The sequence below is a fragment of the Akebia trifoliata genome, chromosome 8 (assembly GCF_017979445.1).
Source record: "Akebia trifoliata isolate Shusen 1 chromosome 8, ASM1797944v1, whole genome shotgun sequence".
Classification (NCBI taxonomy): Eukaryota; Viridiplantae; Streptophyta; class Magnoliopsida; order Ranunculales; family Lardizabalaceae; genus Akebia; species Akebia trifoliata.
Window position 1 is genome coordinate 34,357,431 of NC_141382.1, and position 144,179 is coordinate 34,501,609.

General features: G+C 34.7%; 3 protein-coding genes, 1 long non-coding RNA gene and 2 pseudogenes across 14 annotated transcripts; 5 read left to right on the forward strand and 1 right to left on the reverse strand.

Annotated features, from left to right (window-relative positions):
- The first annotated feature begins 23,763 nt into the window (after positions 1–23,763).
- On the forward strand, positions 23,764–24,495 carry LOC147396583 (zinc finger BED domain-containing protein RICESLEEPER 2-like). The gene is made up of 3 exons (XM_086450145.1): positions 23,764–24,034; positions 24,170–24,394; positions 24,473–24,495. The coding sequence occupies exons 1-3, from the start codon at positions 23,764–23,766 to the stop codon at positions 24,493–24,495; spliced, it is 519 nt and encodes a 172-aa protein (XP_086306271.1).
- A 737-nt stretch (positions 24,496–25,232) lies between these two features.
- LOC147396584 (transcription factor E2FB-like) lies at positions 25,233–27,700 on the forward strand. Its single transcript, XM_086450146.1, has 8 exons — positions 25,233–25,236; positions 25,330–25,394; positions 26,524–26,683; positions 26,923–26,982; positions 27,079–27,183; positions 27,244–27,331; positions 27,443–27,497; positions 27,695–27,700. The coding sequence occupies exons 1-8, from the start codon at positions 25,233–25,235 to the stop codon at positions 27,698–27,700; spliced, it is 543 nt and encodes a 180-aa protein (XP_086306272.1).
- Positions 27,701–55,050: 27,350 nt separating this feature from the next.
- On the forward strand, positions 55,051–74,648 carry LOC147396585 (chaperone protein dnaK-like). Its single transcript, XM_086451492.1, has 7 exons — positions 55,051–55,460; positions 55,624–55,927; positions 72,561–72,643; positions 72,743–72,903; positions 73,011–73,197; positions 73,398–73,784; positions 74,098–74,648. The coding sequence occupies exons 1-7, from the start codon at positions 55,293–55,295 to the stop codon at positions 74,518–74,520; spliced, it is 1,713 nt and encodes a 570-aa protein (XP_086307618.1). The 5' UTR covers positions 55,051–55,292; the 3' UTR covers positions 74,521–74,648.
- A 1,045-nt stretch (positions 74,649–75,693) lies between these two features.
- Positions 75,694–78,597, forward strand: LOC147396586 (putative methyltransferase PMT2; annotated as a pseudogene). The gene is made up of 3 exons (XR_015180840.1): positions 75,694–77,320; positions 77,440–77,645; positions 78,037–78,597. The product of XR_015180840.1 is annotated as a putative methyltransferase PMT2 (transcript).
- A 2,191-nt stretch (positions 78,598–80,788) lies between these two features.
- Positions 80,789–86,694, reverse strand: LOC147396587 (uncharacterized). 10 transcript variants are annotated; one of them, XR_015180850.1, is made up of 7 exons: positions 86,350–86,694; positions 85,538–85,595; positions 84,307–84,438; positions 84,114–84,153; positions 83,905–83,983; positions 82,093–83,810; positions 80,789–81,451 (listed from the first exon to the last, which is right to left on the reverse strand). It is a non-coding gene; the product is annotated as an uncharacterized LOC147396587 (long non-coding RNA). The 10 variants fall into 10 exon arrangements; XR_015180846.1 differs by lacking the exon at positions 85,538–85,595 and having other exon boundaries at positions 82,093–83,032; positions 83,632–83,810; positions 84,114–84,176; positions 86,350–86,672; XR_015180845.1 differs by lacking the exon at positions 85,538–85,595 and having other exon boundaries at positions 82,093–83,069; positions 83,632–83,810; positions 84,114–84,176; positions 86,350–86,671.
- Positions 80,961–82,971, forward strand: LOC147396588 (acyl transferase 4-like; annotated as a pseudogene).
- Positions 86,695–144,179: the final 57,485 nt, after the last annotated feature.

A 144,179-nucleotide genomic window follows, 5' to 3' on the forward strand; every position in this document is an offset into this window, starting at 1 on the left:
AATCCTCGGCGGCATCTATGCATAATTTCGAGAAAGCCTTCGACGGCAACTGAGCATAGTTCCGAGAAAGCCCTCACCGGTAACTGAACATAATTTCGAGAAAGCCCTCAACGTCATCTGAGCATAATTCCGAGAAAACCCTCAGCGACATCTGAGCATAATTTCGAAAAAGCCCTTGGCGACAACTGAGCATAATTCCGAGAGAACCTCGACGGCATCTAAGCATAATTCTGAGCAAGCCCTCAGTGACATCTAAGCATAATTCCGAGAAAATCCTCGGCAGCATCTGAGTATAGTTTCGAGAAAGCCCTCGGTGGCATCTAAGCATAATTTTGAGAAAACCCTCGACGGCATCTGAGTATAATTCCGAGAAAGCCCTCGGCGGCAACTGAGCATAATTCCTAGAAAGCCCTTGGCGAAATCTGAGCATAATTTCGAGAAAACCCTCGGCGGTATCTGGTTGAGTAAAACTAAAAATGAAGGAATAAATTTGGGAAAGACCGATTGAAAATGAATTTGGAAAATAGGGGTTGAATATGGGAATGAATAGATCTGGGATAGATTGAATGCCCTATCTCCTATGTGAGATCCAAAATGCAATTGTTTGAACCTCAAGGTTTTATCCAAAATTTTTATGAATTTAAAACTTGAGTTTTTATTTCTTTTGAACCTCAAGAGTTTTTCAAAAAACTGTTATTAAGAGGGTAACCTTAAGTTTGAGGTTCTCATTATCTTTTAGGATTAACATTGCTCAAAAATAAAATGCCCCTAGTTTGACAATAAATATGGCATTGAAAATAATTGAATACATTAAAAAAATGCCCCTAGTATAAGAAGGAAAGGTTACATATTAAAGAAGAAAGAAAATGCCCCTTGTATGAAGGTTTGAAATATTTGATTACCACAAGCACAATAAAGACTCAACTTTTAATTTTGATTAATTTTATTGAAGGTTTTGAGTCGGGCTCAAGAGATCAAAATATTTCCTTTTGAGACTCGTCATAGAATTCACCATTCTCTCCTTTGGTTCATTTGGGGAAGTAAAAATTTTCAGATCGATCGTAGACAAGATACTGATAAGTGTCTCCAAACACTTAATTATACACACATTTTTCGGATATTTATCTTGATTTTTGTACTTATTTATCCATATTAAGATAATAATCATGATAAGCCTTAAATCACCACATTGCATGTTAATTAGGCTTAATTATATATAAGTAAATTCATTTACTTGAGAAATCTAATTACGTGTGTTTTTTGTGCAGAAAATCAACAATTTGGAATCAAAATCTCAAGGCAAAAGCATTTAGGCCCACTTTGGAATGCCCTAATCCATAACTCATATTCTCCTCTTTTCTCTTTTTGTGCAAAGAAAAGTGGAGGCTACTTTTAGACTCTTTTACACACATTTTCTCTATAAATAGAGTCTTCATTTCTAGAGAAAGGGTCCCTTCTTGGTTCTCTTATCCAAGACTCCTTTAATCTAAGGCTCTTAGCCTATTATCTTATTTTTTGTATTTTCATTTTCTAGTTATTTTCTTTTGGCTAAATAGTCTTGTAAGAAGTAGAAGAAGAAGAAGTTATAAGTTTCTCCATGAAATGAAAAAAAGTTATTTCATCTCTTATCTTCCCTCTCTTGCAATGACATTAGGCTAAGTTTCCCTCCATTGGAGAGTAGAAAAGCCTAGAGCAAGTTCTTGTGTTATTTTTAATTTCATGCCTTTCTTTTATTTAAAATGCTTATGAGTTCTCTTTAAGTTTCTTGCACCTTTTATTCTTAATATAGATATTTTATGCTTAGATTAGATCAAGATAAAGTATGCTTAAACTAGATAATCGGTAGTAGAAAGTTTTCAAAGAATTCTACTTTGTTTATGTTCCTTTATTTCATTTTATTTGCAAAACTTTCTGATCTAAGGAGCTAACACCAAGCCCTTACGATTGAGTTATAAAAAGGTTAGAAACTAGGAATTGCTCCTCAACATGTTCTAGGTAGATCCACCTCCAATGGTATTTTAATTCATAAGTTTACTTGCTTTTAATTTCATTTACTTTAGTTTATTTTCTAATAATTTTTCATCTTCTTATAAGTTCAAAAATACAAAGAAAAATAATTTTAATTCCTTTTAATTAATTTGAATTTTATCTTCTTAGCTAAGCTCTATTCCTCCTTTCTCTTGGGTTCGATCCCCCTACTTGCCCCACAAGTAAGGTAAAAGTAAGATTATTATTAACTCCAGTGAAAAGAATAACGATAGTCTCATCAGAATTTTGGTGCCGCTACCGGGGAAAGGTAAAGGTATTAGTGGTAAGTTTTGATTTAAAATTAATTTCTTTCATTTTTATTTTATTTTATTTTATTTTTTCTTTTGGTTTCTTTCTATAAGTTCAAGTGTTCTTGAGGTTTTAAGAGAGAAGAAAGAAGAAGAAAACATTGAAAAAAAAAAGTCATTCCCGTTTGTTTTTTCACCCTTGACAGTAGAACTTAAACTGACTGTAACTTTCTGCTCCGATCTCCGATTATCTATTATAGTATATCGATTTGGGGTAGAACAAAATTTTCTATAAAATGTGACATAGTCAGCAAGATTATGGTAAGTCAGATTTTGTTTTTGATTTCGTTTACTATCATTTCTACTAACATTTCTATTTTACTTCTTGTAGGTAAACATTTTTTTTCTTCTTTTCTTTCAATTTTCTTGAATCTTTAGTTAGGTTTATTTTTCTGTTTTAAAAATACTTGTATAAGATTCTTTGTAATGTTTTTTTAATTATCCAAGAAGGCTTGGATTGTAATAGACTAAGGAAGGACGACGGGTGGACAATACCGTCACGGCTCTTTAGGTTCGCACACCAAAATTGGAGTTGGTGGCCTAAGTCGACTTAAACCGTCTTCACCCCGTTTAGCACGGGGATAATCTCGAAACACCCACGCTTCTCTTTGCTAGTAGGTTACTCCTTACCTTTATGTATTATTTTTTCAATTTGTACACACTTGGAATAGTTAATTAAGTAGTAAAGAGCACCCCTCTCCTAGGGATGGCATGATAAGATAAGGATTAAAAGTCATTATCAATTCCTTGCTCTAATTAGGATAATCAACTCACTAGTCATCCAATCAAATTAAATAAAATCAATTAGACTTAACTATAGGGCCCACGAGCTCAATAGGAGAAATTTCGCTTCAAGTTGTGGTAATTGCACTTCTTGATCATTTTTCTATCTAGTAAGATCTTGCCCTTTGAGGGGATAGACTCAGTCTATTCAAGAAAGAAAAGTATTTAAGAGTGTCATTGCTTATGCATTGTGCACCTCCTCCGATCTGGAGATCTGAAAGATTTAAACTTGACTTCGTATAACCGAGTTGGAAGGCTAGTTGCACTATTTCTACCCAGTTAGGAGCTGTTTAGCTTTAGGCAACCTATCTAGGTCCAATCTTTTCATTTAGTGATTGTTTAATCGATTGTGTGATTTGGATGCTTGGTAGACGTTCACAAAATAACGTGTTAGAACCATTTGATCCTGAGATCGAACGTAACATCAGTAGGATACGCAAGACACCATCAGTAGTTATGATGGGTGATCGAAAGCGAATTCTCAATGAGCTCTTCACTCCAGCTTCCGCATCTCCTCCTACATGCATTATTTTACCAGTGAACAATACACCTCAGTTTGAAATTAGGGCTGCCACCATTAATATGCTCCCTAAGTTCCACGGTTTAGAACGTGAACAACCTTACACCCATCTTAATCGATTCTTGACTATATGTCAAACTTTTAGAAATCAGAATCTAGATGAGGAGAGTATCAAGCTTATTCTATTCCCGTTATCTTTGGAAGACCACGCAGCTGCGTGGTTGAACTCTCTAACACCCAATTCCATATCTACCTGGGATATTCTATCCAAGAAATTTATGGCCAAATTCTACCCCGTGGTCAAAACTGAGAAAATGAAGGACTCCATTAGAAATTTTAGAGCCCGTTCTGATAATGAATTTTCCCAAACTTGGGAAAGATTCAATGATTTACTAGTCAAGTGCCCACACCATGGCATTGACAAAACATAATTGGTGCAAAGTTTTTATAGAGGATTAACAATGAATCAACGTACGTTAGTCGAGTCAATGCATAACTGTCAGTTCATGAACCAGACTCCCAACCAAGTATACGATTTCTTAGTAGAGTTAGCCGAGAGTGCTCAAAATTGGAGCACTAACCAAAAAGAGTTTGATAGAGATGATCCGGTTGGAAAGACAGGCATGTATGAGATAAAAGCAGACCCTGATCTTAAAAATGTCATGTCTAGTCTAGTGAGTGGGATGATCAATCTCACGAAGAAGTTAGATACCTTTACCATCTCAGCATCCAAACCTCACCTAGACCCTCATGCAATTTCGTAAGTGACTGTCGAACCGAGTTCTTTGTGCGTCATATGCGACGGTAACGACCATTTGATCGAGTGTTGTCCCACCTTGCCTCAAATCAAAGCTAAACAAGCAAATGTAATTAATGGCTATAGTATTTTTAGGAAGCCAACTCCAAACTCTTTTAGCCAAACGTATCACCCAGATAATAGGTTCCATCCTAATTTCTCATACAGACAGAACGAACCTATTCAATCTAGTGGTCCGTCAAGTTATAATAGGAGTTGTCCTAGGCAATCTGGTTCTTCCACAAACCAAGCTATTGTTCCTCAAGTCCCTTATCAATCCCAACAATCTACAGACTACAGAGCCATTATACCAGATCCCATGATCAATTACCAGTAGCCTACCCAACAACAATCGTCCTTAAAATCTATGATTGTCGAGTTGATGAGGCAGCAACAACAGTTCATCCAAACTCAACAGCAAACCTATCAAAATCAAATTTAGATTAATCAGGTCACTACATAATCCATAGCTAAGATAGAAATTCCGTTGGGGCAGTTAGCTCTCTCCTTGAGTGGGAGAGAGAAAGGTCAATTTCCTAGTCAGACTATCCCTAACCCTAGAGGTCAACCTTTGATTCCAAATGGATCGAAAGGTCAATACGAAATAGGAAGCCATTCTGGAGCTCTACAAGATTCAGTCCAGGCTATCCACACATTGCGTTCAAGAAAGAAGGTGGATAACAAGGTCCAACCTATTGACATGGAAAAAAAATCCTAGAAAATGACAGTTCAAAAGGAAGTCATAGAGTCTCCAACAGAGAAGGAGAAAGATTTGGAAAATCCTCCTATCATTTTACCAATTCCAAAAGCTCATTTTTCCTATCGTCTTAGGGATTCTAAAAAAGGTAAGCAGTTTGAGGGTGTCTTAGAAGTCTTCCAAAATGTGCATATCAATATCCCATTCCTAGATGCCATTAAGTAGATACCTTCTTATGCGAAATTCCTAAAGGATTTGACCACAACTAAAAGGAAAACACCGTTTCCTTGGGAAGCTATCATGGCAGCCCAAGCTTCGTCGCTCATCCAACAAATGATTGCACTAAAATTTAAAGATCTTGGATATTCGACAATTTCCATTCATATTGGAAATCAAGTGGTCGAAAAATGTCTCTTAGACTTAGGGGCCAGTGTGAACTTTTTACCATATTCGATTTATAAACAATTAGGTTTAGGGGTTTTGAAACCCACCGATATCACGTTGAGTTTAGTCGATAGGTCCATAAAAATTTCAAAGGGTATAGTTGAGGACGTGACAGTTAAAGTCAAAGATTTCTATTTCCCTGTTGACTTTGTTGTCTTAGACACGAAGCCAGTCATCAATCCGAACAGTCATATTCCTATCATCTTAGGACGTCCATTCTTAGCCACGTCTGACGTAGTCATTTATTATAGAAACAGAATTATGACTTTAGCATTTAGGGATATGAAAGTAAAACTGAACGTTTTCCACAATTTTTAAGGAATTGATGTAAATGATGGTATGGAGGAAGTGAACATGATAGATACGTTAGTCAATCAAATGTATCAAAAGTTAGGGTACTCTAATCCCCTAACGAAATGTTTGGCTCACTTTGGTCTTGACTTGGACGTAGAAGAATCTATAAGCGAAGTCAATGCTTTGCTTGAATCCGTTCCACTCTTAGATTCTGTACGGTGGCATGCAAAAGTTGAAAGTCTTCCTGTGCGCACATCCAATCTGGTTCCTTCTCATGTCGAGCCTCCAAAATTAGAACTCAAGTCACTTCTAGAGACCTTGAGATATGCATTTCTTGGCAAGAATCAAACCTTGCCCGTGATCATTTCCTCTCACCTCAATGAAATTCAAGAGGAAAAGTTGTTAGGAGTATTAAGGGAACATCAAGAAACTATTGGTTGGAGCATAGCTGACATCAAGGAAATTAGTCCATCTGTGGTGATGCACCACATTCGTTTAGAGGATTTTGCTAAATCTTTCTTAGAACCTCAGAGATGGCTAAATCCTGTCATGAAAGATGTGGTTCGGATGGAAGTAATGAAATTGCTAGATGCGGGTATTATCTATCCTATCACTGACAGTCGTTCGGTGAGTCCTATACAAGTAGTTCCTAAGAAATCTGGTATCACTGTGGTAGTGAAACAAGACAACGAATTAATCCCCACTCGAGTCCAAAATGGATGGAGAGTGTGTATCGATTATAGAAAACTCAACTCGATGACTCCTAAGGATCATTTCCCCTTATCTTTCATTGATCAAATGTTAGAGCATCTAGCAGGACATTCTTACTATTACTTCTTAGATGGTTATTTTGGGTACAACCAGATACCTGTTACTCCAATCGATCAAGAGAAAATAACTTTCACCTGCCCTTTCGGAACTTTCGCGTATCATCACATGTCTTTTGGATTGTGCAATGCACCCGCTACTTTTCAATGGTGCATGATAAGTATATTTTTCGATATGCTAGAAAGATATCTCGAAGTATTCATGGACGATTTTTCAATTTTTGGATCAAGTTTTGAGGAATGTCTCCATCACTTGACTTTGGTTCTTGTACGTTGCAAAGAGGTCAATCTAGTCCTCAATTGGGTAAAATACCATTTCATGGTAACATCAGGGATTGTGCTAGGGCATATTGTTTTTACTAAGGGGATTGAGGTAAATAAGGCAAAGGTAGGTCTAATTGAAAAATTACCACCTTCTAAAATGTCAAAGAAATTAGGTCATTCCTAGGCCATGCAGGTTTCTATCGTAGATTCATTAAAGATTTCGGGAAAATCTCAAAGTCTTCATGTAAGCTATTAGGAAAGGATGTTCCTTTTGACTTTTCCGAGTCATGTCTCTCTACGTTCAACAAGCTCAAGTCTGAGTTAACCTCGACACCCATTATTCAACCTCCAAACTGGAGTATTCCATTCGAAGTTATATGCGACGCTTCAGATTATGCAATAGGCGCTGTTTTGGGTCAACGAATTGAAAAACAACATCATGTTATCCAATATGCTAGTAAAACCTTAAACGATGCTCAACTTAACTACTCTACAACAGAGAAGGAAATACTAGTAGTGGTCTATGCCATTGAAAAATTTCGCCCCTGCCTCATAGGATCTAAAGTCATGATCTACACAGACCACGCAGCATTGAAGTATCTTCTATCAAAGAAAGATGCTAAATCAAAGTTAATCCGTTGGATTATACTTTTACAAGAGTTTGATCTCGAGATCCGAGACAAAAAAAGGGCATAAAATGTCGTAGCTGATCACTTGTCTAAGATAGTTAACAAGCCATCTGAGGAGTCCTTACCCATCTCTGAATCCTTTCCTGATGAGCAACTTATGCAAATCTCTCAAGCCAATGCTCCATGGTATGCGGACATTGTCAACTACCTAGTTACAGGTTAATTCCCAATCGAAATGACTAGCCAAGAGAAACTTCATCTTTTGTCAAAAATAAAATAGTATTTCTGGGATGAGCCATACTTATTTAAGTATTATCCCGATCAAATCATTAGATGTTGTATTCTAACATGTGAGCAAGTTAATATCCTAGAGTTTTGCCATAATCATGCCTGCGGAGGGTACTTCAGTGGTAAGAAGACCGCTATGAAAATCTTACAATGCGATTTTTTCTGGCCTAGTATTTTTCGTGATGCTTACGAGTTTAGCAAATCTTGTGATAGATGTCAAAGATTAAGAAAAATCTTTACGAAAAATGAAATACCTCAAAATCCTATCCTGATCATCAAAATTTTTGACGTGTGGGGTATAGACTTCATGGGACCCTTTCCTATCTCCCAGGGTTACCAATACATCCTAGTTGTCGTTGACTATGTGTCAAAATGGGTCAAAGCTGTGGCATGTAGAACTAACGATCACAAGGTTGTGATAAAATTCATCAAGGAGATGAATTTTTCAAGATTCGGTACTCCGCGAACTATCATAAATGATGGTGGCTCGCATTTTTGCAACCAGATCTTTGCTGCGTTGATGAAGAAATACTTCATAATGCATAAGGTTGCCACACTTTACCACCCACAAACAAGTGGGCAAGTGGAGATTTCTAATAGGGAAATAAAGACTATCTTAGAAAAAATAGTCAATCCTTCAAGGAAAGATTGGTCTTTGAGATTGAATGATTCACTCTGGGCCTATAGGACTACATTCAAGACACCCATAGGGATGTCTCCCTACCGGTTAGTTTTTGACAAGGCTTGCCATCTCCCTGTAGAACTTGAGCATCGTGCATATTGGGCGATCAAGCGCCTCAACTTTGATTTTGATAAAACCAGTGAGAAGCGAAAGTTACAACTAGACGAGTTAGAAGATATTAGAAATGACTCGTATGATTGTGCCAAAAGGTACAAAGAGCGTACCAAATTCTTTCACGATAGGCACATTCTTAGGAGGAATTTCATTCCTAATCAAAGAGTTTTGTTGTATGATAACAGACTCCACCTTTTTCCAGGAAAACTTAAGTCTCGATGGACTGGTCCATATATTATCCAAACAGTCTACCCCCATGGTGTTGTTGAAGTCCTTAATCCTAAGGACGGATCCACCTTCAAAGTGAATGGCCAACGTCTCAAATCTTTTCTCGAGTATGTTCTGCAAGAGGAAGTTCTTCTCCTCGATGATCCCGTATATCAAAATTAACTATGTTTTCGTCTGGTTAAAGACGTTAAACTTAGCACTTCTGGGAGGAACCCACACGTTTCAGGGGACATTGTGTTAAATATCAACAGGACTATAAGGTCTTTTTCAGGTGCTATCTAACCCATTTCATTTCATTTTGTCAATTTTAATTTTACCTTTGCATGTATATGTTGAAATATTGAAGACAATATAATGTTTAAGCTTATGGGTCGGATTTCCACTTATTATTTTTTTCTTTTAAAAAAAATAAAAAAATAAAAAAAATTGAAAAGTATTTAGTTGGCGACTTTGTTGTATTTTGCTCAAAATCTTAGCTTGTATCTTTAAGCACTAAGTTAAAAATATTTAATCAGTTTTTCATAGAAAGTTATGATCTAGAGTCCCCATTTGTATTTCTCTTAGGCAAAAATTAGAGCAAAGTTATCTTTTGGTTTATAGTTACTTGTGAGGTTACCAAGAGTCTAGATTGTATTAAAAGAGTTTGTTACCTTCTTTCTACCTAGAGTTTAAGGAAAAACTTAGCTTGATGAACGTTGACTTTCTTGTTCAATTGGTTGGCTGATTAGAAGAAAAATAGAACTGGATTGTATACAATTTGTACAACAACCATTGAATTAGACTGGGTACCTTGAAAAGGGCTGCCTACTTTTCTTAGAAAAAAAGTGAAGAAGTAATAGAAAAAAAAGGAAAGACCTTTCAAAAAAAAATTCAAAGATCCAAAAATTTATGTAAAGTTTTAGTAGGGTGAAAGCCATCAAGTGTAAAAATGTGAGTATACTGGAATATCACAGATAAAGCCCCTTAGAGGTATTAAAGAATATCCACACTTCTCACTACCCCAGATAGGATGCTAAGTTTAGAATTAAACCTTAAGTTACTTCAGTTATTCTTGAGTAGTTAGAAGGTTGAAACTCATTTTACGAAATCGAATCTCTTAAATTTCTGAGTTAGAATCACTATTGCTCAAAAGTCAATTTAAGTCTAAGTTTTGTTGTAGAGAAATAAGGGTTGGGACTCTATACCAAGCAGTACTTCCAATTGATTGATTAAACCAAAAAAAAGATTTGTGCTTTTTAATATAAGTTTTGATTTTGACTATTTTTACGTCAAAGTTATTTTCAAAATTTGTGGGTATATTTTCTGCAAATCCTCATGAGTCAAACTCGTCCACTAGGGGTAAGCTAGCGGTTCAAGGGCTTGCTGCATTCACTAAATGCAGTTGAGGTGCCTACGAAAGTAACAGTTTTATTTTCTAGGGACTAGAAAAAGATAAGTTTGGGGGTGTGATGAGTGTCTCCAAACACTCAATTATACACACATTTTTTGGATATTTATCTTGGTTTTTGTACCTATTTATCTATATTAAGATAATAATCATGATAAGCCTCAAATCACCACGTTGCATGTTAATTAGACTTAATTATATATATATATATATATATATATATATATATATATATATATATATATATATATATATATATATATATATATATATATATATATATATAAATTCATTTACTTGAGAAATCTAATTACGTGTGTTTCTTGTGCAAAAATCAACAATTTGGAATCAAAATCTCAAGGCAAAAGCATTTGGGCCCACTTAGGAATGCCCTAATCCTTAACTCATATTCTCCGCTTTTCTCTTTTGTACAAGAAAAGTAGAAGCTACTTTTAGACTCTTCTATATACATTTTCTGTATAAATAGAGCCTTCATTTTTAGAGAAAAGGTCCCACCTTGGTTATCTTATCCAAGACTCCTTTAATCTAAGACTCTTAGCCTATTCTCTTATTTTTTATATTTTCATTTTCTAGTTATTTTCTTTTGATTAAATAGTCTTGTAAGAAGTAGAAGAAGAAGAAGTTGTAAGTTTCTCCATGAAATGAAGAAAAGTTATTTCATCTCTTATCTTCCCTCTCTTGCAATGACATTAGGCTAAGTTCCCTTCCATTGGAGAGTGGAAAAGCCTAGAGCAAGTTCTTGTGTTATTTCTAATTTCATGTCTTTCTTTTATTTAAAATGCTTATGAGTTCTCTTTAAGTTTCTTACACATTTTATTCTTAATATAGATACTTTATGCTTAGATTAGATCAAGATAAATTATGCTTAAACTAGATAATTGGTAGTAGGAAGTTTTCAAAGAATTCTACTTTGTTTATGTTCCCTTATTTCATTTCATTTGTAAAACTTTCCGATCTAAGGAGCTAACACCAAGCCCTTACGATTGAGTTATAAAAAGGCTAGAAACTAGGAATTGCTCATCAACATGTTCTAGGTAGATCCACCTCCAATGGTATTTTAATTCATAAGTTTACTTGCTTTTAATTTCATTTACTTGAGTTTATTTTCTAGCAATTTTACATCTTCTTATAAGTTCAAAACTACAAAGAAAAACAGTTTTAATTCTTTTTAGTTAATTTGAATTTTATCTTCTTAGCTTAGCTTTATTCCTCCTTTCTCTTGGGTTCGATCCCCTACTTGTCCCACAAGTAAGGTAAAAGTACGATTATTATTAACTCTGGTGAGAAGAACAACGATTGTCTCATCAGATACTTGTGACTTTTGAGTCTGTGCCTGGTTTAAGCTAAGTATTGAACTTGATTATTCGGACTTCTCATGTTTCAGCTTGGACCGCTCTTAGTTTTTTAACTTTCCGAAGATTTTCTTCTGTTTTTCTTTGTTGCTCTAACTTTTGCCTAGATTGTCCTTTCAGGTTTTCAATCTAGCGAGCTTTATTTTTTTTTTGCTCTAATTGTTGTCAAAGTTGTCCTTTCAGATTTTTAACCTTGCGAGCTTGCCTTAATTTTTTCCAAAGTTTTTCTTTTTGGGTTTTTAACCTAGCAGGTTTTTTTTCCTTATGGAATTGCTGTCTGATTATGTTTTGCTATCTTCCTTGACTTTTCACACAGTACTTAGGAGGACTTTTATGGGTAGGCTTAGGATTGGGCATAAAAAAGAAAGGAATTTTGAGGCTCAAAAACCTAAATGCCCCTTATGTGGCATTTCCTTTTAAATTATTTTCTTTATCCTTGAATTTTCTTCTCCATTTTGGATGATATTTCTTTTTTTCTTTTGAATTTTTTCTTTTTAGATTTTTTCTTTGTCGGGGAATCTATATATATATATATATATATATATATATATTATATATATATATATATATATATATATATATATATTATTTTGATGTGGTAGGGCTTGAAGTAACTTCTCTGGTTGCCTACGTACCCCAGAATTTTGGGATCAGACCAAGACGTAGTTCTAATTTTTCCCTCCCCTAGGTTAGGTGATCGGGCTGAGAAAAAAAAATATTTTTTTTAAAAGGTTGCAAAGGGCATGAGAAAAGATATATTGAACTGAGTAATAAGAGAATTGATTCGACCAAAGATGACCTCCTTAAATGTAGTACCGTTCTATTTGGTCAAGGTTGGTTGATTTTGGTAATTTAATTCCATCATGATCTTGAAGTCTGACGGCTTTTCCAGACAGTATTTCCTTAATAAATTAATCTCTCTAATTGGGTTCAGATTTCTTCCCATAATTAAGGAGGAGTGCTTAATTTTCTCTGAAGTTTGGTGATTAAATCCTTGGTTTGTAAGTGACAAATTTTAACCTTCTTATCAAATGTGCGAACGATTCTTTTTTGATAAGTTTGCATATGGTACAAAACTTCTAGGTTGTTTTTCTTCAATTAAGTTTAGCTCTTCGCACCCAATGATAAGCCTAGTCTCTTTCTAGTAATTGACTTTCCATAAAGACCTTGAGATATGAAATTTCCCTTTTAACAGGTAGGACCGTTTCTGTACCCCTGTAGTGTGAATGGTAACTTCTCTGTCTAATCCTTGTGTGATTGACGCATTGTCTTGATAATTGTTTTGATATTTTTTATTAGCTGCTTCAACTGCTCCATTGGTCTGAGGACAGTAAGGAGATGATTTGTGGTGTGATATTTTGAACTTCGAACACTGTGTAATAACTTCAACTTTGAAGTACGATCCATAATCAGGGATCAGTTCAAATGATACCCCAATATCGATTGATAATATGTGATTTGCAACTCAATATGTAGTGAGGATAGCATTGATACATTTTATAACATATCTATCGATATTTTCATCTCATCAAGCGAGTATCTATTTCGTGTTGAACAACACCCAAGCTTGCACCTAACAGATCCTCATCGGATCGCGCGAACAAGTCTTTGAAATTTCTGAGTAAATTCATTATCCCCTCGTGTTCCTCTAAGGATATGAAGGTTTCTATTTGAATATCTTTAGGAATTATTTTTTGTTTCGAGGTCAATGACCTTTGTTTTCTCGATTAAACATTGAGCCTGACTCTTATCTTCTTGCTCAGGAAAGAAATCTATCCTTCAAGCTAGATTAGTAGTTAATTCGTTAATGCACTCAAGGTATTCATAAATTTCCTTTATCCAATCGAATTCAGATGAGGGCGACAAATACCTCTATGACTCGACAAACTAACTTGACTCAATAAAAAAAAGAGTCGACTCGAAAAGAAGACATGACCTTACTAAAAAAAAAGGGACTCGAACTAACCCAAATGACTCATGAAAACTCAAGAATACCCACAACGGACTTGATTAGGACTGAGGACCGAGACATTACTTACAATCGGCATGACTGAGGCACTGTGATCTTCAAAGAACAAGTGGGCGATGTTGAGAAATTTTGAGGTCATTTCTGATTGTTGACTTGATATTGACATTTACTCTTACTGATCGGATTTACAACCCTAGCTAGACGATGGACGATGGAGCTTAGATACAATGATAACCTAATAACCCCATCAAATGTGGATTATCAATTCCAGTGTTACCCCCTTGATAATATTTTAAATGAACCCTGAGATTTTATTGAATTATATACACCAATCCATTAAATAATTCATCCATAAAAGGAAAATAATTTTATTGCACTCTTGAAAATTATTGAAAAATAATGTTTTTATTGAATAATAATTTTCATAAACATATTTCAATAATTTTTCATGCAAAAATAGATCTTTTGTAAATCATTTTTTTTCTTTGAAAAATATTTTTCTTCCTTTTTTTTTTTTGGAAAACATTTTCTTTTAGAAAACATTTTTGGGAAAGCATTTCTTTTTGGAAAATCTTATTTTTTTGGAAAACATTTTACTTTTGGAAAGTATTTCTTTTCTAGAAATTATTTTTCTTCTTTTAAAATAGGTTAAAAATCCAAATTAGAAAAAAGTTTGAATTTCATTTTGATTCAAATGGCTCGGCCCATAATGATCGTTGGATCGAGATGAACTGGATCAAGTTGAAAATGGATTTTTTATTGGGTTGATGTACCCAGTGATACTGTAATTTCAAATCAGGTTAAACAACAAAAACTTTATCCTTGAGGACAAACTCGCACATTCCTGATCTCATCATTCATATACATTCATCTCATCATTCACATACATTCATCTTTCACAAGGCCTCATTCAATGAACAACCTAGGAACACCCATGATAAGTTCGAGTCGTGGCCTACAGGGGACCTTTCTAGACTCTAAGCTTACTATATGCAATGCATTTTTATCTGGCCAACCTTGCCCAAGTACACCTATATACCTCTCGAGTGTACTCAATCAGACGGTATGTGTTGGCTTGGTTTGATATACCGTATAGGTGATAATCTAAACTTCAACTCACTTCTCTAAAATCAAAAACATCCAGTTTGATCCCCAGTTAAGAGGTGGCGAATAATGCTGAGTAAGGGCCCACTTAAATACCTCTCGTTTAGAATAGACGTACTATATCCCCCTCGTACAATAGGATACATCGGGGCAGGATCTCGCTTAGGTACTGATTTTGACCAAGAAGTGCAATTGATGTACTTAGATTATCTTTTATATACCTACGAGTACGAGTCAAGAGTTATAACTTTCATAAATGGTTTGGCATCCCACGAGGGGACCGACCACATACTAGTACCACGTTGCAATCGGGACATGTGAATGTGTGACTCACAATAGGTCAAAAGTTCAGGTCGGTCCAGCCTGGATGCATCGATATACCTTTCAGAGTCACCTGATCAGACGGTACTGATGCCCCAATCTGATATACCCTAAGATACGTGACTGGAGTTGTGGTTTTCATGAATGACGTGGCATCTCCGAAGAGACGGAATCATGCACTAGTGCCACGTTGGCTATATGGGACGTGCAAGCGTGCAAAACAATAAACGTGCATGTGGTGTGTGCAAAACAGGGTGGGGTGTGCCCGGGGCCTTTTCAAACAAATGGGCCCATGGGCCTGATTACACCATCACACATTGATACCATATAAATATTAGTCAAAATAAATACCAATCCAATAACATCATTAAGATCACCAATAAGCACATCAACTATATATCTGATCAAAATCAATGGCAAATTAATTAATGAGCATGGCATAAAATAATTGATCAAACCCAAACATTGCAATAGGCATAATTTTTATAATTTTTAAGGTCCAATCGATGATCACTTTTGGGTGATACAAAATAAATTGAGATTCCAATAGATGTTACATTGATGATAGAATAATAATTGTTGAGATGAGGAGCGATGAACCCTCTTTTTTTTAAAATTAAAAAAAATTAGAAACACATCCCAAAAGAAAATCAAAGAGAAAGATACTAGTGCCAAATGAGCTCGCTCTCAAGAACATTAACTGTGTTAACACTAGATAAATTCGGATTTTCTGCGAATTAGAAAAATATAATCTAAACTTGCATCGATGATATCTAAGGCTCCCGATAATGAAATCTAGTGAATTTAGATTCTAAATTAATCTAATCGACGGGATCTACATTTTATTAAAGGTGCCCAGACCTAATTCTGACTAGAATGTTCTGTGAAAACGTTTTAACATTGCTGTCCCAACCTTCATTCAGTAACAATTCCAGATTTACATATTGAACTTGCATTGATGATATCCAAGGCTCCCGATAATGAAATTGAGTGAATTCAGATTCTAAATTAATCTACTCGATGAGATCTACGTTTTATTAATAGGTTTCTAGACTTAATTCTTATTAAAATATTTTTTAAAAACGTTTTAACATTACTGTCCCAATCTTCATTCAGCAATAATTCCAGATTTACAGATTGAACTTGCATTGATGATATTTAAGGCTCCTGATAATGAAATTGAGTGAATTAAGGTTCTAAATTAATCTACACGATGAGATCTACATTTTATTAATAGGTGCCCAAACCTAATTCTAACTAGAATGTTCTGTAAAAAGGTTTTAACATTACTATCCCAACCTTCATTCAGCAACAATTCCAAATTTACATATTTAACTTGCATCGATGATATAACGAAATCAAGTGAATTTAGGTTCTAAATTAATCTACTCGATGAGATCTACGTTTTATTAAGAGGTGCTTAGACTTAATTCTCACTAAAATTTTCTATAAAAATATTTTAACATTATTGTCCCAACCTTCATCATTCCATCATTTTCATGTCAATTTGAATATTTCATTATTTATGGGTCATCAAAAAGTGACCTTTAATTGGACAAAAATACAATACCCAAAATCATCCACAATCAAGCCACAAAAATAAATAAATAAATAAAATAAATCGTACTAAATAAAAAAAAATTAGGTCATCCTAGCAATGCTCCCATACTTGGGATTTTTCATGTCCGATCCTCAATATTCCCCAGTGGAGTCGTCACTAAAAGTGTCCTCGATCTGTGGGGTGCACTGATTCACTTTTGACCTTTGGGGTTTGGGAGTCGTCACCTAGTTATTACGGTCTAAGTACCAAACTTTGACTCTAAAAGATAAATAAACTAATCTACGAACGAAAAACTGAATCCGGGTATCACATTACGAGGTTGGAAGGTGTTAGGCACCAACCTCGCCCGGTCAATGTCGGTCTCTACTTATCCCAAATAAAACTACATTGCTAACAAAAAAAACTAGATAGAAAAAAAAAAATTTACCTTCGAACACAACGATTCTATTCCCTCAGATCTGATAAATCCGCTCCTTGAATCGTACTCTTTGATTTGTTTTATCTCCGGATTTGATTTTCGATCTACAAGGTAAGGTATCTCTTTCTTAGATCTAGATTCTTAGAATTTTTTTATAGATTTTGGGGTATTTTTGAAGGGTTTTTAGGTATTTTTCAAGCTAGAATTGAAGTATGGGTGTTAGGTAAGGAGTTGGGACTTCAAAATTAGGGTTTATAAGAGGCTAGGGAAGCTTTTTGACCTACTTCTCTTAGGATTTATTATTTGATACGAAAATAGGGTGTAAGGACCCCTATTTATAAATTTTTTTAAGGGTTTGTTTAGATAGAATTAGTGTTTAATTATAATTCTTTTAGGTAGAGTTATATTTTAAGTAGAATTGTTTTAGGTAGAGTTGTATTTTAATTAGAATTGTTTTGGGTAGAGTTATATTTTAGTTAGAATTTTATTAAATAGAGTTATTATTTAATTATAACTCTATTAGGGTTTTGACTTTCGGTCTTATTTGATTGACTATAAGATTTTGACTTTAGTCTTACTTGATTGACTTTAATATCTTGACTTTGATCTTACTTGATTGACTTTAATTTTGACTTTAGTCTTACTTTATTGACTTTAATATCTTGACTTTAGTCTTGCTTGATTGACTTTAATTTTTTGGAGAACCCCCCTCTATTATATCTTTAATTCTTTGGACCCCAAATAGAGGGGTCTTTGATAAATATCTTGGCAACCATCAACAATTTTGCCTGAGAGGCTAAATTATCGATTATTTTGTACAAAATTTTAAATTAATTTTATTAATATTTAACTTTAATTATTTAATATTTTATTTATTAATTTCAAAAAATTTAATTATAAAAATTGTAAAATTATTGTTTTGCCCTCGAAGAGGACTTTTCACATTTTAAGTCATTTTTCAATGTTCCAAGATGTTTTGGAATTGATTTTTTGTAAGGAATTCAATGGAAATGTTGATTTTTTGTCATTTATGAAGTTTTTTGTGCGAAATGATCAAGAACTTTATGAGGGGCATTTTCATAATTTTGTTGAATTCTGTGAAAATTGACGAAATGATTTATTTAGTTTCGATTTGTTGTTTTATGTGTTTGAATAAGTTTTCCTAAGCATAACGTAGGCTCTAGGGTTGTTTTGATGTTAGGGGTATCTTTGTAATTTGATCATTTTTTAGTGATTTTTATCGTGAAGCTTCTTTTTGTCTGCAAGATGATGATTTCTATGTTTCTGGGATCGTATTTTCTTAGCGTAGCGTGGTTTCTACAATTTTTTCAATTCGAGATACCTCATCCAGATTTCTGAAACATATCTGATAATAAATAAAGCATTGGAATAATCATCCATCATTGGGAACCATTGCGATCGGGTTGACGAGTTGATTAATTAGGCGAATGCAAAAATGGGTGTCTACAGACCTACCAATCAATTTTCAGATGAAAATATCCTGAACCTCGATGAAGAATTGCGAGATACAGTATGGCGATTACACTTTGATGGAGCGACAAATCAGAATGGGTATGGAATAGGGGTAGTCTTGTTCTCTCTTGATGGATGTCACATTCTGATTGCTATTAAGTTAACTTTCTCCAATACTAATAATACAGCTGAATACGAAGCATGCATTGCCGGGTTCAAGGCTGCTTTGAATCTGGGTATCACAGAAATTGAAGTATTTGGAGATTCAGCCTTAGTTATACATCAGTCATTGAAAGAATGGAAAACTAAGGACATGAAACTGAAACCCTATCACAAGTATTTGCTAAATTTAGTAAGGATGTTCAAAGCCATCTTGTTCCAACATCTATCAAGGGAAGAGAACAGATTCGTTGACGTTTTGGCTACTCTTTCTTCGATGATCCATTTGCTTTCAGGCATGGAACTAAGGCCTATCACAGTCAAAATCAAAGATAAACATGCATATTGCCATCAGGTTGACATCGCTGCTTGACTCCCTAACGGAAAGCCATGGTATACTGACATCCAAAAAGTATTGGAAAAACAAGAGTTCCTAGTTGAAGCGTCAAGGAAAGAACGACAAATCCTACAGAGATTCGCATCCCAGTTCATCATGTGTACAGGAAACTTATATAAGAGGTCTTATGATAGAATTCATTTGTCATGTGTTGACGAAAATCAAGCTGAACGGTTAATGGAAGAGTTGCATTCTGGAGATTGTGGACCGCATATGAGTGGGAAGATGTTAGCCAAACGAATCATGAGACAGGGATATTATTGGCCAACAATGGAAACAGACTGTCATCACCTGGTCAAGACCTGCCATAAATGCCAAGTACATGCCAACCTCATACATGTACCTCCATTTCAATTAGTTGGTTTGACTTCGCTATGGCCATTTTCTGCCTGGGGTATCGACATAATTGACAAAATCACACCTAAAACATCGAATGGACATGAGTACATTCTCATGGCCATTGATTACTTTACAAAATGGGTGGAGGCCACTTCATATGCTGTTCTCACTACATCCAAAGTTGCTAAGTTCGTCCAAACTCACATTATCAGTCGGTATGGGATACCTTCTGAATTGATCACTAATAACAGGTCACACTTCAAAGCTGAATTTATTTCCCTCTGTTCAAAGTTCAAGATCCGACACAACAAATTATCACCCTACCGTTCTCAGACTAACGGAACAGTTGAAGCAGCCAATAAGAATCTAAAGACGATCATCAAGAAGATGTGTCAATCGCATAGGGATTGGTCTGAAAAATTACCATTTGCTCTCTGGGCATACTGTACCTTGATACGATCTTCTATCGGAGCCATCCCTTATTCACTAGTATACGGAATGGAAGTTGTCTTACCAGTTGAAATGGAAATCCCATCCCTCAGGATTCTAATGGAAAGTCAATTATCAGAAGTAAACTGGGTTCGTAACCGGTATGAAGAGTTGAATTTAATCGATGAAAAATGACTTAGAGCTCTGTACCATGTGCAATCTTATCAGAGAAGAGTTGCTTAGGCATTTGATAAAAGAGTTAAAGTTCGCAACTTACAAGTTGGAGACCTCATACTTAAAGAAAATCGAGCACCCATCTTTGATCCTAGAGGTAAATTCAAGTCCAATTAGGGAGGTCCTTTTATTATCGAAGAGATACTACCTAGGAAAGCTATCAAACTCCAAGATCACGATGGTGTCGAATAACTAGAATCGACAAACCTTGACCAGATCAATCGGTATTACATTTGAGGAGGTCATCTTTGGTCGAACCAATTTTCCTATCACCCAGTTAAATATCTCCTTTCTTAGCCCCTTGCAGCCATCTTAAAAATAAAAAATAAAATAATAAAACTTTTTTTCTTTCTCAGCCCGATCACCTAACCTAGGAGAGGGAAATGTTTAAACTATGTTTTGGTCTGATCCCAAAATTCTAGGGTACGTAGGCAACCTGAGAAGTTACTTCAGGCCTGACCAAATCAAAAAAATAAAAAAATATGTTCCCTGCAAAGAAAAATTATCAAAATGGGGAAGGAAAAGAAAATTATTTTAAGGGAATGCCACACAAGGGGCATTCGGGTTTTTGAGCCTCAAGTCTCATTTCTTTCTTAGTCTACTCCTAAGCCCTCCTAAGTATCGCATAGAAAGGTCGATTAAAATAGCAAGTGTAATCAGATAGCAACTCCAAAAGTAAAAAAAAAGGGGCCTGCTAGGTTGAAAACCCGAAAGGGCGGCTTAGGTAAAAATTAAGGCAAACTCGCAAGGTTAAAAATCCGAAAGGACGGCCTTGGCAACAATCAGAGCAAAGAAAAAAAATTATAAGCTCGCTAAATCGATGTATATACATGGATTTCGTCATTACGACGCCCACATCTACTAAGAATTGGAGTCGCCACCATTCATGTTGTAAGTGGGTGTAAATAGTCACCCGATGTAGGCCTGTCAATGGATAGTTGAAATTCAAATTCGAAATCCAAAAATCAGATATTATCCAAAATTTTCGAATATCGAATTTGAATTCGGATAGTTTTTAATATCCGATAGCATTTCAGATACGAATTCGGATATATGTGAATTCGAATTCGATGATTCGAAAATACTAATACTAATAAATAAATTTATATTAATTTTTCTTTTAGGTTAGAAGTAGAACTGAAGAAGTTCTGTCGAACATAACTCAGTTCTCAGCTCGACAGCAGCATACAGCCCTTATCGTCGTCTTCGACCCTCATAATCATCGTCTTCGACCTCTTTAAGCCTTTAACCCTTATTGTCTTCAACCCCTTCAACCCTTATCGTCTTCACAGCCCTCATCATTGTCTTCGACCATCATCGTCGTCTTCGACCCTCATAATCATCGTCTTCGACCCATTTAAGCCTTTAACCCTCATTGTCTTCAACCCCTTCAACCCTCATCGTCTTCACAGTCCTCATTGTCTTCAATCCTCATTGTCTTCAGTCAATAACAGTGGTTACCATTAGAATCTTTCTCAGTGGCTCATCTTCTTCATCGGCGTCTATTGACAGGTCGAATCGGCGTCCATTGACAAGTCGAATCAGCATCGGAGTCTCTTTGTCTCTCTCTCTCTCTCTCACTCTTAAAAGCTCTTAACGATTACAATCTGTGAATTCTGGCTAGTGTTTTACTTTTTAAATAAACTTCATCTGTGGATTCTGCATTTCTACTACTTGATTGCATTTTTTTTTAAATTCCTGAATTTGTTATAAATCTTTTGAGTTTGTTATTAGAAATTTTCTTAAAAATATCTTTGAAAATGCCTTTTGTTTGTTCTTTTATTCATTTTTGAAAAAGTTTAAGAGTTCTAAGAGGACTGGTTATGACTTATGAGTAAGAGAAGAATAAATTGAAAATTGTCATAGTACCATCTTTTCTTTGACCATCTGATTTCTAGTTTAGAATCTTGTGTGTGTGTGTCTGTGTGTCTGTGTTCTAATATGATGTTTGGTGTATAATAAATAAAAATTAGTGTGGCAGAGAATTCAAGTTAGAATTCTAATTTTTAGTTTAGTTGTTCTTTTTTACATGCAATCCTTAACAAGAAACTATATGTTGTGAACCAAACAAAGCCCATCTTGTATCACACATTTTACCCACTTGTATGGATATATAGGAATCAAAATATAATGAATCACTTCTTTGGATATATAGGATTTCATTCAACATTACAGTAAAATTGATAGTCACAAGCCACCTAATAAGTAAAATTGATTTTTCTTTGAAGATGATTGGGTAGGGGTATTTTATTTTTAAGCTTTTGATCACTTTGTTGAATAGTATTATCTTTTGTTGGTATTTTGTAGGTTATAAAAAAAATGTCTCAGTCTGATCCATTAGCTAATACAACTCCTAGTGTTGCATCCGCCCCTTCTCCTGTGATTGGTGATAAGTGTAATGATGATGAACATACAAATGATATGGTTCCATTAACCGATACTATAGATGAAACATCCTTAGAAACTAAAAGTCAGAAAAGGAGGTCAAAAGTATGGTTAGAATTTGATGAAAAGAAATTGGGGGATGGGAGCATTCAAGCAATTTGTATACATTGTAAAAGGGCATTTGACGGTTCTAGTTCAAAATGAACTACTCATTGGATGAATCATACAAAGACTTGTATGAGAAGATCAAATAAAGATGTCAAACAATAATTGTTGTCAGTTACAAAATCTAGTAAAGAACCCACAAAATTACAAATTGGAAGTATGATCCTAAAAAAAGTAGAATGAATTTTGCGAAGATAATTGTGAAGCATGACTATTCCTTCAGTATGGGTGAGCACGAGTATTTTCAGTTATTTGTCAATGGCATTAATCCCATGGTTAAGTTCTATTCTAGAAATACAAGACGGGCTGATTTAATGAAAGTTTACAACGAGATGAAAATTGGGTTATAAGATGTGCTTGATCAACTACCTTCTCGATGTAGTCTGACAACAGATCTATGGACATCTGATCATCAAGAACTCAATTCTGCTTGCCTGACTTGCCAGTATATAGACACTAATTGGAAATTGAATAAGAAAATCATTTATTTTGAATTAATTCAAGGTTCACATTCTGGGAAAACTTTGAGTGAATTTATCAAATCTAAAGTATTAGATTGAAATCTTGATAAAAAGATATTTTCAATCAAGTCGATAATGCATCTAATAATAATGTAATGGCAAGAGATCTGAAAGATTGGTTATGCTCCAAAAGGATGTTAGCACTTAATGGTGATTTGTTTCATATAAGATGCAGTGCTCACATTCTAGTTTAATCATTCAAGATGGGCTAAAAGAGATTGATGGAATTTTGAATAAGATTCGAGAAAGTGTAAAGGTCGTGAAATCTTCTGCATCTAGAGGTCAAAAATTTGCAAATGCATAGGCCCATACGAGGTTAACTGGAAAAGGGGTGTCTAGGGATGTACAGATGGAATTCTACCTATTTGATGCTTGATAATGTTTTAGCCGTACGTTCAGCATTTGAACGATTAGCAGAGTTGACTTCTGATTACAAATGTTTACCATCTTCAGAAGAATGAGAAGTAGGGAGAGTTATTTGTGATAGTTTGAGAGTATTTTATGATACTACTCATCACTTCTCAGGAGTCAAATATCCAACGACTAACTTATATTTTAAAGGTGTATGTGATGTTTATGATAACATCATTCAGTGACTTGTCTCCGAGCATGATATTGTATGTCAAATGGCCTTCAAAATGATTGAAAATTTTGACAAATATTGGAGTACTAGCAACTTGTTGATGAGCATTGGTGTGGTTCTTGATCCATGTTGTAAAATGGAATTCATTGAGTTTGTATTTTCTAGAATTTACGGGGAATATGCTGGCATGCACATCAATAAAGTGAAGAAATCAATGAATGAATTATACTCCAAGTATGTCATTTTAGATGATTCTTGTGCTGATTTAGCTAGTAGTTCGATTGGAGGTGGTTTGGGTACAGTTGGTGATGAAAGTTCTAATACTGGAAATTCAAGAATACAAAAAGAATTCAAGAAATTTATCCAAAAACGTTCTCAAAATTTACAGTAAGTTCAAAAGACAGAGTTGAATAAATACTTAGATGAAGGTTTATTTTCAATTGGCGAAGATGAAAAGAGTTTTGATATATTACTTTGGTGGAAAAGTAATGGTCTAAAGTTTCCTATACTTGCAAGGATGGCTCGTGACATCTTGGCGGTTTCAGTATCTACTGTAGCATCGGAATCAACATTCAGTAGTGGTGGTAGAATAATCACTGAATCCCGTTCTTCATTGAGTCCTGAAGTTGTGGATGCTTTGGTTTGCGTAAAAGATTGGTTGCCATCCCTTAAAGGTAAATAATACAATTGTTATATTTTGTTAAATTTATATTTTATTGTGCATATTCTTCTTACTAATTTTTTTTTTGCAGATACTATCAATTTGGTTGATTGAGTTCACATAAATATGAGATCTATATGAACTTTTGTTATATTTTGTTAAATTTATATTTTATTGTGCATATTCTTCCTACTAATTTTTTTTTTTTTTTTTGCAGATACTATCAATTTGGTTGATTGAGTTCACATCAATATGGGATCTATATGAACTTTTGGTTTTAGTATTTTTTAAGTTTGAACATTATATATTTTTTAATTTAAGGATGTTTCAATATGGTTGTAACATTTAAACAACATACTTTTGATGGTGGTTGACTAATTATTGTTTACTTTTCTATATGAGTTTCATATGTATGCCTCTAGTTGAAAATTGATGAAAGTTGAGATCTATAGTTGGTTTTTGAGGTGAAAACTTGATATATAGATCTCTATCGTTTTTGAGGTGAAAATATGACGAATCACTTATATAGATATATAGGGATCTTAAGCCTTCATTGTGCATAGAACATGACTACCTTACATTTTTTAGGATAACATGTAGTGTATAGCTGCTGATTTTCTGAGAAGGAAGTCACAAATTATAACATCTAACTTGCTGACTTATATATAGTTTCACTTGCTATTAGGTTTGTATCTATTTTCTCATCTTGCAATTTGTTTTTATAAATTACACTTCTTCTTAGACCATGTTTAAAAAATGCAAATTGTAAGATACTAACGTGTTCCATTAATTGATGTGAAGCATATCTGTCTTTATGATACGGATGGTAAGGATGCAAGAACCAATCCTAAATGGGTAATGAGTGTTGTACGTTTGATTTTTCTACATAAAAATTATTTATACCTCATGCTCAATCTCTCTAGCTTATGTAATTTTCAATTGTGCTAGGAGTGCTAAAGGAATCCAAGGAAATCATTTTGGAGGAACTAGATGATGTAAGATCATGGGAGGTGGTACTTTCTAGTTCTATCTTTGAATGTAAAATTTTACTTTTAGTTCCATAAGCAGCCCCTATACTAATTTTACTTTTATGAAATTCATTAGCACGACAAGTGGCTTGTGATCCAACAGTTTTGCCTTAGAATCCAAGTCTAGTGACCTTAAAATAAGTTAAGCCAAGAAAAGATATATGGATTAGAACTTTAGTAAGGGAATGCCCATCTTCTATTATCACATTTCTATATCTATATGGAGGATGAAATTGATAACTATGCTACTCAAGTGGGGTTGTGCTTCTGTGATGTTTTGTTACTGATGCTTATCCTTATAACTTAAGCTATGAATTTGTCTCTTTAGTGCGAGGGAGATTGTCTTGTCATTCCTTAGAAGTTGGAAGTGCTTGTACAAAACCTTTTTGTTATTGATTAATAAGTAAAATTCATAACTTAATACAGATGGATGATTCTGACTGTATGCAGATAAGGTCTTTAATACAGATGGATGATTCTTTTTAACTAGATGGATGTTTTACCAGGGTTGGACATTAGGATTTGCAACCTGATCTCCTTGACTTCTTATTGGTTGCCATTGCAAGGGCATTTTGAGTCTTGAAAAAACCTCCATGTTAAGTGTTGGGCATTTAGACTATGTGGTGGAGAAGAATAACAAACACAACACTACTTAATTTCTTTAAGCAATATTTACTATCTATGCAAATAAATAACCATTTCCAGGAATTCTCTTGTGTAACATGCTTGGGGAAATCTAAGATATTTCTAATATGACGTTTGAAACACCTGGCTAAATCAATGTTAGCCCATCCTATTTTTGCTGTAGCTTTTTATCTGGAATATGGGATTTTACCCATGTAATGGATGCTCAAGCTTTGCCAAATCTTCTCATTTAATGGGCAGTTGACCTCTTGTGTCTTCCTTTTTGTTGCATAGTCTAGCTTCTTTGTTGTTGCTGCCTCATTATACTCGGGTTAAGACATTCATGACATATACATTACACTACTCATCAGACTTCATTTAGATGCATCTCAAATCTGTGGTGCAGATGATTTTTCTATATTAACATACTTGCTAATAAATAAATGGTGTTCCTCAACAGTTGAAACGGAAGCCCAAAACAGAAGACTAGGAAGCTAAGTCTGGTGAGTGGACTATCAGTCCTGGAAACACTGAAGTGGTCAACAGTCCCCTCCGGACACTAGTATCAGTAAAAGAAGGCAAGATATATAGCAGGTCAAAGGTATCAAAGTACCAGGGAGCTGCGCCACAAACTCCCACCTCAAATGCTGGTGAGAATTACTTCTGATATGTTTTATGTTGGAAGTTTCATGTTCTCAACTAGATCTTTGGGGATCTCAATGCCCGCATGGGCTCATGGAAACTAACTGACTGTTGGTGCAATTTTGTGGACTCAATTTCTCTTGGGTCTAGCACAACTAATTCTGCTCTCCATAACTAAGTGTACTCTCACATTGCCATCACCACCGAAAAAGAAAGTTAACATTATATTTTTTTGTACAATTTGCAGGCTCTCCTTTTGGCAATCCTCTCACTCCAGTTGGTACTTGCCGTTATGACAGCTCTCTAGGTAATTTTAGTAGTTGCCTCCAAAATGGTATAATTGATAAGGATGTGGGACAATGTTTGAGCAATCGGGAAGTAAATTTGTTGTGGCTCCTTTCAGGTCTCTTGACAAAAAAGTTTATCAATTTGTTCAAACATGCAGAAGATGGTGTTCTTGATCTAAACAAAACTGCTGACACTTTGGAGGTAAGCATTTTACTACCTGGTCGAGTGTATTATGTATGTTATAATATTCTTACAATTAAATAATTTCTGCTGATACAAGTACAGAAGAGGAGGATATATGACATAACAAATGACCTAGAAGGAATTGGACTCATAGTGAAGAAGCTTAAGAACAGAATACACTGGAAGTAATCTAGAATTTTTTGTTTACTTATAAAGACTGTTTTGATCTGTTTGGAGGTTATTTTATAACATCTCTAAGCTTTGGAGATTTTATTGCTTATTTATTGATTAATCAGGGGACTTGATATCTCAAGGCCCAGGGACTTTGATGATGATCTCAACATTTTACAGGTAGGTAAAAGTAGATATTAGTTTCCTGGCATGTAAATGGGTGTAGGGCTTGCACTTTTTTTCCTTTCAGAAGTATCATTGTGCGCACTATATTCGATTAGTTACAACCCTTGTTGGCCATTTTAGATTAATCATGCCATTCTGTGGTGTTTCAAGAAATGTGAGATTTCATCTGGGGGCCACTTTCTGTTCTGCAGACATAAGTTGAAAACCTTTACTTGGAGGAGCACAGATCGAATAAGGTTCTGTAATTCATTTCGGATAGTAAACAAGTTTCAGATAATTTCAGATATAAGTTTCGGATAATTTTTGAATATTAAATATTGGATTCGAATCGAATAATATCGGATATCCGATAATCTATTCGGATACGAATTCGAATATTCATTAGTGATATCCGATCGGATTCGGATTCGAATTCGGATATCGTTAAAAAAATTTGGATTCGAATTCGGATATACCAGTATCTGATCGGATATGTATCCGTTGACAGTCCTAACCTGATGGACATTTTCCAAAAAATGACATTTTTGGCATTAGTGACTCACGATGGATAAGGAACTAATCAAACCTAGGGATTCGGGCAAGCGACTCGGTTGGAGAAAAGGGAAGGGGTTAGGCACCCTTTTCTCCCTGCCAAGTGGCGGTAATCTCAAATAACTTGATCATTTTGATTTTAAAAATTTTGAAAAATGAAGTGCCACGTGTCGTGCATTTGTTCCCTAAGTAAGGATTTGATTTCGACTCGATCATAGGATCATCTCATTGATGCAGATGACCCTCGTAGATCTAAGCCTTAGGGACTATTTATTTAAAACAAAATGAAAAAGAAGAAGGGGATATTAGAAGATGGAGGAGGAGAGGATAGAGAGAAAGGGGGGGTGTACTTTGAACCCACCTTGTATCTTCGATCTTCTTTTCTTCTTCTTCTTCTTCTTATTAAATTCTCTTGAGTCCTTAATGAAGTATGAGAGTGAAATTGCTTTTTTAGAAGGTGGTATGAGAGAGTAGTAGAGTAGAGGAAAGATGAGTTGAGATGACATTTCTTTTTTTTCTAGTAAAACTTGGTAACCATTTTTGAAAGGAGGAGAGGGGTATTTATAGGTGTTGGGAGGATGTTTGGGGGTATAATGGGGTTAAAGGTTGGGAGAATGGGTAATGACATGATTTTTAGAAGATGTGGGTATGAAATTTGGAGTGAGATTGGAGGTAGTTTTGTAAAGAATGAAAATGGATGAGGCTTTGACCTAAATGGTTTAAATCCCACCCACATCCATTTGGGTAGAGTGTTTGGTAGGGTGAGATGAGTGATGGTTGATGGGGGGAGTAGGGGTGTAAGAGGGTTGTTTGGAGAATGAGTGTTAGGTTGGTTGAAGAGGTGAGGTGTTTAGATTTAGGAGAATGGGTTGTGTACAAGGTTGGTAGGTTGATTTTTGGGAGGAAGAAAGGGATGATGCCATGTGGTATATGTGATGAGAGAGTGGGGTGATGAGATTGGTTGATGGGTTGATGGTGGTTGTTTGATTAGAAAGAAGAATATGGGTTGGTTAGTTGATGATGAGGGGGGTATGGGTTGAGGTGATTTCATTGGAGTGTTTTAAGGAAAATGATGGATTGTGATGTGGGTGGTTGTTGACGTTAGAGAAGGATAATAGATTAGGGTGTGTTGGGTATGGGTTGTGATATGGTTGGTTAGAGAATGGAGGTAGGTTAGGTTAGGGTAGGGTATGGGTTGAGGTGATTTTGGAGGGAAGTGATGTGGGTTAGATGGATTATTTAGAGAATGTTGATGCGGGTAGGTGATTAGATTAGGGAGGTGAGAGGGGATGATGACATGTATCATCTTTTGATGTTGAGAGGGTGATTGGTTGATGTGGGTAAGGGTTGATGGATTAGGGTTGTGGGTTAGATAATTAGATATGGATAATATGACGTCTTGTGGGCTTTTAGTGTTAGGCTTCGGGTTGTAGGTTATTTTGGATTGGGTAGGGCTTGTTTTGGATTAGATTTTGAGGGTGGGTAGGTTTTAGGGTTTAGGTGACATGGGGTTAACTTTAGGTTAGAATGTAAGGTGGGAAATTAATTTAGGAAAGAGGTAAATGCTTGTAGGCTTCGAATGGGTTTAGGGTGTTTGCGGGTTTGGAGGTGGAGCGTGGGGGGTAGATGACGGGTAGGTATCCCAAGTCTCACATTTTTATTTTTTTATTTTTTTTGAGATTTTTGCAATAATTGATTTGATCAAAAATGCCACGTGTTGGCAAATCGGGCCTTTTGGGCCCATTGGATAATTTCATCGAGCGTTTGGTTATTCTGGGATATAGTGGTGGAGTGGTGAGGTCAAACACATGTAGGATGAGCTACAACCCTTTTGTAGGTCCCTTAGACCATTGGGAAGTCTTAGGGGCCTTGGTTCAATCAAATTACCATTTTTAGTGATTTGGGCCTTAGAGCCCGTTGGTCAATTTCGTTGCAAAATCGATATTTTGAATGGAGCGGGGTAGATGGGAACATGTCGGACCTTTCCACGTGGGCTCGTTAGACTCTCAAGGGGTCTTAGGGGCCTCAATTTGATAAAAATGTCATATTTTAACGATTCGGGCTTTTGAGGCCCATTGGCCAAGTTTATTGAAAAATTACTATTTTTGGGCCCTTTTGTGTGAGGTCCCGTTCAAATTGAGGTGTCTATAGCTGTCCTTCTTTACAGGAATTACGTACAAAGAATAGACTAAACCCCTATTTATACGGGCCAGGTGAAATTTTGCCAAACACGACTTCGAATTACCAATTGATGACTTTTGTAAAAAATGGTTACTCAAGTATGGGGTCTGATAGAGTTACCTTATTGATTCCTTGATCTTGATGGCGCGGAGCTCATGTAGGATCTCGGATTTGATGATTTTTGAAATTTGGGTACTTCTCGGTCGTGTTTTAACAAATCGAAATTGAGTGTAACTTGAAAGGATTTTTGAAATTTTTCTGATTTTTCTGATTTCTTTTTTTACTTTTTTTATTTTTTTGATTTTTATTTGATTTTTAATTTTTTAATTTTTATTTGATTTTTGATTTGATTCTTCATTCCTCTCCTTTTTAATTATTGACTGATCAGTGCTCAAAGTACGGATAGCATTTGGTTCGATTTCATCCGTGTTTAAAACACGGGTAGCATTTTTGTTTCTTTCATCTGTGTTTGAGACACGGTTCCAACCAAATTTTCTTTATCTGTGCTGGTGACACGGATGGTGCACCCTTTGTCTTACTCGTATTGGTAACACGGACCAGTACGAATTTCAAACGTTATAACTCGCGCACCTCTTCATTTTTTCGTTCTTCTTCCGTTTTTCTTCGGTTTCTTCTCCATTTCTGGCCATTTCCCTTCTTTTTCTTCGTCTTCTCCTTGCCTTCATTGATTCGGGGCCTTAAGTTCGGTTGTGAGAGTAAACGGGCGTGCGTGTTGCATTTGACCGCTCGCGGACGAGTTTTAAAGCTTCGAAGAACTTGCTTGGACTGCAACTTCCTGTCAAGGTAAGTCCTGAGTTGATTTTTTATAATTTTTTGTATGAGAACGTTTACTTTTGAACCTATTTCGCGTACTAATAACACCTCTATCTTGAGTTTCTTATTTTCCTTTAATTTTTCTTTTCCTGTTTGTTTATGAGAATTGCTCTTGCATGCCATCCGAACGTGACCATTAACCAGGTTTGTTTATTTATTTGCTTCGGCTTGTTCATTGCAAACTTTATTTGGCCCTTTGTGCACCAGATTGTTTATTATTTCTTTTATCTGCCTTTTGGATCTTTAGTCATGAACCTATTCTTCATCTTGTTTGGACATAGATGGGTTGGAGGTCGTGGGGTATTTGGTTGATTTATGAAGAATGGTGGGTGGATGAACATTTCCCAGGATGTTTGGGACCTTAGTGGTATGGTGAGGGTATAGGTGGACTAATTTGTAAGGTTAAGATTGCAGGTGGATTGATTGATGATGATTGATGATGGAGTGGATGATTGAATAGTTGTTTGGTGGTTGGTGGATCGAATTGTGCTGCAGGTGAATGGTTTAGGGAGGGGGTGATTGGTGGTTTTGAGGTTGTTTTTCAGGGGAAGGATTAAGAGTAATTTTGGGAATGATTTTGAGTGAGAGGTTGGACTGTTATGGACGGGATTAGGCTAAGATTAGGTATAGTTTTGGGCAACAAGGTAGGGTGTTTTAGATGTGTTTGGGGTGGTAAGATAGGGTAGTTTGTTGGAAGTATCTTTGATGGTGATTTGAACTTTTAGGATTTTGGAGGGATTGGATGAAGGTTTGGATAAGGGGAGTGATGGCTGGTGGAGGGTAATGGTTTGAGGTTGCCTTTTGAGAAGGGATTAGGGATTGTTTTTAGAAGCTGGGTGGTAGCTGCTTTTGAAATGGAAATTGGCTGAATTAAGGGTGGTTTTGAGTGATTAGGAGGTTGGTCATTGGGACCGCTTAGGTAGGGGTTAGTGGTCCCGTTTTAGTGGTGGGGCTGGCGAAATGGGGATTGAAGATTGGATTGGGATTAAAAACGGGATCGTTTAACGAGTCGTTTAGGACCGTTAGATAAGTAATGGGACATGCTTTGGCGTGTATCGGGGTATTTTGAAGGGCTGAATTTAAGCAAGATGGGGCGAATCAGGCCATTCGATGTTTCATCCTTTCTTTCTTTTAGCATGCTTTTGATTCGGAACTGTCTATTTATCATGCTTGTGGTATTCTCTTTCTTAACTGTGAACATCCTGCCTTGCTTTGAGTATCCGCACATTTTCTCTCTTTTGAATGATACCTTCTCATGATAACTGATTAATTGGTTTGGCATTAGGCTTAGGCTTTTGATTGGGTCAAAATGGATTAGTTGGATTAGCATGGGTTGACTGGATTTGATTAGGTGGACTAGTTTGTCTGAATTTCAGGATAGGCTAAATTTGACCGGGTATGACTGGATATGACTTGAGTTGATTGGGGAACATTTTGCTACAAAGTCATGCCTTTTGGTTTGAAGAACGCTAGGGCTACCTATCAAATGGCAGCTACGACCTTATTGCACGACATGATACACAAAGAGGTTGAGGTCTACGTGGATGACATGATAGTGAAATTCAAAGAACGATCAGGACACATCGGTGCATTAGAGAAGTTTCTAACAAGAATCCAAAAATACCAATTACGCCTTAACCCTCAAAAATGCGTATTCGGAGTGACTTCTGGAAAATTACTTGGATTCGTGGTCAGTCAAAGGGGGATCGAAGTAGACCTTGAAAAAATCAAAGCTATACAAGAAATGGTACCTCCTAAGACTAATAAACAAATTCGGAGGTTCTTAGGCAGAATTCAGTATGTCAGCAGATTTATTGCTCAGCTCACCAATGTGTGCAAACCTATATTCAAGCTTCTTAAGAAAAATGAACCGACAATATGGAATGAGTAATGCTAAAAAGCTTTCGACCAAGTTAAGGAGTATCTCTTAAATCCGCCCATTTTGGTTCCTTTACTTGTCAGTCACGGAAGAAGCTATGGGATGCATGCTGACACAGTACGACAAAGAAAATCACAAACAGAAAGGCATCTACTATATCAATAAGAAGATGTTAGAGTATGAACGAAAGTATTCAGCTCTCGAAAAGACTTCTCTGGCACTAGTATGGGCTACTCAAAGGCTTCGGCACTACATGCTCTCTCATTCTATCATTATGTTATCTTGGATGGATCCCCTAAAATATCTCTTCGAGAAGTCGGTAGAACTGCACGTTGGTTGATGTTGTTATCAGAATTCGATACTACGCATGTTACGCAGAAGTCTATCAAGGGAAGAGTGGTAGCAGAATACCTGACTAATCACCCAGTGGTAGAAAGAACAAGACCTATCGATCAATTCCCAGATGAAAATATCCTAAACCTTGAAGAAGAATCATAAGATAGAGTATGGCAGTTATACTTTGATGGAGCGGCGAATCGAAAAGGGTATGGAATAAGGGCAGTCTTGTTCTCTCCTGAAGGATGTCACATTTCGATTGCTATTAAGTTAGCTTTCTCCAATACTAATAATACAGCTGAACACGAAGCATGCATTGTTGGGCTCGAGGCTGTTTTGGATCTGGGTATCATAGAAATTGAAGTATTTGGAGATTCAGTCGTTGGAAGAATGGAAAACTAAGGACATGAAAATGAAACCTTATCAAGAGTATCTGCTAAATTTAATAAGGAAATTCAAAGCCATCTTGTTCCAACATCTATTAAGGGAAGATTACAGATTTGCTGATGCTCTGGCTAGTCTTTCTTCGATGATCCATTTGCCTTCAGGCATGGAACTAAGGCCTATCACAGTCAAAATCAAAGATAAGCCTGCATATTGCCATCAGGTCGACATCGCTGCTCGACTCCCTGATGGAAATCCATGGTACACTGACATCCATAAAGTATTGGAAAAACAAGAGTTCCCAGTTGAAGCGTCAAGGAAAGAATGACAAACCCTACAGAGATTCACATCCCAGTTCACCCTGTGCGCAGGAAACTTATATAAGAGGTCTTATGATAGAATTCATTTGTCATGTGTTGACGAAAATCAAGCTGAACGATTAATGGAAGAATTGCATTCCAGAGACTGTGGACTGCATATGAGTGAGAAGATATTAACCAAATGAATCATGAGACAGGGATATTATTGGCCAACAATGGAAACAGATTGTCATCACTTGGTCAAGACCTGCCATAAATGCCAAGTACATGCTAACCTCATACATGTACCTCCATCTCAATTAGTTGGTTTGACTTCGCCGTGGCCATTTTCTGTTTGGGGTATCGACATAATTGGGAAAATCACACCAAAAGCATCGAATGGACATGAATACATTCTCGTGGCCATCGATTATTTTACAAAATAGGTGGAGGCCACTTCATATGTTGTTCTCACTACATCCAAAGTTGCCAAGTTTGTCCAAACTCACATTATCAGTCGATATAGGGTACCTTCTGAATTGATCACTGATAACGGGTCACACTTCAAAGCTGAATTTATTTCCCTATGTTCAAAGTTCAAGATCCGACACCACAAATTATCACCCTACCGTTCTCAGACTAACGGAGCAGTTGAAGCAGCCAATAAGAATCTTAAGACAATCATCAGGAAGATGTGTCAATCGCATAAGGATTGGTCTGAAAAATTACCATTTACGCTCTGGGCATACCGTACTTCAATACGATCTTCCACCAGAGCCACCCTTATTCACTAGTGTACGGAATGGAAGCTGTCTTACTAGTTGAAATGGAAATCCTGTCCCTTAGGATTTTAATGGAAAATCAGTTATCCGAAGCAGACTGGGTTCTTCATCAATACGAAATGTTGGACTTAATCGATGAAAAACGACTTAGAGCTTTGTACCATGTACAAGCTTATCAGAGAAGAGTCGATCGAGCATTTGATAAAAGGGTTAAAGTTCGCGACTTACAAGCTGGAGACCTAGTACTCAAAGAAAATCGAGCACCCATCTTTGACCCTAAAGGTAAATTCAAACTCAATTGGGGAGGTCCCTTCATTATAAAAAAAGTGCTACCTGGGAAAGCTGTCAAACTCCAAGATCATGATGGCGTCGAATTACCAGAACCGACAAACCTTGACCAAATCAAGCGGTATTATACTTGAAGAGGCCATCTTCGGTCAAACCAATTTTCCTGTCACCCAGTTAAATATCTCCTTTCTTAGCCCCTTGTAGCCATCTTAAAAAAAAATAATAATAATAATAAAGCCTTTTTTTTTTCTTTTTCAACCCGATCACCTAACCTAGGGGAGGGAAATGTTCGAACTACGTTTTGGTCTGATCTTAAAGTTTTGGGGTATGTAGGCAACCTGAGAAGTTACTTCAGGCCCGACCAGTTTAAAAAAAATAAAAAAATATGTTCCTCATAAAAAAAAATTGTCAAAATGGGGAAGGAAAAGAAAACTATTTTAAAAGAATGCCACACAAGGGGTATTCAGGTTCTTGAGCCTCAAGTCTCCTTTTCTTGCTTAGCCTACTCCTAAGCCCACCTATGGAAGTCCTCCTAAGTACCGCACAAAAAGGTCAAAGAAAATAGCAAGCGTGATCAGATAGTAACTTTTAAAAAAAAAGAAAAAGATAGCCTACTAGGTTGAAAACCCGAAAAGGCAGCTTAGGTAAAAATTAAGGCAAGCTCGCAAAGTTGAAAATTCGAAAAGACGGCCTTGGCAACAATCAAAGCAAAGAAAAAGAAATTTATAAGCTCGTTAGGTCGAAAACCTGAAAAAGCGGTCTAGGCAAAAATTAGAGCATGCTCGCTAGATTGAAAACCTGAACAGGCAATCTAGGCAAAAAATAGAGCAATTAAAAGAAAATCTCCATCGAGCCGAGAATCTGAAAAGATGAGCCGAGTCAGAGCATCAGAAGTCTGAATGTCCAAGCTTCAATACCCAGTTTAAGTTAGGCAAAAACTTAGAAGTCACATGTATCTCGTCTACTACTGATCTGAAAAAGTTTACTTTCCTAAGCAAGCCAAAGGGGAAGAACGTGATCTCCAAAATGAATCTCAAAAGTGAATATTTATTTCCAACAGATGAGCCTGACTTATGATCTTCAATAAAGTCGAAATTAAAAGTGAATCCTTATTGCACTTGTGGTAATCTAAGACTTCTAATTTTCATATTGAAGGGCACTTCTCATTTTATTCGAAAGCATATTTATTTTCCCCTTACTCAGATTTTACTCAGACCTACTCAGATTTTGCTCAGACCTGTCGAGATTCTTTCTCGAATTGCTCAGACACCGCCGAGGATTTTCTCGAATTTTGCTCATACACCGCCAAGGGTTTTCTCGGATTTTACTCAAACCTACTTAGATTTTGCTCAGACACCGACGAGGGTTTTCTTGAATTTTACTCAGATCTACTCAAATTTTGCTCAGACCTGCCGAGATTCTTTCTCAGAATTTGCTCAGACACAGCTGACGATTTTCTCAGATTTTGCTCTTCTCGAATTTTACTTAGACCTACTCAAATTTTGTTCAAACATCACCGAGGGTTTTCTCGGATTTTACTCAGACCTACTCATATTTTGCTCAGACACCGTCGAGGGTTTTCTCGGATTTTGCTCAGACCCGCCGAGATTCATCTCGGATTATTCTCAGACTTACTTAGATTTTACTCGATTTCATTTATATTTTTTATTTTTATTTTTATTATTATTTTTTATCCTTATTTTTTATTTGAATCAATTCACCAATTTTTGGGGTATATGTGGCACTAATGGCCAACTTTAAATTTTCAAAATATTAGTGAATCAATTTGTTCATTTTTGATTGATAAATTCATTGAATCAACTCACTAATATCAAGTTGATGAATCGACTCATTGGTGTTAAGATTATCTGGTCAATTCATCGATTTTTTTATGTAATTGAGTCAATTCATTAATATTGGTATTGATCAATTAATGAATTTGTGAATACACGAAAAATTAAAAAATCAATTTTCTCAATGAAAATCAACAAGTCGACTCACTAATTTTGGGGACATCGAAAATGTGAATCGATTTTATTTTTAATTTAGGCACGTGGGTTAACTCACTGATTTAATACATGTGACGATTCAAACAAAAATCAAGATTCTTTTCATTAACAAATTGCGAGTCGACTCACTAATTTTAGGGACGATGGAAGTTTGAATCGATTTTTTTGGACACGTGGGTTAACTCATCGATTTAATGCACGTGATAATTTAAAAATTGAATTTCATTGATCAATAATTTGTGAGTTAACTCGCTGATTTTAGGATGCACGTGGCAATTCAAAAATCGAGTTTCTTTGATAAAAAATCTAAGTCCACTTGTCGATTTTAATGCACGTGGCAATTCAAAAATTGAATTTCATTGATTAATAATTTGTGAGTTAACTCGCTGATTTTATGATACACGTGCAATTCAAAAATTGAATTTCTTTTATTAAAAAAAAATCTTTTGAGTCCACTCGTTGATTTTAATACACGTGACATTTCAAAAAGTAAGTTTCTTTGATAAAAAAAATTACGAGTCGACTCACTGACTGTAATACACGTGGCAATTAAAAAAAAAAATCGAATTTCTTTGAATAGAAATGTGTGGTTTAACTCATTAATTTAATACACGTGGCGGTTCAAAAATCGAATCTATTTGATAAAATGTCGTCAATGAGCCAATTCATTAATTTTGTATATAAGGTATTAATTGATTTCACTTTCTTCCAAATATGACTGAATTGATTCACTAAATTTTGGTGCCACGTAAGTCTCATCAATCGTGGGATTTTATTATGCGAAATTCAAGAATCCATGTAATTATTTTTAGGATTTGTTTAATAAATCTGATGCAATTTGATGATGATTGGATCCTAGTTTGATTTTTAGTCGTTGAATGTTGATCGTAGGATATTTTTGGATCGTAGTAGAGACTGATCATCTTGATCAGGCGGGTTCGGTGCCTAATACCTTCCGAAACCCGTAACCTGACCCCTTACCCATCTCTCTGATCCGTGGACCGACCCATATCCGTTTGGAGTTAATTTTAGCTCCTAGACCTAAACTAGGTGGCAACTCCTGATTCTTTAAAAATCGCCAGAGATACGTAGATCAGATACCTAATCCGCTATTTAGCGGACGGTCGTCGGATCGAGACGATTTCAATAGGAACTTAAACAATCCTATTAATTCATTCTATGATTCAAACAAAGCTAGAGTCTCATTTCTCGGACTCTGACTGAGGTTTATAGGAACTTAACCAATCCCGTTAATTCATTCTATAATTCAAAAAAAATTGGAGTCTCGTTTCGCAGAACTTAAATAATCCCTTTATTTCATTCTATGATTCAAAAAAGTTTGAATCTCATTTCTTGGACTCAAACTTATTAGAACCACGCTTCTCGGGCTAAGATTAATTAAGGACTCGATATTATCGAACTCAAAAATCGGGAGATTAGGCCTTTATTGGCTTATCATGCATCTAGATTCATAATTATCATTGGGCTTCGCTGAACTTTAAAGTTTTTGTAAGATTTTCCTTTTTATCATGTAATTAAGAACAAAAATTTGGAATCACAAAGACTTTCAAAATTGCCCCTAGTTTCAAGGTTGGCTTTAACTGGAACTTGACTACGAAACTGATAGAATGGTCTCTGATATATGATAGACAGAAGAATCGACACTCCTTTAAATTTTCAAGACTCTTAAGATTATCATATGTGCAATAAGGAATTTGATCATTTTCTTTTGAGAAATGTTTAAGCTGAACTTAAAATCTTGATAATTATTGGAATAGAAGATCTTTCTCTTCAAAGTGGTCGATGGTTCTACATTTTTCTTTGACGAACACTTGAATAAGTAAATATAGTTCTAACTATTCTACAATGTTCAAAAGGTCTTATGAGCTTCGAATTCAATATTATTTTCATCGAATGTTATGGCTTGAATGGTTCTGTATTTCCTAGTTTCTGCAGAAACTTTCTTCTAAATTTTTCTTTTTGATGAAACATTTCCCCTAATTTGATGATGCCCTAACTTTTGCCTAGATCGTCTCTTCAGGTTTTCAATCTAGTGGGCTTTATTTTTCTTTTTCTGATGATGTCTTGATTTTTGCCTAAGTCGCATTTTCAGGTTTTCAACCTAACATGTATTTTTTTTATGGTTATGTTGTAACTTTTGCCAAAGTCGCCCTTTTGGGTTTTCGATTTAGCGGGCTTTCTTTCTTCTTAATGATCTTGAATAATCAACTCGACAACTTCTTAGTTCCCTACACCTTAATCGAGTCAATTAGCATTCAGGAGGACTTAATAGGTGGGCTTAGAATATGGTTTAGAAAGAAAAGATGTAAGGTTCAACTTCCCAAAATGCCCTTAGTTTGATATTATCTCTTTTCTATCAATTATTTTGATTTTTTCTAGATGCCCCTAGTTTGGCATTCTTTTCTTTTTATCAATTATTTTGATTCTTTTTTCTAATGCCCCTAGTTTGGCATTCTTTTCTTTTGAATCTTTATATAGGGGATTTTCCTTTTAGATGACATTTTTCTTAAGAGAATACACTTATTTTTTGCGTGATCGGGCCTGAAGTAACCTCTCAAGTTGCTTACGTACTCTAAATATTTCTTGGGATCAAATTAAAATGTAGTTCATACTAAGATTCCCTCTCAAGGTTGGTCAGTGTGATTTAGAAAGAAGAGGCTATTGATTTTTTTTAAAGGCTACGAGAGGCTAAAGAAGGTTATCTTCTTCTTGGTAAGACAAGAAAATGGTTTGACCAACGGAGGTCTCCTTTGGTGAAATGCTAATTGATTTGGTCAAGGTTTTAGGAACTTGATATCTTGATTACTCTGTCGAGTATGATCTTCTTTTGAGAAGGATTAATCTTCAATCTTCTTCTGAGAAAGAGTAATCTTCAATCTTTTTTTACGAAATTGAGTGTAATTGAGTTCTTTGTATTTAACTGTTCAACTTTTCTAGAACTTTCAAAAAATATTTTATTCTTTTGTGAATGAGAACTCTCTCTCTCGAGTGAAAAACATGATGGATCCCTTATTGTGGGTCTTAACACATTTGTTGATGGTTTCAACTACATCATTCTTGATTGATGAACTTTGATTTTGAAAATCATCATTGACTTTATATCCTAATGAGACTATGTAAGAACGTTTTTAAGCTTCTCAAGTAAGTTTATTATTCTTTCATATTCCCCTGAGGATAATGTAGTATCCATTTGCATTTTTTCGAGTGTATTCTTTAATTCTAATATTTTCAAATTTGATTAGTGAGCTTTGAGGCATTTCTCATATCCAATTTTATATTCATATCATTATTACACACATGATAATCAAAAACTTCTATATTTTATTAGAATTGAAAAACATAGACTGACAAACTAGACTAAAACTTGAAAGTTGAAGAAAGACTAACGTAACTGAAACAACTAACTGGATTTAAAGACTAACAAAACTGTATTGAAATTCAAAGAAAACTCAGGGACAATTATCTACAAAGCGAGAAGGTCCTTCTGGGTGGATGGACTACTTGGACTTCACATTAGTACTTTGACTAGACGACTCTTTTGACGGACCCAAAATAACACAGATGAGGGTTTATAACGTTTAGGGGAACCTAAGATTAACCATCGATTCTAAAGGTTTGACTATTAACCACATGATTAAAATTTTGATATAAATTAGCCCTTTGATGGGAAATATCGAATCCAAATACACTATAAGTCTATAGTGATCAAGAATGTGAAAAAGATTAGTCACGGGTCTACCCCTGATTAGGATAGAACCTTTGATCAGATAAATTAATTTGACCCTAAGATCGAATCTTTTTTATATAAAATAGTCTGAATCTTTGAAAGTAAAACTAATTGATCCAACCAGTTTGATATTGATCAGTTTGATCCATTTATTGATTGGGCCAATTGATTTACATTTTACACATTGGGTCGGACCGATATTGCGGATCTAGTTTGAATAGTTTAGATCGGGTCGCCCACTTACCTGTTGGTTGGATTGATTAAAGTAACCCGGGAACACCCATAGTCGATTCGGGTCGTGACCTATATGAAGGTTCATAGTCTCTAAGTTTACTATGTGCAATACAATTTATCTGGCCACCATTGCCCAAGTACACCTATATACCTCTCAAATGTACTCAATCAAATGTTACGTGATGATTTGGTTTGATATACCATATTAGGTGATAATCTAAGACTCCAACCTATTTCTCTAAAGTCAAAAACAGCCAGTTTAATTCCCAGTTGAGAGGTGGTACACAATACTTAGCAATGGCCTTCTTAAATACCTCTCGTCTATAATAGAAGTAGTCTATCCCCCTTATACAGTAGGGTACATGTAACACCCCGGATTTTCAACTCATATCTCGAGGAAAGTTAATGGTAAGATTTGGAGGGAAATATCGAATGAGAGACTTAGAGTAAAATACTCGAATATTGCTATGATTAATTTTGAGGAAAATCGACTTCGCCATTAAATTCAAAAGGATCGAAATATATACATTAGCCTGTAAGCAAGTTTGAATTCGAGTTCGGAGGAAAAAGTTATAAAATCCTCGAATTTCGCGTTAAGTGGGACCCAAAACAGTGGAATTTCGTTAGAGTGAGAATTGAAAAGATTTGATGACACCATTAGGTCCGTAGCGAAAAATTATTCGAAATGGTATATTCACTTGTCAATTTCCGAGTCCGAATGGTTAAGTTACGAACGAAGTTAGAAATGATGGGAAAATTACAAGTATGCCATCAGCTTTATTATAAAAGAAATCTTATTTCTTTTATTTCATTTCATTTCTCTCATTCTCTAAGAAACCCAAACGACAGCCACTTCTCCACCCTAGGGTTTCAACCCATTCCCTTCAAGTTCTAGCCCGAACGAAGCCGAGTTGAACCTCGACGAAGAAGACAAAGTTGTCGGCCACGACGAGGGCTACAACTTCACCACCTTTGGTTGTTCATTCTTGTTCGTTTTCTCCATCCTCCATCAAAAATCAGCCGGGTAGCTCGAGTAAACCTCCACACATTCCATCCGAGGGCTTCATCGAGTTAGGAGCTAGGTCTATACTTCATTTTAGAGGAGAAGGAAAACGTCATTGTCGGATACCTTGCAAATCCTCGCTCGTTTCGCATCCAAGTCAGCCCAACCTCGACTCTTGAGCCATCCAACCTTGAGTTGTAGTGCTAGCTTGTACCCTTGGCGTCCACAAGCAAGTAAGGGACTTCCGATTCTTATTGGTAGCTTTAGATTTTCGAAATGTGCATTTAGGGTTTTGAAACAAAACTTATTGTTTGCATTTAAATCATAGAAATTTGTGTTTGATTTCAAATTCATGGTAGAGGTGGGTGTTTTGCTTATGTTTGATCGAATTTTGATAACAAAATCGTGGGTGGGTAGAATGGTTCGAAGAATGGAAAAGGAAATCGAAAAAGGGATCGAAAAACCCAAAAATCGCGAGTGAGGTTCAGGCTGTAGGCGGGTAGGGTCGGTTCCACCGGCACCTACCGAAGGCATTCTGTCGGTCCCACCGACAGAATGGAGCTTCTGCCACCGACGAAGCTAAACAACGCGAGAAATTTTACACTGTCGGCAGGACCGTCGGTCCCACCGACATCTGCCGATGTATATTCTGTCGACAGCCACCGACAGAACAAGGTTCTGCTGCCGACAGCACTGTTCTGAGTCAAAAACAGACTCTGACTCTTGGCTTGACTTCCTCACACCTTATACACTATTTCTCACCATTTATTTCATTAAAAACATTTAAGTAAATGTCCTCTTTAATTTTTACTTTCCATTTACTTTAAGTTCTTTAATGAAATTAAGGTTTTACCCCCCATTTCGGAACAATGGGAATGGTTTTAAGATCCAAATCTCAAAGGATCAAAATCCGAATTTTGGTTTCAAGAACAAAACGTAATTTTCGACGTTTTCGGCAAGTTTTCAAAATGAAATAACTTTCGCGTTACTTTGAATTAGATTTCAAAAACTATATGGTGTCGAATGTCATGATCAAGACTTTCATTTCGAAAAACCCGTTTTTAATTTCGAGAACTTTGAAAAATTGAGTTTCTGACACTTAGCCAAATTTTCACCAGCTTCCACCATTTTGGCCAGCTTAGGTACCGTGCATCGTCGGTACCTTGTTTTTAAATAAACTTTGATGGTTTTCAATGGAAAGATCAAAAGAATGACTTTGAAAGATTGAAAATGAATGGTCGATTTGAAAGGATGAAAAATGAGAACGTTGAGAGAATGGGAAAAGGGAATGAACGGTAAAATGTCAGAATCACACCCGAGGGGTGATGTCTGCCTTTTACATTGTATGTTGTGTGTAGGTTGGTGAAAGGATATCCAGGTTATTAATGAAAGGGTTGCATGTTTATTTCCGATTATGTTAGCGCTTGCGCTGAGTACTGTTATTTATTTTTAGGCCGCGTGGCCACGGTTGCATGGTAGGAACTGGATATCCGTTCTCAACCCTGTTCTGTTAATTTCTCTTTTGTTTTAAATGAAAAATCATATATGTACGTAGCTATTTTGTGAGCTGTTAAAGGGTTTGTGAATGCCTGAAGGGATAGTGTGTCACATCATCCGGAGGGGTGCACTATCTTGGGATGTACGGTAGGGACCACCAAACTCATACGTGGTATGGGACTCGTATGAGAGTGGAGTCACAACTGGAATCCGGGTCCATTCCTTTCTTATCTTTACCAGTGAACGTGTATTGTAAAGGTGGTCGTATACGAGTGGAGTGTCATTTGGGAATCACATGCACGCCTGATAGGCATAGACGAAGATGATTAGTCAGTGATCACTAACAATCTAGTAGTAGTCAAACGTTCTGACACATCGAAAAGAGACCCATTGCTTACGGTCACGTCAAACGGCCAGCCTGAGCCGGATAAATGGTTCCGCAAGCGTGGTAGACACGACCAGCCACAAAATCAGGAACTACGATGTTATTGAGGAATATCATGTCCCGACTGGGAGCGATCCAGTCGTGAATCCCAACTCTTTAATTCCAATACTCCACCACTTGTATTATGTATCTGTTGTTATATTTCGAATTATAAACTGAAAAGCATGTCTATCGTTTTAATGTTGTCAACGGTATTTGCATAGAATGGAAAATGTATAATGAGTATGGATGATTGATGCTATGTGTAATCTTTAAACTGTTTAGTTGCTCATCCCTGGCTATATGTACCAGTTGATCGTATTTTATCTTGTAAAACTTTGCATGTATTAAAATGTTCAGTATGCTTTATTCGATCATGCTTAGGAAGGGTTATTGGTAGGAATTGGCTGTGGACTTGCTGGGTAACTTTCGTTACTCACCCTTTCCTTCCTATTTTTTAGTTTCAGCACTTGCAGCTACCGAGACAGGCGTAGAGTCAGTATTTGAGGAGTATCTGGTCGGTCAGATCGACGATCAGAGTTTATTGCCTGGTGAGCAGTAAGGCTACATCCGTTAGAATTGCCAGTTTCATCCAGGATGTATGTAGTTTTTGGATTGAGAGTTTAGGCCTATGTTAGAGTGAGAGTATTTTGTAAATCTGTATATGATTAGTCTTCCGCTGTTATTTTTCTGTATCTACGTTTTTATATACAGGTTTTGTCATAAATTGGTTTATCAGGTTTGAGTTCCGTGAAACGTTAACATAAATAGAGGAGACCATGCCGAAATTTCGAGGTGCCACCTAGTACCTCGGGATTGGGCCTTGGGATTTGTGTTAGCGTTTGGCGGGGCGTCACAGTACAACGGGGTAGGATCTTGCTTAGGCACTAATTTTGATCAAAAAGTGCAATTGGTGAACTTAGATTATCTTTGATATACCATATAGGTACGAGTCTATGGTTGTAGCTTTCATAAATGGTTTAGCATCCCACGAGGGGATCAATCATGTACTAGTACTACGTTGGCAATCGGGACATGTGACTGTGCGGTTTATAATAGGACAAAAGGATCAAGTTGCACCAGCATGGGTGCATTGATATACCTTTCAGAGTTACCCGATCAAAAGTTATTGATGCCCCAGTTTTATATACCCTAAGGTACGTTACTGGAGTTGTGGTTTTCATGAATGACGTTGCATCTCCGAAGAGACCGGATCACGCACTAATACAACGTTAGCTAGAAAGGACATGCAAGCGTACAATCCAACAAAATAAACGTGCTAGTGGTGTGTGTAAAGTAGGGTTGGGTGTGCCCGGGGTACTTTCAGATAAATGGGCTTATGGGCTTTATATACCCTAAGGTACGTTACTGGAGTTGTGATTTTCATGAATGACGTTGCATCTTCGAAGAGACCAGATCACGCACTAGTACAACGTTAGCTTACAAGCGTACAATCCAACAAAATAAACGTGCTAGTGGTGTGTGTAAAGTAGGGTTGGGTGTACCCGGGGCACTTTCAGATAAATGGGCTTATGGGCTAGATCAGATTATCACAATATGGATTTCAAATATTAAACAAAAATACAAACAACATCCATAATATTTAATTCAAGATCAAAGCATGCACATCATAAAGATATATCAGATCATGGCATATCAAATGGACAATCACAGAATATTCAATCAGATTTAACATTGAAACCGGCATAGAATTAATCAAAATAATTTTTTTATATTTTATCTTTATAGTCCAATTAAATGTCATTTTGGGCAACCTTAAACAAGTTGAGATTTCAAAGAATATATTAAGTTAAGAATGGAATGATAATTATTGAGATAATAAATTATGGTCATACTTAAAAAAAAATTATCTTTTATTATTTCTTTTAAGAAAATTAATTGAATTTTATTTTGCTGAGCAACACTAAAAAACTTTTATCTTATTTGAAGAATTAGATTTTTTTTAAACGTATTTTTTTTAAAGAAATAAATAAAAACTGAATTCAGTTTGAAAAAAAAATTATTCCTTTTTTTAAGAGAAAAATCGAATATTGTTTAAAATAAAAAATTTTGAAACAAAGAAAAAAAAATTTAATTTTTTTAAACATTTTTTTTTAATTTTTTTTTTTAAATTACTATCAAAGATCAATGCATGTACCCTAAAAAATTTAAATAAATAAATAAATAAAAAGTTTTTTTATTTAAAATAAAATCTTTATGATCCAACAACCTTCATTCCATTTTACCTCATTATTTTTCTTTAAACCATTAGATTATTTGGGAGTCTCCCAAATCGACCTTTAATTGGGATCACAAAAATAAACATCCAAGAATATGATTTCCAAAGTTTTATAGTCAATTTCAGCATCATCCCATCCTCAATTCATATGTCAATTTGAATATTTCATTATTTAGGGTCATCACAAATGACCCTAGATTAAACCATAAAAAAATTATATACCTAATCAAAGTATCTAAAATCGAACCAAAGGATACCAATAAAGGATAATACAAACCTAAAAAAGAATTCAAATAAAAATGGGTCAACACCCATTTTTCCACATCATCATCTCTCAATATCCTGCATTATTTAGGGTCATCCCAAACGACCTTAAATTGAATCATAACAAATCATATTCCATAATAATACGTTAAAAATGATGCCAAGAGAATATAATATAATCTAAAAAATAAACGAATCAAATGAACTAAAAAAATAAACAAAACAAACATAAGAAAAACTAGGTCTAAATGGCAATGTTCCCATACTTGGGGGTTTTCAAGTTTGATCATCAATAATCCCTAGTGGAGTCGTCACTAAAAGCGCCTTCGATCAGCGGGGTGTGCAGATTCGTTTTTTATTTTTAAGGTTTGGGAGTCGCCACCTAGTTATTACAATCTAGGAACCGAGCATTGATTCAAAATGGATAAAAATAATTAATCTACAAAAGATACTAAGTTTGAGGATCACGTTTATGGGGTTGGAAGGTGTTAGGCACCAACCCCGCCCGGTAAACGCCGATCTCTACTAATTCCCAAGACGACTACATTGCTAAAAGACCTAAATAAATAAATAAATAAAATAAAGTGAAAAGGAAATATACTTATACGATGATCGCAACAACTTGTTCCCTCAGATCTGGTAGAATAACTTCTTATATAAGTACTCATTACTTTGTTCTGTCATCGGATCTGCTTTGGATCTCCAAAATGAAGTATCTCTTCCTTAGATATGAGTTTTGTAATGGATTTCTGGGTGTTTTTTAGAGAGTTTTTAGGGGTTTTCCAACAAAAGTTGGAGTTTGGATGATAGGTAAGGGGTTAGGACTTCAAAATCAGGGTTTTGAGAAGGTTGGGAAAGCTTTTTGACCTACTTTTTCTAGGGTTTTCTTTGACTTATGAAATTAGGTTGTTTGCGCTATTTTTGGGTAGAGTTAGGCAGTGTTTGTTTGCGTTATTTTTCAGCGCTTATTGCTGAAAAAAATTAAATTCAGCACTTTTTATCAAAATAGTGCGTTTGTTTACTCTATATTTTCAGCACTAATTGTTGAAAATAAGCGAAAAAAAATTCAGCACTATTTTGATGCTGAAAAAAGAGCTGAAGCGGTAAGCACTTCACTTTTTTCAACACGAACAAATATGCCCTTCATTTTTTTGAGCATGGACAAGTATGCCCTTATTCTTAAAAGGATATTACCTCTTATATCCAATGGATAAATATATAAACACCCCACAAATTAATAAACCCACACCATGGCTAAATTATTTTGTCTTATATGGGTTAAAAGTTTTGGAATGAGTTGATTTTTGGTGAGGATGATATCCTCATTAGTATATAAGCACCCCACAAATTAACAAACCTACACCATGGCTAAATTATTTTGTCTTATATGAGTTAAAAATTTTGGAATAAGTTGATTTTTGATGAGGATGATCTCTACAATGAGGAGATCATCCTCACCAAAAATCAGCACATCCTGAAACTTCTAACCTTATCAAAAGGAGTTCAAGAATTGTAAATCGTCCCTTTATTTTTTTTTAAAACTATTTTTGATGAGTTAGAAGTTTTAAAATACATTGATTTTTGGTGAGGATGATCTCTAGACCATATAGACCATCCTCACTAAAAATTTGCTCATTCCAAAAATTTTAACCTATATAAAACAAAAACAAAAAATTGGCTATGATGTGGGTTGCCCTTATTAATTCATATGGTGCTTTTATAATTACACATCCTTCATTTCCATCGAAAATTATTCATATAAAATAAGTTCTTTTAATGTTGATTTTAAATTTTGGTGACTTGTATGGCATTATTATTTTTAATTTGAAATTTGTGGGCTTTTATAAATAGAAATTATTATTTATAAATTGAAGATTTGAGTATTATTTATTATTTAAAAATGAATTGTATTTTAATTTTATAAGAAATAATATATTTTATTGTGTTTGATAATAAATAAATATTTGAAACATGCAAACAATGTATAATATGATTGTAAGGGTAACAAAGACAATTTACCAGCTTCAACAATGTGTAACAAACATGATTCAACATCTAAACAAACAACTTTTTCAACACTTAAATTCAACGCTTAATGCTATTCAGTACTTATTTTTTTCAATTTAACAAATAACACCTTAATGTTTGATTAGGTTTCCTTTTGGGTTTTAATTAGGGTTTTGACTTTAGTCTTATGAAATTGACTTAGTCTTTTTAGATTAGGATTTTAATTAGGATTTTAACTTAAGTCTTATGAGATTGACTTGGTTTCTTTAGATTAGGATTTTGACTTAAGTCTTATGAAATTAATTTGGTTAGGGTTTTAATTAGGGTTTTGACTTTAGTTTTTTGAGATTGACTTAGTTTATATTTTTAAATTAATTTCATTAAATTTTTTACTTTACGCTAATTAATATTTTATTAATTAATTTTAAAATTAAAAATTTTAAAAATTTTAAAAATTAAAAAATTATCGTTTTGCCCCTGAAGAGAACTTTTGCATTTCAAGTCAATTTTTGATGTTCCGGGATGTTTTAGAATCGATTTTTTATAAATTTAATGGGATTATTAGTTTGTGTCATTTATGAAATTTTTTAGCGTGAAATGATCGCGAACCCTATGAGGGGTATTTTTATAATTTTATAGAATTTGGTGAAAATTAACGAAATAGTTTATTTGGTTTCAATTCGTTATTTTATGTATTCGAAAGGGTTTTTCTAAGCATAAGGGGGGCTCTAAGGATGTTTTGATGTTAGGGCTATTTTGATAATTTGATAATTTTTTAGTAATTTTTATCGTAAAGCTTCTTTTTATCTAAGAAATGATGATTCCTATGTTTTTGGGGTTATATTTTTCTAGCATAATGTGATTTCTACAGTTTTGTTAGTTTGAAATTGAAAGCGCCCTCGATCCGCGAGGTACGCGGATCCACTTTTGACCCTTGAGGTTTGAGAGTCGCCACCTAGTTATTACGGTCTAGGAACCGATCAATGACTCTAAATAGATAAAGGACTAATCTAGAACAGAAAAAAAAATTGAATTCGGGGATCATGTTACGGGGTTGGAAGGTGTTAGGCACCAACCCCGCCCGGCCAAAATCGGTCTCTACTAATTTTCCCAAATAGGTTACATTGCTAAAAAACCTAGATAATAATAAAATAAAATAAAAATAAGAAGTTATACCTTTCCAATAGCAAAGACTTTGTTCCCTCAGATCCGACAAAAATTACTCCTTGTACCGTACTTCTTGCTTCGTTCTGTCTCCGGATTTGATTTTCGATCTCCGAGGCAAGGTATCTCTTCTTTCTTGGATCTGAATTCTTCGAGTTTATGAATGGATTTTGGGGTGTTTTTGGAGGGCTTTTAGGTGTTTTTTAGGCTAAAATTGAAGAAGGGATGTTAGGTAAAGAGTTGGGACTCCAAAACTAGGGTTTATGGGAGGCTAGGGGGCTTTTAGACCTACTTCTCTTAGGATTTATGATTTGATACGAAAATAGGGTGTGGGGACCTCTATTTATAGAATTTTTTAAAGGTTGATTTAGATAGAGTTAGTATTTAATTAGAGTTCTTTTAGTTAGAGTTGTATTTTAGTTAGAATTGTTTTAGGTAGAGTTGTGTTTTAATTAGAATTGTTTTAGGTAGAATTGTTTTTTAGTTAGAACTCTATTAGATAGAGTTATTATTTAATTAGAATTTTATTATGATTTTGACTTTTGGTCTTATTTAATTGACTTTTAATATTTTGACTTTAGTCTTAATTGATTGACTTTTAATATCTTGACTTTTAGTCTTGATTAATTGACTTTAATTTTGACTTTAGTCTCACTTGATTGACTTTAATACCTTGACTTTAGTCTTTCTTGATTGACTTTAATTTTTGGAGAACCTCCCTCTATTATATCTTTAATTCTTTGGACCCCAAATGGAAGGGTCCTTAAAGAAATATCTCACGAACCTCAACAATTTTACTTGAAAGTTCGATTGATCGATTTTTTTAATTCAAAATTTTAAATTAATTTTATTAATATTTTACTTTAATTATTTAATATTTTATTTATTAATTTCGAAATTTTAATTATGAAAATTGTAAAATTATCGTTTTGCCCCCGGAGAGGACTTTTCACATTTTAAGTCAGTTTTTAATGTTCTAGGATGTTTTAGAATCGATTTTTCGTAAGGAATTCAATGGAAATATTAGTTTGTGTCATTTATGGAATTTTTTGTGTGAAATGATCATGAACTTTATGAGGGGCATTTTCGTAAAATTAGTTAAATAATTTATTTAGTTCCGATTTGTTATTTTATGCGTTCAAAAGAGTTTTTCTAAGCGTAATGTAGGCTCTAGGGTTGTTTTGATGTTAGGGGTATTTTGATAATTTGATCAATTTTTAGTGATTTTTATCGTGAAGCTTCTCTTTGTCTGAAAAATGATGATTTCTATGTTTCTGGAGTAGTATTTTCCTAGCGTAGCGTGGTTTCTAAGGTTTTGTCAGTTCGAGATACCTCATCCGGATTTCTGAAACACATCTAGTAACAAAACAAAGCAATGGAATACACATCCATCATTGAGAATCATTGCGATCGGATTGACGAGTTGATTAATCAGGCGAGTGCAAAAATGGGGTGTCTACAGAGATACTTCATCTGAATTTCTAAAACATATCTAGTAACAAATAAAGCATTGGACTAATCATCCATCATTGGAAATCATTGTGATCGGGTTGACTAGTTGATTAATCAGGGGAATGAAAAAATATGGTGTCTACACAAATTATAAGAAATATCGATTAATACCAAATTATAGCAAATAATGTTTTTCCAATGTTTATTTACAAAATAATAAAACAATTAAAAAGAACCAATGAAAAAAAACTCACCCCCATCTATCAAATACTTAATTTATACCAAATTATATCAAATATTGATTTTCAGAGAATAAGGTATTGGTTGGAAGAATGGTTATGTAAATGGGGGAGGTATTTTGATTTTTGGAGGGTGAAGGATATAATGATACATGATACAAGGGTATGGAGGTGTATGAGTTAGATGAGTTGATTAGGGAGAAAGGGCATGGGAATTGCTTGTGATGAAGGTTTGGAGAAAATGATGGGGGTAGGTTATGAAATGGGATGTGAGTTGAGAATGATGATTAGGTTGGGTAGATTGATTTAGGGAGGTGAGTTGTGGTGGTAACAAGTCTCCATCTTGATGATCATTGATTTTTTTTTGTGGTGATTGGTTGAAAACATGGATGTGGTTTTGATTTTGGGCTTGAGTAGAGGTGTAGAATGAGGTTTTGTGTATATTGGGCTTAAGTTTAGGTTGGAAATGGTTTAGGTTAGGGTTAGGTTTAGGTTGGAGTTGGTTTAAAGTTGATTGGATGGGGTAACCCTGGGATCGGAATGAGTTAAGGTTAAGGGTGTTCTTGGTGGGTTTGCAATGATCTTAATGGTGGGTTAGAGTGAGGGATTATGGTTTGGACAAATTTTTTTATGAAAAGATTTTTGAAATGACTTTATAAGTTCATTGGAACCTTGGAGCCTTTATTTGAATTGAAAAACAAATATCTTGGGGTTTTGAGCCCTTAAGCCCTTTTTGAATTTAAAACACAATTTTGGGTCGTTATGCACTGGGTCCGTTCAAATTGGGGTGCCTACAGCGTTTGATCATCTTTGTGATGATAGCATGTATGTGTATGCCATCAATCATACTAATACAATCCTGTGCTAATTTAATTGGTTAGGCATTAATAAAAATATTCTTACCTATTATAAGATTATAAAAAACTAATAATAGCTTAAAATATGGGTATGTCATCACGTTTGTAATCCAAATTGTCTTAATATTCCGCTACTCTATTATCATTTTGTCACTGTGTTACCTATTTATACTAATATCATATTTGAATAGTGTTATTTGGTGATTTGGATTTTAGCATAGAATCATAAGGATTCGTGTTAAAATTTGGAGACACTACAATGAAAGTTTAGGGGGGAGGGGTAAGATCACATCTTGCATTTCAAGAGGGAATAACCCTAATTTCGCTTATTTCGCAAAGGGTGTTACTAAAATACATTTTTTTTAAAAGGGAACTATAATGAATTACATTTTCGTAAAAAAAAAAACAAGTAAAGGGGTCTTTTTGGTAGTAAAAAATGATGACATCATCAAAATAAACATTGGTAACTATCAACAAAAGTCCAGGGAGTAGACCACATCTTGCAATTTATAGGGGGTGAATCTAATTTGGATTATTTTGTAAGGGTCTTACTAAATTACCCTTAAATTTAGTCCATGTCATAAAAAGCTATTTTAATATACAAGACCAATTTAGGTATAGGGCCCATTTCTAACTTTTAAGAACCCTTTCTATATTTTTTAAAGAATAAAAGGGTTATTTGTACTTTTGAAGGAAATTAGGAACAATATAAATTTTTTATTCCTACAACATTAGCAAATAATGTGTGACATCCGGAGATAAATAAGATACCTACAAAAAAACGAAAAAAAATAGGAATACACAATCACTAGTCAAAAAATAAGGAGCAAAGAGAATTATAATATTGTTGGCTACATTCCTACCAAAAAGTTTAATTCACTTTTGTTAGGTACTTACCAACTTCTACATTGCTATTTCAATATTTAAATGCAAAAAATAATTCGTAACATTTCATGTTGTCATACTAAACCAATTTTCACATAAATCCCATGTTAAATTTGTTTCCGTATACGCCTACCAAATAAATGCCGAGGATTCAATAAAGACATACCAAACAAACTAGAAATTTAAAAAAAAAAAAAAAAAATTGGTGCAAATGATATTGATAAAATCAAAGTTTTTTTTTATTTTTTTTTTACATTATTTATTTACAAAATAATTAAATAATTAAAAAAAACAGTGAAAAAATAAAAGAATGATAAAAAAAAAATCACCTCCATTCATCAAACACTTAATTTATACCAAATTATAGCAAATATCGATTTATACCAAATTATACCAAAGAATGTATTTCCAATATTTATTTACAAATAATAAAATAATTAAATAATTAAAAATGAACCGATGAAAAAAAAAAACTCACCTCCATCCATCAAACACTTAATTTATACCAAATTATAGCAAATATTGATTTTCTGAGAATAATAGACCCCCCACCCACCCACATGGATATTTGAAGTTTTATTGGATTTTTACGTAGGGTTTAGCAACCTTCAAATTGGTAAGAGGGAAAGGTGGGTGTACAGAGTAAATTACTAAAGGGTAGTATCGTAATTATATATTTAACTCATCTCCATCTAGCATACACTTAATTTATACCCCTCCCAACCACCCATATACACAAATGAATCCCCCACAAACAGATTTGAACTTTTATAATTTTTGGGTCAGATTTATCATGCTTCAAATTCGTAAGGGAGGAAGGTGAGTAAGGAGGTGGGTGAACTGAGTAAATTACTAAAGGGTAGTATCATAGTTACATATTTAACTCACTTCCATTTATCATACACTTAATTTATACTCCTACAACATTAGCAAATAATGTGTGACATCCGGAGATAAATAAGATATCTACAAAAAAACGAAAAAAATAGGAATACACAATCACTAGTCAAAAAATAAGGAGCAAAGAGAATTCTAATATTGTTGACTACATTCCTACCAAAAAGTTTAATTCACTTTTGTTAGGTACTTACCGACTTCTACATTGCTATTTCAATATTTAAATGCCAAAAATAATTCGTAACATTTTATGTTGTCATATTAAACCAATTTTCACATAAATCCCATGTTAAATTTATTTCCGTATACGCCTACCAAATAAATGCCGAGGATTCAGTAAAGACATACCAAACAAACTAGAAATTTTGGAAATTTTTTTTGGTGCAAATGATATTTTGATAAAATCAAAGTTTTTTAATTTTTTTTACATTATTTATTTACAAAATAATAAAATAATTAAAAAAAATAGTGAAAAAAATAAAAGCATGATAAAAAAAATCACCTTTATTCATCAAACACTTAATTTATACCAAATTATAGCAAATATCGATTTATACCAAATTATACCAACAATGTTTATTTACAAAATAATAAAACAATTAAAACGCAATTTCATAATGCAGGTTTTACCAAACGGTGATTTCCAATTGAAATACAGTTTTTCACCGCAAACGCAGTGAAATCCGCGTTTTGAAGCAGAAACAAACACCACCTTAATTTATACTCTCCCCCCGCTTGCTCAAAAAAAAAAAAAAAAAAAAAAACAGGATTTGAACTTTTGTAGGATTTTTGGTAGTGTTCCTACACGCACAAATGGATCCCCCACAAATGACTTTGAACTTTTGTAGGGTTTTTGCGTAGAATTTACGGAGTTAAATGGGTAATATTATAATTACACATTTAACTCACCTTCATCTATGCCACACACACATACAAATTTTGGATTTGAACGTTTGAGGGATTTTTGGGTAGGGTTTATTAGGCTTTAAATCCGTAAAAGGGGAAGGTGAGTAAGGGGGTGTACGGAGTAAATTGCTAAGGGGTGGTATCGTAATTACATGTTTTTACAATTAACGTTTAATTGGTAGTATCGTAATCCCTAAAAACTACAATCACGCAGCCTTTTTTGTAAGTCTTAAAGAACAAGACGAGGTTACAACAAGTCTTAAAGAAGAAGACGAAGTTACAAGTCTTAATTTGTCTGTCAAAAACTCTGTTTCACTTTCTATTTATTGTCTGTTTTATATTTATTTGCCTGGTTTGGCCGATTAAATTATCAAATATCGTCTCTCAGTAACCAGGCTCTACGAACCTAACTTAAGGCCTAAAACCCTAGAATTTTTTCTTTGAAATCTAATGGCCATGTTTACCATCCTTGGTGGAAAATCTCTCTCCTTAGTCCGTTTTGCATCTCGAGTTGGTTCTCAAAGAAATTATATAAAAAGTCCGAGTTTCAACAGAAGTCTTATCCCATTGATCGACTCGGATTTGAAGTTGGCTCAGGAATATTACCATCAAAATCAGGTTCGTCAGCACATCTCTAATTCTTTTATGGTTTAAACTCTGTTATTTAAATACAGATAATTTCTGATGTTTATAAAGAGAAATTATTCTGACAACTATACATCATATCTTGGTAGAGTTTGATTTGGATATTTACATTTGTATGTAATACCTTACTCTGCAGGTTGAAGACGATAAAATAACCATACCTCAAAATTCTGGTGTTGGGGTGAATCAATCTGCCCTAATGGAGATTTTGGTTGATGATGCTACCCCTCAAGACCATCTTCTAATGCATTGGAAGGATCCTCTTGACCCGAATTGCGTTAAAGGTCGAACCATATGTTACAGACCAACTACTAGGGGACATCAATGGGTGGTATGTTTGGATGCATCGGTAGGATTATTCACTCTCCTTGGATGTCCAACGAAAGATATTGGCGATGCTGCCAAAAGCTATCCAAAAGACAAAGCCGCTAATTGCAAAGGCATGCATGATCATCATATTTTTGCATGTTTATTTGATACCATATGCATAAAAGTGTGTGCTTTCTTATATGCTTTTCTTGTTTTGCATTCTCCATCTTCTCTGTTTTTACCCAAGACAAGATATAAACCATGTTTCTAATTGGACAAAAGAATAATTTTCTTAAGTTAAATGTAAAATGATAGATTCTAGCTTCATCTTCAAGAAATTAGTGTTTCTTTTGGTTGGGTTACTAAGTTAGAAAGGATGCAAGGAGACGTTCATGTGAGGGTAGAGTAGTAGGACTAAATACTACTTCTTTGATTGGAAGGCCAAGATGCCTAGACACACATACTGATAATGACATTCTTATCATAAGTGGGGATACTACTACTTGTTTCTTGAAATCTAGATATAGGCAGGGGCGGAGCCAGGATTTTCTTGTAGTGGGGGCAAACTATGATTAGTTGAATAGTTGAAGAACTTGAATGGAGGGAGGTGAGGGAGTGGGGGCAAAAATTGGAGGGAGATGAGGGTGTGGGGGCAAATGGGGAGAGAGGTGAGGGAGTGGAGACAAATGGGGCATGTAATTAGTTGAAAATATAGGAGTGTCTCAAAGTTCTGTGGGGGCAATTGCCCCCACCAGCTCCTTACTAGCTCCACCCCTGGATATAGGTATCCCATCCAATATTCTGACATTGTGCTTTATTTTTCTTTTATTTTATTTTAAAAAAAGAGAGCTAAGAATCACTTTTTAAATTCACATCACACCAATAATGAAATGAAACTTTTAGGGGTGCAAATTGTGTTTTTTTATTATTTATTTTATACAATAATACTTGTAATAATATACATTTAGACAGTATTGTGAACAAGGCAAGAAAACAACTTATAGTACAAAAATAAATGAAAAAACTTTAGTATAGAAGTATTCATTTGGTGATTGGTATTGGAATTTGTATCATATATTATTGATATGGGTACATTGCACATTGTAAGACATGTGCGTAACATAGCTATGTGAACGTATATATAATCACAGTGAGCAAGGTTTGAAGGTGCCAACTTGGAGAGTTGGTAAAGTTTGTGAGTGGTAATACCACATAATTGGGATCAAAGCGCTGCCTACACCCTCTTATCTTTTCTGTCAAAAATAAAATAGAAATAATGAGTTAACTCTCAAGCACTAGAAATCATGTGTTTTATTTTGATTGTTTGAGAAGTTCTTGAAAGCCATTGGAGAAAATTCATTTATAATAAGTATTGTAATAGGGAGTAGGGGTTGAGATTGTAATAGGCTAATAGCAACCATGAAAGTAGATGGGGGTTTTGAGGTCCATTTCTGAATTATTGGGTGTGTTGGAGTTGGTTTGTATATTAGTAAAGTGTTTTGGAAGGACTTAGGCTTTGGAAATTTTTGTTATGAAGGACTTGGTAGTTAAGGATTGGTATGTGGGTTTAGATGTAGAAGTGACGTGGGATTGTTCTTGTTGGTTAGCCTAGTTTATGTTCTCATCCTTTGACTTGAGGTGTGTACAAGGGTTTGAAATCGGAACACTTGGTATAATTTCTCTTCTAGGTCATTTTTCTGGAAACATTCTTTGAGGGAGATGTTTAATGTGCTATAATTTTGATAGCTTTTGGTCCTTTTTGATGAATACATTTTGCTTTTGTTGGTCTAGAACATTGTACATGGTCTTGTACCAAGTTGTTGGAGACATATGGCTTTTGTTCAGAAAAATAAAACTAAGGGAATCAAGTGTTGAACAAGAAAACCTATTTTCTATTTGTGGTTAGTATATGCTTTTGGTTCAATGTGTAAAAATTGCTCATTCAACATTGATTCTAAATTAGGGGTTTCTAAAGGGCTCCATTACATAAATTATTTGAGATGAATACATGATCAACAATTAGATTGTATCATGATTAAGATTTTTACTGATGAGTGCAAGTTTTATATGCTGATGGTTCTATTGGAATCTCAATCATCTTTTTTATTAGACCTTTAGTAGTGTTGATGGTTGTTCGCCTCCAACAAATTAGCCGTAAGAGTGGTGCTATATGCTGATGGGTCTATTGGAATCTCAATATTCAAGCTCATTGAAGTATGGGGAAGAATCGATTTAGGATGCCCTAGAAGAAATCAAGTCTAGATAATGCAGCTGGGCATAGGAGTGCTTGAAGCAATTTCTTGTTAGAAAATCGGGAAAAATATATTGTAGATCCATAGCCCTTGCATTCCCTCGTATGAGGTGGAGAGCCTCCATTCTTGGCAGATTTTGTTGATGTATCCAAATTGGTGAATGTTAGGCATAATATTTCGTTTTGGTTTCGTAATTGTATTCGTTCTAATCCAGACTGTTCTTTGTTATGGACATGGCTGAGCCCTTACATGGGAACTAGGGTTGTAGTGTCCACATTTCAAACTTGCAAAGGGCGGTATCTCTATCCCCTAGATTGCTCAATATTTTATCATTGATATACAAAATCATACTTGGAGTTCGCTTTCATCGGAAAGTCATATTTTCATCCATTTTGATTGATTTCAAGGAAAACAAGGTCAGTGTTGTGCTGCGAATGAGTTCATTGATCCTACGAAGCGGGGTCATCATCGATGCGCCTCCACCGGCCGGGAGAAGTAACGGGTAATCGCTTACTTCCGGTTCGGAGGGAGACGAATGAAGGTCTCATAGGGGATTGGTAGCTCTTGAATCACTTTCTTGGAATGGAATGGATGTCATATAAATTGTTATCCCCGTTCTTTAAGTCATCGAGTAATCTTTGGCTACCAACTCATTGAAATAAAGAAAGCGGTGATGCTTGATGAAATAGTTATAAAGACATAGGTTAGCTTAATACTTGTCTAAGGTATTAAGTCGAGAAAGGAGGCACCTACCTTATCTTTTTTTGATCGGCACCTACCTTATCCTTATATCGGATAGAATCCTTTCCCATTTTTGGAGCCTTGGTTTTCAATCCTCAGGTCGAATGTCGTAGAACTAGAACCTAAATAAAACATTGCTTCTGGTTTTTATCATTTGTAGGTATGAGATTCAGGAGACATAATCGATCCTGCAAACACCTAACAAGATAGACTATTATTTTTAATTTAAAAATATTAAAAAAAACCTAACTTATAATTCCTCATGTAATAGTTGATATCAGCAATGGATTTTTTAAGAAAATTATACTTTTGAGAAGCCAACCTTAGAAAATTATGATTTGGGGTTTTTGCTTGTAATTCATATTGAGTGGGGAATATGAATTTTTGTGTAAAGAGAGTGTAAAATCTAAGACTCTACATTCTCTTTAATATTAGTTGAAGTATTTACTTCTAACTACTTTAGTTTTTTTTTTTTTTTTTCATAGTAAAAAATTTATTAGAAAAAAGGACGAGATGTCCCAGTATTTCAAACTCATCAAAAGAGGAAAAACCAAGAAAATCAAAGAACCATTAAAGAGAAACAATTGGTCTCCCAAATTACAATCCCAACGAGCTACAAAATCTTCAAAGAAAATCCCCTTAAACTCTTTAAGGGCTTTATTTTGAGTTGTTTTTTGGATTGTTTTAAAGCTTTATTTTTATGTTTTTTTGGTTTATTTTCATATTTTTTTGGCCCATAGTCTTAGTATAATATTTAGAGGCAATTTGATAACTTTATGATGTGTTTTATTTAAGTTTATTAAGGTAGAAAATTTAAGAGAGAGAAAGTTACGAAAATTAGGTATTTTAGTTTTTATTAAGACTCGTGGTTGATTTTCCTTATTCATAGATAGTATTAGGGTTTATTGAGAGAGAATGAATGGAACAAACAAATTACAGAAGTTTCTGTTTTCTTTTGAATGTTGGCGCATTCAATGTGATTGATGCCATGGAAATCATTGGGGTGATTCCAAAGTAAGTATCATGTTTTTACTTTTTTTTTTTTTAATTTTCTTCTTGTCCTATATCTTTTTTTGTTTATTTGTGAGAGATTAAGAAACACCATTAAGAACATTCTAATCCTTTCAAGAACCCAACACAAATTTTGTTTGCTTGACTTTTCAAGAAATCTTGAATTATTGATTCTTGAAACACCTTTCTTGATTCTTGCAACCTACAAGTCTCAACTCTTAATCCTTTCTCCATTCTTTTAACCTTTAATCATTACTCTATAAACCTTAACCTTTAACCCTTTTCATCTATCCCGTCGTTAATGCGAAATTATTTTAATTTTTTTTTAACTTTTGGATTTACCCTATCCTAGTTCAAATCCTTAACCCAATCTTAAATCAAATTTCCTAATTCTCCAAATTTTACTTTCTCCCCTCACTGTCCTGCATCATATACTCCAACAAACATCAAATAGCAAAAGGCAAAAAACTCCAAAGGATTCGCTTTGAACGACGAAGAGAGGTGCCCCAAAATAGCCACAAATCTAAAAGCTCCCGAATGGTATATGGTAAGCAACCCTCCAAACCAAAAAGACTAAGGTAATGAGACCACAACCGATACGCCAACCCACAATGCAAGAGATGCTCTATTGTCTCTTCATGTCCCATACACAAAATACAACAATTTGGCGTTTGAAAACCTCTTTTGATAAGTTGGTCCAAAATGGTTAATCCCCAAAGAAGCTTGTCATAGAAAAATTGAAATTTTGGAGGGAATCGTTGTGCCCCAAATCATGTTGGCGGGAAAGGTGGAGTTTGAAATTGATAATCCAGCCATATACATTGGACACATGGAAAAATTTCCCTCTCATACCCTCCCGAACCCTATGATCTACGTTCTCGACAAGAGAAGTTCTCACTTCAACTAGCTCCAACAAGTGCTCCATGCTACTCAATTCCCAATCATTAAAGTCTGTCCTAAAGTCAAAATCCCACGTTCTTTCCAAACCATTGCCTACCAAAAAGTTCTCTATAGTCATACCCTTTTTGTTTGTCATTGCAAAAAGATCCGAAAAAAGTCCCCTGAACGCAATATCTCCACATCATCTATCTTCCTAAAAGGGAACCCTATTACCCCTTCCCACCTTAAACTTCATTTTCTTTCAAAACGAGGGTAAGCGACGAAAAATACCTTTCCAAACCCCACAACCATATGCTCCTTTCACTTCTTTTGTTTCCCAACCCCACTCTTGTTACCTTAATTTATTAGCCACTACTTCTCTTCACAAGCTATCCTCTTCTTCACCAAATCTCTACAACCATTTGGACAATAAAGCATAATTCATCATAGCAAAACTTCTGAGCAAACCCCCTCTAATTTTTGATTGGCAAATCTTCCTCCAACCCACCATATGGTATTTTCTATTGTTTTCCTTATCACGCTAGAAAAAGTTCCTACAAATCTTATTCATCTTAACTTCCACACTATGAGGGATAGAGTAGAGAGACATACTATAGTTAGGAATACTGGCAAGCGTACTCTTAATTATCAATATTTAATTACACTATTTAGTTATTAAGTTATAATTAAATTTGATTCACTAATATTTAATTCGACTACTTAGTTATTTAGTTATAATAAAATTGAATTCACTAATATTTAACTAGGATACTTGGTAGATAAATTTAGATAGTTTGAATCCTTTTACAATAACGTTTCTTTTCTCTTGATAAATAGATTGTAAACCTTTTATTATTGAAGAACTCAATGAAATAAGAAAAGTTTTAGTGTTTTACTTTTTTTAATTTGTTAGGTAAAGTGTTAATGGTTAGTGAAGTTGGGTTTAAGGGGGTTTGAATCACTCAACACGTTTTACCAACTTAGCTAAGTTAGCATTTCAAAATTTACTAGTTTTGAGGTTCTCTAATGATTGGAAGCTACGTGGTGTGGTGCCATTGAAATTTTGGTGTGATTCCTAGACAAAACTATCACCTTCTTCTACGTTTCTCTTGTTTTTTGTTTATTTATGAGAAATCAACACTCAATACCATCTTGGCATCTTGGAAGGTAGTTGTAATAAATTCTAGCACCATTTGTATTGTTCAAACCTTCTTCCCTAATACTCATTCTCCCATCTCAACCTAATTGCACCATATCTAGACCACCCAAACTTACCTAAAAACTTCCCCAAAATCATCAACAGCCTACCAAGCTCTTCTTGGGCCACAAGAAGGTACCTAAACCTATTGTACTGCTTATAAAACCTATCCAAACTCCTTTAAAAATTAGATCTATAATCCACACCCTAATCGACAACCTTCAAACCCTCCTTCCAGTAGACGTAACACTATTCGATACCCCTAAATTTAATCACAACACAATTTTGCAAAATTTTGTGTTTACCTTTTGCCACTTAATCGTTTAGGCCTTAGATTTTCTCCTTTTTAACCTTATTCTTTGGTTATCCTATGAGGTGCTTAGAATATTGTTGTTAGCTTGGTCAAACCTATTATGTGCACACATGTATCATCCTGCAATTTTGTGCATCAAGAAGTACAAAGAAAGGAGGACAAAAAGAATTGAAGAAGTAGCAACATTTGGTGTTGCTGCTATGTAATGACCTGAAATCCTAAAATGTATCTCGAGGAAAGAATTTTAGATCTGTGCATTGATTTAAAAGTTATCTAATCATCGAGTTTCGCATTAGATATTTTTCTAATAGGTAAACGACACCTTAGAGACGTAATTTAAGGAAACCGATCATACCATTAGATTCGTGTCGAAAAATCATCCGAAATAGAGTATAAGTTTGTCCAATTCGGCATTCGGGAAAAACAATTCCCAAAATGACAAGTATGTCCCAACTTAAGTGATATAAATATCTAAATTCTATTAGAAAAATCAGATTTTTCTTATTCTTCTCTCTAAACAAATCTCAACCCTTTTCCTTCAATATTTGAAACTCAGATCTACGCCAAACGAGAACAATCCGAGCTTAGGCGTAAGAAGGAAAGTTGTTCCTCTCGCCAAGGGTTACGCGTGGACGTAAAGAAATCCGATTTTCGCCGGAAGAAAAGTTTGGAGATTGGCCGGAGGCGATTTTAAAGTCCGTTCAACCGTTGAAAATAACTTAATGTAGGTTGCCTTCCCTTCTACCTTCTAGTTATGCTATAATTCCATAGAAAATCCATATGATTGTTGATAAATCGATTATTTCATTAAGTTTATACATATTTGAATAATTTGAATCATGTTTGCATGCTTATTTATGATTGGTTTTAATTCATTTGACGTAATATAATCATTTTATAGTTAATATGATATTTGGATCGATTTTGGTTGAGTTTCAACGAAAAATAACGAAAAATCAGCAATTCGGAAAAGTATCCGAATGTTGAGTTTGGTTCTAATTTGTTTTGTGTTGCTTCCATATAGTATGTATACCTATTTCCTACATTTATTTCATTAAAAACAATTAAGTATTACTTTAAGTTCTTTAATATATAAATAAATAGTTCGTTTTCAATTTCGACTTTGAAAATCATTTTTTTAACACTTGTTAAATTTTCATAGATTTTCAGCTTTTATGTCTTATAGTTTTATCTTTGTTTTCAAGTCTCTCGACTCAACCAAAACCATCGAATGGAATTGGTTGATGCTTTATGGATTTCGAATTACTTTAAAAGTAAAATTACTTTAATAGATATGTAGGAAATTAGATGATAGATTGATCGATTTAATTGATGGATGGATAGAGAGAACGTATGTTCTCGACTGATTGATGGGACAGTGCCTCCAGTTCTACGTAGTGGCCATGCCACGTAAAACGTGATAGATGGATAGAGGGATGAGATACTTGATGGATGGAAATGACAAATAATTGTCACTGGAAGGCACTACCAGACTTTGTTTGTATTTTCGATTAAAAAGAAATTATATATTATATACAAAATAAATTATTTTGTTTACCAGTAAAGGTTTGTAGAAAACCCATAAAGAGTGACGCGTTGCTGTGCGTCCGGAAGCGGCGAGTCAATCTAGGATAACACTAGATGTCATATGCTCTTCGGTAGTATGGGATACCTTAGAGCATATTACAGCTTATGAAATCCGGGAATTTCTCCTACTTATTTTCTGGGGAACGTTGTGTGTAAAGGCGGTCTCTGTATAGTGTAGAGATAGGCGGGGTTCACATGCATTGCCTCTTGATAGGCTTCGACGCGAGGGGTCTCCTGGGCTAGTTAGTGATCACTATTAGTCTGTAGTCGTCAAACGGTCGACCTCACCGTTAGTTGAACTCAGTATTGGGTTCTTGGTCAACGGCCAGTCTGAGCCGGATAAATGGTCATCCAACCGTGGTATGCTAGACCGGCCACAAAATCAGATTATAACGATGGGATTCCACATCGGAGGTTAAGTTTGGAATATCGTATTGCCATAGCCGAGGCGGTTATATCGGCGTGTTCCTCTGCTCTCTTATCGATTACACCGCCGTGTTCTTATTATGTATCTTTTTCTTATTTTGTAATGATTGATAGATGTTTTCATTTAAAATATGCATATGTTACTTTAAATGATTGAAAATGATAGATTGAAAGTTATTATAACTGTTTACTGAGTATGCTTAGACACTTATCGTATGTTACATTATGAAAACTTGCATTATTAAATTGTTCTGATGATTACTCGTGCATGTATGACTCGCTGTTAGAACGGCGTTCATACTGCTGAGTAACATTCCCCTGTTACTCACCCTATCCTTCCCCTTTCAGATTATTCAACTTTTGAAGAACCGTTCTTTGAGGAGGTCCTCGAGGAGGATCAGATTGATGTCTTGCCGCCGCCATGTCTTTGAGGACTAGTAGAGTATCCTAGCGGTTTTTGGTTGTAGATAAGAAACATGTTAGTTTAGAAATTTTTGTAACCTGATGAATTATGAGATTAAAGATCTTGACTTATATCAGTGTTTGTCGATTTCTTCTGCTTGCTCTAGACTCTCGTATAGATGTTAGTTAAATGTTTATTCCGTTGCGTGTATTTTCTTTTCATAAGTATTATTATTTATGAATGTTCTGTTAGATTGTGTGATTGATTACCTCACACCTCGAGATTTTAACCGATGAATCATAGGGATTCGTGTTGGGATTTCGGGGCGTGACATGCTACAACAATACAACTAGGGTTGGCAATAGGTGGATTTGTGATGGGCATGTTTAAGTCCTAAGCTAGCCCTAAAGAGGTGTACTCTACCTTAAACCAATCTTATAGCCCCATTGGGCCTATGTTGACGAAGCATTGATGGTCTTGGATTAATAAAAATAACAAGATCTAAAATTCAACATTTTAATGGTAAAAAGTTGTATTTCAAATAATTTTTTTGTATATAAAAACTATACAATGAAATCCATTGGTATCTTAGTTAAATAAAATACATTTATTTTGTTCAATTTTTGTGAGGAGTATGCCTTGACTGAGGCGCAACCAAGGTGTATGCATGGCGCGTTGATTGAAGCACATCCTAGGCATGTGCCATGGTGCATCTCACTTACTGCCTCACTTCACATGTATTAAGGCATCTTTTGTGTGCCCCACCTAAGATGCACCAAAGCGTTCGCTTTGATTCCATTGGAGTAGACTTTTTGTGTCCTAGTTTTTGTTAAGAGGTCAATATATTGGTGAAAGGGTCATGAAATAGGCAGAAAGAATAAAATAGTCTATAGATTTTCTTGAGTAAATATTGTTCAAAATTCAAGTTTCAATTTAAGTTCCTCTAAGAAACCTTACCAATCAAAAAGAAAAAGAAACTTTGGCTCCGACGGTGACCTGAGTTACCCAACTTCTCGTCAAGCTGCAAAGGGGTGATTGTTTCTTTGAATCTTCGCTTGAGGAAATAATAACAAATGTACCCAATGAAGCTGAAGATATGTGCTTGGAGTATTGCAAGGCCTGGGTAATAGGGTGTAGTCATTCTCAAAAGTTCAATCAAGTAGTGGGGTGTTCATTTGGGGGCACTAAAGGAAACCAAGTTAGCCTTGTTGACTTTGTATTAGAAATCTATGCATCTTGGAAGGATATTTGATTATTGTGATCTTCTTGTTCTAGGCTCAGCTAGGGGACTATTGAGGAGGTGGGATAAGAAGGCCATTGAGTGATATAGTCGTCAATGGGTATCTTATGGTTTCAGTGGAGTTTAAGCATGCTATTGACCAATATTCATATGATGTAGCGGAAGCGTGTGAATCAATAAATTAGAAAGGAATTAAAAGATTGTGTTCAATAGAACACATACAATCAATTTGATCAATAAATTCAATTGATAGACAAGCAATAATTTGAAAGAAAATAAAGCATAAAACTAAAAAGTAATTAAGAGAAATTTTTTTGTTAAATTGATATATTTCTAATTGACTGAATTTCGTTTTGAAACTCCTTATATTGATAACTTCATCATAACAACTTAAAAACATTCTAAAATACTAAAATGTAACTTTCCTAACTTTTCTGTAACATAATACTGACTTTCTAAACCTATTAAAACTCAATTTGAACACTTCTAAGCACTTCTAATTGTGGCTTAAATAATAACAATGAATTTGGAAAAAAATGGAAACCTAAAACAAATTAGAGACTAAAAAAATAGTAACTAGACAAAAAATAGAAACTTCCTAAAGTTGAAATATAAACTAACTAAACAACTTCTAATAACCTAAGACTAAAATAAACCAAACACATAGGACTAAAATCAAAATTGGGTTGAGTATGGACCCAATTGGGTCAACCCGAACCAAGCTGGTCAAATCGAGTTGACTCAGACAATTTGAACTGAGTCGGTCAAATTGAGTCAACTCGGTCAGATCTGGATACATTGATTCAGCCATGAAAATTCTCTCGTCTTTACCTTTTTTATGGTTCATTTTCTCTAGAAAATCGAGAGCAATGTATTCTATATCATCGTGGGTTTTTACGGGCTTTTATGCTACACAAATAGTAGTTGTAAGGATCAATTTTTGGGAGGAATTGGACGATATACCCAATTAATTGGCCTTCCTTGATGCATAAGTGGTGACCTCAATGTTACAAGTTTTTTCTATGTGCTAAAGTGGTACACTAGGGTGACTAAAAGAATGGATGTTAGAGAGTTCTTTAGATTGTGAATCCTAGAGTCAATTCGAATGTAGTCATATCACTTCAAGGTGTACGCCTCGCCTCAAGAGCATTGTCTCACTTATTTGCAATTGTGATGCTAGGTAATCTTGAAAAACTTGCAGGATTTTTTTTAATTTGAAGTAGGATTAAATTAATTAGTTCAGTAAACATGTGTAATCTTCATTTTTTAAATATGAGAATTTTTTGGTGGATAAAGAAATTCATAGTTTTTGTGTAATATAGAAATGTTTAGTGAGAATGTGATATACCTACCTCAAAATATGATTTTTCTTAAAGGGGTGATATCTAACTAAGGTTGAGTGATTTTATTATCCTATTATTTGTTTGTAGAACAAATTTTTGTTGTTCTATATCAATGGTAAGGAAATTTGAAGGTGCCACTTAGGTGAGATACTAAGATGGAAAAGTTTGTGTGGTAATTCCACAGAGTTGAGATCAAATCCCCCCCAACTCCACACCTACATCTGTAAAAAAAAAAGTGACTAATTCCTAGTTGCAGATGCTATAGTTAAGCATTTAGATCTTGGTGGTCTTGGATCCTTTTACGTACTTCACCATGCCATTTTGTTGTAGTTTTTTTATTATTATCTCCACTTGAGTTCATTATGCATTTTTAACTAAAAAAATAAGAAGAAATTATTGTAAATTTCCTTTTAGTTTTGTCAATATTTGCATAGTATGAGTTTTTACATATATTATAGTTGAGACTTTTCGTAACATCAAGTGTTTTAACCTATGATTTTTCATCTTAACAATATAGTATTAGGATGTTTCAGGTATCTAGACAATTCTTGAGCATGACTTGTCCTGTGGCATATCTGTCTCCCAACACCAGGTTGACTCCTCCAACATTAAGTTGATTAATTCTCTTATTGGTACCATAGTCACCAAGTAGAGGTTCGAGAATAAGTCGGCAAGGGAAAAAGTTGAAAAAAATTGAAAAAATCGAAAAAATCGAAAAAAAAAATTGAGAAAAAATCAGGAAAAAATCGAAAGAGTGTAAAGACCATATTTTTTTTTTCTACTAAGTGATGTTATCATTTATATCATCAAATCCTATTTTAAACTTAAGAATAAATGGTTTTTGAAAAACACCTTTTAAAATAGCTTACTCAATAAAATAAAAAAAATTCACATTTTTTTGTTTACATCATGACTTTTTCAAAAAGTCGTGATTTAATCGCCAGTCTTTAAAATCGCAATTTAAACACGATTTTTTGAAAAAGTCGACGACTTTGGTGACTATGAATGGTACCACTTGCATATATTCATATGTATTACACATATAGGAAGTTGTAAAGGGTAAAATCGGTGTTGGACACGTGGCGTAAATAAGACGAATATTGACGACCGATCACATGATAATTAATGCATATTTCAAGGCATTGATATATCCCTAATTAAATTTTTGGTTAAGATTGTAATCTTACCCAGAAACAGAAAGTCTCTTAATTGACTTGTGAATATCTATTTCTAGATAATGATAGATTTTGTAGAGAATCTTGATTTAATTTGTCTTTTCTTTTAGGGTTTGTCTGCTTATCTTTATAAAGAGAACGAATAGATAGAAGAGGGGGGGGGGGAAGAGAAAAAAGTGGACAGGAGGCTCTAGGGGCTTGTGGGATCGAATGAAGAACACTCATGAGGAACTGACCCCATCCTAGATTTTGCCTTTACAAATTGGCACTGTTTGTGGGATCGAATGAAGAAAACTTACGAAAACCACAAGGTAAGGTGGATCGATGAATGGTGGGGGATTTTGGGCACCCCATTGATTTTTTATTTGGTTGATTAACCCTTTGATCGGTATGGGTTTAATCAAATCAAAAGTAGTGGCACATCAGGAAATCGCAAATATCTATTTAATTGTGTCGCTACGGTGGAGACGATCGGTTGTACAAGGTGATAAGCTAGAGTTGTTCTGGAGTAACAACCATTGGAAGATGCACGAGAAAAAAAAATGTGCAGATTACAAAACTCTAAATATGGTGTTGCGTCAACATCAAGAGAAAAAAGTAAATACAGAAGGTAAAAAGGTAAAGGTAGTGCTATTGATACTACCAAGGTATTCTAGCATAACTATGTGAAAGGTATGATGATTGGTTTGTGCACAACATGAAGGTATAAAATAAGCAGTAGGTTGCAAGGTCTTCGCAACTCTACTATAACTTGATGGGCAGAACACAGGATTTGGCGCGACAACTTGGCTCCTTTGGGGTTGCAAAGTCTTTGCGTCTCTATTTTGACATGGCAGGCAAAGCACAAAGTTGGGCGTGACTGCTTGGTTCTTTTGGGGTTGCAAAGTCGCAAGTTGGGCATGACTGCTTGGTTCCATTGGGGTTGCAAATCCTTCGCGACTCTACTCTGACATGATGGGCAAATCATAGAGTTGGGCGAGACTGCTTGGTTTCATTGGGGTTGCAAAGTCTTCGCGACTCTACTCTAACCTGATGGGTAGAGTGTAGAGTTGGGTGTGACCTTGCTCTATCCTATGCAGGTAGAGTAGAGTAGTGCAGACTGTGCAAGTAGAGCATGACTGTACAAGTAGATTAAAGCAGACTGTGCAGGTAAAGCAGAGCAGACTGTGCAGGTAGAGCAGAGAAGGACTGTGTAGGTAGAGCAAAGTAGGGTAGATAGAATTATCTTACGTGAAAGAGTAGCCTTTAGTGGCTTAAGGGTCTTGAATGGCTAATGTCCTGAGTGACAGCTTTATAGTGGGAGGATGAAGGCTGAATAACCAAGACATCCTGAGTAACCACAAGGTTCTAAGGAACCATCGTTTCTTTAAAGAAAGAGTAGGGAGCAATATTTTCATAAAGCAAAATGTAGACATGAGAGTAGTATAATATTCTCGTAAGTGGATCTCGGCCTCACCAATCTTCACTGACGAGAAGGGGGCTAACTGTAAAGGGTAAAATCAGTATTGGACACGTGGCGTAAATAAGATGAATATTGATGACCGATCACACAATAATTAATGCATATCTCGAGACATTGATATATCCTTGATTAGATTTTTAGTTAAGATTGTAATCTTACCCAGAAACAGAAGTCTCTTAATTGACTAGAGAATATCTATTTCTAGATAAGGATAGATTTTGCACAGAATTTTGATTTGATTTGACTTTTATTTTAGGGTTTGTCTCTCTATCTATATAAAGAGAACGAATAGGTAGAAGAGAGGGGGTGCAGAGGAGAAAGAAACTGGAGAGGAGGTTAGGGGCTTGTAAATCTTGTAATGGGCTAAAGAATAGTGGAATGGCTCTTCGAAGCCCGGGGACGTAGTTCAATTTTGGGACGAATCCCGTAAACAAATCTTGCTTCTTGTTTTCTCTCTCTTTCTCATCTCTTTGATCATTTTTCTGTGTGATTTTTGATCATTATTTATTTAGTACATCAAGAATCATGAAGATCGATTATTAGGGGTAAATCTCAAGGAATCGACGCCATCCGAGATTTCGCCTCTACAGAAGTGATACTATATTATGACAAAACTTGTAAGTAAATTACCACTTGGGATGATGATAATGCTGCAAATGTGGTATGCATGAGCATTTCTCTTGCCTATCCAAATTTTAGCCATTCTTTGGATTGATCACAAACAAAATTTCATTATTTTAACAATCCTTACCATATGATCTAAGGCCTTTCTTTGTAGTTAAAGAGTTAGTGGTTAACTAAGTTAATACTTCATATGATATATAGTTTTCATATAGGACATGAATTGCTTGTGATTATAATGAGCAAAACTGTAAACTTGGATGTTGTGTGGCCTTTCTGTACAATGGGGTTTTTTCCACCTTTCTGTTTATGAGTGTACCCATAATTACCGAATGATTTTGAAAGGCCAATAAATGATGCTTCACCAAATGCATTCAATTCTATGTCATGTGTTGTTTTCTATATTAGACATTGATAAAATTTTCAAATATATAATCATATTTTATCATTTATATATTGGAAGGATTTTTTTTTTTTTTTGCTGTTTCTAATATTAATTAAAATGATTTTAAAGATGGATATTTATTTTTAGAAAATTTATTAATTGGTTATAGGGATCGTGCAATTGTGAGGACCTTTTATAATTTAAAATATTAATTAAGAGGATTATGAAGAGACATGATAAAGTTTTTTTTTTTTTTGAATACTAACAAATGTGATTATAAGAGTCGTGGTATAATTTTAGTCCTTCTGACAAAAATGACACTAATAGTAAAGATAAATGTGCTTTAGACCTATAGCCCACTTGGTTTAATACATTACAAAGCAACTTTGTGGTCATGGATTCAAGTCCAGCTTATCCATATAAAAAAGAATAGTAAGGATAAACGCAATTGTGGGGGTATTTTTGGTCTTATAAATTTTGATGTCGAACCGCTTTACTCCGCCTTTTCTCACTATAAAAGTAAAGATTTTGAATACTAGAGTGGAAGTTGTCTCCTTATTTTTGCTGGGAAATGTCTTATCTTCTCTAGTGTTCTATTTGTTTTAGGTTTTGTTATTTAAATTGGCGAATGAATAGATAGATATTTTTAGATACATAATCAAATTTCTTCATGAGAACATTGGCATGGTTTTTGGGAATTTTTTAACCTTATTTTGCTTCTAGTTTATTAGGAAAATCTTGTGAATTGACAAATTGGATCTTGTATATAATTTCAGCCAACCAATCAATCAAAATGCCTTGTCCCAAATATGTGTCGGAAACTGGAATCCTGTTTTTGTACTTAACTCTGAATTCCAAGCCATATTTTCAGTAAAAAATGTGGTTTCATATATTTCCTAACTACTTTCATCCACGTCATTTTTGACATACCTCTCTCCTTTTTAAATCCTCCAAAAAGCGCCCCTCACTGGTCTAGCTGTTGGTTCTTGTTTTATATGTCTAAACCCATGTCAAATTGACTTCCTTTTGTTTTATAGACATAAATATCTTAAGCTATTTTCATGAGTTCATGCGGAATAGAAAGAGAAGTATCATTTTATATTTTACATATGGTACTGTAGTAGTTTATAAAGTATACAACTATGCATAGAACTTTGGAGAATTCACATCATTTAATGGATATTTTAAACTTTGAACTCTCGAAATTGATCACCTTGGGTTTCTAGTATGTCTTAAATACTTTAGGAATCTCGGGAAATTTCATGATATTTAAGTATATTGGTAATGACACCAACACTGTTACCAAGTTTAAAAGGAGCTTTAAAAGGATGGGGTAATATAGGCTGTAAAATCTTGAAGGCAGGCTAGGTTGATATGGTGTATTGTACATAATTAAAGTATGCTGCTTCAACATGGTTCTTTATACAATTATATGTTGTTTCCTGTTTAGGTTTTGCGATCTCATATTTTGATTGCGAAGTTAATGAATGTAATGATTTTAAGAGGTGTATTTGGGAGTCCTCTACATTTAAGGTCTTAAACACTTGATAAAAGTATTTTAGAGGTTGTGAAGGTCATTATAAAGATTTTCCAACTTTCCAACTGGCTATTCCTTACAAATGTTAAGGCATAGAATAAGGAGTTGAGTGTCTGGAATGTGGAAATGATGGTTGTGATCAAATTTTTGTTTCCTGCTGTTTTAAATATTTGCTTGCCTCTTTATTGTAGTTGTTGTTCTCGAGGCTGGAGATGTTTTTAAGGTGCTTTCTTCATTCGGAAATACACATTTGGGTGGTGATGCGTTTGATAAGGTTGGAATAATTTGCTTCCATTTTATTTACAACCAACTGTTTTTGGAATGTTAATGTGATTTTGTTTTGACTTCTTGTGACTGAATAACATTTAAGCAGCTCCAACTAAAAGAGAGAATCGTCGATTGGCTTGCATCAAACATCAATAAAGATGGAGACATCTATATTTTGGAGGATGAACAATTTCTTCAGTGTCTCGCTGAGACAACTGAGAAAGTCAAGATGGAGCTGTCATCTTTGGTTCTAACAAATACGATGTGGTGGGTCTACTCTTTTTCAAGTTTGCTATCGTAACTATGACATTCTATTGCTCATCCGAAAGTCCTCTGGGACTTATTATTTGTATATTTGGGATTATGTTTTGTAGGTTAAGAACCCCAATTAAAAGTGTCTCGAGGGATGCAATGTTCTTCTGCAATGGTTTTGATGAGGTGATACCTGTTGATGGATCTTCATATGTACCAATTGTTCAGGAAGTTATGAAGAAAATGATTGGAAAAGATCCCAACGTCAGTGTCATTCCCGAAGTTGCTGCTCGTGAGACCGCACTTCCAGTTAGTTCTTTTATCCTTGTTATTTTTTCTCATTCATGTCTTAGTCATCATCCATTGAGATAAAATCTTACATAATTTTTTAATTAAACTAGACAGAAGTGGGTTCATAATTATTGTTGTGGCAATTACATCTAGTTTTATTACGTAATAGAACATTAATTATTATTCTAATTGTATTCCTAAATTTATTCAAATTTCAGGCCGGTCTCCTGGTTGGAAATTCCAGCGATATTGTTCCCTTAGACATGACACCGTTATCTCTTGGTTTAGAGGCCTCGGATGGTACTATGACCAAAATTATTCCGAGGAACACAAAGCTGCCCTTCTCCAGATCGGAGTTGTTCCTGGCAAGTGAAGATGATTTGACAAGTATTGAGATAAATGTCCTTCAGGGTGAGGAAAAATTCGCAAGGGATAACAAATTTATTGGTAGCTTTTGTTTTAATTGGTCTTCTTCCAGAATGAGTGGTGTGGTAATTAAATTTGATATCAATGCCAATGGTACCCTTACTGTTACGGCCGAAGACTGGGAAACCCGGAACATGAAGAGCATCACCATCACTGATGCCTGCGCTTTGCCCAACAAGGTATATTTTCAAAAAGAAAAAAATATTCTTTAGCGGTTTTAGCTCGTGCATTGTTTATTTAAAAAAATGTATTTTGGAGGCCTAACTATTGAAACCCACCATCCTAACTGTTTTATGAAAAAAGTAAGTATTTTGACCTTAGATTGGAACCACCCATTGGCCTATTTACTCATAAAGCCCATTGTAGAAAAAAATGGACATGTTATTTTAGTACCCAAAAAAAAAAAAAGTTGAAAATCTCTTTGAACATGAATGATTGGTCATGTTCAGTAATAGTCTTGCAAAACTTACATATATTGTTCTATTGTTGCAGCTAGTCAATGATCGAGTTGGGATACACACAAGTAACATGGAACCCACAGTCGGCATTCGCCCTAGTAGCTTTTCCATTGTCAGTTATGGGCTAGATAAGGTTGTATCAGAAGAACAAGCCGCCGTGCTCTTTCAACAATGGAAGGAGAAATATGGAAGGATTTATAGACCTGAAGAAGAAAAGAGGAGGTTTAAGAACTTTCAAGAATCCTTGGCGAGTGTAATAGAACACAATTCAAAGAGAGACTCATGGGCAAGTTGTTTAAACAATTTCGCTGATGCTGACGCTAACTCATGGACCAGTGGTTTCAAGGATTTCACTGATGGTGACGTTAGCTCATGGACAAGTGATTTAAACGATTTTGTTGATGAAGACACTAGCTCGACATTGGAAAACCCCTATAGTGCTCTTGTTTATTATTGATGTGAAGTTTTTTAGTGTTTAAAAGGTCGTGGATCTTGTTTGGAATTCAGTGCTATCGCTTTTAATCTGATGCAATTTCGATTGACAGTTAACTTATCTATTAAGGAACTAGATACTTCTGAAGACAACATTCACTAGCCATTTTGACTCTTATTTAATGATGATTTGAAGCTTGTGGTTCCTTGTATCAAATTGCTATTGCTTTGTAAATGCCCACTTCTCTTACGAAAAGTTTTGAAGTACCAAAAATATCCTTTCACTATTTTTTTTACCAGGATTACAATTCATTCCAAGAATTGTGATGGCTAAGGAGAATCAAGAACTACATATATATTTATAATTTCGAAGATTTATATGTAACTTTCCATCTCTTCCGACGATTTGTGATAATGAATGATGAACAAAAAACAATGTACTCATAGTTTTGAAGATTTAGATGTAATTTTGACCTCGTATTAACTCGTGTATTTGTCCAATTTTTTATTTCTATTATATTTCACTTTGTCTAAGCATTTTTCTTACCAATAGTTTTGATCCTTGTAAACCTTCAATCCATCCCCCAAGTTTTCTGCCTTTCTCCTTACCTTTCCCTTGTAACAGAAACTAAACAACAAATCAACAACGGAAGTTTACATAAACTAGAACTACAATTTACAAAAATTGATAGTGAAATTGAACATGTGTTTGTGTATAACACATCTTTATCTCCGCCATAAACATATTTATTGACCTGAGATCTATTTGAAAAGATCCAATGATAGAGAACATTCCCCTTTAAACCCAACACAACTGTCTGAAACCATCACAATTCCCCATAACCACCCGCCTCCAAATATTTAGTAGTGTTAGATGCATTGGCACAAATCCTATGGTAGAAAACACTTCCCACTACAATAAAATAAAAGCTACCTAAAACTACCCCCGTCTCTTTATCTCTTTAGATGCACACAAAATCCTAAGGTGGTGGAAGATCTTTTTGGGATATTTTAGTCTATGATTGGAACTCTCTCCTTCACCCTTATATTTCTCTTCATGCAACTCATACCGTCACCATTCTCTCCATCATCTTTCCCTAAGCCTATTCAACAATGAAGTTGGCAGGATTAGTTATATTTTACGAGATCTAGATTCTGCAATTAGTTTTTTTATCTTTCATGAGCTTTGTAAGTCATCTTGAGCGTTTATTACAAATCTAATTTCCTCTCAATTATGATTCGTTGTGTTGGATCTTTTGTTTCTTTTTCACTGATTTTATTTGTAGATTTAATGTGAAAATTAATTTTTTTTTTGGGTGAATTTTTAGTTGCTGTTGTGGATCAGTGTAATTTAGTTTGATCAATCTGTTTTACTTTAGATTTGCTTTGCCGAGTAGAATATTTGGGAAATTAGATACTTAGGTTAGCTGTTTGTGCTCAAAAGTTCATGTTTTTATTTTCTTGCCTAATATGGGAAAAGCTTCTTGAATTCTTCAGAGAGATGCTAAAGGTCTGTTGAAAGTGCAATAGTTTGTAAGTTTTATATTTGATTGTTTGGTGATTTTTACAAACATGGTGACGGACTAAAGTTACTACGTTTGTTCATCTTCTGGAACGGTTCTTTAGTATCTTTCTTGCTTTCATGGATACTGGTGTTGTTGTCTACTTTTTACTTATTTTAGAGTTATTTTGAAGTAGTAATTTTAAATAGGGAAAATTAGCTGTAAAAAGTCAGGTTTACTTTATTGTTCTTTGATCGTCTTATTAACTTAACTGCATAAGTCCAATGTGGAAGAACACTCACTCCTTGTTTCACACTATGGAATTATATGAAGAGCTAAAAAGAGAAAAAAAAAATTATTTTTTGCAACAGGCAGCCCTCATGTTCTACAAGTTATGTATAGTAGAGGTCATTTTGGCCACTTCGCCAGGAAAAAGAAAGCTTATCTTTAGCAATCGATCCTCATGTTCTACTAGTTACGATAGATGGTAGAAGTCATTTTGGCCACAAGTTTGTTCATAGAAGACCTTTTTTTAGAGGGAAAAATGACGACTTTTCATTTAATTAATCACAATGTTGTTATCTTAATAATTATCCTCTATGGGCATTTATTAAGCTCGAGTTGTCTTAAATTGTTTCTTTTGTCAGTGCTCTTATGCTAGTACTAAAATGGGCTGGGAATTATTTCCAGGTACACCATGGAGAAAATGAATTCGGAGCTCCATGTCTATATTTATTGTAGTTGGCTTGTGTTGTTTCTTTATACTTTAGGTGCATGGCAGAAGAGTGGTTTTGGTAAGGGAGACAGCATAGCTTTGGAAATCACCAAGCAGACAGATTGTAGTATTATATCCAATCTAAATTTTGAAACACACCATAGTGGCGAAGCAGGGGTAACAATCGATGAGTCTGAAATAAAATTAAAAGTTTTTGAACCTTGTCATGCTAAGTTTACCGACTACACACATTGCCAAGATCAAAAACGGGCAATGACCTTCCCTAGAGAAAATGTGAACTATAGAGAGAGACATTGTCCACCCGAGGAAGAAAAGCTGTATTGCCTTGTCCCTGCACCGAAAGGATATGTGACCCCATTTCCATGGCCCAAGAGTCGTGACTATGTACCATATGCAAATGCTTCATATAAGAGCTTGACGGTTGAGAAGGTTATTTAGAATTGAATTCAATATGAGGGCAATGTGTTTAGATTCCCGGTGGAGGAACACAGTTCCCCCAAGGGGCTGATGCATATATTAATCAACTTTCATCTGTGATTCCAATTAAAAATGAGATGGTGAGAACTGCATTGGATACTGGTTGTAGGGTATCTTTAAATCTTTGAATGATGCTTAATCTATTTATTTTCAGCAAGTTTTGATTTGGTGACTGCTATTTATTTTTATTTTTCTAGTTGATCTGATAAATGAGGGAAAATGTGATTAGGTTGCAAGTTGGGGTGCGTACCTTTTGAAAAGAAATGTGATAGCCATGTCATTTGCACTGAGGGACTCACACGAAGCACAAGTGCAATTTGCTTTGGAAAGGGGTGTGCCTGCAGTAATTGGTGTGTTTGGAACCATAAAGCTCCCTTACCCATCAAGAGCACATGGCTCATTGTTCACGATGCTTAATTCCATGGGGAGCAAATGGTGAGTGTAGGTAGTGTAGTCTACGTGTAGAAGTGAAGTATTTTGGACAACTCCCAAATTTAAGTTTAAAATTCAACGTTGAAAAATACCTTTTTTTATTTTTTTATTTTTTTGCTTTCAATGTTCATAAAATTTTGTAATCTACAACCCTGAGCCATCGGATCATGGTGTTGTATGCCACAAGGTGAGGTCAACGACCCTTAGTTAGAATTGAAATCTTATTGAGTAAGGTTAGTCGGTTTGGGCCTCTTGAAAGTACCTGGTTAGACACACCCCATATGCATGTCTGACATTAACACACATGTATTTACCTAGAACAAACGTCAACTTTGGGTCATTGCATAATGATTGTGTGGACTGTTTGACAGCATTTGAGCTCCTCTATTTGCAGATGGTATGTACATGATGGAAGTGGATCGTGTTCTCAGACCTGGTGGTTACTGGGTACTTTCTGGTCCTCCCATCAATTGGAAAAATAACTACAAGTCATGGAAACATCCCAAGGAGGAACTCCAGGAAGAACAAAGAAAGATTGAGGAGATCGCCAATGACTTTGCTAGGAAAAGAAGCGCACGAGAAGGGTGAAATGGCGATTTGGAGAAAGAGAGTAAATGCCAATTCATGTCTTGGTAGAGATGATTCTCAAGCTAATATGTGTGAATCCACAAATGCAGATGATGTCTTGATGCACCAATTATTATTATTATTTTTACTTGGACCCAATTTGATTCCATCTTTTGCTAATGTTAGAAGCAAAGTTATGGGCATAATTGAAGGTGCCATCTTGGTGAGGTGGTAAAGTTTGTGAATGGTAGTGCCCTAGCCTTTAGGATCAAACCCCACCATCACACTTAAACTAAGTTCACAAATTCCCTAGAGCCAAACTTATTAGGGTACAATATATGATCTTTATGTGGCCATCACTTGCTAGTAGCTATATCTGGTTAACTACTCTACTAGATATTAAATTTCCTCTATGAAGTCTTACCAAATTTAACAAAATATTGTAATGAGAATGGAGTGATATGGTGCTAGATCATACTGTTGAAAAACATGATCATTATGCCTCCTCGGATAAGATTTAGTCAAAGTTCTTTCACTACTAAGCCATGCAAAATCTTTATATTTATTGCAACTAGAATAATCTCATTACTACAATAAATAACCCATTACAATAACTACTCAACTTCCTTTATTCTCATTATCATGACTACCCTAATACTTCTCAACCACTATGCTATCACCAAATCATGATCACCGTCTGTTGTTCCTCATATGGAGAAACTATAGAGACCTAAGTCCGTCATTCATAGCACAAAAAGTCGTGCTTCAGCCTGGTTGTTATTGCTCTCCTTTAGCAGTTGTGCAATCTGTAGCACACTTATGACATACTTGCAACCTGGCTTAGAGCACTCCCTTTTGTATCATGCTTGCATTCTAGAACTCATATAGCACATGACTTTTGTTAAATGTTAATTGCACTTTGCAGAGTGCCCAGATCACATTTGACTGCCCATCGGGGATTGTGTTGTTCTCTAAACACACAACATTATAAGGTCATTGGAACAACTTTGGGGTTTTCTCTCCTTTTGATGAGTTTAGTAGGTTTTTTTTTTTTTTCCTTTTTCTTTTTAATCATTAACTTGTCAGGAATGAATATGATCATATGTTATTTACCTGTTTTAATGAAAGTTTTTATATTTTTAGTTTGGGTTTCTATATTTTGTCATCACCAGCTTTGCACCCTATATATATATATATTCTTTTGGGGATGTTTTAGGTACAAGAAGATGGAGACATGCGTAACTCCTTTTCCCGAAGTTAACAGTCCCGACGAAGTTGCTGGAGGCGAAGGTGTTTCCTAACAGGCTTAATGTTGTCCCTCCCAGAATATCTAGTGGATCTATTCCTGGAGTCCCTGTTGAGACATACCTAGTGGACAACAAAATATGGAAGAAGCGTGTAAAAGCGTATAAGAAGATAAATAAGCCAATGTCAAAAGGATAAATTTGGTGACAAGATAGTCTGAAGAGGTTAAAGGAGAGGGCACCAATGAAGAGGCCCTTACTCACTTCGCCAAACTTTTATCCGATGAACGTAAGCTCAGGAAGGCCACACTGTCTGCCAATAAGTGACAAATTTTTCTCTTGTAGAAAGAGATTGTCCTTGCAATTTTAATTTTTCAGTCCCTCTCAAGATAATAATTCTGTTAATTTAATTCTTAAGGTTAATTGGAATATTAAAAAAAGTTGTATTTTTGATAGGTAGAATCAATGAAGGTGGAGTAATATTGGGAGTTGGGGCAATTCTTAAAATGAATTCCGTTATTTGGTTATCCACTTTAGTTGGAATAATCGGAGAATATCTAATACAAAATGTTGAGTGTCAGGGTGCTCAGGTAGAGTTGGAGTGATAGAGTTGTAAGTAAAACCCTATGTCGTGCACTTGGAACTTTGATTAGAATTGAACCACAATATAAAATATATCAAATGTGAGATATCCTTCAATTTTATTTGTAAGAAAATATGCAAAACTGAATGGTATTGAAAGCATAACAGTGACAAGCTTGACAGTTACTCCCATTAGGGCCGTTTGGGCATTAAGTTCTTCTTGTCTTACATTATTTGTACCTTTTTTTCATCTTAGGATATTATATTTAGACACCATTTTATTATATATATATATAGACTCATGGAAGTGAACTAATGTGTTCACATACAATCTTGACCGTATAAGCCCGAAATCCAACATTTGAGATTAATCTCGACTATCAGATTTTATGTTTTTTTATGCATCGCTTTTGCTAAGTCAACAGATATTTGACCCATGTATATATTTCAGAAACTAAAAAATTCTTTATTTATTTATTTTAATCTCAATTCATCCTCTTGAACCACCAACTTGCACATTAATTCTAATTAGAAATATTTCTTGTTTTTCGCTTGGCAGTTGGTGGTTAGTAACTAGTGGTCGAAGGCAGGTTTTGGACTATGCGCATCTAAAGATGACATGTGACATCATGACAATTTTTTACCCCTCACAAGTTTGTTTGCTTGGGAGAGTGAGTCCAGGTAAAGCTATGGCATATATATCATGACCAACCCTACAATAGGAAAAGCAATCTAACCTTGTAAGTCAAATCATTCCAAACTTAATATATACTGTAGATCAGAAGCCCTATATTTTATATTCCATATAATAACCCATAAAATATATAGTTAAAATAAGACAAACAACCAAAAAAAAAAAAAAAAAAAAAATTGGCTATACATATGAATGCCTTAATGTACTTCTTCCTCACCTCAATGTTCTACAATGACTTTCTCAGTGATCAGGTCATCTCGGGGTATCGTGCGGCCATCAGAGTCTACACCCTCTGGCATATTCGATCTCTCAGTGATTGATAGGTTGCCAGTCTTACGATGCATTGTTCGAACGTTGCACGTGTTTAGACATGGACACGAGGCTGCTAAGGTCATAAAGGAAGCCTTGTCCATGGCACTGGTCCTACTATCCTCTTGCAGGAAGACTGAAAGAATCCAACGAGGGTGAACTTCAGATTACCTGTACTGGTGAAGGAGTGTGGTTTGTCGAGGCATCGGCTAATTGTAGCCTCGATGCTGTTAATTATTTTGATAATGTGCCCATGGTCCCACATGATGATCTTCTTCCTGATCCTCCACCAGAAACAGAAGGCATAGATCCATTAGTCCTAATGCAGGTATCTCATCCAAACTCATGCTTGAAAGCACCCTTGATACCCCGGCCCCACTTAAGATTTTTCGATCCAATGGTTGATCCGTGTCCTGTCATGAACCATATGCTGATCAATTCAAAGAAGTAATTATGGATCTGTTAATTTAACAATATCTGATTACAATCAAATAAATTAATGATTATTATTAAGGCCAAATATCATTGGGTAATTTTGATTTCCCATCCAGGTTTTGGTTAATATTTGAGATGTACGAGTCTTCTAACTGATGGTATACCCCTTGACTTTGATGATTGTCTTCTCTGATAGATTAATAAAAAAAATTATCTAAATGTCCTCAGCTTCAATCTCTTACCAAAACCCTTGATTTTTCTTTAAGATCTATTTCCTTTCAATTTCAAACCTCAAGCACAAGATAGGATATAGAATTTGAAGTCAAATAGGATTAAAAATATATATGTATATATATATATATATATATCCTTAGAGGTTGAACAATTTGAAGACGGGCATTTAAATCATTATATATTAATATCTGGTGAGGGTCTCTGAGGTCAAAAGGAGTATGTCATTAGTTTGCAAACATAATGGGTATCTCAAATATTCACCAAAACTTCGAGGAGTACATCTAAATTATCAAATAACATTCAGTTTGGTTCCAAGATTACACTATCTTTGTGGTTTATGAGATCAAGTATAAGATTAATTCCAATTAAAAGAAGAGAAGTCTACCACAAGATACCAAGCCAAAAGGCTGAAATCTTCACTTTGATTTTTCCATTCTCAGGTGACACGGTTCACATGAGACGGGTTCGTGATTGGGCTCAAGTTCTGCCACAGCATTTGCGATGTCTTGGGAGCTGCACAATTCCTAAAGGCAGTCGGTGAGTTTGCTCAAGGCCTTCAACAACCCAGCATTGAGCCAGTGTGGTGCAGAGAAGCTCTTCCAGCACCACCACAGCTGACATAAGACACTCAAGAGCCCAAACTGCCACCCCCCACTACCACCCATGATACCAAACTACCAGCTAGAACATGTCTCTATCGACATTTCTCTAGACCGAATCAACAGACTCAAGTGCGAATTCTCAGACTTGACCGGTAAATTTTGTTCCACTTTTGAAGTCATAGCTGCTAGTATATGGAGCTGTAGAACCCGAGCAATTAATTTAGCAAAACAAACTGATCTCAAGCTCATGTTCTTTGCTAACAGACGTCAGCTCTTGAACCCACCGTTACCCAAAGGTTTCTATGGGAATTGCTTCTTCCCAGTGACTGTCACAATCTCAAGTGCGACTCTTGTGGAGGCATCAAATGCTGAGGTGGTAAAACTCATTCAAGATGCAAAGGGAAGGCTTTCGGGCAAGTTCACTAAGTGGATGCTGGGGTGGTGAGTTTGTTGATGGCAGGGACCCATTTGCTCCTCCACTTATCTACACCACATTGTTCATATCTGAATGGGGTCGATTGGGATTCAATCAGGTCGACTATGGGTGGGGTCATCCAGTTCATATCGTGCCCATACAAGGCTCTAGTATCATCCCCGTCAACATCATTGGATCACCACCTACACCCAAGAAGGGTGTTCGTTTGATGACATAGTGCGTTTAAGGGACACACCTACCATCCTTGCTTGATCAGATGATGAGTCTAGCTTGATCTGAAAACCTGTCTGGAATATGTCGACTTTTGGCTGTTTTGTTTTAAGACTAAAAGTAAAGAAACAGGGAAGCATGAAGAATGTATTATAAGCTAAAATTAAACAGTCGATAACATGGAATGTTGTATGTAAGCTCAATAAAAAAAGCTTGTTTATTGTGTATGGTAATGTTACTCTTCAATATAATATTTTCATACCAGTGCCATGAGCACAACCTGTTATTGAAGGGAATGACTACAGATTAATACTGCACAATATGTAAAGATTAGATCTTACATAATCGAATATTAGCATCATGCATTTCAATTAGGTGTATTTACTACACTAAATGATGTTTAGAATGTATGGTCATATGTTGTATTCTGATGCACCAAAATATTAGATAAGATTAGGCTTATATAAAAGCATCTTGTATCATTTAGAGTTTACTTATAGTTGAGACTTCTTTCCCTTATTTGCCATAAAAACCCTAATAGGGTTCTTTTTAATTCAATCCAGCTGAATACAATTATATTCTTCTACATCATACAACAACCCAAATAGTTGAATAAGAGATGTGACATGGTGGAACATATATAGTAAACTGTTTATGCCATTATAATTTAACTCACAAATTCCATCTCTCCAAACTGTGGGATGAAGAAAGTGAGCAAAACGAGTCTCCCTTGCCAACTAGTCGTCATCATGACATGTTGTCATCAACTTAGAAGGAAGAAAAGTTGTTCAGATCATCAACCACAAAGCCATCAAGATTTGGAGGGTAATAGCAGTATGTATCATGTGCAAGTGTCTGCACAGAACAAAGTACATACATAAATTAGTGATAAAAATAAGTGTCAGGAAATCCAAAATATTGGTGAAGAGAACATGAATAATAGACAAACCTGTTCCTGTGAACGGAAATACATGAATGGTGTATAATGTAGGAAATTCGAGACCCTATTAGTATAAATATCAGCATATCTGCAATTAGAAAAAAAATCAAAATTACTATTAAAAAAGAGAATACAAGATATTTAATATATATAACATTCTTTTATTGGGCTTGAATGGAATAATTGATTAGAGTTCCTCCAAAGCGTTAAGTACATACTTCTCAATTTGTCTTATCAAGTGGCTTTTATCCCACAAACCTGCACGAGAAAGAAAACCCCATCTGATACAAATAGTCTCGGATGGTCAATAATTATTCACAGATTTTATTAAGTAATTTAAAGAAACTAACAACCTAGTTCGTATTGCAAATTGGAGAGCAACTCCAAGCCACTAGTTTTACGATGTTCCACCTTTTATTGAAGTGCTCCCCATCTGCTTCTAACATGGGAACAATTTTCTAATCTAGTCTTTTGCATGACAATAAGTAGCTTCTGCATGCTTTTTGTGAGTTCTTGATCATCCATGTTAGTTGTGACAAGAGTCTGAACAAGAAATTAAAAAAATTAGATCTGCCCAATAAAAGCAAAAGTAGATCTCCCCAATAAAAGCAAAAGTGAAGTCCCAACTAATGAAAATAATGGAAGAAATATAATTCATGAACTTAGATGTCGTTTGGATAGGACTCCTTGGCTACTTCTGACTCTTGCGGGAAGCTAGAAGTCATTTGGATGCATTTGGATGAGCAACTCTTTCAAAGAATTACTCTGCGCAAGAGCAACAAATTACTCTTTGTAAAGAAGTCACTAAAACCTATTTCTCAAAACTTATCTTGCGGGGAGTCTAATGGTTCATTTTACCAAAATACCCTTAACTTTATTGAGTTTTCTATGAGAATATCCCTAAATTCATTTGCCCTAAACCAAACAAAAGAAACCCGTCGTTCGTTCGACTTAGTTTTTTTATTATCAGAAGCTCTCTCTTCTTCTTCTTCCATCTCTTTGCAAGCTCTTCAATTACTTCTCGGTGAGTTCTTCTAATTTTCTTTCAAGATCCAGTTTTTTATTTTTTATTATCTGGTTTGTAATGCTCAGTTTTCTTGTTTTTGGGATGTTAAAGCTATTTCTCATATACCCATTCGAAGATTGTTTCATGTTAAACTCAATTTCTAATTGGTTCCATTTATTCAGTTAATCTTTTTCATGCTTGTTATCGGTTCTCTCTCTTCAATTTTCATTTTTCATTTTCCCAAATACCCATTGCAAGATTTTTTATTTTTTTTATATTTTATTTTTTACTTAAGGCATGTTAGAGATACTGGTTATGCTTCCTGGGTTTGCTTTATTATTTTTTTGTTTGGATTGTTTGTTTCATTTTATTGAGTTCCTCTTTAAAAGAGTGTTGAGGTCTGGATTTATGCATGAAGTGTGTACTGTGATGGTCCCCTTTTTTTGGGCTTTTGATGGGTCCAAGGTGTTTAAAGATAAGTCTAAGAGAAAAAATACCATGACCACAGTATGATTTCACCTATTTTAACAATTTTCACAGCAAATAGACATTGGAAAAATGTTAGCGACTTCAATGCAACTGGCACAATCGATTAATTGTACAAGTAGATATCACATTACAACAAAAAGCCCTGACATCGAAGCATGACGATCAATAACTTCCCCAACTTCACGAAATCTTACTCCAGGTTTAACTGAGATATAGAAAGTATCACTAAATCGGGTTAGTAATCCACAGATGGAGTAACTGATGAAGAGGCATGAAAAACATTTTCACAGAACATATATTAGAATGAAGCATTTATGAATAAGGAACTCAACATTGTCCACTCTACATGTGAAACTAGTTTTCAAATAGGTTGTTATTACACCAATTACTACGTTGTTACTTGTTAGTTCATATCAAATTCATGCCCAAAAAAAATAAAAAATCCAGGAGGCATTTCAAGAGCCGATGAATTATTAAAAAATCCACTTTCAAATCAGCCATGATGAGAACATTTGGAATTTCTTGATTTAGGTATAGGACAGTGTCTAATGTGGTAAAAGATGATAGGAGCCATGAATATAATAAGGTTGCACAGACCTAACCAATTGGCTCCATCAATTTTTTTTATTGGTAAAAAAATATTTCCCTTTAGAAGCAATATACTACCACTTTCCTATAAACTAATTACTGAAGAACTGAAAAAAAAATAAGAAAAGAATAGAACTTGAAATGATAACTTCCATCAAATTTTCAATTTCCATGAGTTATATAGGAGCAATGAAGCAAATATAAGATAAAAATATAATACTAACTACTACACCACATTGAGGGCATTTCCAGCAGAACCGAATAACCGTTTAAAAAATCAATGATGCAATACTATATACACTAAGAAATACCAACAAAAAAAATATGTTTAGAAAGAAAACAGTCAGTGCAAAAGTAGGCCCAACAAGTACCTATAGATATAGCTTTCTCCAAGCATTCATAAGTACATCGGACCAACTGTTGAGATTCTTCATCAACTTTTCCCACAAAATATGTTTCGTTAAGATCACCTACACATTTGCTCGACCATTGTCAAAAACAGCAGTTTGCAGGAAATTAATTTAAAAAAAAGTGTTGAATGAACACAATGACTAGCATAAACCTTCTTACCATACACAGTCTACGTTTCTTTTTTCAGATTAAATAATAATACTTGGGTTGTGTAAACAACACATGAAATCCTAATCTTATTTTTCCACATGCCTAAGTCAAATTATCACGATTCTTAGTAATGAGCTTACCAATCCTCATATAATACCAATGAGCTTACTAATCCTTCAAATCAAATTTGAAAAAGGGGTTTTCACTTTAATTATTTGATATTAATTAATTTCAAAATTTTTAATTATAAAATTTATAAAATTACCATTTTGCCCTCGGAAAGGATTTTTTGCATTTTAAGTCGTTTTTCAATGTTCCAAGATGTTTTGGAATCGATTTTTCATAAAGAATTCAATGGGAATGTTGATTTTTATCATTTATGAAATTTTTTATGCGAAATGATTGAGAAATTTATGAGGGACATTTTCGTAATTTTATTGAATTCTGTGAAAATTGGCGAAATGATTTATTTGATTTCAATTTGTTGTTTTATGTGTTTGAATGAGTTTTTCTAAGCGTAACATAGTCTCTGGGGGTTGTTTTTGATGTTAGGGGTATTTTGATAATTTGATCATTTTTTAGTGATTTTTATCGTGAAGCTTCTTTTTGTCTGCAAGATAATGATTTATATGTTTCTGGGGTCAAATTTTCCTAGCGTTGCGTGGTTTCTACAATTTTGTCAGTTCGAGATACCTCATCCGAATTTCTGAAATATATTTGGTAATAAATAAAGCATTGGAATAATCATCCATCATTGGGAACCGTTGCGATCGGGTTGACGAGTTGATTAATCAGGCGAATGTAAAAATGAGATGTCTACAGATGCCCCTCTTTGGCAGAGGGTTGAAGCAAACTAGATAGCAAATCTATTTTGATAGATAGTGCGATATCCGAATGCCAAAGCTAGTGACAGTTCATTTTACAGCCTGATTTAGCAATTCGTCGGGGCGTTCAGATCCTTGAGCGTAAAACTTTCCCCGAACTAAAAGGTTGTCAGGTCCTTGAGTAAGAACTCTCACTGACAGTGTCAGATCCTTGAATTTTAGAAAATTCTCCTTGCCTAATGTAACAACTGTGCAAGTGTGTGGACTAAAATTTGAGACAAATTTCAAAGAGTTTAAGTTGGAACTAAGTAAAATCTAAGCATAAAGTGAATATAATTGAGTATAAACTGAGCATAGATGTAGACACCCCATTTTTGCATCCACCTGACTTGGCGATCCGTCACCCGGTTGCTGTGGATTCCTAATGATGAGCGCAAAGAACTTGAAAGTTCATGAGAAGTCTCCTTCCAATTCCTTCTGTCTTCTAATTTTATTCTATTCTTTCTCCTTGCCACGCGACATAGAATTACGCACGCTTAGGATCGCTACACCATACGCTCAACTTAGCAAGCACGTACACTTAGGCTCACTACACATTTGGACAACTTAGAGACCTCGCTACGCTAGGAAAACATGACCTCGAAACTTAGAAATAATCACGTTGCGATTGAAAGAAACTTCACGCCAAAATTCACCCAAATGGATAAAAATTGGAAAAATGACGAAAATACCCCTCATGAATTTCGGACCTCCAAAAAGTCTCGAAAGTACCTTCATTGTACTCAGAATAGGATTTTGAGTCTAACGGTACTCGAATCGATGAAATCAGAGAAATTTAGGAAAAAATTGAAAAATGACCAAAATGCCCCTCAACCTCCAAACCCAACTTAGAGATCTCGATCCTTAGGAAAATATAATAAAAATTAAAATCAAATTAAAATTAAACAATTAAAACTTAAAATTTAATTTAAAATTAAATAATTAAAATATAATCCAAAATTAAAAAAATTAAAATCGGATTCCAAATTTAAACAATTAATTTGAAAACGTTAAACCAAAATTTAATCAACCCATCAACATAAATAAAAATCCAAGCAATCGACAATATTTAAATTAAATTGACCAATCAACATGCAATCAACCAACCAAAATAAAATTGACTAATCAAATCAACCAATCAACTTGAAATTAAAATCCAAATCAACCAATCAACGTTTAAATTGAAATTAAAACAAACTAGCCAATGAATCAATCCAACCGATAAACTTAAACTACAAACCTATACGATGCGTGGGATCACCTCCTCAAAGAAGCCCAAGAATTAGAAGTAAAATCTCTACTTTCCTAGGTTCGGTCAACAAATTAGTAAGAATAAAAAATAAAATCAAATCAAATAAAATAAAAAAGAAACAAATAAAAAAGCAAGTAAAAGAAAACATAAAAAAGGAAAGAAAGAGAAAACAATTAGAAACTAGTGTTTATAAGAAGAGCCATACGTCCTCTTGAGAGGAGGCTTTCCTTTTGGAAAAAAAAAAAAAAGGTGGAAAGAAAAAGAGAAAAGAGCTGACGTTTTTGGACAGTAATCAAAGAGAAGAAAACAGAGAAAAGAAAGAAGAAAAGAGGAAATAGAGGACCCCACTGGTTTCATCTTCTCCAACCGTTACAGCCCACTGATGTACCCTTTTCTTCTCAAAGAAAAACTGCAACCCCACAGTCCCTTCTTGCCCACTCTTCTTCCCAAAAACTTGCCACACCATTAGAGGACGTCCTCATCCTTGCAACTCTCTTGCTGCCCTCATTTTTCCTCTCCAACTTGTTACAGCAACAAGGTTGCTCTCCCTTTCTTTTGGACAGACGTCCCAACGTTTTTTTCAACTACCCTTACCTTCACCCCTAAACCTCTCTCTGCTAAATCGACGACCCAACCAGCACCATTAAAAGCACCCACACGCCTCCATTTTTATCCACCGTTGAAACCAGCACATAAACTCACGGCTTAGCCTTCCATTAACGCTCTTCACTTAATGGTTTCGGTCTCCTTTCGACGTCCCCATAGCAGTCCCTCTCCTTCTTCTCTCTTTCATTTTTGAACAATAACAAAGCAAAAAAAAAAGCTTAAGAAAAGAAGAGAAGAAGAAGGAAAAGTGCACTCACAACAGGCCATTCTATGCGCCTGTAAAGCCACCATCATCCTCCTGACAACACTTCCAAAACAGCAGCCCCATCCTTATTTCGGCCTCTTCACACCTTCCAGCACTTATCTATCTTTCATCTACCCTCTTGATTCATCTTTCTCTCACCTTTGAGCAGTGAACAATCGGACAACTCTGAAAGGATCCCACGCGGCTGAGTTTTCGTTGGTGGTAAGTTTGTTTCGTTTATTTTTTTTGTTATCATTATCCTCCTTCAATCATCATTTCATGAGTGGATTTTTCATTGTGAATGTTAATTCAAGAATTGACATATTGACTCACTGTTTTTTTGTGCATTGGAAGTTCAAAGTTTTTTTTTTTTTTTAAAGGGATGAGTCAATTCATTGTTTTGGGGAGTGCATCAAGTGGGGCATTGAGCTTTCACGTGATAAACGAGTGACCTCACTGATTTGTGCCCGTTAGAAACTTAAAATCGATTTTTTTCTAATATGCAAGGCAGTCTACTCGCTGAGTTTTTGTGCTCATAGGGACATAAAATTGGTTTTTCTTTTTTATATATGCAAGTGAGTCGACTCACTGTTCTTTTGCTGACATAGGGATTCAAAATTGTTTTATTTTTAATATGGGTGTGAGTCAACTCACTGAATTTTTTGCATATGGGAGGTTTTAAAATCGAATTTTTTATTCTCTTGCCATGTGAGTTAATTCACAGATTTATGTGTATATAGAGATTTCAAAATCAATTTTTTCAATAATATTGCCACGTGAGTTGACTCACTGATTTCTATGTACATTGGAACTTCAAAATCGATTTATTAACAAAATGGACATTGAGTCAATTCACTGATTTGTATGTGTACATAGAAAATTAAAATCGATTTTTTGATAAAGTTGACACGTGAGCCAATTTACTGATTTTTGGGGTACATGGGATTTTCAAAATCAGATTTTTGATGAAATGGGCATCGAGCCAATTTACTGATTTTTTGTGTACATGGGATTTTCAAAATCAGATTTTTGATGAAATGGGCATCGAGCCAATTTACTGATTTTTTGTGTACATTGGAAATTTAAAGTTATTTATTTTTTATTTTTTATTTTTTAACTAAAATTTACACGTGAGTCAACTCACTGATTTTTTGTGTGCATAGGAATGTCAAAATCGGATTTTTGATAACATTGGTATATGAGTTAACTCACTGACTTGTGTGTATTAGAAGTTTAGGATTGATTTTTTTTATTATTTTGCCATGCGAGTAAACTCACTGATTTGTGTGCACATATGAGCTTAAAATCAATTTTCTTTTTAAAATGTGCGTGAGTCAACCCACTGATTTGTGTGTATGTTGGGATTTCGAAATCGAGTTTTAGTGAAGTTTCCATGTGAGTCAACCCATTGATGTGCATGAGCATTGGAATTTCAAAATCAATTTTTTCTAATAAAACGAGTCAAGTTAACTCACTGATTTGAGGTGTATTTTGGGTGTTTAAAGCCGAATTTTGTTTATACAAAAGGATTCGAGTTGACTCATTGATCTTGTGGACCATGGCTATGCAAATACGAAAAATTCATGTGGCAAAAATAGATTCTTGGAAATTCACAACTTGCTAATTTTTCGAAGATTTATGGGTTTTTCATTGATTTGGTGATTTTCCTAAAATCATGATTTTCTATTTTTGGAAAATTGATATTTGTAAATTGCTAATTTGGAAAATCTAATTTTGATAATTTTCTAATTTGGAAAACCCCTTTTTCAAATTTCTAATTTTGATCTCTTAATTTGGGAAATCTCTAATTTCTAATTTAGAAGTTTCGCGAATTCCCAAATTAGAAGTTTCATATTCTTGGTTTTCCACTTTAGAAAGTTTTCACAAATTCCTAGTTTGGTTGATTTGGAAAATCTTCACATATTTGGATTTGTAATTGAAATGGTGCCACGTGGACTTTGGAGCATAAGGAAATTAAGACTTTTTCAAATATTTTTATTGGTGTGCTTAATTCGAGAAATCGCATGAGATTTGTGACAATATTTGCCTTGAGATTCGTTTAGCACATTTGATATGATTTGATGATGATGGTGATGATGATTGGACCATAATCTTGACTTTAGTCTCTACCCGTTGACCATAGGATAGTTTGGATCGTAGTAGAGACCGATCATCTCGATCGGACGGGTTCGGTGCCTAACACCTTCCGAAACCCGTAATCTGACCTCTTACCCATTTATCTGATCCGTGGACCGACCCGATCCGTTTTGGAGTTATTTTCGGTTCCTAGACCTAAACTAGGTGGCGACTCCTTATTCCCTAAAAGTCCCCAATTTACCAATCAGACCCTTATCCACAATTTGGTGGAAAATGGGTCGAGGTGATTTCAATAGAATGAGCATAAATTGAACATAACTGAGCATAATTTAAACATAAACTGAGCATGATTCCGAGAAAACTTTCGGCGGTAAATGAGTATAATTCCAAGAAAACCCTCGGCGGTAACTGAGCATAGTTTCGAGAAAACCCTCAACGGCATCTGAGTATAATTCTGAGAAAGTCCTCGGCAGCATCTGAGCATAATTTCGAGAATGCCCTTGGCAGCAACTGAACATAAAGTCCTCGACGGTATCTGAGCATAGTTCCGAGAAAACCCTCGACGGTACTTGAGCATAATTCCAAAAAAGCATTCGGCGGCATCTGAGCATAATTCCGAGAAAACCCTCGGCGGTATCTGAGCATAGTTCTGAGAAAACCTTCGGTGACACCTGAACATAATTCTGAGAAAGCCCTCGGCGACATCTGAGCATAGTTCCAAGAAAGTCCTCGATGGCATCTGAACATAATTCTGAGAAAGCCCTCGGCGACATCTGAGCATAATTCCGAGAAAGCCCTCGGCGGCATTTGAATAAAGTTCTAAGAAAACCCTCGGCGGTAACTGAGCATAGTTCTGAGAAAATCCTCAACGGCATCTGAGTATAATTCCGAGAAAACCCTCGGTGACATTTGAGCATAATTCTGAGAAAGCCCTCGGCGACAACTGAGCATAATTCCGAGAAAGCCCTCTGCGGCAACTAAGCATAGTTCCGAGAAAGCCCTCGACGGCATCTGAGCATAATTCCAAGAAAACCCTCAGCGGCATCTAAGCATAATTCTGAGAAAGCCCTCGGTGGCATCTGAGCATAGTTCCGAGAAAATCCTCGGCGGGACCTGAGCATAATTCCGAGAAAGCCCTCGACGGCATCTAAACATAATTTCAAGAAAGCCTTCTGTAGCATTTGAGCATAGTTCCCAGAAAGCCCTCGGCGGCATCTTAGCATAGTTTGGAGAAAGCCCTCGGCGGCATCTAAGCATAATTCCGAGAAAGCCCTCGGCGGCATCTAAGCATAATTCCGAGAAAGCCTTCGGCGGCATCTGAGCATAATTCTGAGAAAGCCCTCAGCGACATCTGAGCATAATTACAAGAAAACCCTCGGTGGTAACTGAGCATAGTTCCGAGAAAACCCTCGGCGGCATCTGAGCATAATTTCGAGAAAACCCTCGGCGGCATCTGAGCATAATTCCAAGAAAGCCCTTGGCGACAACTGAGCATAGTTCCGAGAAAACCTTCGGCGGCAACTGAACATAATTTCGAAAAAGCCTTCGGCGGCATCTGAGCATAATTTTGAAAAAACCCTCAGGGGCATCTGAGTATAATTATGAGAAAGTCATTGGCGGCAACTGAGCATAATTCCGAGAAAACCCTCGGCGGCATCTGAGCATAATTCGGGGCAAGCTCTCGGTGGCATCTAAGCATAATTTTGAGAAAGTCCTCAACGACATCTGAGCATAATTTTGAGAAAACCCTCGACGACATCTGAGTGTAGTTCTAAGAAAGCCCTCGGCGGCAACTGAGCATAATTCCAAGAAAGCCCTCGGCGACATCTGAGTATAATTTTGAGAAAACCCTCGGTGGTATCTGGCTGAGTAAAACTAAGAATGAAGGAATAAATCTGGGAAAGACCGATTGAAAATGAATCTGGAAAAGAGGGGTTGAATTTGGGAATGAATAGATCTGGGACAGAATGAATGCCCTATCTCCTATGTGAGATCCAAAATGCATTTGTTTGAACCTCAAGGTTTTATCCAAAAATTTTATGAATTTAAACCTGAGTTTTTATTTCTTTTGAACCTCAAGAGTTTTTTGAAAAACTGTTATCAAGAGGGTAGCCTTAAGTTTGGGATTCTCATTATCTTTTAGGATTAACATTGCTCAAAAATAAAATGCCCCTAGTTTGATAATACACATGGCATTGAAAATAATTGAACACATCAAAAAAATTCCCCTAGCATAAGGGGGAAAGGTTACATATTAAAGAAGAAAGAAAATGCCCCTTGTATGAAGGTTTGAAATATTTGATTACCACAAGCGCAATAAAGACTCAACTTTTAATTTTGATTAATTTTATTGGAGGTTTTAAGTCGGGCTCAAGAGAACAAAATATTTTCTTTTGAGACTCGTCATAGAATTCACCATTTTTTCCTTTGGTTCATTTGGGGAAGTAAAAATTTTCAGATCGATCGTAGACAAGATACTTCTGGCTTCTGAGTCTGTGCCTGGTTTAAGCTAAGTATTGAACTTGATTATTCGGACTTCTCATGTTTCAGCTTGGACTGCTCTTAGCTTTTTAACTCTCCAAAGATTTTTTTCTATTTTTCTTTGTTGCTCTAACTTTTACTTAGATTGCCCTTTTAGGTTTTCAATCTAGCGAGCTTTATTTTTCCTTTGCTCTGATTGTTGTCAAAGTTGTCTTTTCGGATTTTCAACCTTGCGAGCTTGCCTTAATTTTTTCCTAAGTTGTCATTTTCGGATTTTCAACCTAGCAGATTTTTTTTCCTTATGAAATTGTTGTCTGATCATGCTTTGCTATCTTCCTTGACTTTTCGCACGGTACTTAGGAGGACTTTTATGGGTAGGCTTAGGATTGGACATAAAAAAGAAAGGAATTTTGAGGCTCAAAAATCTAAATGCCCTTTGTGTGGCATTTCCTTTTAAATTATTTTCTTTTTCCTTAAATTTTCTTCTCCATTTTGGATGATATTTCTTTTTTTCTTTTGAATTTTTTTTTATTTTTCTTTGTCAGCGAATCTATATATATATATATATATCAGCGAATATATATATATTATTTTGATGTGGTCGGGCCTGAAGTGACTTCTCAGGTTACATACGTACCCTAGAATTTTGGGATCAGGCCAAGACGTAGTTTGAATATTTCCCTCCCATAGGTTAAGTGATCAGGCTGAGAAAGAAAAATGTATTTTTTTAAAAGATTACAAAAGGCTTGAAAAAATGTATATTGAACTGGATAATAAGAGAATTGAATCAACCAAAGATGGCCTCCTTAAATGTAGTACCGTTCTATTTGGTCAAGGTTGGTTGATTTTGGTAGTTCAATTCCATCATGATCTTAAAGTCTGACGGCTTTTCCAAACAGTATTTCCTTAATGAATTAATCTCCCTAATTGGGTTCAGACTTCTTCCCATAATCAAGGAGGAGTGCTTAATTTTCTCTGAAGTCTGGTGATTAAATCCTTGGCTTGTAAGTGACGAATTTTAACCTTCTTATCAAACGTGCGAACGATTCTTTTTTGATAAGTTTGCACATGGTACAAAACTTCTAGGTTGTTTTTCTTCAATCAAGTTTAACTCTTCGCACCCAATGATGAGCCTAGTCTGTTTCTAGTAATTGACTTTCCATCAAGACCTTGAGATATGAAATTTTCCTTTTAATTGGTAGGACCGTTTCTGTACCCCTGTAGTGTGAATGGTAACTTCTCTATCTAATCCTAGTGTGATTGACGCATTGTCTTGATGATTGTTTTGAGATTTTTTATTGGCTGCTTCAACTGCTCCATTGGTCTGAAGATGGTAAGGAAATGATTTGTGGTGTGAGATTTTGAACTTCGAATACTGTGTAATAACTTCGACTTTGAAGTGCGATCCATAATTAGAGATTAGTTCAAATGATACCCCCATATCAACTGATAATATGTGATTTGCAACTCAATATATAGTGAGGATAGCACTGATACATTTTATAACATCTCTATCGATATTTTCATCTCATCAAGCGAGTATCTATTCCGTGTTGAACAATACCTAAGCTTTCACTTAACACATCCTCATCGGATCACGCGAACAAGTCTTTTGAAATTTTTGAGTAAATTCATTATCCCATCGTATTCCTCTAGGGATATAAGGGTTTCTATTTGAATCTCTTTAGGAATTATTTTTTATTCCGAGGTCAATGACCTTTGTTTTCTCGATTAAACGTTGAGCCTAACTCTTATCTTCTTGATCAGGAAAGAAATCTATCCTTGAAGCCAGATTAGTAGTTAATTCGTTAATGCATTCGAGCTATTCAGAAATTTCCTTTATCCAATCGAATTCAGATGGAGATGACAAATACCTCTATGACTCGACAAACTAACTCAACTCAATAAAAACAATAGTCGACTTGAAAAGAAGACATGACCTTGCTGAAAAAAAGGGACTCGAACTAACCCAAATGACTCATGAAAATTCAAGACTACCCACAACGGGCTTGATTAGGACTGAGGACTGAGACATTGCTTACAACCGGCATGACTGAGGCACTGTGATCTTCAAAGAACAACTGGGCGATGTTGAGAAATTTTGAGGTCATTTCTGACTGTTGACTTGATATTGACATTTACTCTAACTGACCGGATTTACAACCCTAGTTAGACGATGGAGATTGAGCTTAGATACAATGATAACCTAGTAACCCCATCAAATGTGTATTATCAATTCCAGTGTTACCCCCTTGATAATATTTTAAATGAACCATGAGATTTTATTGAATTATATACACCAATCCATTAAATAATTTATCCATAAAAGGAAAATAATTTTATTACACTCTTGAAAATTATTGAAAAATAATATTTTTATTGAATAATAATTTTCACAAACATATTTCAATAATTTTTCATGCAAAAATAAATCTTTTGTAAATCATTTTTTTCTTTGAAATATATATATATATTTTGGAAAACATGTTCTTTTAGAAAACTTTTTTGGGAAAGTATTTCCTTTTGGAAAATCTTATTCTTCTGGAAAATATTTTACTTTTGGAAAGTATTTCTTTTCTAGAAAACATTTTTCTTCTTTTAAAATAGGTTAAAAATCCAAATTAGAAAAAAGTTTGAATTTCATTTTGATTCAAATGGTTCGGCCCATAATGATCGTTGGATCGAGATGGACTGGGTCAAGTTTAAAATGAATTTTTTATTGGTTGGTGTACCCAGTGATACTGTAATTTCAAATCAGGTTAAACAACAAAACATTTATCCTTAAGGACAAACTCGAACATTCCTGATCTCATCATTCATATACATTCATTTAATCATTCACATGTGTTCTGATCTCATCATTCACATGTGTTCTGATCTCATCATTCACATACATTCATCTTTCACAAGGCCTCATTCAATGAACAACCCGGGAACACCTACGATAAGTTCGAGTCGTGGCCAACAGGGGAGGTTTCTAGACTCTAAGCTTACTATATGCAATGCATTTTTATCTGGCCACCATTGCCCAAGTACACCTATATACCTCTCGAGCGTACTCAATCAGACGGTATGTGGTGGCTTGGTTTGATATACCGTATAGGTGATAATCTAAACCTTCAACTCATTTTTCTGAAGCAAAAAACAACCAATTTGATCCCCAGTTGAGAGGTGGCGCATGATGCTAAGTAAGGACCCACTTAAATACCTCTCGTCTAGAATAGACGTAGTCTATCCCCCTCGTATAGTAGGGTACAGCGGGGCAGAATCTCGCTTAGACACTGATTTTGATTAAGAAGTGCAATTGATGTACTTGGATTATCTTTTATATACCTATGGGTACGAGTCAAGAGTTGTAAAACGAGTCAAGAGTTGTAACTTTCATAAAAGGTTTGGCATCCCACGATGGGACCGACCACGTACTAGTACCACGTTGGCAATTGGGACATGTGACTGTGTGGCTCACAATATGTCAAACGTTCAGGTCGGTCCAGCCTGGGTGCATCGATATACCTTTCAGAGTCACCTGATCAAACGGTACTGATGCCCCAGTTTGATATACCCTAAGGTACGTGATTGGAATTATGGTTTTCATGAATGACGTGGCATTTTCGAAGAGACCGGGCCATGCACTAGTGCTACGTTGGCTATATGGGACGTGCAAGCGTGCAAAATAGTAAACGTTCATATGATGTGTGCAAAACAGGGTGGGGTGTGTGAAAGCGCCCTCGATCCGCGGGGTGCGCGGATCCGCTTTTGACCCTTGAGGTTTGGGAGTCGCCACCTAGTTATTATGGTCTAGGAACCAATCAATGACTCTAAACGGATAAAAACTAATCTAAAACCAAAGAAAACTGAATTCGGGGATCAAGTTACGGGGTTGGAAGGTGTTAGGCACCAACCCCGCCCGGCCAAAGCCGGTCTCTACTAAATTCCCAAGTAAATTACATTGCTAAAACCTAGATAAGAAAATAAATAAAAAAAATACCTTTCCGATGCAAGGACTTTATTCCCTCAGATCTGACAAAAAGAGCTCCTTGTACCGTGCTCCCTTGCTTCGTTCTGCTTCCGGATTTGACTTCAGATCTCCGAGGCAAGGTATCTCCTTGTTTTTGAATTTGAACTCTTCAAGTTCGTTGCGGATTTGGGGATGTTTTTAGAAGGCTTTTGGGTGTTTTCTAGACTAAAATTGAAGGAGGGATGTTAGCTAAGGAGTTGGGGCTCCAAAACTAGGGTTTATGGGGGGCTAGGGGAGCTTCTAGACCTACTTCTCTTAGGGTTTATGATTTGATACGAAAATAGGGTGTGAGCACCTCTATTTATAGATGTTTTTAGGGGTTGATTTGGATAGAGTTAGTGTTTAATTAGAGATCTTTTAATTAGAGTTGTGTTTTAGTTTGACTTGTTTTAGGTAGAATTGTTTTTTAATTAGAATTGTTTTAGGTAGAATTATTTTTAAGTTAGAACTCTATTAGATAGAGTTATTATTTAATTAGATCTCTATTATGACTTTTAGTCTTATTTGATTGACTTTTAATGTTTTGACTTTAGTCTTAATTGATTGACTTTTAATATCTTGACTTCAGTCTTGCTTGATTGACTTTAATTTTGACTTCAGTCTTATTTGATTGACTTTAATACCTTGACTTCAGTCTTGCTTGATTTACTTTAAATTTTTGGAGAACCCCTTCCATTATTTCTTTAATTCTTTGGACCCCCAAATGGAGGGGTCCTTAAAGAAATATCCTACGAACCCTCAACAATTTTGCTTGAGAGTCCGATTAATCGATTTTTTAGGTTCAAAATTTTAAATTAATTTCATTAATGTTTAAATTTAATTATTTAATATTTTATTTATTAATTTCGGAATTTTTTATCATGAAAATTGTGAAATTACCGTTTTGCCCCCGGAGAGGACTTTTCACGTTTTAAGTCGGTTTTTAATGTTCTAAGATGTTTTAGAATCAGTTTTTCGTAAGGAATTCAATGGAAATATTAGTTTTTGTTATTTATGAAATTTTTTGTGTGAAATGGTTGTGAACTTTATGAGGGGCATTTTCGTAATTTTGTCAAATTCTGTTAAAATTGGTGAAATGATTTATTTGGTTTCGATTTGTCATTTTATGTGTTCGAATGAATTTTTCTAAGCGTAACGTAGGCTCTAGGGTTGTTTTGAGGTTAGGGGTATTTCGGTAATTTGGTAATTTTTAGTGATTTTTATCGTGAAGTTTCTTTTTGGTCTGCAAGATGATGGTTTCTATGTTTCTGGGTCGTATTTTCCTAGCGTAGCGTGGTTTCTAAGGTTTTGTCAATTCGAGATACCTCATCCGGATTTCTGAAACACATCTGCTAACAAAATAAAGCAACGGAATACACATCCATCATTGGGAATCCTTGCGATCGGGTTGACGAGTTGATTAATCAGGCGAGTGCAAAAATGGGGTGTCTACAGATGCCCCTCTTTGGCAGAGGGTTGAAGCAAACTAAATAGCAAATCTATTTTGGTAGATAGTGCGATATCTGAATGTCAAAGCTAGTGACAGTTCATTTTGCAGCCTGATTTAGCAATTCGTCAAGGTGTTCGGATCCTTGAGGGTAAAGCTCTCCCCGAATTAAAAGGTTGTCAGGTCCTTGAGCGCAAACTCTCACTGACAGTGTCAGATCCTCGAATTTTAGAGAATTCTCCCTGACTAAAAAGTGCAAATGTGCAAGTATGTGCATTGTGAAAATTGAGTAAAACCTGAGCATAAATTGAGCATAGATTGAGCATAAACTGGGCACCATTTGAGTAAAATTTCGAGAAAACCCTCGACGATAACTGAGCAAAATCCAAGATAACCCTTGGCGGCATCTGCAAAAATCCAAGATAACCCTTGGCGGAAACTGAGCAAAATCCAAGATAACCCTTGGCGGAGACTGAGCAAAATCCAAGATAACGCTTGGCGGAGACTGAGCAAAATCCAAGATAACCCTTGGCGGCAACTGAGCAAAATCCAAGATAACCCTTGGCGGAAACTGAGCAAAATCCAAGATAACCCTTGACGGCAACTGAGCAAAATCCAAGATAACCCTTGGCGGAGACTGAGCAAAATCCAAGATAACCCTTGGCGGCAACTGAGCAAAATCCAAGATAACCCTTGGCGGAGACTGAGCAAAATCCAAGATAACCCTTGGCGGCGACTGAGCAAAATCCAAGATAACCCTTGGCGGAGACTGAGCAAAATCCAAGATAACCCTTGGCGGCAACTGAGCAAAATCCAAGATAACCCTTGGCGGAGACTGAGCAAAATCCAAGATAACCCTTGGCGGCAACTGAGCAAAATCCAAGATAACCCTTGGCGGAAACTGAGCAAAAACCAAGATAACCCTTGGCGGCAACTGAGCAAAATCCAAGATAACTCTTGGCAGAGACTGAGCAAAATCCAAGATAACCCTTGGCGGCAACTGAGCAAAATTCAAGATAACCCTTGGCGGAAACTGAGCAAAATCCAAGATAACCCTTGGCGGCAACTGAGCAAAATCCAAGATAACCCTTGGCGGAGACTGAACAAAATCCAAGATAACCCTTGGCGGAGACTGAGCAAAACTGGCAAAGGAATGAATGAATTTTGGAGAAAACTGATTAGAACGAATCGGAGAACGAATAAATCTGGAAGATAATGAATCTGGAAGAGAAATGATTGATTCCAAGAATGATTGAATCTGGAAAAGAATCTGGAGAACGAAAGAATGTTATATCTCCTATGTGAGATCCAATATGCTTTTGTTTGAACCTCAAGGATTTATCAAAAAGTTTTATGAATTTAAAACCTGAGTTTTTGAACCTCAAAAGTTTTTCGAAAGAACTGTTATCAAGAGGGTAACCTTACTTTGGGATTCCTATTATTTTTTAGGATTAACATTGCTCGAAGACAAAATGCCCCTAGTTTGACAGTGACCACGGCCTTGAAAATAATTAAACACATCATAAAAAAAATGCCCCTAGTATAAGGGGGAAAAGTTACATTAAAAAAGAAAGAAAATGCCCTTTGTATGAAGGTTTGAAATAATTGATTACCACAAGCGCAATAAAGACTCAACTTTTAATTTTGATTAATTTTATTGAAGGTTTTTGAGTCAGGCTCAAGAGTACAAAATTATTTCCTTTCGAGTTTCATCATAGAATTCACCCTTATCCCCCTTGGTTCACTTGGGGAAGTAAACATTTTCAGATCGATCATAGACAAGATATTTGTGGCTTCTGAGTCTATGCATGGCTTAAGCTAAGTATTGAACTTGGTTATTCGGACTTCTAATGTTTCAGCTCGGACCGCTCTCAGCTTGGGATCTTTTTCTATTTTTCTTTGTTGCTCTAACTTTTGCCTAGATCGCCTTTTCAGGTTTTCAATCTAGCGAGCTTGCTCTAGCTTTTGCCTAGATCGCCTTTTCAGGTTTTCGATCTAGCGAGCTTTTTTTTTCTTGGCTCTGATTGTTGCCAAAGTTGTCCTTTAAGATTTTCAACCTTGCGAGCTTGCCTTAAACTCGGTTTGTTGGCCTAGTGCCAAAGAGAAAGATCCTAGTGCCAAATGAGCTCACTCTCAAGAACATTAACTGTGTTAACACTAGATAAATTCAGATTTTCTGTGAATTAGGAAAATATGATCTGAACTTGCATTGATAATATCTAAGACTCCGGATAACGAAATCGAGTGAATTCAGAATCTAAATTAATCTACTCAATGGGATCTACGTTTTATTAATAAGTACCCAGACCTAATTCTAACTAGAATGTTTTGTAAAAACGTTTTAACATTGCTGTCCCAACCTTCATTCAGTAACAATTCCAGATTTACATATTGAACTTACATCGATGATATCTAAAGCTCTCGATAACGAAATTGAGTGAATTCAGATTCTAAATTAATCTACTCGATGAGATCTACGTTTTATTAATAGGTTTCTAGACTTAAATCTTATTAGAATGTTCTTTAAAAACGTTTTAACATTACTGTCCCAATCTTCATTCAGCAATAATTTTAGATTTACAGATAGAACTTGCATCGATGATATCTAAGGCTCCTGATAACGAAATTGAGTGAATTCATATTCTAAATTAATCTACTCGATGAGATATACGTTTTATTAATAGGTGCCCAGACCTAATTCTAACGAGAATATTCTGTGAAAAGGTTTTAATATTACTATCTCAACCTTCATTCAGCAACAATTCCAGATTTACATATTTAACTTGCATCAACGATATCCAAGGCTCCCGATAACGAAATCGAGTGAATTTACATTCTAAATTAATCTACTTGATGGGATCTACATTTTATTAAAGGTGCATAGACTTAATTCTTACTAGAATATTCTGTAAAAATGTTTTAACATTGTTGTCCCAACCTTCATCATTCCATCATTTTCATATGTCAATTTGAATATTTCATTATTTAGGGGTTGATGAGTGTCTCCAAACACTTAATTATATACATATTTTTCAAATATTTATCTTGATTTTTGTACCTATTTATCCATATTAAGATAATAATCATGATAAGCCTCAAATCACCACGTTGCATATTAATTTGACTTAATTATATATAAATAAATTCATTTACTAGATAAATCTAATTACGTGTATTTCTTGTTTAGAAAATCAACAATTTGGAATCTAAATTTCAAGGTAAAAGTATTTGAGCCCACTTTGGAATGCCCTAATCCTTAACTCATATTTTCCTTTTTTATTTTTTTGTGCAAAGAAAATTGGAGGCTACTTTTAGACTCTTCTACACACATTTTCTCTATAAATAGAGTCTTCATTTCTAGAGAAAGGGTCCCATCTTGGTTTTTTTATCCAAGACTCCTTTAATCTAAGGCTCTTAGCCTATTTTCTTATTTTTTGTATTTTCATTTTCTAGTTATTTTCTTTTGGTTAAATAGTCTTGTAAGAAATAGAAAAAGAAAAAGTTGTAATTTTCTCCATGAAATAAAGAAAAGTTCTTTCATCTCTTATCTTCTCTCTCTTGCAATGACGTTAGGCTAAGTTCCCCTCCATTGGAGAATGGAAAAGCCTAGAGCAAGTTCTTATGTTATTTCTAATTTCATACATTTTTTTTATTTAAAATGCTTATGAATTCTCTTTAAGTTTCTTGCACCTTTTATTCTTAATATAGATACTTTATGCTTAGATTAGATCAAGATAAAGTATGCTTAAACTAGATAATTGTTAGTAAGAAGTTTTCAAAGAATTCTACTTTGTTTATGTTCCCTCATTTCATTTTATTTGTAAAATTTTCCGATCTAAGGAGCTAACACCAAGTCCTTACGATTGAGTTATAAAAAGGTTAGAGACTAGGAATTGCTTATGAACATGTTTTAGGTAGATTCATTTCCAATGGTGCTTTAATTTCATAAGTTTACTTGTTTTTAATTTCATTTACTTTAGTTTATTTTCTAGCAATTTTACATCTTCTTATAAGTTCAAAAATACAAAGAAAAATAGTTTTTATTCCTTTTAGTTAATTTGAATTTTATCCTCTTAGCTTAACTCTATTCATCTTTTCTCTTGGGTTCGATCCTCTACTTGCCCCACAAGTAAGGTAAAAGTAAAATTAATATTAACTCCGGTGAGAACAACAATGATAGTCTCATCAGAATTTTGACGCCGCTGCCGGGAAAAGGTAAAGGTAGTAGTGGTAAGTTTTGATTTAAAATTCATTTATTTCATTTTTATTTTATTTTATTTTATTTTTTTTAGTTTCTTTCTATAATTTCAAGTGTTCTTGAGATTTTAAGAGAGAAGAAAGAAGAAAAATCATTGAAAAAAAAAGTCATTCCTGTTTATTTTTTTACCCTTGACAGTAAAACTTAAACTGACTGTAACTTTCTACTCCGATCTCCGATTTACTATTATAGTATATCGATTTGGTTTAGAATGAAATTTTTTATAAAATGTGACTATGTCGACAAGATTTTGGTAAGTCAGATTCTATTTTTGAGTCCATTTACTATTATTTCTAGTAAAATTTCAATTTTGCTTCTTGTAGGTGAACATTTTTTTTTCTTCTTTTCTTTCAATTTGCTTGAATCTTTAGTTAGGTTTATTTTTCTATTTTAGAAACTCTTGTATAGGATTCGTTGTAATTTTTTTTTAATTATCCAAGAAGGCTTGGATTGTAATAGACTAAGGAAGGACAACGGGTGGACAATACCGTCACGGCTCCTTAGGTTCGCACACCAAAATTGGAGTTTGTGGCCTAAGTCGACTCAAAACATCTTCACCCCGTCTAGCACGGGAGGTAATCTCGAAACACCCACGCCTCTCTTTGCTAGTGGGTTACTCTTTGCCTTTGTATGTTATTTTTTCAATTTGCACACACTTGGAATAGTTAATTAAGTAGTAAAGAGCACCCCTCTCCTAGGGTGACATGATAAGATAAGGATTGGAAGTCATTACCAATTCCTTGCTCTAATTAGGATAATCAACTCACTAGTCATCCAATCAAATTATTTAAAATCAATTAGACTTGACTATAGGGCCCACGAGCTCAATAAGAGAAATTTCGCTTCAAGTTGTGCCAATTATGCTTCTTGATCATCTTTTGTATCTAGTAAGATCTTGCCCTTTGAGGGGATAGACTCAGTCTATTCAAGAAAGGAAGGTATTTAAGAGTGCCCTTGCTTATGCATTGTGCGCCTCCTCCGATCTAGAGATCCGAATGATTCAACTTGACTTCATAGAACCAAGTTGGAAGGTTAGTTGCGCTATTTCTACCCAGTTAGGAGCTGTCTAGCTTTAGGCAACCTATCTAGGTCTAGTATTTTCTTTTTGTGATTGTTTGATCGACTATGTGATTTGCATGCTTGGTAGACGTTCACAAAACAACGTATTAGAACCATTTGATCTTGAGATCAAACGTACCATTATGAGGATATGCAAGACACCATTAGAAGTTATGGTGGGTAATCGAGAGCGAACTCTCAATGAGTTCTTCGCTCCAGTTTTCGCATCTCGTCCTACATGCATTGTTTTACCATTAAACAATGCACCTCAATTTGAAATTAGGGCTGCCACCATTAATATGCTCCCTAAGTTTCACGGTTTAGAGCATGAACAACCTTACACCTATCTTAATCGATTCTTGACCATATGTCAAACTTTTAGAAATCAGAATCTAGATGAGGAGAGTATCAAGCTTATTTTGTTCCCGTTATCTTTGGAAGATCACGTAGTTGCGTGGTTGAACTCCCTAACACCCAATTCCATATCTATTTGGGATGTTCTATCTAAGAAATTTATGATCAAATTCTACCCTATGGTCAAAATTGATAAAATGAAGGACTCCATTAGAAATTTTAGAGCCCGTCTTGATGATGAATTTTCCTAAACTTGGGAAAGATTAAATGATTTATTGGTCAAGTGTCCACACCATGGCATTGACAAAGCACAGTTAGTGCAAAGTTTTTATAGAGGATTAATAATGAATCAACGTACCTTAGTCGAGTCAATGCATAAGGGTCAGTTCATGAACCAGACTCCCAACCAAGCGTATGACTTTCTCGTAGAGTTAGCCAAGAGTGCTCAAAATTGGAGCATTAACCAAGAAGAATTTGATAGAGATGATCTGGTTAGAAAGACAGGCATGTATGAGATGAAGGCAGACCCTGATCTCAAAAATGTTATGTCTAGTCTAGTGAGTGGAATGAACAATCTTACGAAGAAGTTAGATGCCTTTACCATCTCAGCATCCAAACCTCACCTAGACCATTGTACAATTTCGCAAGTGACTGTTGAACTGAGTTCTTTGTGCGTCGCAACGGCAACGATCATTTGGTCGAGTATTGTCCCACCTTGCCTCAAATCAAAGCTTAACAAACAAATGCGATTAATGGCTATAGTGCTTTTAGGAAGCCAACTCCAAACTCTTTTAGCAAAACGTATTACCCAGATAATAGGTTCCATCCTAATTTCTCATACAGACAGAACGAACCTATTCAATCTAGTGGTCCGTCAGGTTATAATAGGAGTTTTCCTAGGTAATCTGGTTCTTCCACAAACCAAGCCATTGTTCCTCAAGTCCCTTATCAACCCCAACAATCTACAGATTGTAGAGCCATCATAACGGATCCCATGACCAATTACCAGCAGCCTACCCAACAACAGTCGTCCTTAGAATTTATGATTGTCGAGTTGATGAGACAACAACAACAGTTCATCCAAACTCAATAGTAAACCCATCAAAATCAAACTCAAATTAACCAGGTCACTACGCAATCCATAGCTAAGATGGAAGTTCAATTGGGACAGTTAGCTCTCTCCTTGAGTGGGAGAGAGAAAGGTCAATTTCCTAGTCTGACTATCCATAACCCTATAGGTCAACCATTGATTCCAAACGGATCGAAAGGTCAATACGAAGTAGGAAGCCATTCTGGAGCTCCACAAGACTCAATCCAGGCTATCCACACCTTGCGTTCATGAAAGAAGGTGGACAATAAGGTCCAACCTATTGACCAGGGAGAAAAAGTCCTAGAGAAAGATAAAGTTCAAAAAGAAGTCATAGAGTATCCAATAGAGAATGAGAAAGATTTGGAAAATCTTCCTATCATTTTGCCAATTCTAAAAGTTTCATTTCCCCATCGTCTTAGAGATTCTAAAAAAGATAAGCAGTTTGAAGTTGTCTTAGAAGTCTTCCAAAATGTGCATATCAATATCCCATTCCTAGATGCTATTAAGCAGATACCTTCTTATGCGAAATTCCTAAAGGATTTGACCACAACTAAAAGAAAAACATCGTTTCCTCGGGAAGCCATCATGGCAGCCTAAGTTTTGTCACTTATCCAACAAATGATTGCACAAAAATTTAAGGATCCTGGATGTCCTACAATTTCCATTCATATTGAAAATCAAGTGGTCGAAAAATGTTTCTTAGACTTAGGGGCCAGTGTGAAAATTTTATCATATTCAGTTTATAAACAATTAGGTTTAGGGGTTTTGATATCACGTTGAATCTAGCCGATAGGTCCATAAAAATTTCAAAGGGTATAGTTGAGGACGTGATAGTTAAAGTTAAAGATTTTTATTTCCCTATTGACTTTGTTGTCTTAGACACAGAGCCAGTCATCAATTCGAACAGTCATATTCCTATAATTTTAGGACGTCCATTCTTAGCCACGTCTGACACAGTCATTCGTTGTAGAAATGGGATTATGACTTTAGCATTTGGGGATATGAAAGTGAAACTGAATGTCTTCCACAATTTTCAAGAAATTGATATAGATGATAGTATGGAGGAAGTGAATATGATAGATACGCTAGTCAATCAAACGTATCAAGAGTTAGGGTACTCTGATCCCTAACGAAATGTTTGACTCACTTTAACCTTGACTTGGACATAGAAGAGTCTATAAGCGAAGTCAATGTTTTGTTTGAATCCGTTCCACTCTTAGATTCTGTGCGGTGGCACCCAAAAGCTGAAAGTCTTCCTGTGCGCACATCCAATCTTGTTCCTTCTTACGTCGAGCCTCCGAAATTAGAACTCAAGTTGCTTCCAGAGACCTTGAGATATGCATTTCTTGGCAAGAATCAAACTTTGCCTGTGATCATTTCCTTTCACCTCAATGAAGTTCAAGAGGGAAAGTTGTAAGGAGTATTAAGAGAACATCAAGAAGCTATTGGCTGGAGCATAGCTGACATCAAGGGAATTAGTCCATCTGTGGTGATGCACCACATTCGTTTAGAGGATTTTGTTAAACCTTCCTTAGAACCTCAGAGACGGCTAAATCCTATCATGAAAGACATGGTTCAGATGAAAGTGATGAAATTGTTAGATGTGGGTATTATCTTTCCTATCTCTGACAGTCGTTGGGTGAGTCCTATATAAGTAGTTCCTAAGAAATCTGGTATCACTGTGGTAGTGAACCAAGATAACGAATTAATCCCCACTCGAGTCTAAAATGGATGGAGAGTGTGTATCGATTATAGGAAACTCAACTCGATGACTCCTAAGGATCATTTCCCCTTACCTTTCATTGATCAAATGTTAAAGCGTCTAGTAGGACATTCTTACTATTACTTCTTAGATAGTTATTCTGGGTACAACCAGATACCTGTTGCTCCAATCGATCAAGAGAAAACAACTTTCACCTGCCCCTTTGGAACTTTCACGTATCGTCGTATGCCTTCTGGATTGTGCAATGCACCTGCTACTTTTCAACGGTACATGATGAGTATATTTTTCGACATGCTAGAAAGATATCTCAAAGTGTTCATGGACGATTTTTCAATTTTCGAACCAAATGGAGGGGTCTTTGAATAAATATCTTGGCAACCATCAACAATTTTGCCTGAGAGCCTAATTGATCGATTTTTTTTGTTCAAAATTTTAAATTAATTTTAAGACCATAGGACACCGAAAATGACCGTGACACCGAAAATTAAGAAAAATTTAACCATAGGAATACATTAAGAAAGTTATATAGAAAAAAAAAGTGTTATGTGGAGAACAAGGAGAAAAATAAGAGAACAAAAATAAAATAAACTAAAAGATAAACTTACTTATAAGGAGAGATGGCAAGAGTTGATTCCTTCAAGTACGATCCAAAGGCTTACGAGTATTCGGGGCTGTGGAGATGCGAGAGACAAAGGTATAGGGAGAAGTTTTGACGTGCACTGTAACGATGCTATAGTAGTGAGTTGAAAAATTCTGACTAGGAAACGAGGATGTGATTGCAGTAGAGGGGGTTGGGTTGCAAGATAAAAAGAGGAAGAGGTGGGTTGTGAGGAGATGATCTGGAGAGAAGAAGCAGCAGGTTTAATGGAAAGTTAAAAGAGGGCAGCAAGGTGTTACTTGAGTAGAATATGAGTGCAACAGTGAGTAAAAAAAATGGTAGACGAGATGAAGACTGACAGAGGGGCTTGGGTGTTGTAGTAATGGCGTTATGGAATGGACTGTATTGCAGGTTTAATGGTGAAGATGAGATAAACTATGAAGGGCAGAACGTGAGAGAAAGAGAGAGAAAGATTGTTAGAGAGTAAGAGAGGGCTAAGACGTTGGTGATGAGGGATGTGTTACAGGTTTATCGGTAGAGAAGACGAAGTTGTTCCAGGCAAGTCAAAAAATTCGGACTAGGCAACGAGGACGTGGTAGAAGGTCTATTAGAGGAGCAAAGGAAGAGAGGAGGGCTGAGAATGAAGGAGATAGTCCGGAGGGTCAAAGCAGAGCATAGACCATCCAAGAGTCGAAGAAGAAACCCTTGAGAGAGAGAACCTCTCTCTTTTTATAAACAACTTCTTCTATTTTGGTTTTCTTTATAAATTTTTCTTTTTACACGTCTTTCCCTTTTCTTTTTCTTTTTTAATTCCCTTTCGGAGAATGATGGTAGGGATTCCACGCTACACGTATTACGATAGCCCTCTATCGACAAAATGTGATTGGTAAGTTTAGTCTTGATTCTGACTAAGTTTTGTTTAGAATTTTATTGATTGATTTTAATTGGATGTTTAGTTTGATTTTTCATTTTAATGGGCTATGTAATTTTTAAAGTAAGTTTCCTTTTTTATTTTTTTTTTTGAATTTTGGGTAGGTTGATTGATTAAAATTTTGATTTTGGTTTCATTGGTGGACTAATTTTAATTTAAAATTTTTTTAATTGGATTTTAATTAATTGAAATTTTTTATTGGTTGATTAATTGAATTTTAATTAATTAAAATTTTTTATTGGTTGATTAATTGGATTTTAATTAATTGAAATTTTTTTATTGGTTGATTAATGAAAATTTTTCTTTTGGTTTTATCAATTGATTGATTTTTAATTTGAAAATTTTTTAATTGGATTTTAATTATTTGATTTTTAATTTGAGTTCGGTTTTGAGTTTTATTTTATTTTCACTAGATTGAATTTTTAACTTATTTTCCTAAGGATCAAGGTTTCTAAGTCGAATTTGGATGTTGAGGGGTGTTTCAGTCATTTTTATGACTATTATTAAATTTCTCTGTTTTCATCGATTTGGGTCTCGTTAGACTCAAAATCATGTTCTGAGTGCAATGGAGGTGCTTTCGAGATTTTTCGGATATCCAAAATTTATGATGGGTATTTTTGTCATTTTGTCGATTTTTACGAATTTTAATGTGAAGTTTCTTTCAGTCTCTACATGATTATTTGTAGGTTTTACGGTTATATTTTTCTAACGTAGTGAAGTCTCTAAGTTGTCGAACTGTGTAGCGAAGCTAAGCATACGTGCTTAGTAAGTTGGGTATAAGGTGTAACGATCCTAATCGTGCGTAAATTTTTATGTTAAGTCGTAGCGAGTAAGGGAGATAAAAGGATTGAAGATGGAAGGAAATAGGGATAGTACTCACAAGTGTTTGAGTTCTTTATACTCATCATTAGGAATTCACGGTGACCTGACGACGAATTGTCGAATTAGGCAGATGCAAAAATGGGGTGTCTACACTTGCCCTGCTGCTGGCTAGCGCCCACACGCTGATCTGCGCATGGTACCACTTAACCGGCCTGGACATTTATTTATTTATAATATTTTTATTTTATCAAGGTTCTACACTATAGGTTATACTATTTATGAAATTCAACAACGAAAATATTTGTCTCAAAACGTCTTACATTTAGCGATGATTAATTATGCTTCGTGAGTAAAAATAATCAGTTACACCATTCTAGCGACATGGGTACAACAAAACAATTTTCGTCTTAAAAAAACAATTGAGACAAACTTATCCCTTTTAGCGACAAAATGTTTTGTGGTAAAAAGTGAGATTTGTTGTAGTAGCCTTTGAAGAAGATCCCTTGCTTGGGATACAGGGATGTTTGTGTAACTCTTGGTGTCGACATTTGTTATAATTGATTATTATTTCTTAGGAATGTATGTTTCTTTGTATATGATTTTGAGCATTTAATTGTTATTATTTACATATTCTTGCTTCTAAATGATGCTCATTGTTAAATTCATTTTTTTTACTTATTATTATTTTAATTAAATTACATGAAAGCATAATTTATTGAGCTTCTCAGCTCACCCTATTTTAAGAATTTCAGATTTGACATGAAGAATTTCAGTAACAATGGATGAGCGTAAGATCAACATAATGGCATGGTAATAGCCGAAATATACATGCTTTCATAGATTGTATTATGTAGTAGTATTTATGTTCTTAAGCAAACATTTCAAATGATTGTAATTAAAGATTTAGAATTCACTTTGTGTGTAAATTATATGTATGATGTGTGGTTGGCGAACGAGATGTAATTATGAAGGTGCTATTTTTCATAATTAAAGCACTTATTGTCAGGTTAAATTTTCATAACTCCTATTTTTATAGGAGGTGCTATAGAATTTTCAGGGGATATTTATAGTTAAATATTATTATAATTTAGCGTCCATTTGTTTTTTTTAATTGAAAGAAACAGTTGAGCTGAAGAAAAAAAATATATCTGAGGAAATTTTCAATTCGGTAAAGTGATTTCTTTTTTCCTCACTCACCGAGTTCAACATAGATTCCAGCAATCAGGGCGTGACATCCCCCAAATCATCATAAGTTTGGACTCTATGTAAATCAAATACATCAATGGTAGGCTAGAGCTATCTTGGAAATATAAGGAGAAGATCAAAGAGATTTAGCTATCGGTAAGAGATTTAGCTAGAACGCTATTTTGTTCCAAAAACCTATTCTAATGCTTCTTTTACTCCAATTTAAGGCAAAGATTATACGATATCTTCAATAGGCTTTTGATATGTCATTTGAATCAACTATTACCTTATTGCATGACAATTAATATAAGTCCAACTTTGATGACCCACAAAATAATCAATGGATTGCATAGAGGCCACGTTTACTAGGGTGAACTGGTTCTCAACACTTTTTAAATCATGTAACCTGACCCCCTAGACCATACATCTCAAACTCATATCAATACCAGATCGTCAAAACCCATCTGACACAGTGCTCTTAACCCACAAACTAAGCTACCTATGTCATTTAGTAACCAATTTAAAAATCTGAACACACACAAAATCCCTCTGAATGTAGATAGACAGAGGGAGTAGATATGTGCAACTCTGGTCGTACTTTATATTAAAGCAGGTTTGCAAGCCTGAGAGGGTAAGGCCCAATTCAAATCCATGATTAAAGATTTTCTATGGAAAATTCAGGGGCGGAGCTAGTAAGGAGCTGGTGGGGGCAATTGTCCCCACAGAACTTTGAGACACCCCTTTATTTTCAATTAATTACATGCCCCATTTGTCCCCACTCCCTACCCTCTCTCCCCATTTGCCCCCACACTCTCACCTCCCTCCATTCAAGTTCTTCAACTATTCAACTAATCATAGTTTGCCCCTACTGCAAGAAAATCCTGGCTCCGCCTTGGTGGCAATGACATTTTTTTTTTCTAATGTCATAAGATCTCATAAAGTTATTTATGAAAATGTAATTGTTCAATGATATACATTAAAAAGCTGAAAGTTAGCTTAGTCAATGAAGAATTACATTTTGATAGTCTTATCGGATAAAACAATTACAATGAGAAATTACATTTAAATACCATAGATTCGGGTACAAAACCTACCCGCATCCAGGACACTATCTCATTAAAAATACTCTTATCGGATGCAACACCAAAAATTTGGTTGTTAATCAATTGGCACATTATGATAGAACTTTGAGATCGGAAGTTCAAGCAGCCTAACTTATCCAAAAGAATAACATTAAAACCCTTGCTGTTTTAACATTAAAAGACAATGAAATTACTTTCTAAGAGGCCTTAAAAGCCACTGTTGCATTATGGCTAAAGCATCTCAACCTTGTTCATGTTCCCAAGGTTTCTTCAATGTATCAAGACAAGAAAATGTTGGATAATTTGGTTGTTGTTTGTAGTCATGTTTCGAGCAAGAACCCTTGAGCTAGTTATTGAGAAAACCTGCTTATAGGTGGTTAAAATTGAATATTGGGTCCACTGACAGTGAAAAAAAAAAAACCTCATATTGGATGGACCAAGGCATCTCCATCAAAAACAAATTTTGACGGGAGCGAAATCATCGAATTAATGGAGGATGGGAGAAATTTGACTGCTCTAAGCCGTCGAATCCGGGGAACATCAAAATTTCAACGGCCCTAGAACATTGACATTCGATTTCTAAAATCTATGGGCCTTGGCCTGTTGAATTTTCCAATATTCATGTAGACACTATTTGTAATACGGGAGTAACCAAGAGGGGATAATGTTATTATTAGGCACCATTTTGGTAGAATGGTTATTGGTTTCAATAGCTTTTTCCGAGATGCGATCGATCACGTACAATTTCGCAGAATTGCTTTTGGTCTTTTAGTAGTCTTAAAATTTATTCCAACAAACGACACCTATTAACATAGACTAAAATTCTTTGCAAAGCTTTAAAGGGTGGAAGATTCTCCTGGATAACTAGGCAACAAATTGGGTGATTAATCATACTTTTAGAGAAGGTAACCTCCATCAAGAAGAACATTTTTGGGTGACCAGATGGGCCTTCCTTCATCAAGACTCTGGAATTTATAATACTAGAGCCGTCTCCCTTTTATTTTTTACTTTTTTTACCCATTCTTCTCGTTTAATTTAATCTAATTTGTTTAAGAGTGCTGATATTTTAACTAGAAAGTCTTCACTCGGTCAATACTTGGCTGACGTGTTACGGAGACGAATCCATTGATTTGTTTCCTCAAGATAAACAAATGCAAATCCCCATAAAAGATGTGTATTTGTGTATCCCAAGAAAACAGATCTATGGTTCCATGTCAAAACTCATCAGCCGAGTATTGGCCGAGTGAAGACTTTCTAGTTAGAAAATCATTATTCTTTGTTTAATTAGCTAAAAAGAATATTTTGTAGGAATTAATTAAAAAAAAAATTATATTTTTGGGTTATTAACATCTCCCATGCTATTGACATGAGCATTAGCATCTTTTAAAATTCAATCCAAACCCAATTGTACAGTAAACTCAGTATAAATCCAATCCAATCCACATATAATAACAATTTGTGGGCGTGTTCGGAATGCAAATCAAAATGCTCCGTATCCTCATATAATTGGACTTAATTTACATTTGTTTATTGAAGCACTTTATATAAGTTTGCGTTTGGGAGACACTTCCATTATTTAATTGTTAGATACTAGAAGTTAGGATGGGAAATCTTTCAAATAAGTTATCCGAATCTCACATAGACTAATTCCATTTTGTACTTTCTCCCTTAAAAGAAAGAAAGAAATAATGTCACGTGAGTCTCCAAGTTGAGGTCAGTCAAACATTGGGGCCTTCAACTCTAGAAATTATGTTTAAGAAAAGAAGCCTGCCATCCCTTATTGATAAAATTTTATAATGACAAGCACCACTTGTCTCTTTGAAAAGCTTATATTAATCAATGTTTCAAGTGTTCCTTTTATATATTTTTATTTGGTAGTACATGAATGATTTGCAACAATAAACTTTAATAAGCGATAGAAGAAAATCCATGGAACAAATAATGAATTGGTGTGGGGTGGGAGGAGATATGTTAAGGGTCCATATGATTGCAGGGAATTCGTTTCCAAGTGAGCACAAATTCCTTGGAAAATGTGTCATTAAAAATGAATTCCACTACGTAATTGTAGAAAATATGAGAAAAATTGGCTGTTTTCAAAGCCCATTTGAATAGAAAGTAATTTTGGAAAAAAATAAAATTTTAAAAGTAGAAAGTTCTTTTCATTTAAAAAAAAAAAAAGGAATTTTACATTTTTAAAGTAATTTCCTAAAATGAATCCAAACAGACTTTATAATTTCATAACTTTCAAAAGTCAAAAACTTATCTTTTTGTGTGTATCCAAATGGGCACTTAGGGTATGTTTGGTAACACTTCTGAAGTCTGAAGTCTGAAGTCTGAAGTCTGAAATCTGAAGTCTGAAATCTGAAATCTGGAATCTTATTATGGAAAAGTTGTTTGTTTATAACTTTTAAGAGCTTCTGGTTACAAATAGAATTTTAAAACATAATGGTCATTTTGACAACATTACCCTTTTATAATTCTAATAAATTGTTTTTACCAAAAACCATAACATGTTACGCATAATGAAACCATCAACATATTTCAAATTAAATAATCCAAAAGTATTGTTTTTAAATTGAATTCATACTTGAGAAATTACATTCTAACAAAGTAATACTCAAACAATAAACAATCATTCATTTTCTAGTTGAATTGCAATTTGATCACGTAAAGTGATCATATCAGCTTGTGCTTGCGATGAGAATATGTCATTATAACATGGTGGATCATGTGATGGTTCGGATTCTACTAAAGAATTACTCTCTTCGTCGACATCAACTTCATATTGTCGAAACAACTCATCATGGAGAGAAACACGACGTAAGAAATTGTATATTGCCATGCATGCAATAACAATGTCCCGTTGAGTGTGATAATCATATGAAGGCATTCTGTTCAAAATTGACATAACCATAACCATAGTTTCACAATAATAGACATGCACATTATCATAGATGATTTTCACCCATATATTAAGAAAACACATATGTTTTCTATGTATGGCACGCAACCCATACATATGTCAAGCCATTTTATATGTATGGCACGCAGCCCAATATGTTTGTTTTTCCAATAAATACTGGTTATGGTTAAAAAAATCTAAAATTATGGTTATGGTTAAAATATTTGAAATTATGGTTAAAAAATCTGAACCAATTCTTTTTGGATTGTTTTCCAATAAACACTGGTTAAAAAATCTGAAACTATGGTTATGGTTAAAAAATCTGAAGTTATGGTTAAAAAATTTGAATCAATTTTCTTTGGATTGTTTTCCAATAAATACTGGTTAAAAAATCTAAAATTATGGTTAAAAAATCTGAAACTATGATTAAAAAAATATAAAACTATGGTTATGGTTAAAAAATCTGAAACTATGGTTAAAAAATCTGAACCAATTCTTTTTGGATTGTTTTCCAATAAATACTGGTTAAAAAATCTAAAACTATGGTTAAAAAATCTGAAACTGTGATGAAAAAATCTAAAACTATGGTTATGGTTAAAAAATCTGAAACTATGGTTATGGTTAAAAAAATCTAAAACTATGGTTATGGTTAAAAAATCTGAAACTATGGTTAAAAAATTTGAAACAATACTTTTTAAATTGTTTTCCAATAAACAATGGTTAAAAAATTTGAAACTATATGATTGAAAAATCTGAAACTATGATTATGATTAAAAAATCTGAAATTATGGTTAAAAAATTTGAATCACTTCTTTTTGGATTGTTTTCCAATAAACACTGATTAAAAAATCTGGAAATATGGTTAAAAAAATTTGAAACTACATGGTAAAAAATCTGAACCAATTCTTTTTTGATTTGGTTTTCTCAATATTAGATTCACATGGTATGATTAATCAAGAAAGAATAATAGAGTGGTGGTAGATGCACATACCTGCGTAGGTCTTGACGGTCGAGTTGGAGAGGAAGGAGATGAAGAAGAGAGAGGAGGTAAGGGTTTAACGTTTTTTTATAAGAAAGGGATAATAAATATAAATATATTTTTTTATAAGGTATTTTAGGTAAAAATAATTTTTTAAGAATTCAGAAGTATCCTCTAGCGACTTTCTATCGCTGAATTTTTTCCGCTGAAATCGACCTCTTTTTCTGAAATCTGAAATTTAACAAACATCTTTAACAAAGTTGAAGTCTGAATTTGAATGGTGGACCACCTCCATTCAGACTTCAGAACTGTTACCAAACACAGTCTTAGTGTTGAGTTCGGTCGGTAGTGAAAGTAATATTAGGAGGTTGAAAAAAAAAAATTTGGTAGGAATGATTAAAAGATATCAAATTCCCTTTCCATTTCACGGTCAGAAATTGAGAAAATTTTCTTTACGTGGGAATAAGAATCCGGAGAAAATGTGCAATCATGCACATCAAAATAATATTTTCCTAAAAAATCATTTTCCCATTAAAATGACAAACAATAAATGGTTATGTAAAATATATGTTACCTGATGTGCATATTTGGGATCGTGATTCACGGTTTGCAACTTTAGATGAACCTGATTAACAAAAGTACTTTCTTAAAACGTATTTATTAGGTTATTTATGCTAGTCTAAGAGACGAATACCTATGTTAATATGGGGGACATCTTATACTAATAAAAATAATGAGTTTATAAAATAGAACCGTTTCACACTTTCCGGTTTTTACTGATTCACATTTGGTTTATGGCAGGAGCGAATAAAAAACATAGGATAAAATAGGTTTATTTTTTTTCTTTCTATGATTACAGTTACTAAACATAAAAATAAAGGAAAGTTTTTATGTACATTACAATGTCATTAATTGAAAAAATAAATATATATAAACTAATTGTATCCTTTTAAAGACCTCTCATGTATAGATCATAGCAGAAGGGTACAGAGAGGTGGTGGAGGAGGGGATTGATCAAAAGAACACCAAAAGAAAGGGTAAATGTCTACCCTAACTCTTGGAGGCCATAAGTTTGCAACCACAATTCAGAATCTCTATTATTATATACCCACGTGTATGTATCAACAATGACTAAATCACAAAATTCAATTGTTTAGGAAGTTAAATCGTGCATTTGTTTTTTAAAAACATTCATTTCTAGGAAAGTCCCATTTTAGTGTTTTTTTTTTTTTATTCCATTTTTTTTAAATGTCGTTATTAGTAATTTTAAATGTATTTCTAATAGTTAAGTCAACTCAGTAATTTTTAATATTTTTGAAAAGTTTTCTATTTCAGGTAGATTTAGGATTTTGGGCCTATAAATTAACAAGTTAATAGTTTAGAAGGCACTTCGATTAATAAAAAAATTCATTCTTAGAAATATTCTCTTTACTTTTCAATTGCTTGATATTCTTTGTGAATCAACTCTCAATGAGAAGTTTTATTTATAATTTGAATAATGCTGAAGTGACCTGGCTATAACCTTATACCGCACTTCTTGACGTGAAAATATATGAGAACCAAAGAAGCTTCTCATCGAGATACGAGTGAAAAAGGATCTATGGTTCCAACCCATTGTCACGTCAAGAAGTGCGATATTAGGTTCCAGCTTGAGGTCAGTCCAGCATGACTCTTATAATTTTTCTACAGTAAAATGACATGCTTATTCAAGGTATGAATAGTATTCCTATGGTAACATTGGGTGTCTACGTGGCATGTTTTGGCATGACCCTTATGTAATTGTTATTATTTTAATTAATCAATTAATTTACAGTTGCTTGTTATCTATGGTAGAGATGCTCTCCTGACTCAATGATTTAAAATCTCAAAAGTACCACATAGCAGTACCTCTATCAATGGGAGGGTTGAGCTTGGGCCTAGACTGGCCTATTGTAAATAGCATGATGCTAATTGGGACAAATGATCTTATCCTAAGCTCAACACATAAAATGTTCAGTGTAGAGGGAAATAATTGCACATTGATCTAAGTCACACACATATTCTAGTTGGCTAAGTGGTACCAGGCGTGGAGCAGTTTACGGGATGTAGCCCTGCTAGCAGGGAAGATCAGAGCCAAGACCTCCCTAACATGGCTGGCAGGGCAGAACAGCAATGAGCCTAATCAGATCTGCCAAGAATGGCAGACCAGATCATAAGATAACCATAAAATTGTTGCGTGCACGACAATCCCGAAGAGCCTTAAACAGATCTTTACAGATAAGCATGATCGAACCAGAAGATCCCGATTAGGTAAACAACCCCATAAAGTTAGTAGAAATTTCATAATTACAGCCTATAGAGGGGGGAAACCCTAGAGGGGGCTAGGGGAATAAAGAGCACAATAAGCATTAATAATAGGGGATCCTTCTTGTGAGATTAGAGTGGAACAAGTAAAAATAGGACTATTCTTCAACCTTCTAACTTGAACGTCTGACTGGTTTTGGTAGGTACCACGCCATCGCGGGGAGAGAAGCGCTAGGAACGACTTCGGATCAGTGCGATCAGATCCATCGTAGCCGTACATCGGATTCCAGCCACACAGAACTGGTGCCGTCCATGGGAACACCAAGAGCAAATTGATTTCGATTGAAACAATGGTGAGATCCATAAGAACAAACGAAGTCAATGTATCCCCACCAGCAGCTCTGACTGTAAAAATGCACAACTTTTGGCAATGTGAGACGCCATGAGAAAAGAACAAGAGGAGATGTAGAAAAAGATGGACGATTTAATTGAGTAGAATCGGAACCTGAGTCAGTACCTCGATAACCAGCAGTCGGCAAGGCAAAATAGCTTACCAAGAAATTCTCCTATTACGAGCAAAGATGGACACTCTACCAGTACGAAAGGGAGTACACCGCTGCTGATTCCTAAGGGAGAGGGTGAAATAGAAGTCTCTATATCGACTACTCAAACAAGACTGTAGACTAGAGAGATGATCAGAAAGCAAAAGGAGATGATGAAGTGTTGATATAGGCACAGCAGCGACGCAAGCCGTTCAGGGAATCCAAAGGCCACCATTTTCAGTAAATATTATGATCGAAGAGGTTCTGAAGAAGTTTGTGCCACCGCATTTCACCCCTTATTACTGGATGAAGGACCCGATAGAGTACCTTTTTCACTTTCGACAGATGTTGACATTGTGGGAGAAGAATGAAGGACTAATGTATAGGTTATTCCCTTTGATCTTGTAGGGAAATGCGTTGACTTGGTTCTACAAGTTGTCGTGCAGATCCATTATCTCATTTGAGGAGTTTTGCACTGCCTTCATAGCACGATACATAGACAATAGAAATAATGGAGGTGATGTCGATGCGTTGCTCAGCATGAGGATGGGGTTCGGAGAGAGCCTCAAAGAGTTCATGAGGAGGTTTAGAGAAGAAGCAATGTCGTTAGAGATTTGTGACGAGAAAACAGCTATGATAGAATTAAAGAACTCTTTGCCGCCCAATTTAAGGCTATATAGGTCATTTGTGAAGAAGTGACTTGAAACCTTGAGTGAGTTGTTTGAAAGAGTGAAAAAGTACATCCGCTTAGAAAATGATCCTTGGAACACTGCAAACAAGAACAAGGTCATACATGCTGTGGAAAAGCATAATAAACAACATCAGTCGTAGCAGCAGAGTAGGAAGAGGTCACTCGAGTAAGATGAAGAAAGGCGAAGAATAGGGACGTATTTTACTATGCCTCCCAGTGAAATCTTGCCTCTTATTATGCATGAGTCATATTCTGAGTGGCCCGCATCTCTTCCTCGAGATCAGATAAACCAAGGCGAGAGATACTGTGAATATCATAAAGTACGGGCATACACCACGAATAAATGCCAAGCCCAGAGAAAGTTCCTATAGAGGCTGGCAAAGCAGGGCAAGCTAAAAGACCTGTCCAGATGACAAAGGGAAAATCCCCTCTAAGACAAGAATCGCAGGCCTGACCAGCCACAAGTTGAGGAATAGGAAGGGAGGGTAGCGGTAATTCATGTTGTCCTTAGGCAGGAGAGCCAAAAGCCTAGGCAAGACAGAATCAACGAGAGGGTAAAGAAAAGTAAGGCAGAACATTTGGCTCATGTCTTTACAACGAAGAGTAGCTTCACAGAACAAGTAGAGCCTTATGGGGAACAAACAGTGGTGTTCACCGAGAAGGACTTGGAAGGGGTGGTGAGACCCCATTATGATGCATTGGTAATAACCTTGAGGGTAGGCACTTTCACGCTTAAAATGGTACTAGTCGATAGTAGTAGCTCAGTGGATATTTTGTACGCATCGACCTTCTTGAAGATGGGCCTCAATATAAGCATGCTGGCCCTAGTGGGAGCACCGTTGGTCAGATTTGATGGGAGATCCAATCAACCAGGGGGGGAAATAGTATTGCTAGGGCAGGCCGGACCGATAACCTTGATGACCAGGTTCATGGTTGTTGAGGCAAGCTCCCCGTACAATGTTACATTGGGGAGGTGGTGGACACATGAGATGCGGTGGTTCCATCCAAGTATTACCAAGTCCTCTGATTCCCTACACCGTAGGGAATGTGGGATGTTCGAGATGACCAGGTAGCAGCCCAAGCATGCACATTGGGTAGGGAAGCGTCATCCTAGGAGAAAGGACAGCCATAGCAGTTATAGTGGGGGGAAACCAAACCTGTTGGACCCCCATGCGTAGAAGAGATTCAGATGATAGATGTGGGCAAAAAGAGGCAAATCGGAGTAGGGGCGAAGTTGGAACTAGAAGAATTGGAAGAGTTGACGGGCTACTTGAAAAGAAATCGAAACGTCTTTGCCTGGTCAATCAAAAAAATAATCGAAATAGCCCAGAAGTGATTTGTTACCACTTAAATGTGGAACCAACCTTCAAGCCAGTTAAGTAGAAGTTGATGAGATTAGCTCCATAGTTTAGGAAGGCCGTAAATGAAGAAGTGAATAGGCTAATCAGATCCGGGTTCATAAGAATGGTGTAGTTCCCAGAATGGATAGCTAATATGATGGCAGTGCCTAAGAAGAATGGGAAGGTGGGAGTCTGCATAGACTTCACAAACTTAAACAAGGCCTATCTTAAGGATGAATTTTCGATGCCAAGGATAGATCAGATAGTAGATGTGACTTCAGGCCATGAGAGGCTGTCTTTCATGGATGGTTACTCGGGGTATAAACGGATACAATTCAGCCTAGGAGATTAGGAGAAGACAACATTCATTACAGAGCAGGGACTCTATTGCTACAGAGTGATGCCCTTTGGCTTAAAGAATACGGGGGCTACTCATCAAAGGTTGGTGACAGAACTCTTAAGAGATTTGTTGGGCAGAACAATAAAGCTGTATATAGATGACCTATCGGTCAAGAGTAGAAAAAAGGAGGATCATGTTAGCGATTTGGAAGAAGTAGTTTCCCAGATAAAGAAGGTAAGGATGAAGCTCAACTCGAAAAGGTGCACATTCACTTTAACGCAAAGCAAGTTCCTGGGTTACTTAGTCACGAAGAGAGGGATCGAAGCTAATCTATATCAAATTAGGGCGTTGTTGGAGATGCCCTCCGTAAAGACTTAGAAGCAAGTCCAAAAACTTGCAGGGAGAATAGCTGCCCTGAACCGCTTTATCACTAGATTTTCTGATAAATGTAGGCCATTGTACCAATTGCTATGAAAGGACTTCAGGTTTGAGTGGACAGATGAATGTGAGCGAGCTTTTTCGGGTCTAAAGAGGTACCTCGGCAAACCTCCCATACTCTCCAAGCCAGAAGTAGGAGAGGAATAAGATTATATCTGGCCACTTTAGAACATGCGCTTAGCTCAATCTTAGTATGGACTGGGACGATCACAAAACAGCCCATTTATTTTTTGAGTAAGACCTTCACGGACGCAAAAATGCGTTATTCAAAGCTTGAAAAAGTGGGGTTAGCATTGGTCTACACGGCATTACGCCTACGACCGTATTTTTAAGCACATTGGGTGCACGTTATCACAGTGTTCCCCCTAAAGTCTGTATTGGGGAAAGTGAAAGAATCAGGCAAGATAGCAAAATGGGCGGTGCAACTAACAGAGTTTGGCCTCGAATTTAAACCCAGAGTTTCGTTGAAAGGCCAAGTAGTAGTTGACTTCTTAGTAGATTTTCCAATGAAAGAGAAAAAAAATTGATAATAAAGGAGTTAGAGCAGGCAGACGATGAGCAAAAATTACAAAGCTGTTTGGGGTGGAAAGCTTACGTGGAAGGATCATCCCATTGTGAAGGGTTAGGGATCGGAGTCGTGCTAATCACCCCAAACGGGGAAAGAATAGAAAAGGTGATGACGTTGGGATTTAAGGCATCGAATAACGAGGCAGAGTATGAAGCGATGCTCCTAGACCTTGAATCTTTAGCAGGACTGGGAATATCTGACACCACCGTCTACAGCAACTCACAATTAGTGGTGAACCACATCAATGGGACGTTCAATGCCAGGGACCCTAAAATGCAACTCTATCTCAAGAAAATTAGGACTGTTATGTGTCGTGCAAGAGATGTCAAAGTCGAACATATACCTCAGAAAAATAATAGGCATGCAGATGCTCTGGCTTACATCGCTATGATGCTGGCTAAACAACATAAGAGATAATTGTCATTGAGTTAGCAAGACCGTCCAGCAATAGACAAGCCTGAGTTAACCAATCTAGTAGCAGTTGTAAGAGACCAAGGGTGGATGAGTCTAATCCTAGCCTATCTACAACAAGGAGAGCTGCCTAATGACCTGAAGGAGGCCAGGCGGTGGAGGAGGGGATTGATTAAAAGAACATCAAAAGATAGGGTAAATGTCTACCCTAACTTTTGGAGGCCATAAGTTTGCAACCGCAATTCAGAATCTCTATTATTATATATCCGCATTTATGTATCAACAATGACTAAGTCACAAAATTCAATCGTTTAGTTAAATCGGGCATTTTTTTTTTAAATACATTCATTTATAGGAAAGTCCCATTTTAGTATTTTTTTGCAAGCTTTTTTATTCCATTTTTTTAAATGTCGTTGTTAGTAATTTTAGATGTATTTATAATATTTAAGTCAACTTAGGAATTTTTAGTATTTTTGAAAAGTTTTCTATTTTGGGTAGATTTAGGATTTTGGACCTATAAATTAACGAGTTAATAGTTTAAAAGGCACTTTGATTAATAAAAAAATTCGTTCTTAGAATATTTTCTTTGTTTTCAAATTGCTTGGTATTCTTTATGAATCAACTCTCAATGGGAAGCTTTATTTATAATTTGAATAATGCTGAAGTGAACTCAGGTTGGAACCTCATATCGCATTTCTTGACGTGAAAATATATGGGAACCATGGATGCTTTTCACCGAGATACAAGTGAAAAAGGATATATGGCTCCAATCCATTTTCACATCAAGAAGATTTTAGAAGTACAATATTAGGTTCCAACTTGAGGTCAGTCCAGCATGACTCTTATATTTTTTTCTATAGTAAAACAAAATGCTTATTCAAGTTATGAATAATGCTCGAATGGTAACATAGGATGTCGACATGGCATGTTTTGGCATGACTCTTATGTTATTGTTACTATTTTTAATTAATCAATTAATTTGTAGTTGCTCGTTGTCTATGGTAAAGATGCTCTCCTTACTTGGTGATTTAAACCCCCAAAAGTACCACATAGCAATACCTCTATCAGCAGGGGGCTTGGACCGACCAGTTGTACATAGCATGATGCTAATTGGGACAAACAATCTTATCTTAAGTCCAACATATAAAATGTTTAGGCCCCATAGTTAACACTTCAGTGTACCACAAAAAGTTGTTGTGGGATTAATTTGAGTATGAATTGTACTATTCATTAACAGTTTGTTCAAAAATGAGATACGAGAATGATTCAAATTGATTCGACTCATATTCACATATTTAGGGAACTTCACAATCTTTTTAAGATTTTTTTTATTTATCATTTTTCAAAATCACCACTATTAATTGCCATCTTTCAACTCATACAAGGAGAGCATCTAAAAATTCAGTACTTCAAGAGCTTGAGCAAGTGCTCGTACTACAGTAGTGCTTCTTCGAGAGTTATTTCAAGTCATTTTAAAATTTTTCTATTTTGTTGTTGTTTGGCGCATCATTTTTTTTTTTACTTAACAAATGAAAATGTAGGGAAAATTTTCCACATGGCCATTTAAAAGGAGTATGAATTTGTTGTCAAGAAAATTTTCAATTGCGTCGATCATATATTTTTAATTCTTATTGAGATATCTCTAAGAAGATGACTAGTTCAACGTGATGTTATACTAGAAGATGTATACAAAATAGAGGAATTAGCTCAAATTTGATATCACTATCATAATAAGTAGCGCAATTTGAAGAACAAATGGAAGCTATGTGTCAGGAATTCGTCGCGATGAGAAAAGAAAACAGAGAGAATCAACCCCCAAATTTTGTTGTTGTTATGTGGAGGAGGATGATGAAGACGAGAAGTGAAACATTCCCTCCGTTGATTACCGATAGTTATTAATGGAGAGCACCAGTGATTGAGACCTACAAAATTAATCCAGATTCTAGGCGATGGGAATTCATGTTGAGAATTGAGATTCCAAAGTTCCAATGTAGTTTACAACAAAAAAAGTTCCTTGACTGGGTAAACATGATGAAGGAAGTTCTTGAATTCAAGGAGGTTCCAAAAAACAGAAGAGTTCCTTTTATGGCTACAAGGTTTCAGGAGAGAATCGTTGTTTTGTAGCAAAATACTAAACAAATTCACGTTCGTCTACGTAAACCGAAGCTAGAGTCATGGGTGAAACGGAAGGAGCATGTGTGGGAGGCGCTTTTGCAGCACAATTACACAAGGGTCTTGTATCAAAGACTCCAAAAATTGTGGCAGGAGACGATGATCATGAATGAGTATACTAAAGAGTTTTATCATCTAGTTACTCGTAATGACTTGGCAGAATCAAAGGAGCAATTGGTTTCAATGTATATTGGCGGGATGAGGTAACAATTCCAAAACGCCTTGAACTTGTTTGATCCCTATTCACTCTTAGAAGCACATCAAAGGACTTTACATTTGAAAAGGCAAGTTGGTAGAAGAGGAAACGATCATCCTTGTGAAGGAGAATGTGTTTGTGGCTAGGCTAATAGGGCACCCAATGTTAACCCTAACATTAGGTGTTTTAAGTGTGGGAAAGCAAGGCATAGAGCAACTAAATGTCGAAAGAGTGATCGAGTTGGTAAAATTTTATTTCTTGATAATGATAAGATTGATATAAAACCCGAGTTTTTGATTCGTATCTTGACAAAAATAAATAGTTGAATTTTAAGAAAATCCAAAAATTGGGACTTAGGGTTAAATTATAAGATTTTGTTCTGGTCTTTTTTAATGAAATCTGACCTTACCATTAGATTCAAAATGGTCAAAAAACATATTTTAGCCTATAAACACGCTCAAATACGAGTCTGAATATAAAAGTTACAAAATCCTCGATTTTCGAGTTGGACCGAAGTTAAAATAATGACTTTTTTCTAGAGTAAGAATTTTTAAAATTTGATCATACCATTGGGTTCGCAACGAAAAATTATAAAAAATTGACTATTTACTTGTCAGTTTTTTAGCCCAAAAAGTCGAATTATCGTCAAAAATGAAAACGACATTAATTTTAGGGTCCCATTGGGCTAAAAAAGTAAATTTTTGCTAGAGATACAATTTATATAATTTAACCATACCATTAAATCTAGAATAAAAAATTAGATAAAATAGAGTATTCATTTGTCACTTTTGGAGTCAGGACGATCAAGTTATCGTCGAACGAAATAATAGGTAAAATGTCAATTTCGTCCCACATTTGTATAAATAATTTTTTTAAATAAAAACACTATTCATCGTCATTTTCTTCGTCCAAAACCAACCACGATTTTAAAAAAATTAATTTTTCTCCAATATTCAACCTCAGATTCACCGTGAATGGGTCGTCGTCAACTTCCGACGTAAAAAGAAAAAAGGTCTGCAGCCTTGACATCTACAAAACCAACCCAATATCTTTTTCTTTCATCTTCTCTATTATCTCGTATCATTAAAAATCAATCATACGTGATACGAGATTTTCGATTTTTAAACTTCAAATTTGATCAGTTTCATGGCCAAACCATCCTCCGCCGCAGAAGGGAGAAAGGATGATGGCATCGAGAATTTCAAAACCACCGGGTTATATTCAAAAATTAGCTACCTCAAAGTTCAATCTATCTCGATTTCGCCACCAATCATCTCAATTTTTGCGCACGCTCTTCAATTCTTTCGCATAGAGATTGTAAAAACTCTCAATTTTTATTGATTACCGTAGATTGTGAAAATCACATTTAGTATTTTAATGAAAACTTGTGATGTGTTTCCAAAAAAATAACATATATATATATATATATATATATATAATTCTTTTTTATTTCAAATTCACGTTAGAACTTGCATATTTGATATGTTTAATTATATTTTATAACAAACTATACGTGGGTAGGATATTTCACTGGGTTATTTCCACCAGTTGGGTTCTGTGCATTGGTTCAGATAATATTTTGATATAAGTTTTGTAAATTTTCAATTTAAATGATAAAAATAAATTTCAAAATGTGAAAAATGATTTGATATCGAAAAATGAATATTTGAGTGAATGAATTCAAAAAATGAATGATGTGTTTGAAAAAGTAAAAAGTGTAAGAATCGAAAAAATGAGAAAAGGGGATAAAACGGTAAAATGTAAGAATCACATCTGAAGGGTGATGTCTGCATTTTACATTGTAATGTTGTTTGTAAGTTGGTAAAGAGATATCCAGGGATAATGATTGGTTTCATGTTTATTTAAATTGTGTTGGCATAGAGGCACCGAGTTTATTTATTTATTTTAGGTCGGGTGGCCACAATTGCATGGTAGGAAACTGGATATCCATTCTCAAGTTTATAATATTAATTTCTCATTTCTTTTCAAAGAAATTTTTTTAATTATTTTCAAAAAAAAGAAATGATATATATATATATATATATATGTAGTTATTTTGTAAACTATTAAAGAGTTTGTGAATACTTGAAGGGATAGTCTATTATATCATCTAGAGTGATATATTATATTGGGATGTATAGTAGGGACAACCAAACTCATACGTGGTATGGGATACGTATGAAAGTAGAGTCACAACTGAAATTTGAATTTATTTCTCTCTATCTTTACCAGTAAACTTGTAATGTAAAGGTGGTCGTATACGAATGTTTGTATATTGGGAATCATATGCACGTCTAATAGGCATAGACGAAAATGATTAGTCAGTAATCACTAATAATCTATAATAGTCGAACGTTCTAACACATCGAAAAGAGACTCATTGCTTACGGTCACGTCAAACGGCCAGTCAGCCTGAACCGGATAAATGATTCCGAAAGTGTGGTAAACAGCGACCAGCCACAAAATCAAGAACTAATATTTTATTATGAAACATTATGTCCCGACTAGGAGCGATCCAGTGTGTATCCCAACTCTCTAATTCTACTACTTCACCATTGTGTATTATGTATATGTTACCTTATTTTGATATATAAAATGAAATTTATGTTTAATGTTTCTATTTGGTCAATTAGATTTGTATAAAAAGAAAATATTATAGTGGGTACTGTTGATTGATGTAATGTGAGTTTTAAAATGTTTAGTTGCTCATCCTAACTATATGTACCAGTTAATTATAGTTTCTTCTATAAAATTTTGCATATTTTTAAATGATTCAGTATGTTTATTCATTCATATTAGGAGAGGTTATTGGTAGAAAGTATTTGCTTCCCTACTAGGTAACTATTATTACTCACCCTTTCCTTCTCCATTTTTTTCGTTTCAGATTCAGAGCTTAGCGAAGCAAATATAGAGCATAAGTGAAGATCATCTGCTAGGTCAGATAGACAACCAGAGTTCGTCACCTTATGATTATTGAGGGGCTATACTCCCTAGTAGTGTCGATTTGTCCAGGAGTATTATAATTTTGTACTAAGCGTTAGGACTTTTGTTAGAATGAGGAATGTTTGTATAATCTTATATTTTGTTTATGCACTCTGATCTATCGTACATTATTAAATGTATATAGGTTTTTGTTTGTATTATATTTTTTATGTATATATGCAGGCTAATGTATGTCGTCTATCAGGTGCAGGTTAAACACCTTGGAATGCTAACATAAATAGAGGAGACTATTATGAAATTTTGAGGTGCCACTTGTACCTCAAGATCTAACATGGGGCTTTGTGTTAGCATTTGGCGGGACGCCACAATTGATGATAGGAGTATAAGCCGATTTTGAACAAGGACGTTATATGATGATGGTGATGATGGAAACCTTGATGAAGAAGTGATTACTGGTAACCAAGGTAAGGCTTTAGTAGTTAGGCATATTGTGAAATTTATGCATTCAAGTTTTCAACATGATTTTCATTGTCCCAATAAAATTTAATCAACGCATATATCAAACATACCATTCACATTAAGTTAAAACAAAGTTATAGTTACTTCCTGTGCCATCGTTAAAATCGTTGATTCAATGTATTGGATGTCTGTACTTCAATCCACGTTTTTTATAACCTTCGAAATCCTGATAAAGTTGATCATTTTATTGCTAGACTCACCTTTCCCCTTTTATTTATGTGGATCAACTAGATTAGTAATTGATAGATATCACTTCTTTGATTACTCTCTTATTTTGTGTGTTCTTCACAAATCATTTTTTCTTTAACCCTTTCAATATAGGGTTGGCCGATCCCTCTTATAAACGAAGGTTGAAGGCCTAAAATCATTCTTTTAGTAATTTATATCCATCAAAATCTCATACTTGTAAACATGAGAATATTCGTCTTTAAACCTCAATGCTACGTTGTCTGGAGTCGCCACCATTTATTTTGAAAATAGGTGAATGGGCACCCAAATCAAATTTTTTAGAAAATTCATTTTTCATAGTATTGTAATGACTTTCATTAATAGAAAATGTATGGCCTACCTATGATCTAAGTTAGGAGATTCTGTTAGAGAATGGGAAAAGTGTTAGGCACCTCATTCTCTCCACCTAAGGTGGTTATCTTTTTAAATTTGGTAACTTTGAATTGTTAACAAAACAACGAAAGTACATGAGATACATGAAGTGGGTGTATGCACATGGTGGATATATACATTTCTAAAAGAGGGTTTAATGTTAGTGTTAACATGAGAAATATCATATTGAAAAAGATATCCCATGGAGTCATTACATTTTACATGAGTTAAAATGTTAGTTAGGATTTTAGAGACATTCCATGAATGGAGTCCCCTTAAGATTTTAGAAACATTCCATGAATGGAGTCCCCTTATATCTATTATCTTAATGTATGCATATTTGACAAGAAATTTAGTGTTTTAACCCAATCAAGAGAGTTACACATTTCTTCATCGTGGTCAAGCATGTGTGGTATGTGTGTAGTGTATATTATGATACATGAGAGAAAATGAGTTAAAAAATGGCTTCAACTTTCATCCATTCGATCAAACCACTCAAAACATTATATGTCCAAGGTTGAGATTCAATCTACTTGGGATGAAGAAGGGTTCTCCATTACATCCTAAAGGTTTCTAAAAAAAGAATTAATTAATAGAAGAAGAAGAAGAAAATGCAAGTGTTAAAATAAAATTTAAGAAAATCATAATCTACACCCACCTTGTCCCTTGATGTTCTTGAATGATCATGAGTCTTAGGAAAGGTAATTGGAGGGTTGAGAGATTTATTTAAGGGTATATGGTTAAAGAAGAATAAAGTTGTTAGTTGAGAATGAAGAGATGGGTAAGATTTATTGAGTTGAAGATTGGACTGAGAGAGGCTAGAAAGGTAGAGTATGGATTTTGACAGAGTTTTAGATTGAAAGATGGGGGCTTGAGAGCATGTCTTACTCAAAAAATGAGACTATTTATAGAGTTTTTGGAAAACTTTTAGGGATAAAGTAATCCAACCCTAAAAATAAAGAGAATGGTCATAAGGTTTAGGATATTTATTTTCGAATATTTCATTTTTATGAGGGTAAAAGTGAAATTTGTGAAGAAACCCTAAAAATATTTTTTTTCTTTGATTTTTTGTAAATAGAGATGAGAGAACAAGAAATACTTTTGGGAGGGTAAGTAAAAGAGTGACATATGTAAAAGTGAAGTGATATGTGAAAAATAGACTATGATTCATTTGTAAATAACTCATAAAGTAAAGGTGGACGAATATTTTTAAATTAATTAATGGAAGAACTCCATGTATGTACTTCAAGATTCCCACCTTTTGAGGATAAAATTGGAAGTTTTCCTAACTTTAGAGATTTTTACCAAAGACCAAAGTATCTTTTTGGTTTGATCATACTTTTTGAGAAGGGCATTCTTGGATTTTCACAATGATGAATTGACTCTTTAATTAAATTAGAATATTAGGCATTAAGGCTTATGAGAGATCAACATGTGTTATCTTTTGAAGGGGTGTAAGGGAATGGACTTAGAATGGACTTGGTGTTGGACTTAGAATGGACTTGGATTTGGATTTTGGTTATGAACTTGGGTTATGGCCTTTAGGTATTAGGTTAGGTTGGTGAGTGGGTTTAGTATAGACTTGGGTTATGGACTTTTGGTATTAAGGCTAGGTTGCAAAGTGGATTTGAAATTGGGTCGATCTACGATTAAGAAGGTCGGTGTGAAATTAGACTAAATTAGGGATAAGGAATGGGCATGCAAAACAATATGAGATGATGCATGGGTGCATGTATGCATATATGCATGAGGAAATGTTCCAAGTGGTAATTTTTATGTAACGTGGGCTTATTGAAAGGTTTTGGATTTTTAATCGAAACCCATTTAAGATTTTCGAAAATTCCTAATAGGTTTGTAGAAATTGGGGTGTCTACACTACTAATATTTAAATAATATAAAGTTCTAATTATATTGGTTTTCCAATAATATTGATATTCTATTATATTATAGAATCCTTGTGCCTTTTTAGAAATCAAAATCGTGGAGGTCAATGAAGCTACACGATACATGTGGGTACCAACATTCTGCCACTTGGCCCATTAGACCGATTGTGTTAATAGTGAATTTCAAAAATATTTTAAAAATGACTCAACTTTAGGATTTTATAATTGAAAATATTTTATACATGATCACAACTTTTAAAATCATCAATATTTGCAATACGTAATTAGATTCCTTAATGCCATATTTCGATTAAATATTAATATGAGTATTACTATTGTATGTCATTTATGACATACTTCTTTCCATATACTAGGTCATAGACATGAGAATTCATCATGGAACCTCAATGCTATATTGTTTGGAGTCGTCATCATTTTTTTTTAAATGGGTGTGAATAGACACCCGAAATGATTTTTGAAATTGATTTTTGCCATTGTAGTGACTCTCATTTGTTAGAAAGGACAAGGTCAACCTAAAATCTAAGTAAGGAGGTCCGATTAGAAGATGGGGAAAGTGTTAGGCTCCCCATCCTCTCCACTAAAGGTGGTTACTTTGAAATTTTGCCATTATTTTGAAAATTTAATAAAACAAGAAAAATGTATAAGAATGCATGTTATAAGTGGTATGTGCATTAAGTAGAATGTTCCCTTAAAAAAGGGTTTTGATTCCAATGTGACATTAAGGGGCATCATATGAAATAGGATAACCCATGTAACAACATTATTTTTATGAATGTGAATATAAGTTAAACTTTTAGAAAAACTCTATAATGGAGTTTTCTTAAGGTCACAACCTTAATAAATGTATGCAAAGCTAGAAACTTAATGTTTCACCCCAACAAAAGGGTGACGCATTTCTTCATCATTGCCAAGTATAGGTGAGTATGTGCATTGTGTGTAATATGATGCATGAAACATATAGATAGGGGAAAGAAGGCTTCAACCCCACCCTTTCGATTGAACCTTATTCCAACCTATCGAAGGTGGGGAAATGTGTATATTACATTTATACCAAAGGATAGAAGAAGAAAATGTAAACTTTAAAAGTAAACTACATCCTAACCCACCTTGTCCCTTAATAATCTTGAATGAACTTGATCTTTGAGAAGTAAACTTGAGAGTTGAGTAATATGATTGAGCATTGAGTGAGTTGAAGGTTAGAAGATAAGATAATGATTAAGGATTTTGATAGAGTTTTAGGTTGAGAGATGGAGGTTTGAAATATGAATTGTTCATAGAAAATTAGGGTATTTATAAAGTTTTTGAAGGATTTTTTGGGGACAAAATGGTCCAATCCTAAACATAAAGATAATAGACATAATGTTTAGGTTATTTTTTTGGATTTTTAGTTTGTATGAGGGTAAATGTGAAATTTGTGAAGAAACTTAAAAAAATATTATTTGATCTTTGATTTTTTGGTAAATAGATATAAAAGAACAAAAAATACTTTTGAGGGGTGAGTAAGAGAGTAAAATGTGTAAATGTGAAGTGGTAGGTGAATAATAGACCTTGGTTCATTTGTAAATAACTCATAAAGTAATAATAAATATATATTTTTAAAATGGACTAATGAGAAAACAAAAGTACTTTTGAGAGGGTGAATAGAGGAGTGACATGTGTAAAGGTGAAATGGTAGGTGAAAAGTAGACCATGATTCATTTGTAAATAACTTATAAAGAAATGGTGGATATATATTTTTGAAATGGACTAATGGGAGAACAAAAATACTTTTGGAAGGGTGAGTAGAGGAGTGACATGTGTAAAGGTGAAATGGTAGGTGAAAAGTAGACCATGGTTCATTTGTAAATAACTTATAAAGCAAGGATGGATGTATATTTTTGAAATGGACTAATAAGAGAACAAAAATACTTTTGGAAGGGTGAGTAGAGGAGTGACATGTGTAAAGGTGAAGTGGTAAGCGAAAAGTAGACTTTAGTTCATTTGTAAACAACTCATAAAGCAAAGGTGGATGTATATTTTTTAAATGGGCTAATTAGAGAGCTTCATATATGTACTTGAAGATTCTCACCCTTTGAGGGTATGATTGAAAGTTTTCTCAACTTTATGGATTATTATCAAAGACCAAAATACTTTTTTTGTTTGACCACATTTTTTGAAGAAGATATTCTTGAATTTTCACAAGGGGGAGTTGACTCTCTAATTAAATTAAAGCAGTGGGTATTAGGGGCTTATGAGAGATCAACATGTGTTATCATTTGATAGGTGTGAAATAATGGGCTTAGTATTGGGCTTAGGAGATGGGCTTGGGCTATGGACTTTAGGTTTAAGAGATGGACATGGTTTATGGATAATGGTATTATGGAGTTTGAGTTAAGGTCTTATGGTAACTTGGCTTGATTAGGATATGAACTTTGTTTATGAACTTGGGTTAAGATGTGGGTAATGGGTCGGTTAATGGAGAATATATATGAATTCGGATTGGATCATGGAAGTGGTATAAAATTATATTAGATTAAGGACAATGTTGTGCATGCAAAACTATATGACATGATGTATGTATGCATGAAAATGAAGTCAAGTGGCAATGCGGATCCGTTGAGGGGCTTAAGATCTTAATTGAAATCAATTCGAGAAAATTTGGATTTTCTTAATGGATTCATGCAAATTGGGGTGTCTACATACGCTATCAATACATTCTTTGATATAGTTTTTAATCGTGCTCCTTTCATTTATCTTGTTAAGACATTTTCTATATCACTTAAATCTAAACAAAATATACATAATATAATTAGAAATAGAAAATAAACATAAACAAACTTTATTTACTACTAATATTAATGTTCATTACATAATCATTTCAAAATAATTTATTCCATATACATAAAAGATTTTCCCAAAAGACTCATCTTAATAACATGTTCTCTATAAACTTTTTGTAATAATCATTTTGTTAATAGATCAGTTATCATTTGAGTGGTATTAATATTTTCTATTGACACTAACTGTTTTTGGATTTTTCTCTAACTACCAAGTACTTGACTTGCATATGTTTTTGCACCGTTTAAGTATTTTCCATTATTAAAAAAAAATATAACTATGGTATAATCACAATATATCTTCAGCAGCCTGGTTATAGTCAACAACTCCAAGTCCGAAGATAAAATTTCGTAACTAAAAAGCGTGACTTGTCGCCTCAAAACATGCCACGAATTCAATCTCCATAGTTGATGAAACAGTAATGCTCTACTTCACACTCCTCCACAAGATAGCTTATCCTACTAGTAGAAATACGAAACTTGATGTAGACTTTCTACTATTAGAGCATCTGACAAAATCTAAATCTGAGTACCTAATTACCTCTAGATGATCTGATCTCTTGTAAGTAAGCATATAGTCTTTCATCCTTTGTAGATATCTCATAACCTTCTTTGCAGCTTTCCAATGATTTATTCCGAGTTACTTTGATATCTTCCCAACATTTCAACTATAAAATCAATATCCGATTTAGTACAAGTTTGAGCATACATTAAATTTTCAACAGTTAAAGCGTATGGAATATCCTTCATCTGTTTTTTTTCTTAAATCATTCTGTGGATATTGCATCAAATTGAACTTGTCTCTTTTTCCGATAGGCATGTCACTATTAGAATATGATTGCATATTATATCTCTTTAAGACTCTATTGATATAACATTTCTGAAACAACCCTAATAATCCTTAAGATCGATTCCTAAGGATTCCTATGCTAATGACAATATTGCCTCACCCATATCAACCATCTTAAAAATTTTAGTAAGATAATTATTGGTTTCTTGCAACAAACTAAGATCACTACTAACTAACAAAATATCATCCACATGCAGAACTAACATGATAAACTTGCTCTCACTAATCTTTAGATATGTACATTGGTCAACAATATTTTTCTTAAATCCAAATGATGTAATGATGTCATTAAACTTTATGTACCATTACCTTGAAGTTTGTTTAAGTCCGTAAATGGATTTCTTAAGTCTGTAAACTAAACTTTTCTTTTCTTTTTCTATGAATTCTTCAGGTTTTCCATGTAGATTTTTCATCTAAACTTCCATTCAAGAAAGTTATTTTTACATCCATCTGGTGTAATTTAAAATCATAATAAGTCACCAATGCCATAATGATTTTAAGTAAGTCTTTCTTTGAAATTGGAGAGAAAGTCTCAATGTAATCAATGTCTTCCTTCTGAGTAAAATCTTTGGATACAAGTCTGCTTTTAAATCATTCGATATTGTCTTTTGCGTCGTGTTTGGTCTTAAAGACCCACTTATAGCTAACTCTTTTACATTTAAGAAGCAATCCGATGAGATCTCAAACACAGTTCTAGTCCATAGATTTTAACTCTTCTTTCATAGCATTTATCCACTTCATAAAATCATTATTTTTCATTACTTGTGAAAATGTAATCGGATCTTATTTATCCTAATATCAAAATCAGATTCTTATAGATGCACTATGTAATCATTTGAAATAGCAGGTCTTCTCTCTTTGAAAGATCTTCTTAGAACTATATGTGGTGAATCTTCAATTATAATGGTTGAGTTTTGATGAAATGATGAATAAACTTGCTCTAACTATTGTCCATTCTCCTCAAGTTGTTGAACATCTTGAGAACTAATAATTTCATAAAAATTAAGAGGTGATAGGATATCCATTCTTATTTCTTCGAGAGTTATTTTACATAGTTCAACTCTCCCACTAGTCTTACCACTTTCTAAGAACCTAACATTTCCAGTTTCAACTATTCTCATACTGTAATTAGGACAATAGAACTTGCATCCTTTAGAATTTTTTGGATAATCAATGAAATATCCAGATATGGTATTGGGATCCAATTTCCTTTACTGTGGGTTGTATATCTTTGTTGTCGCTAGGCAATCCCAAACATATAAGTGTCTTAAACTAGGTTTCCTACCAGTCCATAACTCGAATGGAGTTTTAAGGACTACTTTATTGGGAATTTTGTTTAAGATGTATATTACAATTTTTAATACTTTTTCCGACAAGAATTCTAGAACTGCTGAATAACTTAACATACTCCTAATCATGTCCATAAGTGTACGATTATGCCTTTTTGTTACATCATTTTATTGAGGCATTCCAAGTATTGTATATTGTGCACAAATACGTAACCTTTCTAAGAGTCTAGTAAAAGGGTTATGATTCTGACCTGATTCATTAAATCTATCATAGTATTCACTTCCTCTGTCTGACCTAACTATTTTAAACTTTTTGTCTAACTACAATTCTATCTCAATTATGAATATTTGAAAGACATCTATAAACTAAGATTTTTCATGAATCAAATAGACATAGTCATACTTAGAGAAGAAGGTGATGAAATTTATTTTTCCACTCAAACATATAGTGGGAAAAAATCCACCAATATCAGTGTTTATGATCTCAAGAAATTCTTTACTTCTTGTAGTTTTTTTCTTAGTATGACTGATTTGCCTTCCTTTAATGCAATCCACGCACAATGAGAAGTCTTTGAAATTAAAATTGTCTAAAATTTTGTCCTTCACTAATCTCTTTATTCTAGTTCTAGAGATGTATCATAGATGTTTATACCACAAAATTAAGGAATTTTCATTTATCAATTCATATTTCAAACCATTATTCGAATGCAAGGAAACTAAAAACAAAACTTAATCATAATTAAAATTTATTTTATATAAACCATCAATTAAAATCCCAGATCTAACTAAAATCGAATAAAAAATCTTTAATTGTTTAATTCAAAAGAAATCGAATAATCTAAACTATCTAATCTATATAAAGAAACTAAATTTCTAGATATGGTAGGAATATAAAAAGTACTATCTAAATCCATCTGATAACCAATCTCCAATACCAAGTAATAAGTCCCTACAACTAATACTTGCCCTTCGAAAAGATTTCCTATAAAGATAGATTTTTCATTTTGCATTGATTTCCTACTTGAAAATAATCCTTGCATCAAATTCGTAATATGAATTGTGACTCTAGAATCAATCCACCAAGTATTAGAAGGTACTTCAACTAAATTTTATTCATAACATATAAAAAAATAGACATACCTTTTCTTTTTCAATCACCTTTTGCGTTTAGCATAGTCATTTTTTATATGTCATGTCTTGCCATAAAAGTAGCATTAGACACCATTGTTGTTCTTCCTTTCAGTCTAATTTGCATCCATAGGCCCTTTACCTTTTTATAATAAATTCTTCTTTTATTTCATTGATATTCCTTATTTCTTTCTTGTCCTTTGAATTATCACAAAAGCAGACTGTTTCCCATTGCAATATCCTCTCCTTTTGAATGCACATGATAGTTAGTTCATTTACACTCCATTTGTTTTTATTAGTTTTGTAATGGATCTTGAAAGGTTCAAACTGAATTAGAAGAAAATTGAAGATGAATTAAACCAGGAAAGAATCATTTATGCTTATTCCTAATGTTCTTAACTTTTCAGTCTTGTTTGTCATGTTGAGGATGTGATTTTGTATTCCTCGATCCCCATCATACTTCATAGTGGTCAACTAAGTCATTAGTGTATTTACAAGTGATTTATCAACAGATTTAAACTTTTATTTCACGTTATTTAGGTATTCCTATGTGTTGGCAGTCGGAAATAGGGAGGTCTTGATGTTGTTAGCAATAGTTATCATCATGAACATTAAACTAAGCCTATTCAATCTTTTCCAAGCGAGAATCAAGTTATCTTTTTCGATCGTACTATTCTCAGTAAATTTTGCAAGTTTTGTATAAATGAATATTAGGTCAAGATCCTGAACTCCTAGACTGAATTTCATATGCTCATACCATTCCAAAACGTTCGATCCAACAAAAACTAGGACAATGGATATATGAGAATGGAATAAACCGATAATTGAAATTTTATAAGGACAGTAATCTAATTAGTACTTTGAGTTGTATTAAATAATGATGAACTTATTAATATCACATAAATTTATCATTTAGATTAAACTAGGTATATTCATTGTTCATTCATCTAAGGGTAAAGATTAATTTTATTCACCCTATAAGGCTAACATATTCTATATAATTTATTCAGTCAGTTTTGTTACTTTTGGGTATCCAATCCTAGTTCTATTAAATTATATAGATTATATTACCTTACCCAAAGTTTAATTAGTTAAATGAAATTCTCCTTTAGATTAATCTCATTTGTCTAATTGAGTTTACAATTGTAAACATTATTGTTCCTTAATATCACCCCGATGACCAAATTTAATACAATTAAATATTTAATAAATTTTACTAATTAAAGCTACTTTGATGGCTACAAAATTAATATAATTTACGTTTCTCCAAATTGTTCAATAATATTTATATAATGTTTTGATCAATAAAAAGTATAAATATAAAAACAAAATAATGCCAATAACCAAAAATTAGAATCACATTCTTATAATAAATTCAAATTTCAAGAATCCAACATCTAGAAATATATACACATGTAGAAATCAAAATTCATGACTGTGTCATCAAAAATTTTCCAAAACCATAATTGGGCATACATATCAAAACCCAAAATGAAATTGGTAACTAACGTATATCTATGCTAAAAAAAAATTTCAAAATTGAAATTGAAACATACATGTGAATACCGAAAATTCCAATATCAAATATACACATGTGCAAACTGAAAATTCTGAAATTGGATATACATGTGCAAACGAAAAATTTGGAAATCTAAAATTGAATATACACATGTATAAATTGAAAATCTGAAATTTAACATACATGTATAAATCAAAAAAATTTGAAATTGATTATACTTGTATAATTCGAAATCTGAAATTTTAATATACATGAACAAATCAGAAAAATTGAAACTGAATGTATATGTATAAATCAGAAAAATTGAAATTTAATATATATATCAGAAATTTGATTTGAATATACATGTATATTTCAAAAAATCTAAATGCCGATTGAATATATATAAACCTCAATATATTAAAATCAGAAATCCCAAAAAATCCGATCATATATATTAATAAATTTGAGAACCCAAAATACCGATTGATTATATATACAAATCAGAAATTCCCTAAATACCGATCGAATATGTATATAAATCAGAAATCCCAAATACTGATCGAATATTCAAGAAATTTGAAATTCCAAAACGATTTTATAGATATATATATATATATATATATATATATATATATATATAAATCAAAATTTTCAAATACCAAAATTGAATATGTGAAAAAATCAACAATTATGATTATACAACAGGATCAAGAAACTGACATAGAATTTTTATTACAAATCATGGAAATCTTATATTCATGAATAGTAGTCAAGATATGGAGATTCAAAACTGTAGCTCCGATACTACATTTGTGAAATTTATGCATTCAAATTTTCACATGACTTTCATTGTCCCAATAGAATATAATCAATGCATATCTCAAACATACCATTCACGTTAAGTTTAAACAAGGTTATAGTTACTTATCTTGTGCCATCTCTAAAATCGTTGATTCAATGTGTCGGATGTGCATACTTCAATCCACATTCCTTGTAGCCTTCGAAACCTTGATGAAATTGATCATTTTATTGCTAGACTTACTTTCCCCCTTCTATCTATGTGGATCGGCTGGATTAGTAATTACTAGATATTACTTATTTGATTACTCTCTTCTTTTGTGCATTCTTCACAAATCATTTTTTCTTCACCATTTGAATATGGGGTAACTGATCCCTTTTATAGATGAAGATTGAGGGCCTATAATAATTCTTTTAATAGGTTTCCTATCCATTAAGGTCTCCTACTAATCTTTAAAGAATATAGAATTCTAGTTATATTGGATTTTCAATAATATTGATATTCTAGCTATTATAATATAGAATCCTTGTGCATTTTTAGAAACCAAAATCGTGGAAGTCAACTTGACCAAAATCAATGAAACCACATGATACATGTGGGATATAACAAAGCGGGCGTGTTTCACGCTTAAGGAGATAGACAACGATATGTAGGTGTAAAATAATATTTTCCACTCAACTTGCACCATTGGCAAAAAAAAATTGTTGTGAGAATGTGGTTGTAGAAGAGGCTTTTCAAAAGCTCAAATTGGATGCAAAGCTCCACCCATGCCCCTACAAGTTGTCTTTACTCAAGAAGGGGAATAAGGTAACAATTTAAAACGATGCTTAGTGAATTTTTCCATTGGGTCTAAATATAAGGATAAGGTGTGGTGTAAGGGTGTTGTAATTGAGGCTTGTCACTTGCTATTGGGGAGGCCTTGGCAATATGATAGGAGTGTGTGGCATGATGGTCGATGCAACACTTACAATCTTATTTGGGATGATACTTGAATTGGGTCAGTGTTTGTTAAGGAGGTTATGCCTAAGCCACAAGTTGAGGAGGGTATTGATATCCTAACCATGAATGGATTCGTTGATAAGATGGAGGAATCAATGGTAGTTTATGTTTTGATTGGAAATGAAAACCAGGATGGTATGGTGATTCTAGAGCTTGTGAAGCCTTTAATAAGGGAAGAGTTTGTGATGTATTCCCCAATGACATGTCGGATGGATTACAACTGTGAAGGGACATACAACACAAAATTGATTTGGTTCTAGGTTCTAATCTTCCAAATAAGGCACAATACCAAATGAACCCAAATGAGCATGAAGAACTTCGACATCAAGTTAAAGAATTATTAACTAAGGGGTATATTCAAGAGAGTTTGAGCCCATGTGTTGTACCTTCTTTACTCACGCCAAAGAGAGATAAGAGTTGGCATATGTGTGGTTGGATGATCACTTAGACCAACTAAGAGATGCTACTATGGTTAACATGCTTGATTTAAAGAGCAATTACCATTAGATTCATATTAGGTTGGAGGATGAGTAGAAGAAAACTTTTAAAACTAGGGAAGGACTATATGAATGGTTGGTCATGCCTTTTAGCCCTTCTAATGTCCCTAGTAACTTCATTATAAGGGTCATAAATCAGGTTTATATGTCCTTTTATTTGCCATTTTTTAGTGGTATATTTTGATGATATTCTAATTTATAGTGCTAACCCTAAATTTTACCTTCAACACCTACGAGAAGTTCCTTTAGTTTTACGTTGAGAAATTTTTTTTATGGCCTTAAGGAATTGATCGTTTATGACAGACAGTATACTCTCTTATCGGCACACCAAGTGGGTTGCCTACATCCAAGAATTCTCTTTTGTTGTCTTCTAGAGGTCATAACTTTACCATAACTAGAAATAACTATCATTATATATCCACAGAAAGGTTTCGACGAGTACTACGCATTAGCAGGTTGCAAAATTCAATGATATAGGTGGTCAAATCGAGCATTTTCTATAAAACTTTATTTTTTAGGAAACTTTTGTTTCAGTGTTTTTTGGCAAGTTTTTCATTTCTATTGTTTTTGTCATTATTAGTAGTTTTAAGCCTATTAGAAGTGTTTAAATAGAATTAAGATTTTTTTACTATTTTTGGAAAGTTTTCTATTTCAGGTAGATTTGGTTCTTTAGGTCTATAAATTGATGAATGTAATAGTTTAAAAGACATCTATTGATTAATAAAGTTTGTGTTTTTAGAGAGTTTTCTCTTCTTTTTTTCTTCTAATTATTTGGTATTATTTTTTAATCAATCGTCTTTTAATGTTCAATTGTTCGATATTCTTTTAAAAATCAGTGAATCAATTGAAATATTGTTCTTCATCCTATATCATTAATCAATAAAATGTTAACACATGTATAAAAAAAAAAGACTTAAAATCGAAACTTGTAATCACTTAGAAATTTTCTCACACCTATCAATCACCGTTGTTTTTTTTTTTTCAATACACGTGACATCATGCCATTGGTTCATCAGTTTAGCACAGAAATTTCTTAAGAAAAAATTCGTACTCGTTTAAAATATATATAAAAAAATTAGGGAGCAACTGAGATTAATGACTTGTGCCAATGGAAAACAAAAGGGATAAATATGGTTTGACTATATTGTGGCCCCACTTGGACTAGGACCACGCTTCTTATTAGTTCAATGAATTGACATGTGCATGCGATTCCCAAGTCTGTAATGTATACAGTTGTGAACAGTTTCTAAGTGCAGGACTTCGAGCGTGCAAAAGTGGCACGTGCACGTACGCCCAAAGAGAATCAACTTAGGCCATTGGTTCAAAGAGGATTGATTACACAATGTTAATTGTGACTTTCAACTAATAGAATAATGACTCTTCAAAGGGAAATTCAAGTCAAAAGGTTTGAATCCCAAATTCTGTATCCCCTTCTTTGCTGTTTGATCAAATTTAATAGATAATTTTTCCACCAAAAATGTTTAAGTTAGGACCCACTAAATGAATCTGTTTCTACGTTTTAGCCAACATATATCTTATTAAGGGCTGGGTAAATTAAACATACTTGAAAGGTTGATATCAAACCCAAATACCGATATTTACTCAAAACTTGCATCAATCCTTTATGGCACAAATGCATTATAGTAGTTCGACTGAGTATGGCAGGATTTTGTAAAAAAAAAAAAATTCCTTTAAGTTTTTTTAATAAACATGCATAGAACCAACTATATTGAATTAGGGTTCAATTGTGTTCCAACCAATTTGACTAATATTCTATCCAATCATCCATTTGATTTTTAAAACATTGGTTACAGTACAAATCATACATGAGGTATAGTTTGAAAGTGCATTTGGTTGCAATTTTGGTGTTCAAAAGTGCCCATGGGATCAAAACTATTTAGTGTTTGATAATGACCATGCTTCTTTCTTGAGTGGACGAGAAATTGCCTTGACCAATGAATCGTCTCAACAATTAATTTGTCAGAAATTGCCGAAATTAAAAGTTGGAGATTTTGGATGTTAATTTCCTTTCCTCCCCAAATTTGTATTATCTTTTATAAATATTTCAAAATATCATAAATGTTAAAAAATACTAAAATTTCAATATCATGATATTAAAAATAAAAAAAAAAGTTCTCAAACAATACTTCCGAAACACTGACCAATTTTGTTAAAATACAATGTGTTCTCATATGAAACCTAATTGAACAAAATCAACATAGGATGTCCTGAAAATAAATATTTTCCTAAACTATCAAATTCATGCAGATCTAATGATTCACTAAATGAATTGGTTTTATTTATTAAAAAATCCGGTCCAATCCAGTCGGACCACCGGTTCGATCCGGTTTTTCAAAAATAGCTAAAAACACCAAGGCCACCACCCTTTTCCTTGGACACTGTGCATCCCAATATTCACGTATTATTTCCGAGGAGGCACGGGCATTCCAACGTTTTCTCCTAGGCAAAATCACTTCCCTGTGTTTGAATATCTATTCTATATTTTAATATTTTCTTTAACCATTCGTTAGTATTTACTTTCCTTCGAAGGAACGTTGCTATCTCCAATGTGTGCCAGCTGTTTGCCACTTAGAATTTTACCGTTATATTTAAATGAGTCTAACCGACCAACAGCCACCTATAGGTCGCCACTTGTGAGACCTTCTCCCTACCAAGCCATGCCCTCTTTCATGCATCAATCCTCGCGCTCTTTTCTCTCGCTTGTTACACGCTTCATGTCCACCACCACCACCATTTTAGCAAAAACCCTTAACACATGACCTTCATATTTATTAGGGTGATTTAGACATATCCCTCCACTTTTTTATAAGTATTTGAGATATT

What these genes read in the sequence shown, in the direction of transcription:
- LOC147396583 (XM_086450145.1), top strand. Translation starts at nt 23,764, where the DNA reads ATGGCCTTCAAAATGATTGAAAATTTTGACAAATATTGGAGTACTAGC. An exon ending in GGGTACAGTTGGTGATGAAA is followed by an intron (nt 24,035 to 24,169) that starts GTTCTAATACTG and finishes CAATTGGCGAAG; the next exon opens with ATGAAAAGAGTTTTGATATA. An exon ending in TTGGTTGCCATCCCTTAAAG is followed by an intron (nt 24,395 to 24,472) that starts GTAAATAATACA and finishes TTTTTTTTGCAG; the next exon opens with ATACTATCAATTTGGTTGAT.
- LOC147396584 (XM_086450146.1), top strand. An exon ending in AACTCCCACCTCAAATGCTG is followed by an intron (nt 26,684 to 26,922) that starts GTGAGAATTACT and finishes TACAATTTGCAG; the next exon opens with GCTCTCCTTTTGGCAATCCT. An exon ending in CCGTTATGACAGCTCTCTAG is followed by an intron (nt 26,983 to 27,078) that starts GTAATTTTAGTA and finishes GGCTCCTTTCAG; the next exon opens with GTCTCTTGACAAAAAAGTTT.
- LOC147396585 (XM_086451492.1), top strand. Translation starts at nt 55,293, where the DNA reads ATGGCCATGTTTACCATCCTTGGTGGAAAATCTCTCTCCTTAGTCCGT. An exon ending in AATATTACCATCAAAATCAG is followed by an intron (nt 55,461 to 55,623) that starts GTTCGTCAGCAC and finishes CTTACTCTGCAG; the next exon opens with GTTGAAGACGATAAAATAAC. An exon ending in CAAAGCCGCTAATTGCAAAG is followed by an intron (nt 55,928 to 72,560) that starts GCATGCATGATC and finishes TCTTTATTGTAG; the next exon opens with TTGTTGTTCTCGAGGCTGGA.